Raw genomic sequence first — 121,896 nt, 5'->3', positions numbered from 1 at the left:
CTCACTATTCTTTCTGAAAAAAAAGCATATAGGCTATAGCTCTGTCTAACTGATATTTATTTAAGAAATATACCGTTAACATATGCCTCTACAGCAACAATAACAGCTTCTCTACAGTATTATGTCAACAGCTTTGTCTTATTTGTGCATGCATCTTCTAATTGTTTTTCACTTTGAAGAGGTAGACAGCTGAAAATATTTTAATAATTATATTTCGATTATTAGCTTGTGCAATTTATTTGTCTTGTAAGGGCACATTGCCAACTGCAAACCCCTCTTGGAAAAAAAAACTAGTACTGTAATGTGTAATTTCAGAATTGTATGAGTACACATACAGAATTTTGAGATAGGTCTACGTCTTATAAAACCACTTGTAATACAAGCAAATGTAGGGCTACGTGGCAAAAGTAAAAAATAAAAAGCAAAAATTGCCACGCATGTTCCGCTTTAAGCAAAACACACGTTTAATCAATTCTGCGTGCTGACTGCCCACGTTTGCAAATCATTTCAAAAGTGGATAAGGTTAGATAAATCTCAGGAAACGAATGGATCCACCACCGTTATACTCATATCGGAGAACAGCGCTGGTACTGTGCAGAGCTAACCCTCGTACACACAATTCTGATGCTGATTGTTGGCATGTTCGTAGAAGATTGCTTATTTTGACATTAAGCATCGGCAACGTAAATGTTGATGTCGTTCGTTATAATCAAACAGCGGCGATAAAATCCAATCCTACTTAACGTCATCTTCCGTAGCGTCGCAAAAATGTAGATACAGTTTTTTTATTTGAGCAACGTTCCCGGAAGTAAGATGCGTGTTAAATCAGCTGACTGAGAGCCATGCGTCACATGACACAAGTCTGAGGAGCCAGCATGTCTTCACGTCAGGAGTAAGTGGAGCTTACATTGGTCTTTATATCGATATTTTTTCATGCACGGTTTAAAAACGGTGCTTCTTAGCTGATTGAATAAGGTTCATGATCAACGCATTATCATAGCTGCATGGCGAAAATTGTTTTTATTTTGTGTCGAACTTATATTTTATACCTATCTGAAGTTCAGTTTCAACATTAATTGCCTAACGCGTTAATTCACTTGCTTGACTTTCCAACGTTTCGGTTTTGTTTCTTTGTTGATTGCTAATTATGAAAAGTGATTGTAATCGGAAAAAACTTCAGCTAGCTAACTTCGTTGATCAAGAAATGCTGATCTGAGCTCTTCACACGTAGCGAATTTCATTTTCTTTAAAGAACGTTATTGGTATTGCGGATTTACTGCATCACGTTGTGACATAGGAGTTTTACAGTCATTAGGTATGTTTATGACAGAGAAAACAATGGTTTATGGATTCGCTAAAATTCCTGCCCATGTAGAATATATCCGAGGATACAATTAGATTATCTAATCGACCTACTAAACGAGAAATATAACGTTGTCTCAATTAATATATTGTCCATTGTGTTTGACTGTTCATTTGTCTTTCAGGGGTTAGGTTAAAGTGAATTCAGGGATTTTGGATACAGGGATTATACCACTGATAAAATGACTATTAAACATGAACAATTGCCTTTCAAAGCACTTATAGTTTACAGCTAACTTGAAATAGTGATGAAAATAAATAGCCTAGTTATAGGTTTTCCCTGCCTAACCTTTGATCACATAAATCAACTAGATTATGCAACTGTTTTGAATATACTTTGGCCTCTTATGACTCTTATCACTTTTTAGCAGGCACTTTCTAATTATGTAGTTAGAAAGCAAAAAAGCAATGGCAGTCGTTATACCATGCAATTTCAGTTAGTCAGGGAGAGAATTCTTTCCCCTGGAAAAGCCTACAGTATAGGGAATAGTGTTCAGGGAGCCACTGTTTAAAGTTTAGAAAATTGTGTAGTAGCACTGCTGCAAATGTGAATAAATAAATAAATAAATACAAGTACCAAACGACACAAAAGTACACTCATCTCTGCACTCTTAAGCCATTAGAAGTCTGTGATTTGAAATTGGTGATGTCCATATGAAAAATACTGGTAATGGGGTGTGGGGTGATCTTCTGTACTGTGTGAAAAAGAATTAAAGCATTTGGAAAAATTGAACTACACAAAGTTCTTATCTTTAAGCAAATGAGGCACACCCCTGTTCTATATTACCGAAAATGTACACATTTTAATATGAAAGGTTATTTCTGTGTGTGAAGTCTTTAATGCTCATCTACGTTTGAGTTCAGTAACACAAGAAAATTGAAGGCTTGTGGAAGCAATATGAAGAGGAAGTGAATGTGGAAGGATTAATTGTTCTCTCGCTGCAGGCCTGTGTACTGGTTGGGGAAGGACACCCTCCGGGTGTCGGCGGCTCTGTTCGCCGAAAACCGCCGGCGTCTCTGCCAAGGCCTCAAGGCCAAGGAAGGCGTGGTTCCAAAATCAGTGGTGGTGCTCCAGGGGGGAGAGCAGAAGCAAAGATACTGCACCGATACGGATACGGTTTTCCGACAGGTAATGTCACCGATTTAAACCAGCATCGGCATTTTTGCATGGCAGAATAGAAAAACAGAGTATAAAAACATTTAAAAACCACTGTTTGATAAAGCACCTTGTAAAAAGTCTGGTTTGCTAGCCAGATTCCACACTGTTATCCCTTAGTAAAAGATATGTATGGAGGTCAGCACCAGCTAAGGGGTTGGCCTGTATCTTATGCCACTGAAACGTGACCAAATTGAAGATGGGAAAGTTCTGACACTATATTTACAGGTCTGCTGCAAAATGTTTAGAACACATTTTCCTGTAGAAGAAAGTGTACGTGTTCTCTGAACCTATTTGTACCGTGGCTGAAATATTTTGGTTTCTGGTGACAAAAAGAAAGGCTTTTTGCTGCAATGTTATTCTCCACCACCTTAACTCTTTATTACATAAAAGCTGCAATAGCATTTCATGCTAGCTGACACATTAGTTTTCGAACGAAGTGGCCAAATCTGTCCCTGAGTGGGCTTGAACCACATACAGGAAGAGGGGAAGTCACAAATGTTTCAGCAGTATGTGCAGTAAAAGTGCAGTATGTTACTTTTTCCAAATTTAATATTTCTAAATGATGATGTTGAATCTGTAGCTAACAGAGTAAGAAAAGTATGAGGAATTCAGCACCTCATTTTATGTTTTGTAAATTAATTTTAAATCACTCTGTTTGGGTTGAACTGTTTATGAACAAAAGTGAACCGTTGTGAGTGAATTTGTGGGTATGCCAAAAGCCACACAAATTTTGGATACAGTGAAACTTTTTCCACAGATCCACTAGCATACTTGGAGTTTGAGCCAAAGATATGGAATTTAATGGCAATCCAAAGTCATTTAAAGCAATTAGACAGAGCAAACTCCAAGACAAACAGTCCAGTGTGGACTTGCCAAGAGGGTGAGGCTAACTGAGCTTGATTGTTTCCAGTTGTCCTTTACATCTCAATACATACTCTTTATTTTATAGCTAGGTAGGGGTGATTTTAGCCTGTTTTCAAAAAAAAGTTGTTATCCTATGTATTTTGATGAGGTGAGATATTGGTTGCAGGTAGGCTAGCTTGACTACAATCTAGGTTTATTTAGCTAACTTACATTTTACATCTTGCCAACTACCTCAGTTGTTAAGTTGGGCTGCAACCTAATTCAGTTACTTGGTAAATTTGCTAACATTACCATCTTTAACTACATATTAAAGGTAGTAAGTTCTCAAAATAACAATGAAGTGAAAAGTACATGTAAGTATGCATATGCACAGACCTATGAAGTTTTTTTTTACAAGTTTCTTTTGTGTTCTCAATATTTTATATATATATATATATATATATATATATGCTCAATAATTGCCCATCTTGACTGAAATGGTGTTTTAGCAGCTAGCAATAAACTGACCACTTGTGTACTGGGATAAATCCATTATTTAGTTAGCTTTTTTGATTGCATTTGTAGCTATTACCCAGAATTTACTCATGCTACTATTGAAAAACATATGATTTCCTAATTTTATGATAGATTTTTTTCTAATGTACAAATTATTGTGTTTGCAAAACCAGCAAACTATGCAATTTGCATATTATTTATTTTTGTGCAAAAGATAGCAATTGATAACTATATAGCTAACAATAATTGCTCAGGTGAAAATGTGAAAACAAAACATTGACTAATAAAAAGTCAGGATTACCTGGATGGAAAACATTATTATAAGGAAAACATCTTGTATTTGAATTTTAGTACAACTGATCTTCTATCTATGGTCTTCTATCCTTTCTCTTGACTTCAGGAACATGTAGGCTGTCAAATTACTGTGCATGTATCACTCACTTTATCAGCAGGAGTCTGGGTCATGGCCAAATACTATGGGTGTTCTTGGCCTGTTTCCCCAGTACGTCGGTTGTATCTTGATTTTTCTTTGAATGTTGATGCAGTTCACAGCAGTTGCCACTAGGGCCTGTGAAAATATTGTTATCTTCCTGTGTGCTTAATTGTTCCTGAAATATTGGATAAAGTCATTTTTGTTACCAGAGGGTAATCACCTTTTCTACAAAAACGTGGCCTTTATTAGTTAGCTTTCCCACAGAGAGATGAACTAGCTTGGTGTTATGAATCAATTCATGTGAAATGAATGAATAAACTCTTAAACAGATAAAGTCTCAAAAAGCAAGAAGTAATATATTTTATCAGCACTAATAGTTACGCAGTTAAACAGTTATGCATGGCTGAGTAGGATTTTGTTCAGAGCTGATGGGACTTGTGAATAAAGAAAATAAAAAGCTCCCCACCTGTACTTTCTCTTTTGGTTTGTTGGATTTTGAAGTATGTCCTCCAAATCGATATGTCAGTCAGACATCTGTTTGCCGCAGTCTTAGGAACCTGGCACTTTTAATCCTGAAGTATAAATGATCACCTTCTGTCAAATAATTGTTGCATATAATGAATTTGAATTTGAAGTATACAGCTTTATATATGCATTGTACATGAAAAAAGAAAGCCAAATAAAATGCCATATAAAAATGTCTGTTAAATGTCTAAATAATTTTTTGTAGACTCGCAATACATGTGCCTACAAAATCATGTCATTGAAATGTTACCACTTTCCTCAAATGTCATTGTTTTTGGAACACAGGAGTCCTTCTTCCATTGGGCTTTTGGGGTGATTGAGGCTGACTGCTATGGAGCTATCGATGTCGATACGGGGAGGTCCATCCTGTTCATCCCGAAGCTGCCAGAAATCTACGCTACCTGGATGGGAAAGTAAGTTGATCTTTCTGTGGTTCAATTCACTTGTGTGCGGCTGTGAGGTTGGTGATGATTATTATTTTTATTATATTATGGGTGTTGTTTTAATAATAATTAAAACAACACCCATCCCCTGGCGGCCCCCACTTTGAAAACCACTGTCCTGGAGTACCGAGTCAAAAAATGGAAAATTGTGTCACTGTCCCAATACCTTTGCATTTAACATTTGTTTCATTATAGAAACAAATTTTTTATCTAGGGCAGGCGTATTGAAGTCTGGCTCTCGGGGCAGAGGTACTGTTTGTTTTCTACCCAATAGTTCATTGATCGATTAATTACATTACATTACAGGCATTTAGCAGACGCTCTTATCCAGAGCGACTTACACAACTTTTACATAGCATTTTACATTGTATCCATTTATACAGCTGGATATATACTGAAGCAATTTCGGTTAAGTACCTTGCTCAAGGGTACAACGGCAGTGTCCTACCCGGGAATCGAACCTGCGACCTTTCGGTTACAAGCCCAATTCCTTACCCACTGTGCTACACTCCGTCCAATGATTGGCCAGAGATTTATTTTAGGTTTAAATCAGTCCTTATTAGAGGCAAAGAATAAAAATGTGCAGTACTCCCTGATCTGTGGTTTAGACAAAAATGGCCAAAGTTGATGGCTCATTTATTGTCAAACTTACATATCAATACATCAGAAAACAAAGATAGGTATGATTTCATGTTTTATGATGACAGTCCTCTAAGAACCTGACAAGTGTGAAAAGTCGGACGTGAGATTTGAATCTGAATTCTGAATAATCTTCCAACGCTTTTACATCACATCTCAGGCTGGTGATCAAAACAAGGCTTCAACATATCAATGTGACACAAGCTGCTTTTTTCTAACAGTCAGGAGTAGCAATACTGTAATCACAATGACTTGGCACTCAGAAAAGTATGGGCTACTATAACATGCCTGCAGAGCAGAACCAGGAATGGGCAATAAAACTTCATCTTTTACAAAATATTCTTTGGGTACCAAAATTCTTCTCCTGAAATTGCATTTTCAAAGAGAGAAGCAAGGTCGGAGTCTTTATATTGTTCAACAGTCTGCTGTTTTCATGATGGTTTGGCAAACCCATCAGCAGTCTCAGCATCGTTCCCCTCTGCCGCAAGCGTAACTTCAGGACAATCTGCTGGAGGTGAGGAGACATGCATCTCATTAAGATCAGGAGTTGCAGTCAAATCAAATTCATCGCATACCTGGGCAAAAATCTTTACGTTAAGTTTCTTGGATGGAGCAGGAGTGACGGGGCACATCAGCGTGTTTCTGCACAAGTTCATCAGGGCACTTGGGACAGATATCGCCTCAGGGCTGGCCAAAACTCAGCCACAAGCCAAGTCATTTTCCAAAATGAAGGATACCCCTTCCACAGGAAAACTGGAATGTGTGCCCACAACGACATGACTCGTCGTAAGGCCTGACTTGCACTTGTATCGTTATCTTGTTGTTGTTGCTTGTTGTCATACCTCCTTGTTTGACTTAACATTACTCTCTGACCTAGACTATGCTTATTGTGTGAAATGGACTTAATGTGTTCATGGCTATGAATAACTTACATAATGAGTATTGTACCTTATCGGACCTGTTTTGTTGTTGTTACAGCGACCTTCGGTATGCTCATATTGTACGTCGCTTTGGATAAAAGTGTCTGCCAAATACATGTAATGTAATGACACAATAGCATGCAGTGTCTCGACAACATAGCCCATTTTGAATCCGTGAACTAAAACACCGAAGCCTAAGGAGGATTTCTCGGACAGGGGCAAAACATGCTCCAAAATAAGGCTGCTGCATCTTTGTCTCTTAATAACTTAACTGCCATTCTATACCAGGTTCTTTGATTAATAAGACAGCACCATCCATTATGAATGCCACACAGTCCTGAAGAACATGATGCCTTCATAAACATGACATAATGGCTTCATAAATCATACGTAAGCAAATGTCATGCTTCATAAAGGGTGACATAACACCTTATGAAATGTCATGCCAAATCGGACATGACTAATATCACCTGGCTAATGGCTCAAAATTATAATGTGTAAAATAAAACATTTTTATATAGGGTGCTAGGCTGACTGTGACTCATGATGTCACAAAACAATCCAAATCAACCCGAGTGAAGTTAGTTCTCTTGACTCCTGTTACCATGGCAGTAAACACACTGCACTGTATGACCAAAAGTATTTGGACACCCTTTCGTCTGGGGCTGTTCTTCATGGTTTGGGCTTGGCCCCTTAGTTCCAGTGAAGGCAAATCTTAATTCTACAGCATACAATCACAAAAAAAAAAGAAAAAGAAAAAAACCAGTAACTAAATAAATAATGGCTATAATTTAGAACAGAATTGACCGCTATCAAAATAGATATAAGCCAGCAAGCTGATGAGCTAGTTCAGGGAGAGAGAAGCCTCCATGTGGGTGGCAACATGCTGTTTTATCTCCTGGGATTCAGGTAGCCAGGTGTTCGTAATAACCTTTAATCTCCCTCTGCAGTTCCACCTATATGCAGAAGACATTATGCAAAAATGAAAAAAAAAACAGGGGAGCAGAAGCAGAAACATAACACTGTTGAGCTTCCCTGTTATTTTTGACCAGCTTGCCGTTGGAAATGGCTATTGCTCTCGCTGTTTAGCCATATAGCTATTAACCAACATCTGTCAGCTCTTAAATTAAAGGAATATTTTGAAGTGAAGGTGACTACTAAGTTGAAGTCCATTTATGAGCTTAAGACTGGAATATAAAAGAAGGCAGTGTTTCTCCATTTCTTGCAGTCCTTCTACCCAGCCTACATGTGAGGATCATTTATTTGCCAGACCTCTTTGGTCATGCATATTTATTGAGCTTCTAGTTTTCCCTCCCAGAAAAAATAAAATGAAAAGATGAAAAATCCTCCCTGTGGCTTATATCTACCTATGATGTCTCCAGGTTCCTCCTGAAGTAATTTTCGAATAGATAGTGCATTTGCACAAAGAATGTGAGCTTGGGCTCTGATGAGGCAGCAGAGTGAGAGGGAAACAGAAGCTGTGTTTCCAGGAATGAATGAACAACCTTGTGAGGGGGAAAAAGCTGTTTTTCCTGTAAACAATTCAGTCCTAACTCCAAGGCATTCATTAAGCATCAAGAATGAGGCAAAAATAAATGTTATTATAATAACAGAGACACCCACATGGCTGCAGATCGCATTACTGATATGTGACAGCTGCTGTTAACAAGGGCAGATTTAAACCTGTTACTATGCCAACCATAGCCAATTAAAGTGTAGTCTTTATAAATGTAATCTAAGTGGCTTGTATTCAACCAAGAGAAATGTGTGGGAGTGAAGATGCTTAATTTCTTACTTTAGCACTGTTGGGTTGACTGAACTGTACCTCCATTAGTGTTGTTCCGATACCAAAATTTTGACTTTGATACCAATACCGGATTTGTACCTCCATATCGATACCACAGTAAATTGTTCACTTTTCAAACCATTGCTCATTGGCTGACACAGACTACCCCCATGCCAGATTACTGAAGAGCATTTCATTTGTTTGTTGGCAGGATCCATCCCCGGGAGCACTTCAAAGAGAAGTATGGGGTTGACGAAGTTCAGTACACCAGTGATGTAAGTGAGCCCCTTGTGTATGTCTGTCTGCTTGTGTGCATACATGTGTTTGATGGGTCTTTTTTGTATGTACACGTCTGATCGGATGTTTGGTGGAGGTGTATACATTTTGTGTATGTTTTCGCATGTTTTATGGGTGTTTATTTTCCTTGAAACAAATGAACGAGCAAAGTAAGTGGTTATTAGACAGGGCAAATGAGTCTTAGCACATTGACAGAAAGTTTGCCAGACTAATTTTCACCTTTTATTCAGAGCAAAAACTGTTTTCGTATGACAGCTTCTGTGTTGGCCCTTGCTGGGACTGTAATCCATGAAATGGGTATTTATAACTGAACACTGCAGAAGCTCCTGATAAGTCTTTCAAAACTTATGAAGTCTTTTCTAAGGTCACTATGCACAAATACTTCAAAATACAGTTTATGATGCATAATATTTAGAAGGGTAATGGATAGTCAGGAATGGTGCATTTAATGCAAAAATATATTAATTGAGATATTTTGCTCATTTAAAATATCAGTTGACCCCATATTTCTGGGACACATTTGACTTTGAATGCTGTTTTCCTGCTTTCTGGTATCTAACTAAGTAAATTTAATTTTGGTGTCAATTCCATTTTCTGACTTTTTCTGATTTTACGTTAAGTAAAACAGGAAATGGAGACAGATTTTCTATTTTTTTCCCCATCTTTTAAGGACTGTTTCTACAAGTGGAAGTCACAAGATATTACAGGAACTGTGACTGACCTCCTTCGTTTCCTTTATTTCCTCCTTTCTTTAAATGGACTGAATCTGCCTCTTGAAATATTTATGTTTTAAAAGACAATTTGCAGAGTAATCCGTAGTGTGCCCAATAATGGTAATTTTTCTTCCTTTTTCAAACTTTCTTCTGTGTACCCTTCCTGTTATGATTAAATATAATTTTTGCTAGTGCTTTTACTTTTTCTAGAACAGGGAAGTTTCACAACTTATTTTTGACATTAAAATATGGGTTTATTGTTTTACTGTATCGCAAATCTGTAATCAGCCATGTCTGCAATGACACAGCACAAAGGAATTAGATCTTTTTTTAATCACACTTAAACCAGCAGTGCTCGCTCTTGCAGTGACGAACGCTGCGATTGGGCCATATGCCGCAGCTTGCGGGAGACGTTTTGTTTCCTTCCCCCCGCTCGGTTCCCCCGCCGTCGGCCGTTCCCCTCGGCCCACCGTTGTTTATTCCGAGCGGGATGACCGTCACACTCCAGAGGTGACCGTTTGTAAGCGGGCGCGGGACGGTCTAGACACGGCTCCCGAATGCTCTCTGGGCGCCCCGGCGCGAGGAGCCGTTCCGCCGCGAAACGGCGTTATTCCGCTCGGCGCTCTCCGGAGGCGGCCCCGGCGAGCCGCGGTAAAACATTTGGCGCCATCTGTTTCCGTCCCCCAGGGACCCGGCGGGCGCTTGCACTTTGCGAGCGGGTCCCGTGACTTCCTTGACAGATTCCGGCGCGGGTTTGAAATCTCTCTCCTTGACGGCTTTTTTTTTTGAACTTGCCAGGCAGTTAACGGGGGAGCGCGCTCGACGGCGTGCCTCACCCGCCGTGAATGCAGATGAAGAGAGCCGCGCTGCCTCTCCACGGTGTCGCCGGGTTGCGATTGTTCTTTCTGCTCTGGTGCCCGCATGTGCAAGAAGGGGTGAGAGTGTCAATGAGCACGGAGCTAATCCTTATTATCTGCAGGGATTCTCACTGGCGTCTGGGATTGCTCTGATGAAATTCTCAGAATGAGCTTTTTCGAAAAGAATCTTTCCGTGACCCCATATTTACGCATGGAATTTCATATTTCTGCTGGTCCTTCTATAAATGGATTTCAATTAAATTTGTTTATTCTCAGATGCCTCTGTCATTCCAGGACAAAAAACCCATTGTGCACATGAACATTTTCAGATTGTCAACAGGAGAAAATAGCATTATCATCATGCCTTGAGTAAGCTGAAAGCAAACACGTTTTGGCCTATGTGGAAGTTAAAAGCAAGGCTTGAAGCATGGTTCTCCTCCAGTATGTCATATCTTTCATAGTGTTTCTGTGTAATTGCTTGATTATGTTGGCTGAAGTAAATTTAAAGTTATGGTTAAATTAAATGCATCTTTGTTATCTTGATTTTTCTGTTGAATTCAGTCAGCTGGTGGAGTCAAATTCATTTCAGGGAGGGTGAAACTCTTGGCCTGTTCTTTACATGAAACCTGCTTGATCTTTTTTTTAACCCTACCAGTTATTAATTCATTATATATTTGGTGTTACCAATAAGGATTTCCTAGATTTCTTTTATTATTTTGTCTAATTCACAATTTTTGTAATGATTTTCCCTCAATTCTTTTTAAGGGAATCTGTAATCTGCATATTATGATGAATGTTACTGGGGCAAAGCGGAACACTGTGGTGTTATATTGAGCAACGTTGTGGACTTAATAATGCCACCAATGTTGATGCGCACGCACAGCCCTGGAAATTTATGCAGTTTGGTATTAATAAATCATATTTGAATAATCGTGCCGGAAGATGGTCATGGTTTGATAGTGGTGTTTTAGTGATGAAGTCTGCCTCATTATAGGCTGGCAAAATCAAATAGTCATCTTAACTCGAACCCTATTCAAACCAATTATATGGAAAATCAAATACAGGATACTGCCATTTTGGTCCCCTAAAGTGGAGGGGCTATGTATAACAGACCTGTAATTCTTATGATATCAGGATCACCTGATATGGATGTAAATACCATCAAATTAACTCTGACAGTCTGCACTTTGATCTCATCTTCATTGTTTCATTTCCATTCCAGTGTGCTGGAGTACAGAGCCATAAATAAAAATAAAAATTGTGTTTTTATTTTACGGACTGCACTGTATTGAATTGCAGTACACAAAACAAAATGCACCGCTGCTCTTACATCTCAAAAATGATTATCTATCAATGAAAGATTTATAGGCAAAACATTGATACTTACAGGCTGAATGTTTTGCAGTCGGGTCACGAATAGATGGAACTCCGCCTGCTGCGTTTTAGTATCACCTTAGAGGAAAACCCAACGTTGTTCTCCATCTCATTAAGAATACTACTGGTGGAGAAATGCCCTGAGCGGACAAACACTTTTTTTTTGCTAAGTTGAGCAGGGGGGTTTGCGCCAAAATTAAACTGCACCCATTGATTTTTTTTTTTATGGAAGGATCCATAGGGAGTCAGTGTAAAGATTTGTTTTCAAAACAGCTAGCGCCTTTCTTCGTAGCCATTTCTCCTTTGGTTTCATAAATTAGTGGGTGGTCCCCACTTACAGAGGGGTGGGGATATTAAATTAACAGGTAAAAATGATTGGTTAACTCAAGCGGTCAGATTTATACTCAAAAAAAGACTCAATGACTCCACTCTCAGCTAGTACAGTCATCATACCTAAAGCACGTAGGCCCAGTATTATTTAAATGAAGTTTAAAATTTCATGGTGGATAAGTTGTAGGGAGGAAAACAGTGGGACACATTGACACTTCCATAGTTCATACTGTAGCTTATGGGCTGCTTAAGTTACTCAGGAATGCCCGTGTGCAGCAGAGTTCAGAAACCAAAGCTTCATTATTTCTCTTGGCTGGGAAATCTTTGGACTTTAGCTAACAAGTTAACCTTCGCTTGTTGCACTGAGAAATCAGTAAAGAATTCGGTTAGAAACCCTCTGCAGATCCACCATCATCTAGCAAGTTATTTGTTTCACTGGGCCCCCCATTTGGGGTTGACCAAACAGGAAATAAATGCATAAATAGCATGGAGAAGTGTGCCTCAGAAAATCCATTTTGACACAGACCTATTAGCTCAGGTTAAAGCTTGTGGGTGTGGCCCGTTTGTCCACCAATTAGCACTGTGTTGTTCCATCAGGCATGATTATGTCCTTTGTGGAGGTCTTCCTTGTCCTACCAGGCCCTTTGTGATTGCTGAGCTGACCAGTGCTCTCTTTCTTCATAAGGGTGTTTTATACTTACAGTAAAGAAGCAATTGAGCACACCTGACTAATCAGAAGCACCTGTGAAGCAATTTGTCCCAAACATTATGGCGTCCTGAAATGGGAGGGCTATGTATAAAAATTGCTGTTATTTCTAAAGGTTGAAACCTAAACTCTCAATAATCGGACCTGACTTACATAATAATTGTTGTATTACAAATCTAAAATTATGGAGTACAGAGCCAAATCAAGAAGAAAAATATGTTGTGGAGCGCACTGCATACTGTATATATTAAAAAATGTGTATTTAGAAGTTACAGAAAATCTTTGAATTCAGGCCCATATGTAGAAATTTTCCAGTGTAAAACTGATTTGTGCTGGGAATTTTAAGATACTCCTTGATAAGCTGGTCATCAATTTGTGGAAATGTGCATTATTTTATTCACAGTTCTTCTCTTAAACAGCATCCTAACTACAGATCAGTACTGTAGATAGTTATTTACAGGGTTCTATGGTAAGGTTTTTGCAACAGAGCAGAAACTACATATGCAATTTCAGTTATTTTTCTATGACAGAAACGCATTCAAAATTGCCAGTTATAAAAGTCTGAATGTTTTATTCAACAAAACAGTTTTCCTTTTTACAATACTGTTTGCAGTGCCCAAGTTATCAGTGCATAGCAGGGGGTTCCCAAACTGTTTCATCCAGCCTCCGAAACAGATTTCTTCCTCACGTATACCAGCGTTTGTTTTCTTTCATGGGGGTTCTCCCTCGCATTCCACTGGACGAAAAGAACTTTTAACGTTCTTAATTACTAGAAAACTTGCTTAACGTACAGTTGACGAGCCGTACCACACTAATGTTAGATGAGAAGTTCTAAAAAAAAAAAAAATGTGACATGCGCACTCAAAGAGTGACTTTCATCTCGGAGAGTGACTTTTTGGTCATGCCTCATTAATATAGATGAGTGCTTTTATTCACTGGCACGCACCGGAGTGAGCTCATATTTATTTTGTGGCTCATAGTGTCTTCAGCTGTGTGAAAAGTTCAAGGTTTTTCCTGGCTCAAACAGAGGCTTAGACTGTCATCACTGCTAGCTCAACACCACTACCGCTTGTATTCCTATTTTATGCCTTGACAGATACCTCTTTTCAGCATAGACTAACTTAACAGTTTTTGCATTCTTTAGCTTTTAAAATTTAGTTTTATTGATTTTTCCACATCTAAGAGGACCAGGGAACGTATATGGGTTTGTATTAATTCATCCGCTCATTTGTTCCCAGTAGGGATCTTGATAAGTGGCTAGCATCTTTAATTCCATTAAAGATGATTGTCATTGCCTTCGCAATCATTAATGCCGCTATACACCGGCAACATTTTGAGGCAATGCAGATGGGAAATTTGGCCCGCAATTGTGACCATAGTAGTATTTTTTTCCACCATGCTTTAATTTCTTAGAGCCCACTATGTTATCCTTGTCCCATTTGCTGATCTCCACTTTTCTTGCTGACAGTATTGGCCATCTACATTGCCATAGAATATTGCCTGTGTATCATGGCCTTTAGGTATTCCTTATAATTAAGTATAACAATTATAAATATACCTCATGTTATGACAGGATAGGCCAGACACGCATTAGGTTGTAATTGTATTCCCCCCAGGTATGTAAGGGGGGGTTATTTGTGGCATTATTATAGTTAGTTTCAGTGCAGAGTGCCACTGACCTTGCTTGAATTATTTCTGGTGAGGATAAAAGATGAATATGACTCATGCTACAGAGGGGTAGGCTAAATCACAAAGCAGGAAATAAGCACTTTATTTTCCAGATAACTTTCACAAACTGTCCGGAAGTAATTACCGGTGCTGAAATTTAATTTGTTATTAGCAATCGTCTAGTCTTCAAATAGTAACGTCCAGATATAGCCTGATCTTTTTAAAAATTTTTTATTAATCTGGCTAATTTGAGCTATCTGTTAATTCTGCTTTATGATCTACACCTCAGATCTGCTAACTAACACATCCTCCCCCTGGCTAGCTAGAGGAGACCAGCTTGATGAATATGACTCACTAGCTTGATGAATATGATAATACAGTAGTCTAGGCTCTGTTAACTGGAAATTTCCAGCATTGCCTTTGCTTCTCACCGTCAATCACCACATGTTGTTTCTTTTGATGGTTGAAAGAAATCATAAATTGTATGCTTTTTGTTGTCTATGCTTACTGTTAGCTCAGTAATGTTTAGGACAAAGACTTTTTTCTCTTGATTTTGGTCTGTACTCCTCAATTTTAAATGTGTAATAAAACAATTCACGTGATTAAAGTGCAGATTCTCAGCTTTTTATTAAAGTGTTGTTGTGCTGCCAAGTGAATGACAGCTAGGGCGGACACGGAAAAGGTGAAACTGAGGAAGGAGGCCAGGGCCAGGGGTGCGCTGGGGTTCGGGAGGAGCTGGGTTCAGTGGCGAAGATGGCTCCTCGAACAGAACAGCGAGGCGGCTTCAGGAGACACGGGGAGGCTTTGCGGCGAGGATTCGCCCGAGCACGTGGCTTCGTTATCCGTCTCCGTGAGGCAATCGCACAGGGGGTCAGTGTGAGTTGGGAGTCTAAGCGAGCTTTCTGGAGAGCGAGCTCTGGCCGCTTTTAAGTTCCCCCCCGAGTGGAGTTGACGAGCGACAGCTGGGGCAGGTAATGAGGGACGCCTGGTTGCCTCTGATTGAAAGATTGTTGCCCCTGATTGAATGATTGCCGCTGCATCAAGCTTGTTAGTTTGCTGCCGCGGCTGCTGTTCCTGGCAGTGGTGCAGAAACGGCCAGGAGGTGGCGAGGCCGTAAATACAGGGAGATGGAGAGTTTAGGTGCACCGTGCTACTGTATTTCTATACGTTTTGGTTTCACCATGTAGAAATTACAGAACTTTTTATACTTAGTCCCCCCATTTCAGGGCACCATAATGTTTGGGTAATATTACTGTTACTAAACATGACTACTTTCATTTACCTATGTTGTCGTATATCCTTTGCATGCAGTGACTGCTTACAGTCTGGGACCCATAGACATCATCCAGTATCTGGTGATGTTCTGCCAGGCCTGTACTACAGGCTTCTTCAGCTCCTGCTCATATTGGAAGCTATTTGCCTTATGTTTAATTGGATGTTACTGGCTAATGTTAAGCCCCCTGAAGAACTGCTTTCTTCCTCCCGACTCTGACTAACTCTAACCAGCAAGATAAAGCAATGTCTCCATTTTAAGCAGTTCTATGAGGGTGAGGGGGTGGGGTGGTTGAGAGAGAAGCACATGGCTGTGAGGTGTGAAGTGTGGGGGCGTGGTTGCAAACAGGGACTATTTCAACGCAATTTCTGTCCTGGTTTAAATTCTATTCAGTTTATTTGTCACAAAGATGCTTTACAGTAGAAATACAAAAGAAAACTGGGCAAAAAACTTGAATTTAACATCCAAAGTGTTAAGCAGGGCACAGGTCCAAATCTCTTGCACCAGTGCCCCTGAATTCAAAGTGTAATTAGCTTTTTTTTAAGCAGGAGCAGATTTAATATTACGAAGTGTGGGAGTGTATGCACAGGCACTTTTACTCCTATTTTCTTCCATGTTGGAATGCCCAACTTGTGTGCCTGTACCCATTGCCTCAGAGTCTTCTCTGAAACTTGCAAAGTTAAGCCACTGCTTCTTTTCATGCATGCTTAGCTTGTGCAAACACACTGTGGGAGGCCAACTGAGGTAGTAACCTAGGTGCGGAAATGAGGACGTCTCTCTTTCATGCCCCCCCACTGCGAGCCTGCTGGCCAAAGCTGGCAATTTCAGTCATCCACCAAATTAATAAGAGAGTGCACACACGCCCTTGCCTCCCCCTTAGGTGCACTAAGCTGTCCAAACATGGTTCTAAGTGTCTGATGGAAAAGCAAATCATGGTTCATTTAAGTTTCCACATCAAAAACTTAGTAAACTTTTAGTGTAGTCTCTGAGGCTTTTAATGATTGCTCATTTAGAAAGACGCTCAAATTCACTTTGCCAAACCCTTCAATACAGTGTTTTATCACAAATTTTACCATTCTCCTGGAGAGTTTTTTTTTTTACCTCTCCCAAGTGTCATTTTGTTTATAAATGAAATAATAATTTCAAAAAATGTGTTTTGTATTTACTGAGTCTACCTTTGTCTAATATTACATTTTGTTTATATATCTGAAACCATTTAGTGTGACAAATTTGCTATAATAGAGGAAATCAGGAAGGGGACAAATACTTTTTCACAGCGCTGTGCTGTCTGTTTCCGATGTAATCAAAAGATGCAGAAAACAGTACTGTCCAGAACTGGACAACCTTGTTGTTATCTTAGGGTTGCAGTTTGGTTCATTTTCCAGTACCTCCTTTTTTAGTGTACAAGTAGTAAAGAAGAAATGGAATGCCAACTGTGTTGCCATGGTGAAGTGTTCTGGTCATTCCTTGGTAGAGCAGGGCGCATATTCCTAGCATGGTGCTGGTGTACTCACACCCTGAGGAGACATGGATGATGTCAGTTGTCCAACTGCCCTGTCACTCAAGATGATTATGACCTCTTTCACAGTGCACAATATCCATCAGTTAACAAATCTGAACCCAGCTGGGATTTGGGATATTGTGGTACAACTCCTGAGGCAGATTTTTCTACTTCTGTCAATGAACCATAAGTTTACTTTCTTGCGGAAGTGTGATGTGATGTCAATATCATCAATAGCCTCTCCACGCGGTGGCCCAGCACCCTGTTCAGTGACTTCACTCGGGTGTCTCCATTTTGTGCACTGGCTCTGCCCGCATTCATTCCGGTGCCTCCCTGGTTGCTTCTCATTCTTCCGGGCTTCGTGACAGTTCTTGTAATGGAGTTATTTCTAAGGTGAGACGAAGCCGTTCCGTTAACAGATCTATTGACAAAGCAGCGGCGGCTTTCTGAACGCAGACACAAATCTTTGTCTCACTTTTATGACTGCGCGGGCCTCGGCCTTCAGCGCTGTCCTGTTATCTTTGCCGATGAAATAACTTGCGCTTGCTGTCTGTTTTTTTTTTTTGGTGAATTGTCTCTGCGGCAGTCGCTGAGATTGTGGTTTGTTTTATGCCCAACCTTTGCCTCTCACAGTAAATTCAGTCACTGCGACCTCTGTCTTTCGTTGCCTGCCAGACTCAGTATCGCATTGCCAACATGCCTTATGCCCCCTGTCTAACGAACAGACTGGCCATTCAGCAGTGTAGTCCATTAGGACTATTAACTAGTAACTGAGGGAGGGACATTTTATCACAATTATCTCTTATCTGTCTGAAGGGGTTTTAATAGCTGAGCGCCGTTGCATGTGTCTTAGGACACAATAAACCAGTTGCTCGCAGATTCTACCTGAATGGTTTTATGCCTGAGATAAATATGCTCCATAGGTCACCCTGGATAAAATCATTTAGCGCATAACATACTGTAGCTGTGTGCACTTTGTGCTCTGTGCAATACAGGTGTTTTTCATGTTAAGGCAAGGGTCACGTCAGTCTACTTTGTCACTCTGTATCCCTCCAGCACTTCTACCAAACAAGCGTAGCCAGCCCGGAACACAAGTGTGTGTCACCATGGTAATCTACTCAGATATCGCTAGCCTGCTTTGAGAGTTTTGATGTGTTTTTTTCACACAGAAAATGACCTGTTTAGTAAAAAATTACAATGCAGATGGAGATAAATTAAAGCAAATAAATAAAAACAGAAAACACAATTACATGTTATGTCATGTACATGTCATGCTCCTATACAGATCTGGAAAGTACATAGAAAGTATTGAGAAAGAGCCAAAAAGTAAGAGAGTATGGGGAAAAAATGAATCTTCAGACAATTTGTTAAATTGTCTGAAGTTCCAAAAGTAGATATCTGAATCTGGGAAAATTGAACATTAGAGGATGTTGAAGATGATTCACACTCTCCATTCATTCAATAAGTTTCTACTTTTCTACTTTTCACAGTCAAACAGAGCAGTGCAAATCGGACGTTTATGAATCATATGAAATAAAAATGTTCAATGCGGGTGCCATAAAATAGCTCAATTTCTCTGAAACCAAATTATTTTTCAACAGAATGTTGCAGGAGTGCTTCCCAAAGATGTGTCTAACTATAGAACAGTCTGAGATGGTGGGTGTTGAAATCTGATTTTCTGTTTTGGTTTGGCATGAAGTGACCCAAATATTATATCAGTCTTTTTGAATTTATTAGCAAGAATAACATTAACCTATGTGCGAGTGTATGTAGTCTGGTTTGATTAACATCCTCTGAGAAGTCTGGAAATTTAGGTCTGGAAAAATCTGGAATTTTTAAAATGTGTAGGAAACCTGCAATTAAATTAACTGGAGCTGTAAATATCATAATGAGTGAGTGAATTTGATTGAGGAGTTTTCTTGTATGAGTATAATACTGGAACAGACTGCATGGGTGAAACATAAAACATGGAAAAATATATTATGATTAGTGTTGAACATATGCATTTATGGCTGCTTAACTCCACTTGCATGCTTTACTTCTTGAATGTGCTAAAGGAACTGTACTGAGCTAAATGTGCCCGTAGATATTGTTGTAATTTAAATTCAAATAATTAATCTAAATGCAACCTTTATCTGTGCTTTTTTAATTTAAATTTGTTGCACCTTACCAATTTGCTTCTGAACATAATTAAATTATCTCAAACCCTTTTCAGTCAAGACGAGTATTCAAAAAAACATTTTTATGTTATTATTTTTTACATAGATGATGCAACTTTTAGCAACCAAATATAAATATGGTTTTTACTTTGACCTTTTTACCTAAGGTTTTCTTTTGATCTGGGATGAACCGCCTGACTTGAGAGAAATTTGAACTGATGTCAAATTTGTACATGTGCAAAAGCCTTTCCAAATCTTTTCAGAAACATAAAAACAGTCCTGTGTAGTGTGGGGTAATACTGAATGCTGTAGCTGTTTAACAGGGCTTGAAAGAAGGCTCCAATTAATACTTAATTCTGTAAGTAGGAATTTTCTGTGTGATTAAAGAAATAAATAGATTAATGAGTCTTTGCGCAGTTAAACTGACATTCAGATGTTTGTTTACAGATTGTTGCTGTTTATATAAGTTGGTATCATGTGCATTGCCTTCAATGTATTGCCTTCAGTGCATCGTCCTCTAAAAGCAGGCAGATTTGGTGACTCAAGATCATTCCCTGACTGTTTATGTACATATAGGATGATGCATATTTAATATGCAAGTTGTCTAATTCGTTCTTCAGAGAATTCATGCAATCATTTATCCATGTGGTTAGTCACATCACACTTGTATTTTTTTTTTGTATCTTCATATGCACTGATTTCATATGTACTGAGTACACGCTGTGCACTTGATAATGGTGTTCACATGTAATTCACAGAAACTGCTTCTTCACCCAATGTAAAGATGAAAATTAAAACCATGTATTTTCAGCTGTCATTGTTAAATGGAAAAATACCACCATTTTTAAAAAAAAAATCTTGATGCTTTGCTAGTTGCCCTGTATTGATGCAAAAGGCACCAGAATATTCTAGTCAGGAATTAAGAAATTATGAGTATATGGAGGTGGAGGTAAGATCAGTAAAGTCCAGAATTTCTGTTGCTTTTTCCCCATAGGTGAACCGTTTTCTTAAAATTATCATCAGCCAGTCTGACTAATGCATTAGTTACTTTCCGTTTTTCAAATGTCAAAAGAAGATGCACATCTTTCGAATATGTTGTATGTTATAGTTCATGATAACAGATAAAGGATATGCTATTCTCTTGTGAGTTACAGTCATAAAACAAGTGGCAGCTTGTGCAAATCAATTGTAGAAATGTTTCAAAGAGGCTATATTTGAGAAAAAAGGTCAGGACGAAACTTGGCATAACAATGACCAAGGGTTCCAAAAGAAAGCATTGTGTGTGCAGTTTTCTGGTGGAGATATAGCTGAAAACTTTGCTTAACCTTAAATTATGCTCCTTCAGTGTCAACAGTTATTCAGCCTCATGAACAGAATGAAAAACTGGTTTTTCATTCTTTTTTAGCTTGGCCATTGTTCTCAGTAGTAATTCTTTCTCTGGCCGCTTGCAGTAATTTGTGGAGATGCACCATCACCCTCCAGATATGCTAATTCTCTTAATTCATCATAGTCCCCATGGATATATTACGAGTCGGGGCTGTGTAACCTGACATTTATGCTTTGTGTAGAGCAGCAATAAAGAGCGCCTGGAGCCTCTGAGCTTTGTCATTTAACATTTCAATGTCATTGTCGCCATTGCCCATATCACTGTTCATTAGAGTGAATTTTCTGTCTGCAGCACCGGACAGTAATACGACATTTTTTCCCTCAATATTTTGTCCTCAGATTATTTTATTCTGAAACATTTTCTTTTTTGTCCTTCTTGCAGATTGCTGATGTTTTGGCCAAAATGAATCCAGCAGTTCTCCTTACGCTGGTAAGTCTTTGCCATCCTGATTAGAAAGATTTTTTTTTCTTCCCTCCAACCTTCTCTTTCACCTCTGGAAATCTTTATCAGGCTTAAGGTTCTTCTTGATCTCTTCCTTCACTACCCCAGTCTGTGCAAAGATTCACTGTAATCAGTGGGCCTTTTTTTTGTTGGTTTGGATCCATTTTAATTTACATGCACATTCACAAGTCAGTAGTTAGATCTGTCTTCAAATTCAGGTCCTTGAGCTAACTTTTTATTGAGACCCCATGGCTCAGATGAGCTTTGCTTATTCAACTTGCATTCTTTGTAGGTGCTCTTTGTCAGTGTTTTGTGCTACTTTTCCACCAAATTGTGCAAGTTCTTAATGCCAGAAACGTTACTGGGCCGCAAAGAAAACGAGCACCCAATACTCTTTAATCTTTTCAAAGTCTGATTTGCATTAGTAATGGGACACACATTTTCTTTTTAAATCATATGTATCTGTTTTTTTGGCTGGACCGCAACAGCGGGGCCAGCCCTACAAACGCGAATGTCTGTGACTAAGTGACTGAGTGATGAAGTTACACCATTGGTCGGCCGAGTTATGAAGTTACACCATTGGTCGGCCGGTTCAGACATATAGGCCTACTAGGTTTTGACCTGGTGTTGTTGGTAAATGCAGAAGAGAATAATACATTCTTCCAAAGACCAATTTTTGAAAGTCACATGCTGTATGTTATGCACTGAAGTCTTCCTTTGACAACCATGTCTTGAAAACATACTTTAGTGCTATTAACTGTAGCCACTGACTCAGTGATTAGGAAGCTTTCATGGCTGGGACTGCAAGATATTGCTATTCTGCTATTTAATTTAATTTAACTGTTGACTGCAGCTCAGAGTTTTTTCAGATCAGGAATTTTTTCTCTGTAGCTACTGTACTGTAATTTTTGAGCAGACGTGCGCTACTCTCCCGCATATTAATTTAGCATGTTGTGTTCTGCCCCTCCAGCGTGGACAAAATACAGACAGTGGGAGCACCTGCCGCGAAGCCTCATTCGAAGGAATCAGTCGGTAGGTTTTTTTTGGGTACATATTTATTTTGGATATCACTATATTTTTGGGCTTTGTTAGTGTTTGAAACTGCTCTTAGAAACAAGTTCATTAGGTCACATTTTAAGTGGTTACATGTGAAATTAAATTCATTTTTCTTGGAAACGTTATTTTCTATCTTGCCGATTCATGCTCACAGTGTGGCCACTTATCTGTACCACCGTTAGTTTTACTGGACTTTGAATCTGGCCTCCTCCTTGACTTCCACATTTCTACGAGCTCACAATATGTTTTCGCAGAATAATCCGATTGCTTCACAACTTCGGAAGGACACGTGTGGTTTGCAGTCAGACACTTGCTTTATTAGCCTTTCCTTTTTAAAATCAGAAGCAGTTAATTTAGAGTATGTTTTTGTATAGAGTCTGTCTACAGTCTACAGATGAAAACCCTCAGTAGCATCTGAGAGTGTTTCTTTTTCAATAAAGTTGGATCAGTAAATTGATCCTTGGCCTCATAGTACTGTATTAATGTGGTATGGGTCAAAGAAATCAGCAGCAACACTTAATGGTATCTAACAGACACTCTATGAATAGTCATTTTGAAAATCAGTGGTGCAATGTAATGTATAAGTATACAACAGTATATTCAATTCTAGGGCTACATGAAATAATGAATTGCCATTTTTTAAGCCTTACAAGAATAATTGCTGCCATGGAGCGTATAGGCGATCTTTAAATTTTTTTTCTTTAATTGTACCTGAGGTGGTGGTAAACAACCAAAGGTCAGAGGTCATGTGAAATGCTTCTCAGAAAAAAATCACTGATATCTATTGGGTGCTGATAAGGCTTTGCAGCTTCCATGTAATGAAGAAAACAAATCGCATGATCACATAGAGGCCATGAAACCTTCCTTCAGAGTTCTAGAAAAAAGTCTTGTGGACAAATGAGACCAAGATTCATTTGTGTCAGTGTATTAGCTAGCGCAGAGTGTGGAGGCCAAAAGAAACTGGCCACAATCCAAAACATACCACTTCATCTATGAAACATGATGGTGAGGGTGTTATAGTTTGGGCATATATTGCTGCTACAGGTACTGGCTCACTTGTCTTAATGATGTAACTGCTGATAGCAGTAGCAGAATGAATTCTGAACTGTACAGAAACATCTTATCTACTCAAGTTTAAGCAAATGCTTCTAAACTTGTTGAATTGCGTTTCATCCTACAGCAAGACAAATATGACCTTAAATATACTGCTAAAGCAACAAATCTAAAAACTCTTTAAAAAATCTAATTCAAAGGCATTCATATGCTGAAGAGAACTACACCCAAATTCAGTTATGCTTCTCTGTGTTGCAAGTGAATGGAATTATTCAGTAAATGTCCATGATGAATAAGGGCATTGAAAAGCTTAATGTATACTTCCAAAATGGAATACAAGTTGTGCCTTCCCTGTTCAGCCTATAATTCTATGTGAAGGTCTTAGACATAGAAGGTTTTTATATTGTATTAATGCCACACTCTTTTTTTGGAATGATGTAAATTTAATATCAAGTTATTGAAAAAAGTATTGTTGCATCATCTGATGCACAAAGAAATTGTAAGTTAAATTATTTACAAGGCAATATCCTTTCACTGAAAGGAAAATGTGAGTGAGTGAGTCAAGTCTAGGAACTTGAGTCACAGTTGAAGTAAAATGTATTTTTATTGCTCTCGACTTATGCATTAAAATGCATTTTGTAATAGAATAATGAATTCATATTTCAATGGGAGGACATTGCAGATTGATAGAATACACACTCCGGATCTGATCATGATGAATTTGCCTTTTTGCCTGATGTAAACAACTTTCATGTTTCCTTGCTTGCCCACAGCCCTTTATAATCCATTAGTATGTAAATTGTTTCTTGTCACTGAAAAGTACATGCAGATGTGTTTATATTTACTTTAGAGTCCTTTAGATTTTCTCCCATTGCCTTGTACTGAGTGAGTTTTACCAGCTCTTTCTCAGTTGTTGTTTGTTTCTACACAGCATTTAAGTTTCTGTAGTTTACAGTCTGTTAGCCTGACCCCCACGGACACCAAACAGACATACAGTAATAGTATTTGTACTTATTCTTATAACACTTTTTCCCTTGCACTATGTTTATCCTTGCACTATTTATTTTATTGTATGTTTATTGTTGTACATCATCAGACCATAGCAAATTCCTTGTACGTGAAAACCTACTTGGCAATAAACCTGTTTTTGATTCTGATTCTGATTACAGCGTATTGGCGCAATTGGTTAGTGTTTGAACACCTGTAATGTTTCTTGCATTTCAGATTCCAAGTGAATAATGTTCACCTACACCCTGTAATTGTTGAATGGTGAGTACTGTCCTTTTTATTGTCCTACCCTGTGCCCTTTCCTCTCTGGCAGTCTCCGATTTAAAGTTACATTTGTGTCTTTATTATGCAAGCAAACCTTTTCACGCTACAATCAAAAAATTGAAACATTTTATTGAAAGCAAAAATATATAGTACCTTAAAAGTACTAAATTTAAAATTTAAATGAATAATTAAAAATCTAGCTAGTGTCATTGCACACCAGTAACCTTAAATGTTAGATTTCACAACAAGTACCCAGATTATGTTACAACTAGTCCAACAAAAAAAACGCTACCCGGGAATTAAGATCTTTCTCAAGTGACTTAAAAACAAGCCCAGCATCGCATATTTTAAGCAGACTTGGCAACTCTGCCGCTGGCAGCCTGTCCTTGGAGAAGGGAAATAAAGGCGATTCATAAGGCAGAAATCATTGTTTACCAAACCCTGAAAGAAAAAAGTTAAACCGTATTTCAGCATGCTGAGTATATTCCACTGATGGTGAAAAGTAATTTTATTTCTCTCCCTTTCCACCTATTTTTAATGGAGAACTAGTATTACATTCTTACCTGAAATCAGTGCACTCAAACATGAACATTAAAATACATAAAATGAGTAACTAGTAACTCACGGTCACTTTTTTTTCAAAAGTACTGTAGCTCTGGAGTAAAAGAAAAACAGTTGGAGACACCTGGTATACGCTACACAGAACTTTCTGTTTGCTTATGCTCTCTCGTCAGCAAGCTATGTAATTTTCAAAATGCATGCTCTTATGGATGCTGTTTAAGAATCTATGTGGTTTCTGTTTTATGAATTTATGTGCTGTCTTTTGTTCACACTAGTTTTGTTCGTCACTCTTAGCATCTACGTAGGTCTATATGTTATAGAGTGCTAGCTAGTCTGAGTGGTGTTATCTCTTGTTTTAGCCTGGAATAACATTGGGGTACTGCTACAAAAAATAGTAAATCACCATATGGCACATGGCTAGATCAACACAGAGTACCATATTAGTATGACAATATGTCAATAAAATTACCCAGCTTAACTTAGTGGGTTTGGGTGCCAGACTGTATGAAATTTTTGATATGCATACAGTACATTTGCCTAATTGCTGCTCTGAGTGACTGACGAGACTAGCCTGATCAAAAGGTAACACAGAAATTCCAAAAACGCTAACCATATTCTTTACACCACATTCTTCTCCCACTAACCGGATTCTTTCAAAGAAAGCATCCATGAGAGAATGGGTTTGTTAGACAACATAGATCACCCACATCATAGCTTGGAGACAATGTAGCTTAAGCTAACAGAAGGTTCTGTGTAATCTTGCCCAAGAACAATTTGTGACCTGTGGAACTGACTTTTATAGGCACATGTAGGAAAGACAAGTGGGTGTTGCCAAAATTTCCCTCCAAAGTAGACTGACCAATAGAAGTGCATCACGTACAGCTCTGCATAGATCCTACCCACAAGATTATGTTCCACATGCAACCATAATTTCAACATGCTACCAAAATTTCAACACGCAAACGAAAATAGTATTAATATATTTGTTTTCAATGCAAATAGTTTTGCTAGCAATTCATATTTGATCTAAAGCTTTGGTTGCATACGTTACAAAAAAGACACACATGTAAGTACTGATTAATATGGTAAGTAGATGTCCTTGATATGCTCCCTCACCCATCCCCTATCTTTGTAGCTGTTGTCCCCACCCCACCCCAAAACATTCTGTCCCACCCCCACTGTCTCCCCAATTCCCATTGTGGCACTAGACATACTATAAACACTGTATTTACAGTTGAGTATTACCAACACGACTGCTTACATACAAGGACACATTTGCATAAGTGGGACTTCTGTTCAAGTACAAAAACAGTAATGATAGCATAGGTCTGGAATGTCTGGACCATTACAGTTACAGCATTGGAACAAGCAAAAAGAGACTCGAAAACACAGCTTCACTGTTAAAGATCCTCTGTTTGAAGGCATAGAAACCAGATGAATTTGAAAATAGATAAACACAAGGCCACAGGAACAGGATGTGCACATAAATGAGTCATGAGCACATGAGCGAAGATCCAGGTGAGGCATGGAATGTTGTCAAGTTGGCTTTAATTCTGTTTTTCCCCTGTGTATTAATCATTCTAATGAGATTCATTCAGTCATTAGTTTATGCAAACAGTCACTGCAGCTATTTTTCAAGATTCCAGTGGTGTAGAATTCAGCTTTTCTTCAGAGTCGAGCAGACTAGCAGGAACTTGGGCTTGTGGGGCGTGAGCTTTAAATTGATCCCTTGGGAACCAGGTAGCAAAAGGAGGAGGGAGATTGGTCCAAAACCTGAGATGCTGTACTGCTTAACTCATACTGAAACTGCTGGAACAGGTTTGCAAAGTCGGAGGCTCTGAAAGCAATTCCACTGTCTACAGTATAGAAGATTTTAATATTTTGAGTCGAATGTAATGCAGATACTCTGTATGCAGTAGCCTTTGTGTACTTAAATACCATGAGTGGTAGTTTTGAATGATTACAGAATGAGATGGAAAAGTGTAGCTGGAGGTTGTCGAGCACCCATTTTTCCTTTTCAGCAATTTTACGTTTTTTTTAGGGGTGTGCATTTTCCTCATGAAAGTAGGTTTTACGGAAATATATTTTTCTGTCTTGATAGGTTGGATTGATGTGTGTAAAGGAGGGAGGAGGGCACTGATTTATTCAAGTGCTTATTCAAGTACTTTATTTTTTATCCAAGGATGTGACTACTAGTATGGCTTTTGAGGGAGGGAAAGGTTTTATTTCAGCTTTTGGAATGATGATAATGTTAATTTAATAAAACGGTGTTCTAAGTGTGTGGATACTTTCTGGATTCAGAATTGAAAAGATAAGATGAGCTGCCATGATTAATGACATTGAACTGTGCCAGACAGCAGAGGGAAATCTTTCTGATATTACATTTAAAATGGTGGATCAGATTTTCTGGAACCGAGGAGCAGTGTTCACAGATTCCCTGTGCACTCATTTAAGTCAGAAACTCTAGTTTGTGGAATTCAGCACATGAAACAGTTAAGGGAGGTAAGTCCATGGAGAGTTGTAGTCTTTGAAGCTGGATTCATGATGAAATAAGAAAGTTGATTCTTCATCCTCTCCCTTCTCCATCTCCTCCTCCTCCTCCACTTCTTCCTCCTCTTCCTTTTCTTCTTTTTCTTCCTCTACCTCCTTCATTTTAATTTTATGAACGCAATAGCTCTGGTCCTGGATGTATGCTAATTTATCAAACAACTTCTGAAGCCATGCTAAAATCCACAATAAAGTACATGTTTTGATGCAACACACTTGTTCACCTTGTGTTCCTAAAAATGTGATGAATATGATAAAATAAAAATCACTAACTAGCTAAGAAGGCTACACTGACATTTACTACATTTTCTTAATTTACTTATAAAAATAATGTTTTAATGGAAAATGTATCCTTGTTATTTTTATGTTTTATAAAAGTAATAAGGCACTTGAGGCAATTGCTATATTGTAAATACAGGCATGGCTAATGGGTTGCTACGTGTCGTGCCTAACAAAGCCTTTTAGCCGTGACTATATCGACAATATAGCACTACCTCTAGTACCTTATTGCTTAAATATATTCTACTTAATATATTCTGTCTTTTTGTACTTGTATATGAATAAATGTCACATTATTGACACATTTAGTAGTTAAAAAAATTAAGAAGCAACTGTTTAAAGGTGTCTCCATTCTAAACCACCTGCTTCTCAATAGTTGGTTCAATAAGACTATGGCAGTTCCTTCCCTGAACAGCATCTCATTCTTTTGATGCATATGCTTTCCCCCCCATGGATGTCCTTGCTGCCTCTTATCTCCATTCTCAAAGGGATCCTTTTGCCTCAAGACAAAAGGGACATATGTGTCTGTGATAGAAGCTCGCTCTGATGTCAGAGCGCACCAGGGAATCACAATCACTCCTCCTCATCCCCTCTCATCTGAGAGCTCCTGTCCGTCTGTGCGTATTCGCCTCTACGGAGCACGTGGTTTAGGTACTGCCGCTCATGTTGAGTGGCTTTGCCTCCAGACCTCCTCCAGTTTTCCCCACAGGGATGGCCCTTTCAGGGTGACGATGTGCAACAAACATACCTGGGAAAATTCTGAATTGCATTCCACTGAGTTCCTCTTTTTTGAGAAAAACTCTTGTATGAGAATAAACTACTCTGAGGTTGTGAAACCTTTATACTAGACGTGGACACCTCTTGATCTCTATATCAGAAGCTAGCTTGTGTGAACTGCACCTCCTCATTAAAAGTCTCAGATGCAAGTTTAAGGAAACATCGACAATTATCACTTGGAAAAAAAAGAAATTCATTTTATTTTTAAATAAATGGCTAATTAAAATGCCATTTTGAGAATTGTGATTTAAGATGAAATGCCCCTGTCCTTGTGGACGATCAGTTACACCTCTTTGAATTACTGTATGTTGTGATATATAGTCTTTAGTTCATATCCCTATCCCCACCCACTCCTCCATTGAGGACACACCCGTGAGCGTGACAAGCAAAGTGTCATGCGAAGAGGTGAGGTCATGAGAGATATTGAAAATAGTATTTTTAGCAACATGAATGATTCCATATAGGTGCTAACAGTAATTAGGCAGTGTTATAATGATATTTACACTGAGTGCATTCCTTAGCTTGTGGGAACATCGTACAGTAGCTACTCCATATCACTGATCGAGGTACTTAACCAGAATATCTTCAATATGAAGTTGTATAAATGGATTAAATATTATATAAACACGTGGCATATCAGTTGTTCTGCTAAGTACTGTAAGTAATGCAATCATCTCTTTGCAGTGAATGTTTTACACAGTTAATTCTACCCTCTCAAATGTGTGGAACAAAGTTACAGTCAATCTGTGTGACAGCTGAACAAGCATTATGCAAAGGAATTAAGGAGACACTGTGATGTGTTTGTTTCACATTACAGTTTTCCATTGATGTTTCTGTGCAGTCCTCCCACTTCGCATATTTACATAGCCTTTTGAGTAGGGCCTCTTGGGTGCTTCATATTAATATTTTTGTGTACTTGTATTCTGTATTCTATATGTTCTTTAAATAAAAATTCCTGGGTTAATCAGGATCAAAAGTAAAAGAGTAGAGGAAACCAGTTGTGTGGCTCCTCCATTAGTTAAATAATATCCAGGGATATGGTTGTGTATAAAACTGTTGAACAGACCTGGTTGCCTATCATTATGGCTGGAATGACTTCAAGAGGAGGCGTAATTGACTTTGAAAGAGGGGTGATTGTTGGTGTGCTTTTGGCAGGTATCCTTCAGTAACCAAGACTACTACAGTAGTTGATGTTCCGTAAGAACTCTGAGGGGGAAAGACAAAAATTGTCCAAGGGCAACATTGGGTGGAAATGCAGACTTCAGTATTGTGACTGGATTAATTTGAAGTGCAAGGCCAAACAGGGATGGCCCAAAACCATATTCTAATTAGAGAATTTTCATGAAAATTGTTATGGGTTTTCAGAGAAATAGTACACCAAGACAATGAATATGCACTCTGGAGTCTCCAGACGTATCATTTTATGATAGAAAAACCGCAGGAGCCTGGTTGTAGTGGTTCCTTTTAGGGGGGACAAAAAGCCTGCTATATTACAGTCGCATATCAAGATGCATTGAAAGAATATTTTAAACTCTAAAAGTTCAAGTTATAACACAAAAAGCTATGTACCAACGCTATTGTGAAAGTTCAATGATCAAAACTAATTTTGGTAAAAGACAATCACTTAACGTTTTGGTACTCAGAGGTGGTGTGGAGAATACATTTATAGAAAATAGCTGAATAGATTGAAAATTTGCTTTGAAGAAGTTTAGCAAAGAAGTAAGGATTTTGTACTCTGTCTGGTTGAAGGGCAGATGTACCCAAATAGGGAATAATTCAAATGTGATATTGATTAAGCAGTGGGCTAACTGACTGGCCATTACAGAGGACTGTCTAGTGTCTGTTTTTAGTCACAGCTAGTCATAAATCCATCGATGCCCCATACCAACTTTTGTAAAGCTGGCAGGTCATCAGAAACTTCCATTGGTATCAAAAATATCCTTTATTGGTCACAAAAACTATCTGTCTGTCTAGGCTACTCAAAAGCTTACACTAAAACTGAAATAGTATCTCCTGAAAGTGAGCTATCCCTTTAATGAGCATATTTCATGACATTACAATAAAAAAACCCTCCGTCCAGCACCATTACATTTGTTGTGTTTTGTTTGATATGGGGCCCATTTCAGCTGAGTAGCATATTGAAAACATATGCCAATATGAAATATTTGAATAAAGAAAAATTGAGTGTGAACAATGTTATTTTACTATATCATCTTTAACACTTAAATATGAAAATGTTGCGTGGTTTCAACTTCTTACCATTGGTTCCAGCAGTGAGATGCTGTGGCCATGTTTACAATGGGAGGTAATTGCTGGCTGCTCACAGAAGCCAAGGTGACTGTGCTGTATCCAGCCTCCCAGGCAGCACCCTGAGCCGGCCCTCTCAGCTGTAATGGTGTCCGTGCTTGCCTGGCTGCTCTGGGCATTAGGCTCAGATGTTTATAGCTCTGTGGGGAGCCAGTTCATTGTGGTTACACCGCACTCTGCCACAAACTTTGTGTATTTTTCCCTCTTTTGTCTTATTACCAAAGATTATCAAAGAGGGTGCAGGAGCAGATCCATCCTGGTGATCTGACATTTCCCAAATAGGAAACCCCAGCACTCAGGCGCATCTGGTGTTTAAAAGTGAATACAGACTCTAATAGCATGCATTTCACTGAGTCAGATAACCATGTGCAGTGCCATGAAAAAGTATTTGCACACTTCCTAATTTCCTCTATTGCATCTTTGTATCACTGAATGGGTTCAAATCTTTAGACAAAATGTAATATTAGACAAAGGGAACCGTGTCTAAGACAAGCATTGATGTTTCTCTTGATTAGCAGTAGTTTCTGCCTTGCTACCCTCCACAAATCCCATTTTGTCCTGTCTTTTTTATTGTGGAGTCATGAACTGTGACCTTTTTTGAGGCCGAGGGGCCTACAGCTCTTAGGATGTTCTCCAGGCATTTTTTGTGACTTCCTGATCACAAAATTGAGTTGAGTTGTTTTGGCAGGCCAACCACCATTGCAAGCATTCCCCATTTGGAGATAATGGCTCTCACTGTGGTTTGGTGGTATTGTCCCAGAGCCGTAGAAATGGCTTTGTAACCCTTTCCAGACTGAGATATTTCAACAGGTTTTTTCTCATCTCTTCTGGTGTAGTGCTTGTAGGAACTTTGTGGTAACTACTTAATTCTGATGGTAAGGTTCAATGTAAGTCAGGTTTACTTTCAACAGGCCTGGCTGAAATCTAGTCTGGCTGTGTTCAGTCAGCTGAATCTAATTATAAATTAAATTTGGGAAATTGTTTGAGTAACTAAGGGGGGAATTACTTTTTCACATGGGTGATATGGGTGTTTGATAACTTTTTTCATTATATAAATGAAATAATAATTTAAAAATGTGTTTTGTGTTTACTCTGTTTCCTTTTGTCTAATTACATTCTGTCTGAAACCATTTAGTGTGACAAATATGCAATAATAGAGGAAATCAGGAAGGAGGATAATTATTTTTTCACAGCACTATATATTCAGAGACATGTATATTCAGAAACATGCTTGATCAAGCACTGTAATCATGCTGCACGCTATAAAAATCTGTCAGATGCTATTTAGTCTAGAGAAATGGCTGTTTTCATCATTTTAACCATTGGTTGCAGCTTATCGTATGTTCAGTTTGTGATGTTTATTCCTGGGTAACTTTAGAAACAAAAAGCCTTGTTCCCCATTAATGTGAAGAACTGAATAATTTGCAGAGCAGGAGAATTGCATCTCTTGTGTGTTCTTGATCGTGAGGAAACTGACAGTGATTTCTGCAAGCGGTTGTCTCTGAGCCGTTATTTGAATGCAGTGATTGAGGCAGCATTAGCTTGATGATGGAGACGAAAGCTCGGATTGTCCACAAGAATGATAGTAACTGAACCGATCTCCACGGGGCACTTTTTGCAAATGTTTTCCACCATGCAGCATGATTGTTCTCTTAATTTCAAAGGTTGAGTGCATTTGTGGAACCACCACACTTAAAACGTGAGAAAAAGACATCCTGGTACTCTCAGATATGTGCCCTGCTGTAGCTCCTGGCCATAAATCAGAATGATTAAGGTTGAGTGGGACACCCAAAATCTCACGGCTCTCTTACTTCTTCCTACTTACTCCTTCAGCAGACTGCAGAGTGTTTGTTCATCGGGAAACAGCCACACACACCTGGCAGAGTCAGCAGTGACTCTAATCTACACAGAGAGGAGTGACGCCCTTGACTCTTGTTTTGCTCTCCTCCTGCAGTCGCCTGATTAAGACCGATATGGAGCTGGAGGTCCTGCGCTACACTAACCGTGTTTCCAGCGAAGCCCACAAAGAGGTAAAATCCTGCTCCTTTCCCCACCTCATCTCATTCTTCAGACGGTGATCTATGCATCACTGAGATTTAAACTTTGTGTGAGGGCAGAATATGCACAGGCTTGAAGTTCAGCCGTTATAAAACCATGAATCACTTCCCACTGAGACTTGAAGTGAGCGTAAAACACTTTGGTGAAATCGGGTGGTGGGTGTCTTTTTAGTAGGATGATAATAAAGACTAAATATTCTTGAGGGGCAGGTTTAACTGAGGTAATAAATTATTGCTAAATATTGTAGGTTCAGTTTTATCATAGTCAGTGTGAGTGAAAGGATCAGTTCAACTGGACTAGTTCATGCTGTCTGTAATGTGCCAGTTGTTAGCAGTTGATTGTACACATTCTAAAGCGCAGTTCTGCATTACTTTGCCTAAGTCATGTTAGAACATTTAGCAGAAAAAATGATAAAATTCAACTGTGAGATGTCACAGTATTTTTATCCAAGACAATGCCATTTGAGGTGTGAATGTGTTTGTGTGAGTGTGGGTATGTACAGTATGTGTGTGCACATCACAACAGGGATAGCCTGGGAAACCCCACGGTGGTATTCTTCATAGTAAATTGACAGTGAAAAAGTATTAATATAATAGCATAGGTTTTAGGGGGGAGACACTGTGGGGGGAGGTGGAAAGCAACTCTTATTTTACCATAAATCTGTGTGATGCATTTGTGCATATGAATTATTTTAAGTACAGTATTTAGTTATTTATGAATGTATATATTTATATATAAGGTAAATAATACTTTTCCATTGAAGTACACAGCAGGTTATGTATTGGAAAATTAATGAATTGTTGGCCTTTTCAAATGTATTCATTATTTTGTTAAATACTTACATACTAATTATAAATATACTGTTTTCAAAAAAATACATCCATGTGAATATGAGGTTTGTGCTTAAAATTAGCTTTAGTAAATTCAATAGAATATTTAATGGACCCAATTTACTCACCCCCAGAGTTTTAGTTCATCTCAGTAATGCATATTCATATGAAGAGCTGCATATGCATACAGGCACATGGTGATGTTGTTCTCCCAAAACTGATAATGAATTGCTCAAATTACAGCTGATTTAGCAAATTGGAGGCATTTTTCTGAACCTTGGTACTACATTATTTAGTGCACATGCAGTACTGTTCAGCAGACTGACCTTACATTTTGAAGGGTAGCACTTGCAGGCTATTGTATGTAGTGTAGAAATCTGTATTCTGCAGGGAGAAAGAATGCTTTGATTTATTTTTTTATTCTTTGTGGTGAACTCCTCCCTTTCTTTTCCTTCAAAATATGCCAATCTATTTGTAAATCCCTCGAGAGACGGGCAGCAAAAGTGTGTGACAGAGGAAGATTTATCTCTGTATCTGTTGATATTGATACAAAGTGCTGCAGCTTGTCTATTTTTCTTATCTATTTTCTTGTTGTTTCCTAAATGCGGATGTGGAACTTGAGCATTGTAATTTTTGCTATTTTTTATGTTTGTTGAAGTAATGCTTGTGCTTTGGCAGCCCAAATGTGCCTTTATCTTGCCTGTGAAGTGAATTGAATTGAGAGAGAAATGGACAGGGAAAAAGCAGTGAGCGCGCATTCGTACTTGGAGTTTTTTGATATCCCAGCGAGGCACCATCTTGGTAAACTGCTCTGTCCTCTGCCCACGGGCTTATTCATGAGCTGGTATGGTACAGTCGCCTGTCCTAGCTGTAATAATGTCTGGACATTTTGGCTCTTGAATGTTACTTTACTTTCAGTTTCACGTAGGCCTTTTTCTTCTTGGTTCCTCTGGTGTTTTCCTTGTTGTGCTATCGCATGAGTTTGGGGGGGGGGGGGTGATTTGGCTCGATCAATGATGGCATTTTCCGTCTCCGGCTGATTGACTCGAAGAGGGCCAAAGCCAAGCTCCTGTCAGTGTTAGAAAAGGGCCCAAAAGGTTATGCTTGATCTTATTGCCTGGAGTCTAATGAAAGGGAAAGGCTGTTCAAAGCGGTTCCTCCCAGATACTGTCTGGGCCTCCATAATTTCAATGTGTTGTCTAGAAAGGTTTCAATTTGTAGTCACAGGGCAGCCAAGCAGGAGGATTGAAAGAAGCCTTGGGAGGCTTAAGATAATTGAGTAAACCAAATTGATGGGTACATTCCGGAATTGGAAAAATGCATAATTGTGGCCCTTCAAATTAAAACACGAAATAAGGTTTTTGAAGGAAATTGAATTTTAATGGATTTTTGAAATCAGCTGGTTTTATGAATTAAAGGATAACTTCGTTTTTTCACCCCACTTGGACCTAAAGTATTTTTTTGAAGTAATTCGACCATGCTGATTGTTATTGATAATAATTTTGTCACATTTTTCATTGTGGAGCTTTGGTCACCCTGAGAACCACTCTACTCTGCTTTGCACTGCAGTATAATGGGGCCACACAAAGAGGCTTGAAATATATAAGAAAGCATTGATAGGTAGTGAAGACCTTGTCATGCTGATAGATTAACTTTTTCACATTCTCACACGCGAGTTCCATAATTGGAAATTATGCAAGCTATATAGGGATGTATTTTAACAATCTTTGCACATGGTCTCTTAATGAATAATAGGCATGTCTTCAGCATAACATGCAATGAACCAGTCATCTGCAGTAGTCATCTACTGTTCCCATGAACATTAGAAAGGCCTGAGGCAATGCCATTGCCTGTTTGGACTTTAAAATTAAAATTACTCCGACACTGTAAATGCAATATGCTCCTCCTTCATTAATATTCGGGCTTAAAATGACTGCGTTTTAAAAATTTTATTAGGCGTACACATTAGGCCCCTTAATACCAATTGAGCATACTTAAACATTGTTGCAGGATAGCGTGCCATGTCAGAAAGCACACAGCATCTCATTCTGGTTCCGCAAACATGACAGTGACTGCAGTTTACTCCAATGGCCTGTGTAGTCCCCAGATCTCTGTTCTACAGAGCACCTTTGGGATGAGGTGGAACAGGAGGCTCGCAGCATAAATGTGTGTCCAAAGAAGCTGCAGGAACTGCATGATGCTACTGAGTCAGCATGGACCAAAATCCCCCAAGGAGTGTTTCCAGTGCCTTGTTGAATCCATGCCGCAAAAAAAAAATTCAGGCTGTTCGGGAGGAAAAATGGGGTCCTATATATAAGTGGCCATTGAGTGTATATGCGCGTGCACACGCACGCACACACACACCACGCACGCATGCACACACACACACACACACAAACACATTGATAATATAAATAGCATTGGTAGTCTAGTGGTGTGTGTGATTTTCTTTTGTTTCCTTTAAATATGCGCCATTAGTCAGCACCTCAGCTGGTGCTGTGGTCCCCACTTTCTTGCAATTTATTAGTACATAAGAATGTAATTTTCTCATTTTATGGCTCATTATATAGAACAAGTTTTGCATCATTTTATTCAGTGATGTCCGTAAGTATTTGGACAGTGACACAATTTTTTGTTGTTTTGGGGTCTGTACTCTTACAGATTTGAAATGAGAAAATGAAACAATGAATATTTATTTACAGACTGCATTGTATATTAGATGGTTAGTTATGCAAAAAGCCTAAAGAGTGTTATAAGAAATGTGCGTAAGCTGGGTCCCTTTTGACGCATGGACAGTGGGATGCCTTGTCTCATTGTCCAAAGAGGTCTGGAACGTGGTGACCACAGTTCTGTTGCAGTTTCAGCAGCACTGCACTGGGCCTATGCTGGGCTTAGGAAACGGACTGGACTAAGCTGCAAGCTGAACTACGTTGGCAGCACTCGGGTCTCAGGTATGTGCAGTGAGGAGAGAACCTCTGAGAGCTCAAAAAGTCTGCAATGGCTGCAGCAGAGTGCTCCTAAGTGTACTGCAAAATGAGAGCCAAAATTGTGGGTATGAGAGAAAATGTTGTTGCTCAGTTTTATTAACCTGGTCAAGGAAGGGAAACTTCACACCTGGCCATTGTGCAATGCAGGTTTTAAATGCTGTGTGCACAGATGATGATGATGATGTCATCAGACACTTCCATCTTCTTAAAGTGACAGTCGCTTTTTGTGTGAAGACTGTCAGCTGGCTGTTGGTCCCTGTGGGCCGAAAAGACTAAAGTGGACCTCTTTGGCCTGAAAGCAAAGTGCTATGTTATGTGGTGGCAACATTACACTCTGCGGTAGCTTTATGCTAGGCTGACTGGGAATCTTGTTAACATCGAAGGCAGGATGGATGGGTCCGAATACAAGCAAATCCTTTAGAAGAACCCGTTTTAATGTGCAAGTGATCAGTATTTAGGGCAAAGATACAAATTCCATCAGGGCAATCACCCAATGCACATAGCAAAAACTACAATGTAATAGTTTTTTTAAAGAATGTCAGTATTCTGGAATGGCCTAGCCAAAACCCAGATTTTATTCTGAAATCGCTGACCACTAATAATCTCTATCTACTTGGCAGTGTTGAAACAAAATGGCATGGAGGAATGGGAAGAACTCCAAAATCTCTGTAAAATGTGTGAAAGTCATACAGACACAACAAGATGGCTCACGCATCGTTTGTCTGAGAATTTCCTTCATGTGCAGTTTTATATTTTTGATAGAACTGACTATGAGCTTCTGTAAAATATATTCCTGTGTAAATCTGTGCGTAGATTTATGTTTGCACTTATTTTAAAAGTGTGGCCTTTCCTGTGCCCAAGTAACAGTGACACAAAATGAACCGGTCCCCAGGGTCAGCCTGACCTTGAAACGCCTGAGGCGGTGTACCATTTTTAGCAGCAGCGGTGCTCCTGTGCATTAACAAACATACATCTTCATAACCAGCAAATTCACACAAGGCAGATAAAGACAAATGCTCGAGCCACTGTGCCCTGGTGATGTTCCCCACTGTACTGTTAGGCATTCTGTCCGGAGGTGTACGACTCCGGAGGTGACAGTGACTGTTAAACAGATGGATTCCTAATGCAAAAGTAAAGAATGCAACAGACCTCGGGTTCACCAGGCAGCCATTCTTGCTCCTACTGTATGTCCTTCCTGGTTCATTTGCCGATGAGGCACTTCAGTATGCTGTATTCAGAGGAGCAGCCCGTGCATGAAAATGTGTTTTAAAGCATTGGAACAGATGTATGCAACCAGCCAGTACTCAAAGTATGTCAGTGCACAGAGGGAAAGTCTAAAGCAAGTAGCAACAACCCAGATACAATCACGTATTATTCATAAACATGTTTACCATTTTTGAAACTTATTCGTTAGAAAGGCAACATATAAACAATGCCGTTTGTTTCCACTAAATTACAGGCAACAACCTAAATTTGCTTGCTAGCCTGGTAGGACCACAATTTTTTGATTTGAAATAATTTATGTACCACCAAATCTTTTCAAGAGAGCTGCAAGCAATTTAATAACTTCCTCAACCATGGCATTTATTTTCAACTTCAACACTAGAATAAAAAAGTACCTTTGCTGCTGTAAATAATGCCATATAAGGATGATAGGCATTCTGCTCATGCAAGAATGATGCAAGAATGATGTGCTCTGAGACTATATTTTTCTCAATATTTCAATTCTTTTTTACTTTTAACTGGAATTGTAGCTGGAGTTAGGTGATATCATGAGCCGCGTTTCCACCGCAGGAACTATACCCCGGAACTAGGAACCTTTTGAGGAACTCAGTGCGTTTCCACCGCAGGAACTAGGGTCTAAATTTAGTTCTGGGGGCTTTGTTTTACCCCCCAAAACGTTCCTGCTCGGGGGGTAGTACTTTCCGAAGGTACAGGAACCTTTTGGGTGGAGCTTGCAGCGCTGAACATTTCTGATTGGTCGAGTACTCGTAGCATTTGTGTTGTATTTATTTTCCGCCATTACCCGCCATGTTTGAAAATATGCAGCGGCAAACCAATTTATTTTCATAATAACTTCAAATCAAACTTGTATGTTATGCGGCGCAGTAGCCTACTTTTGGTTATAGCCTGTCAACGTCTTGGAATTATAACGTGTGCTCTTCTGTTCTTTTCTTGCTTTAGTATTCGTTTTATAAAATGCTAAGCATTCGTGCTGGGACAGCATATTACGTAGGCTACCAAAACATTCAAACGGATTAATTCGGTTGCTGAATATTTTCTTCCGGATTTTCTTTGTTAGCCCATTGTAATTGACTCAAAACGTTTGATACAGTTATGTGAGGTATGCGGTAGTTCTGCATAATTAACATTGGTGATACAGTACAAGCAAACTGGAAATCACCTTCCGCACTTTATCCGGGTAAAATAACAGGTTAATTCTAGTAATCTTCCCTTTAGCTTTTTCAGACTGCCGTAATTTTACTCAATTTTACTGCCATTTTTCAATTCCACGAAAAGACCAGGAAGACTATGGACTCATTTATGGTGCATGGTTCGCATCTGGAGGGCACACTTCGCTGCTCGGCTAGCAGTAACTTCGAAGGAAAGCAAACGGTGGCTGTACCACTACTAATTTACATTGTCACGCAAGTCCGAGTTTTCGTTCTATTCTTGTCATTTTGCGATTAGCCTATATGGAATTGACGACGAGAAAGTAATAAAACAGCAAATTGTTTACAACGTGTGCATGTTTTCTGCTGTTAATGAATGAATGTGTTTGAGAGGATATATGAAAATCAATAAATACAAAAGTAACCATATATAGTCATTGTTGGTAACCCGTTGTATATAAGTGGAATAAACCCCTCCGGGCTGTCCCGGTTATTAGAAAATAATGTAGGGTACTTCGGTGGCAGTATGGGGTTACAGAAGAAATCATATGACAGATAGACCGACGACAACGTCAGTGGGCTAATTTGCCTAATCTTCGCGGTACTTTAGACCCCGGTGGAAACGCAGACAACCATTGGCTGAAGGAACCTTTTAGTTCCTGGTAAAGTAGTTCCTGGGAATGAAAGTTCCGGGTAATTTTGGTGGAAACGCGGCTATAGTTCACTAGTTGCAAGCTCTTATGTGCCTTTATCATTGAAAACCACTCATTGTGTCAATCTTTGTGTTTTTTGGGCACTTATCAAGTTCTTAATGGAATGTCGTATTACATTAATTATTGTATTGGCCAACGCTCAGAGTGAAATTTTCTCTAGACAATATTAGAAAAATTTGCCTCTAGCTTTTGCATAAAAACTGTATCGAGCTATCAGCATGGGCCATATATGAGCATTCTTGCAAATTTGGCATTCCAAACTTTGACTACCTATCTCACTGAAAGCAGTGAGATAGGTAGTTAAATTATGACCAAACCAAAGAGAAGTTCTCAGTTTTACTGAGAATCCAGATTGTCAGCTGTAATGAACATATCTGATGGCTGTGCAGTGGTACCATATTCATACTTAAAAAGTTGAATTAAGAGCTGCGTTCTTAGTTTCCTGCAGATTTCTAACAGGAGAGGCTGTTTTGTAGAGCAGATTATGGCCTGGAGCAGAATGGAAGTCTGTTTTTATGATTGAATTCCAAGTGGTATTTGAATGAGCTCATTCTCTTCCACCAGTTGAGAGATTAAATAATAAGCACTATGCCCAAGGACTCAACAGCCATGTAAATCACACGTTAAAAAGAGAGCGTGGGGTGATTTGACCCTATTGACTAGTTTGATGAGAGGGTGGAGGGTAGTACAGTGTTATTGAATAAGACGTAGGCGCACAAACACAGCGTAAGGATGATGTACCGTGCTATAGCAGCACCTGAATATGGGCCTGGCCCTCACTTCTGCCATGCCAGTTTGAAGGTAGATTTTATGTGATTGTTGCTGTGAGGCTCATCCATGAACCATGGCATGGTGCTTTTGACCGAACGAGCCATCGAGCACCACCATTTTTATTTTTAAAATAAATTTTGGCACCCGACATGGAGCTAAGCCATTTAGATTTTCACCCTAATTTGGAATGCCCAACTATCTCCACTACCGATTCAGGAAGTGTAGACATTCGCAATTCTCCTCCAAAACATGTGGTGTCACCAGTCTTCTTCTTTTCACCCCGCAGACTACAGCTAAGGTTGCATAGAGTGCAGTCAGAGGAAGGCCTTTTGTTGGTGGAGATTGACCAGCGGGTGTCAGTGAGAGCGATGAAACGTGGACCCCCTAACCAAATGCGAACTCCATTATCCTGGGCCGACACAATCGCCAAAATTATGCGTTGCCCTTTGGAACTGCTGGCCACAGTTGGCACTATTATTTCAGTTTTATTTTTTAAGTAACCTTTGTAAACTTCTCTGTTTGTGCTGAGTAATGGAAGAGTTCGGCAGTGTAATGTTATTATTCAGCTTTACTTTTGTTTTGTCTAAAGATAACCTTGCTTGACTACAAAAGCAGTTATTGTGTGCTGTATCAAAATAAGACTTGAATGTGATCATTCAGCCATCTGAAAATCTTAAATACTAAATCCTGATCTCACTGTGATTATTATGCCAAAAATATTATTCTGATGATCTTAACAAGCCTCGGTCCAGGACTTTATCACCATAATTTATTTTTTGCTGAAATGTCAAAGCCCCCGAAGGAAACAATAAATTTGCATGTACAATGTGCCAATGAACTAAATAAAAGTGTGCTCTCAAGGTGACTGCACACCTCCCGGCTGCCATTTGACTTGACAGGGTCGGCTTACCTCAGCCCTCCGTCCTCCTGGGACTTCATTAAATTTTTGACTCCGGCACCTGAGTCTCTTTGAGTCATCCGGTCATGTTTGTGCCCGTCCGCTTTGCTGTGATGCCATGTCCTCTTCTGAGTGCCAAGCTGATCCCTCTGGGTCTGTCCTGGACCTTCTGGTGCCATTTTCTGTGAGCGGGGTTTTTCATAGGTTCACAGCCTTTGCCTCAGTGACTTGCACTGTAGTTAAATAGTAACACTGAGGATGATGATGATGATTCTTGACTCTCAGTTATGGAGTCTCAAGTGTGGGATTTTGGTTCTTTTTGTTAAACATGTCAGAACAACTGCTTGTACCATAGTGCACTGGCAGTAACAAGTGACTGGTGTGAGTATAAGTGGAATGTGTATTATATTCAGCAAGTTATTTTTCATGTGTCATCTCACACACTGCTGTACCTCGCCCCTCTCACAAGCCTCAGGTTGTTGGGGACAGCTAATCCAAATACCATAGTAGACCTGTAGTGTTATGGAGGTGCATTCAGTTTCTTTTCTCCAGAAGCCCTTCAGCTTGAGTTGGAATGTAAGGTTCTTGAGCACCACCTGCTGCACACAACTCTCAGAACAGCTGTCTTCTTCTGCAGAGATCTCTTTTTGTTTGCTCTTGTGATACCGTCTACAAACGGAGGGGTGTCAGGGCCAGACTGGGACACCAAGGTTCCATTATGACGTTACAATGTAATTACAATGTTATTCATGTTTTTCAATGAAAAAAGCATTAACTTCCCTCCTTCAAGAGAAAATGTTTAGAAGGTGTTGACATTTATGCGGTCTTCTCCAATAGTCGAAAACTCATGTTCATGTGGGTTTGTTTTGACTTCAGTTTATACTGCGAAAACGGAAACGAAATGTATGGAAGCTGTGCTGCCCAGTGAGTTTATAAAGTTGTTGTGGAGTCACTCAGCTGTTGGAAAGTGATCCACTGTGGGGAGCACACGAACATTTGGCAACTGCTGTTATACCTGTCCTCTTAAATTGTGCAAGTCTTGAATTAAATCACAAGTAGAAGGTTACAGGTATAGGAACTTTCCGGTACCTTTCTGGGCCTGGTCTGGTGGGTAGAAGTTGGATCAATACACTACAAATGGGTCGATTACTAATTTGAGTCCCCCCATGCAGCCAGTGATGCGGGGCACTACACTTTCTGTACTGTGATCCCATCTCTGTCTGTAACCCTCCCTACTATTTTCCTTGTCTGAATATTCTAAAAATACATAAAAGGATTATAAATAAAATTGTGTGATTCAAGCTTAAAATGCCATTGATGTGTTAGATATTTAATCTGCTGCATGTTTCTCAGTTTTCCCTTTTTTTTCCTTTAGATAATGAAGCATGTGAAACCTGGACATAAAGAATACGAAATGGAAAGGTAAAGTGCTGTTCTTATTTTTATTTAAAAAGGGAACCTTCATCAACATCGGCACTGAACTGCAGAACTGCAGTACAAAGATATTTATTCCAAACAATGACATGTCAACACTTTGTTTAGAAGCAGTTGTTTCCTATGATATAGTAAAGAGAAAAAAGGAAGTTGCACACTCTACATCCTCCCATAATTTATTCATGAAGTAGTAAAAAAAGAAAAACAACGTTTTGGCACACAGTGCCTTCGTCAGGGTTACGGAAAGGTAAACCAGACAATTTGTAGACACCTGTGAAATTAGTGGAATAAACAAGAGGTGTGTGGTGTGGCATGGGTAATTCAGAAATGATCCTTCTCCCTTTCCCATATGGCACTCCCCAGAGTAACGGTTGTTCTTTTATGTCTGATGCAGCGTCTGTCTGAGAATCAAATGGATATCAGCGGTCACGTTAATGCAGGGTTCTGCATTTTTTATGCAGAAAAAAAAGCTAAAATGCAGGGGGAAAAATACACTGCATTTTATTACAGATATTCCAAGGTCTTTTTTTAAGATTACAAATAATTGCTCCCGTGTCTTAGAGCCAGTTGTCTATGTTAATGTGAATAAAAAGTCAAAAATGAGATGTCATGCTTTAGCTAGCTAGCCCAATATGAGTATATTAATACAGAAATCGCTTCTGACAATTTTTAATAATATTAGCCCGTGTGGAAAAAAGTTGTGTGGCTCCTCATGTGCTGATTTGATAATTGATTGTGTACTTTGGAGAATATGTTAGTATTTTGTAGACCACTCAGTGAACTTCAGAACTGTGAATGAACTAGAAAGGACATGTGGTCATGTGGTTCCATTCAGCCCTATTCAGTCTGGTACTTCTTCAAGTGGAGCCACCGAAATGGCTGCCATGGGCTGGATATAGTAATACTGAGGAGTGCTTTTTATTAATCCAGCACCTATCTACATTCAGTGCATCTCTAGAGCTAGCCGCAATACTTTGCATGGCACTGAAATGTACATGGATTATAACTACTGCCTCTCATCAGAAATGCCACTTGACATTAAGAATAAAACTGGCTTATAGTAATAGTTAGGAAAGTAGGAAACATTTCAATTGCAGTGGTATATCAACAGGATTATATTTTGCTGTACTACACCTCTGGTTGTTAATGCTAGCTTACTTAGCTGGGGCGACATAGCTCAGGAGGTAAGACCGATTGTCTGGCAATCGGAGGGTTGCCGGTTCAAACCCCGCCCTGGGCATGTCGAAGTGTCCTTGAGCAAGACACCTAACCCCTAACCCCTAACTGCTCTGGCGAATGAGAGGCATCAATTGTAAAGCGCTTTGGATAAAAGCGCTATATAAATGCAGTCCATTTACCATTTACCATTTAGCTAGCTAACAAAGTTATCACTAGCTAAGAATTACAGTGGCAGCTTACACTGTGCAAATCGGACAAAATGACCACGTTCACATGATATATCATCTTGACCAATCAGAGAAAAAACTATGGGCCATAAAAAAGTGTCGTTTTGCGATGGCAGTTTCCTTTTTAGTTGTTATACAGTTCTGTGCCCCAGACTGTAAATACCACTGTGCCCAAACTGAGCCCAGACTTTATGACCATATAAGGGTCCATCCATTTCCCTAGTGCGCAGGGAGTCTCTGGCTCCAATTTGTACAACATGGCGGCACAAAAACCTCACTTCTACGGCTTCTAAATGCTTGTGGGTGACATCACAGTCACTGTACATATTTTTTTCCAGTTTATGCTTGCTAGTCACTGTCAGAAGCTGAGAAATACTGCTCTGAACACTTACAAATGTTCCTGCTGGCCTTAATGTCCCTATGTATTGCTTGGATGAAGGTCTCCCTCCCTAACTGATTTGCGGTAATGAGGAATGGGAGTGGATGTGGCAGGGCAGGTTCAGGTGTGTTGGTGAGATTGTGTGTGGCAGCTCAATGGGGCCCAGGGGCTGGGAGGGAGGTCGCAGCAGGCTGCTGCTTGCTGGTGTGAGGAATTTTCGGGGACAGAAGGACAGAACCCCTGACCTCGTGTTCACAGGGTGTCATCACGGCAGTGATTGTGTGAGAAGAACAGATACCCTGCACCTTTATTCTACTGCAAACTAAAGACTGAACACTACAGACTATATCTCATAAAACACTGACTACGCTCTCCTATACTCTCCTAAAAATACTACTGCACACCACGAATGGCTACAAACCAGCACCCTGGCCTGTATTCAGTAAACATTTGTCCTCATCTTTGGTGTATGTAAGGAATCTCTAGGTGCAGCTGACTATAAAAGTAACACAGGTGTTAATCATTATATTTTAGAAAGGTTTGTGTATTCCGTTCCCCTGCTGCTGTGAACAAATAGATTTAAGTGACTTTTTGTTACCTTCCTGTTATGTCCGAACCATTTCTTTTAGATTGCTGTAATCATTGGTTTTACACACCACTCTTATTAAGTGGTTGATGGTATCATCGTTTTCTTCAGCTTGTTCCTCAGTTTTAGCTGTTTTCTTCAGTTTGGTGAGTTCCGTAATCGCAACCATGAACTACTTCTGAAGAAAAATATCAACTCTTGCGTGCCAAAACTATGCGAAAATCTTTATTGAATAGACAACCTTATTCTAAACAAGCTGAAAATGAACTCTCTACAGACAACTCCAATCTCTTTGTTAGTTCACAAACTGAAATATGTTGTTTTGTAGGTGAGCATGACATGAAATAAATCAACCATTATGTTCTTGTCCTTTTCTAGGAATTGCTGTCTAAGCACTGAATATTGTGTCATCCCCTAAGTTACTTACTAGAGCTGAGATTTTCTGGTCTGGTAAACACATAGTGATTTCTTCTTTTTTCCCCCCGGTATGCCAAAACCTTGCCCAAGACTATGGCTCATGAAAATAAGGCCACAGTACTTTAGCCTCAGGTGCTGCTTTCATCGGTCAAACATGCTTGCAAGTTGGTCGATTTGGTATTGAAAGAAATTCGTATTTTTCTTTTTTCCAATTTCATCCCTTCCAGTGGGCATTCAGGTCTCCAACAAAGGGCAGTTGACATAATATTGTTATGCTCAGCCTATAGACTTTTCATGGTTAATGGACTTTCTTCTTAAGTTGCTGAAGTTGTAGTGAAATTCCCAGTGGCCTGGCCTAATATGAAGTGGAGCTGGCTCCTTTTGGACAGACAGGGCTGGGTTGACTTGAAGACCTGCTTCTCGTGTCCCTGCTGCTGGAGGGCACACCCACTCAGCGAGGGAAGGAGATGGAGAGCAGGATAGAGAGAAGGGGCAGGACAGGTGTTTCAGCCCCCAGGATTAGGGGGAGGGGTCAGATCTCAGGGGGTGGGAAAGCTGATTAAAAAGAGCAGATCCTCTTTCTGCCAGTGGCTGCTATGCTGCTGTTCTGGAGTGGTGCCTTCACCGTCTGATCTGAGGGATGTGGAGCCATCCTCCAGCAGGGTTCTCCCATAATGCACTGCCCACACACTCACCGTAGCCTGGCGCAAACCCTGCCTACAGTGCAACTCAGTGGTGCTCTGCAAAAAAAAAAAATTTAAAAAATAAATAAAAAACCCTGGCTCTATCAGTAAAAATGTACAAATACCTTACAGATCCTGCACAGTTTTCTCTATATGTCAGTTACATAGATATGAGTGTATATAGTCGAATTGCACTATAATGGGTGTCATTTTAAACTGCAATATGACTTTTAACCCACATTACGTGACCTTTGGCCAGGCAGATGTGATACACTTACAATAAAACGATAATAAAATTTGTCAAACCAAAATGAGTTGAGTTAACATTCTGACTTCAGACTTACAAAGATGTACGTATTACTGCTTGTAACATTTCAGTTATTTAGGTTGCATCATATTTTTGATATTGATATATTCACGTTGGTCATAAGAGACAACTGTTAGACATTATTAGCGTACCCTGGGCAGTGTCAGTATAGTGTAGTGGCTCATAGTGGCCTGCTTTATTAAAATTCATGACACTCACAATTAAATTGAGTTTCTTTCATGAGGTTTGCGCTATTCTCTAATGTAGGCATTTCACATGTGTACTGACATCCTCAATTATTTTTCGTTTTTATCTTATTATATTCAAAGAAACCATATAGGCAAAAAGACATAAAGCAAACTGAATCAAATCCGCACTAGTTCAGTCTTTGGTGATGAAATACATCTCTCAAAATTGTCACTGCTCTTTTAAACAAAGTTTAAAATGGGTCAGTTTGACCCAAACCAAACACAAGGATGAGTGCAGAAAAACAGGCTTGAGGCACAAAGATATGAAAATGAAGTAGTGTACTCGAGTAAATGCAAGGACAAATCCGCTTGCCATCATTTAGAAAACAATTTTAAATGTCCCAGCCATATGTTTTGGTACCGGGCTGTAAAACGTACTCAGGCAGGGCACATGGACAAACAGATTAGGCTGTGCAAAAGATTTCTGATTTGATTCGCATGCGAAGCTTAGAGAGTGAATGTTGTTTTTCAAAGCGCAAATTTTAGAGGCGGACATTGTGTAAACTGGGCTCTTCTGAACACCTGCGCTTCTGTTTGCAAATGGCTTTCGCGGAAGCTGTTGTAATGTTTAAGTAACGGTGCAGGTGGCACGGCGTCCTTTTGTTTTAAGAATAATCCTGAGCTAGCATACTTTTTTTTGGCAAATCATGTAAGAGTTTGTGAAAGTTTTTTAAACTTTCGTTTTAAAGACAACAGCTTACCTTCCTCCCAGTAGCCCCTTAGATTTAGATTTGTACCCATATTTTTCATATGTCGCTAGTGTTTACTGTGTGCTTGAAGTGCTTGGAAATAAGTGCAGAGTATATAAAGAATAGAACAAGGTAATAAGATTCCAATATTTATTCCTGTTACATTGCAATGCAAAGCTGATAAACATGTTTATTTGTCTTCTCACGCTTCAGCTGAAAAATAAGACTATTTTTCCCTTTAGAGGAACTGACTCCATTCTTTGAATTTAAAGTGGGTGTTCAAATTGTGACCTCTGTGGATTGAAGTTGCTGGGCTGTTGTGTGGGAGAAGGATATTGCCCTGGGTTGCTGCCCCAGCTTGCTCTTTGGTCTGAGGCAGAGGAGTCTGATGAGAGGGTGGTCCTTTGGGAGCCATTAGATCCTGTGAAAGATCTTCCCCAGGTTAGAGCCGTGATGGTTCAAGCAGTGCATCAGCCTCTCATCAGCAAAGTTCCAGTTTCTCAGCATTGTGTTTATAATGGCGGGACTCCTATGTCACTACTCCTACAGTAACGCTGTACCATTGATTGCTACAGTTTGAACTCTTGTAAATGTCATCTAGTTTGGCTGTAGAAGTGTAGGCAAGTCCACTTTAGCTGTTTCTGTTACTGTATTTCACAGCATGTTGATCCAGGTCCAGCAAGAAGCTGAATTTTCTTGTTTTTTATGCATTTGTCATAATTATAAGTGAGCTTCATAATGACAAATATCTTTTCTTGGTTTGGTTCTCAGCTTTTATTTAAGGGTATTTCTTATACACTTTGGTTTCACAATGTAGAAATGACAGCATTTTCTTTCCATAACCCCCCATTTCAGCATACCATAATATTTGGGACCTATTAATGTTATGTAAATTAAATGTAAATACAAGTAGTCATATTTAGTCATTTGTCAGATATTACTCGGGGGGGATGGGTATGCTTTGGATCTTGGGCAGTTCCTTTTGACCTCCGTACTTTGCTCTTGCCATCATTCTGATACGAATAACTCTTTCTGTTATGATAGTTTTGTACTTCAAGTGCACTTCTTCTATATGGTGTTGATTGTGATATTACTGCACTATTAATACACTTTATACTACCATAAAATAAAAAAAAGCTATTGAAAGTATATTTTCGTATATTATCACCCTTTAAATTAAATTATTATGGTATATGCCTCATAAATTTGCTAATATCTAGTACGTTTTCATTATCTTTTAGTGTATTCATTGCGTATTCAAATTTATAAAGGAATTCATGTTTTTAGTTGCCCTTCCAAACTCAGCTATGCATGGATTTGGATCAAACTGAACAAATGCTATGTGGTCTGCTCCTCCAAAACCCTATCGATTTCTAGGCCATGATGTCACAGGTCCAGGATGCTGGTGAGTCCTGTTGTGATTTCTGGGTTCTGTTCTCCAGTTCATGAAAAAAAAAATTTCTCACTTTTTTTTTTCCAGAACTCCATTGATCCTCAAGATACATAACACACAGTGGTTTAATATTAAGGAAACATTAATGGCAGATCTTATTAGTTGTGTACTTACAATTGCCCCTCATGTAATATCAAAACCTTTCCATTATATTTTATGGCAATTTGTCTGTCCAGTAGATGGTAGTTTTTGCCTGTGCCAGCAATCATTCATGCTTCTGCATGTCATTACATGCAAATTTATACAATATTTTGTTATAGATGATGGTTACTGTTCTGCATTACAAATAGCTGTGAGAACAATCTGTTTTTTTATATTTCACAGCTATAGAACATGACAACCTGATATTTTTGATAAATTTGAACCAGTGAAATAGTCTGAACATTAGAAATGAGGAAATCCAAGTGTCATTTTCTCATGAACCTACAATAATTTTTTTTATTTTATTTAAAATGTTTTTAAGTCCTATTGCTTTTCTGCTAGATAGGAAAAATGTGTCCCATATAATGGATTGCAAGGAGTAAAAACAGATTATTTTATGTGTGTGTGTGTGTGTGTATTCCACATTGACAGCTCTGACAGAGTATTGAATGCTTTGTAAATGTGTTACAATGCAAGCTTGTCCTCCAAGGAACAAAAGAAACTCTGTGACAGGAATTCTCCCAGTTTAGCAAGGCAACAGACCCGTTGTTATGGTTACACCTCATAGAGTAGCTGGGTGTGCAGGTGACTGGGGAACTGAGACATCTGAGATGAAAGACACAGCTGTAAGCCATCCCACAATTCATTTCTGCGTGGCTGTCACAATAAAAGGAAAATAGCAATAGCCGTGAACCTTATTGGTTGTTACAACTGGACGTTTGCTCTCCAAATGAAAAAACATTCTTCCATTGAATCCAAGTACTTTCTTAACATGTTTTTGTCAATATTATTATTTTCTGTCATTAGAGCTTGCTTACTGTCTGCTTTTACACCTATGATTTATCTATTGGCTATAGATAAATAGCCTAAATGTTGAAGAACAGTGTATGTATGTGTGTGTGTATGAGCATGTGTGTGTAAGCAGTTAAAGTATTTAAATCCGCATCCACAAATACACATAATTGAATTACTGGATCTGATTCTTTGTGGGGAAAAAAGAGTCGATTTCAGTTGCATGTGGCCAGAAATCAGAAACATAACAATTAATGCAGACTGAGATTCTGGTCAGTGGTCCTTCTTCCCAGCATCCTCTTGGCTTTTTGGTATTTGCCTCATGCACATTGTTCCCTCCCGAACCCGCAGCAGCGCTGAGCAGATGATACCCACTGTAATTAGAAGCGGCTCCCACATTTAATGAAGAGGAGCTCGCTGCATGGCAGAAGCGCTTGAGACGTTGCCAGCGGTTTCGACTTCAAAGCGGCAGACAGGGCTTCACAGCAAAAGCCCGGGAAAGCTGCGAGGAGATAACTAGTCGCTGCTTTTTTATTTGATTTGTGGGGTGCCAGGGCACTCGATCTATAAGGTCCTGGACAGGGGGAGAGGGGGGAACGTGAGAGGGCCTGGGAAGGGCTCTGAGGGCCGCCTTCCTGGCCTGCTCTTGTGTCTGGCTTTCCCCGCTTGCACGCAGCGCATCAGCCGTAGGTGAGCTTTGTACGTATGACATGACCAACATTTTTTAATTCCCTCTTGGATCCGCAGTTTCAGAAAAGGGCATCTGTTAAAGCAAATGCGCGTTTTGGTAAAAGGCCAATGCAGTCATCCGGAAAATCTGAATTGTCGGAAAAAGCACGGCAGAAAGAGAGTGAGAAAGGAAATCCATATAATAATAATAAGAGGGTGCTTATATACCGCTTTAGTGTTTGCCCTCTAATGGTGATAATAACAATAATAATGCAAACTGTTCATTTCTGTCTTGGTGACTGATTAATGTGTTACTTCTAAGCATAACAAAGCATAACAATAAAACATAATTCACAGACTGTTCCTTAGGTCCTTTCATACTCCAGGTACTTCTACTATACATTGTGCCAGAGTGAAACTCGATGATGTCAGTTCTGGACTGCATGTTGAATGGATATTCAATGTAGAATGACTGCATTCCTTTTAATATCCCATCAGACATTTCTATTAATTAATTTTTAAATTCAATTTATGATAACAGCTGTTAAATGCATGCTCTCATAAGGAATATCGAGCTAATCGCTGATTGGGAGGGTTGTTTTGTGTTGGGTTTCATTTTTAAGCTGTTGGGCACATTTCTGAAAATCATTTGGGGCATTTGCCTGAGCAGCTCAGGTGCAGTGCAATGTCACTGCAGTTATGAAAGATTGAATCACATTTTGATTAATATGTTGCCTCAGATTGCTTTGTCTATCCTTGTTTATTTTATCAAAGCCTTATGCTTCCTGCTTCCATCATTGCTGTTAAGCTGCTTTTTAAATTGGATGCTTGATCTTCTTTTTAAACCTTCCGAACCTTACATGCTGGATTGGACAGCAAGCAAGCTTAACTTTTAGGGTTGAACACTGAGGATGAATCGGGGAGATTATCTGCGCTCATTGTCCATGTCTCAAGGTTAAATGAAGATACTGCCTCATCCTGCTATGTTTAAATTGTGTTTTATGTGTTTCTGTATAGACTGTATAGATTCTTTTGTTCACATTGATATTTTTACATTTGTATCAAATAACTGTGTTGGCATGTCTTATGCAGTATTGGCTTTAATTACCCTAAATATGACAAAATAGAAACCATATAATTGAGTTGGTGAGCAGCATACTGCCTTTGTGTAAAAGCTATTTCAGCTATATCAGGCACCCGTTAATCACAAGTGACCCATTATGTGTGTGCGTCCATGTGTGCGCGTATGTGTCTATATATGCATGCATCAATGCATGTATGTCTGTACGTATTATGGCTGCACAATATACCTAATTGCAGCCAATCAGTAGCAAGGTCGTACAGGTTCTATTCAATCATGCAATGTTTTTTTTTCAATCACATGGAAGCTGCTGTTGATTGGCTGTCTCATCAACACCCAACAGATATCGGTGGTGATTTCATGTCACATCAGCCTCTAACTTTTGCTTGTTCTCTACCGTGTTCTCAAGTATGAGTAAAGAAAAAAGCTATTCGAATGATTCTTATTACACTTTAAAAAAGTGATTATTATATATTGTGCAGTACAAATGTATGTAAAACCATAGGCATTGGTCTACAGAGATGTGGGAAAAAAAGTGATATGGTCTGATGAGTCATCCTTCATCATATTCTTGAAGTGGACGAGTGCATGTGTGGCGTGTACCAAGAGAATGGTACAGGCGTGAGTGCCTGACCCCTACAGTGAGGGGTCAGGTGGCTCTGTTATGCTGTGGGGGGCATTTTCCTGGCATGATTTGGGTCCACTTTTCCCCTTAGAGGGAAGGCTCATTGCAAATCAGGACAAATTTATTCTGAATGATCACCTAAATCCTATGATGAAGCATTTCTATCCCGATGGGAGTGGTCTCTTCCAAGATGACAATACCCCCATCGACAGGGCATGACAGGTCTCTGAATGGTTTGATGAGTATGAAAAATGATATGAATCATATGCTATGGCCTTCACCAGATCTCAACCCATTTGAACACCTATGTGAGATTTTAGACTGACGTGTTCGACAGCGCATTCCACCATCATCATCAAAACACCAAATGAGGGAATGTCTTTAGGAAAAATGGTGTTCCATCCCTCCAGTGGAGTTCCAGAGGCTTGTAGAATCTATGCCAAGGTGCACTGAAGCTATTCTGGCAGCTTGTGGTGGACAGAACACCTTACTATGACACTTGTGTTGGTTTTTCTTTTAATTTGTCACTCATCTGTATATATATATATGTATGTATGGATGTATGTATGTTAAACTGACTCTGAAATACATCTGCCTTGCTTCTCTGTGATCTTGCATTGCAGGGGGTGGAAAGCTTGGCAGTGCTCCTTTTCTCTGAGTGTTCAAGGTGCCAAGGAGAATTTTAAAGCTTAGAACTGTTTCTTTTTCTGATGCAATTAAGGAGTGGATTCCAGGATGGCCATACTGCCTTCAGGGAAACTTTGAAGTACACAAATTAGTGTTACATCTTCAAAGTGCATTCTTGCCATGCAGGGTTCTGTGCTTTTTAGATCCGGAATCCCAGAGCTCTTTGTTAAATGACTCCTTTTTGGCATGTTCTTACTGCTCTTGTGTTTCTTACTGAATGCAGTAGCTCAGCCGAGGCTGATCAACAGATCTGCAGTGTTGATGTATCTTTGTGGGAAGATCTGTGGTTATAATCACAACTGTGCCCACAGCAGACCCTGAAAGCACTTTCATCCATCCAGCATGGCTGAGATCCTTTCAAGCACAGTAGGCTGTGGACTGTAGTGTGTGCTGTATATTATGCATATTCCCAAACAGAGATATCTTGTCATGAGTACGCCCTGTGCATAATCCTCCTTTACTTTCAACCCTGAAATAAAGAGCAAATTAACGAGAGGCTTTTTGAATGGCGATTGAGCTTCCTTTCATAAAGCGTAGATCTTTAAAACAAATGTAATACGAAACATTCAAACCCCCTGCCTGAGGGATGAGTTCGCGAAGGGAGAATGTATCGATTAGAAAATAGTCTTAGCCGGTAATGATGCCCACATGAGAAATAACAGGGGTTTGGGTGTTTATATGAGTTGAATAACACAGGTTCCAGTAACTGCTGCAGAAATCATCAAGTCCACTGGTAATCCAGCAGTATGAAAACAATTCACAGAATTTGCAAAAGGCTTGACCATAGAGTTCAAGTAAATTGTTTACGTGCCACAGCCTGACAGGCCAGTAGCACTGCAGTGAGCCAGTTGTGGTGGATTTGTTTTTGCTCAAAGACATCATTTTATACCAATTGATGGTTAATCAATGCCAGGGCCACTGGGATCTCTGTCCTCAATCTCTCTTGAGTTTGCTTTTACTCTTGATATTTCTACTCTGTTATTTCACCACCACTATCCTCTGTGTTCAAAATTTTTGCTGTCTTAATTATCATGGAATGCAACTTTCCTTCTGGTCTGTCACCAGTAGCACCAAGTGACTGGCTTTGCCCATGTGGCCTTAACTGCAAGATTTTTTTCTCTCCCCACCATCTGATCCGTATATTTTATCTCCGCCCCAGACTGCATGTCTTCACAAACAAGTTTTTTTTTTTCCACAAACAAAAAATCTGTTTCCTCTTTGTTAACCGATCCAGTATCTCACCAAATTACAGACAAGGTGGATTTCAGCAGGGGGAAGGGAGCAGGACTTGGTCAAATGAGTCAGTCCAAAAAAATAAATAAAAATAAACTACCTTCAGCACAAAGTGAAACTAACACCTTCTGCCGCCACCCTCTCTTTCTTTCCTCGAACTAATTTACCACACTGCAAAGTTGCAAATTAATTCACAGGAACACCACGATGAAATTCTTTTTTTAGCGATTTCTTCCAGGCTGCAAGATGTTCCCTCACAAGTTACAAATGCATCACTTTGCTTGACGTCAGACCTGTCATTTCTATATTCAGGTTACCTCACCTGGAAACAGTGCTATATGTAATCCAGGAAAATCAGACCTGTTATACTAGGCATTTTCTGGTTCATTTATTATTTTCCTGCCTTCAGTGCTAAATGAGGAGTAGTGTGATGCATTATCTGACTCCACTGTGAAATCCACTTTTTAATCATTTATATTCTGTCAGTTTCATTAAAAATTTTCTCCACATCTTCTAAAGGTGGATCTAACATTACTTTTCAAACGACGACTGAAGACTCACCTCTTCAGGCTGCACCTCTCCCCATCCCTCCCTTCCCCCCTGTAAATGACTAAGCTTAGGGTTGTAACTAGGCAGCTGTTTCGTAGGTGACTTAGGTGCATTAACTGTCTTAACGACTACTTGTATTTTTTCCATAGATTGCGTTGTTGCCGTTCTCGTTGTTAGTGTTAATCAGTTTAACCATCAGGGTCCAAGTTGAATTATGCGGTTGTTCCCTGCACTTGGACCGGTACTTCTCTCTAGGGGTTTCGTCATACTTGTTCCTGGTTATGGTTATACACTTTGTTGTACGTCGCTCTGGATAAGAGCGTCTGCCAAATGCCTGTAATGTAATGTAATATACTGTAAAATTAACTTTTTGTTGGTAATTGGAGTCCCTAGAGGCCTGTTGAAAGCCACCTGGATGTCTTCTCCACTAGGTGTGTAATTAGTTAACTCCAGGGACACGTGTCTCTTTATTTTTGGAAAGAAAAGCAGAGAGGGATCAGGATTGGCCAGGGCTTGGTTAGACCGCTGGGGGCCGGGACATGCCTTCTACCCCCCCAGTGGGGCTTTGAAGGCCGGGCACATATGTGATGTCCCAGCTCCAGGCTCCTGGAGGCCAGGCTTTGTTTTCTAGCCTAGCGACAGCACAGTCACACTGGGATGCACATTCCCCACCAAGGTTAGATTGCCTTACACTTCATTAATCCCAGGAGGTAAACTTACTATCCACCTTGGCCATGACACTTGGGGGCTATGCATATTTTCCATTTGCTTGAATTTTGACTAAATACAAGGGTTGCATTTATCGCCAAAATTAAGTGAGGAAACAAACCCCTACAGCCCCTTGTGTGAAGACAAACCTTTGATACTTTGGTTATTTGTTAGTTATAATTGTCAGAACTTACACAGTGTATTGGACTGGTACAGAGCGACAAATTAAAATAGAGGTTTATTCCTTTTTATCCCAACACATTTGAAATATTTCTTATTCCTGTCTGATTGTATGTGTGAAGACCTCTGTATCCTCTACTGTAAGATTTTATCACATATCTCTTAATTAACTTGGCATGCGTAAGCTAAGTCTACAGGTAATAGCTAGGCTCACGTTGGTAAATGCAGTCTGACTTTTAAACAATTCCTATCTGTAAAATTAGTTGCCATCTCATAAGTGTCTTTACAGTTGTAGCTATTATTTTGGAATTAGGCCACGTTGATGCTGTCTTGCTGTTGATTCTGCTGACCTCTGCCAAGAAGCTTTTAAAAAAATGATGATAAAACAATTTACTGATAAGACTGGTTGGAATGAAAGCTCAAAACTATTTTTTAAGAACTTGTAAGGATAAACTCAGATGAAATATGAGCGAATGTGAGTGTGCTCGTGCAAACAGCATCCTCTGTAATAAACAGCTGTCCTGTGTCATTGATGCTGCTGGTACTTAACCTGTCACAAACAGAGGTTTTGTCCCAGATGCGGTCCCTGTCATAATTCTTTTCTCCACCTGTCATCTATTTATGTATTTTTAAGTAAATATGACCTTAAGCTCTGTATTAGACTGGAGACCGTGAACTCATAGGATTTCCAGTCAGGCTTGAATATACCTCTCAAGGTGATTTTTTATTTACTTCTTTTTTCCAGTATTGGTCTGTTGTGCATCTTCATCTCCAAAGACAAAATAAGAATTTCTATTTTACTTTGAAGAATGCTCTGTCCTCATACAACTTTCAAGGTCTTATTCTACAGTAACTGAGTTCCCCCCCCCCCCCACAGTTTTTTCTTTGATTTTTGCGCCATCAGTTCAATACAAATATGTCTTCAAGCAGTCAATCAGAAATAACTTCTCAACAAATAAATTAGGATAGCAGGCAAGATGGTTGCCATCCCATTTTCCTGTGCCCCCATTATTACGTAGATAACCAAGGTGGGAAAACAAACTGAAAATAGAAAAGAGAAGAGAGCAGTAGCTCAAGACTAGTGGTCTTAGCTTACAGTGTTACAGAAAGCTTATGTCTTACTCCAGGCATGAATATGTTGATTATTAATAGTCTAGAAAAGGAGGCCAGATTTGCCCATGGAACCTATCAGCCTGTGTTTAATTTTTTTGAGTTAGGGTTAGAACCTAATTTGCACATGCCTTATCTTGGAATGTTGCTACTTTTTCCTAGACTAGAGCTGTGGCAAAAATATATCTGTAAATCTTGGGTGTCTTAGATGAAAATCCACGCAGTCTCCTGTTCAAATATGACGGCGACATGGAAAATTGGCATAACTTTTACGATTTAAGATACAAGTGTGAAAGGGGCTTAACACTTTATCATCTAACACAAATCCATTATGCTACTTGTACAGTAGCACTATATTCCTTAACCCCCACTTGATCCTGCTTCAGCTTTTTATGAAACAGTAAGTGTAATGTGTATTGTTCACAACCAAGGCTGCAGGTGTAAATTGAGAATCATACAGCTTTGATTGCCCTGTGACAGATCTGGTTAAGGGACTCATAAATTGCAGTAATTCCATACAGTGCAGTAATGTGTTCCAAGACAGTGACTGCCAGTCCCTGACTGTGGTCATGATTCATGTGGTCTGATGCCTAATCGGCCAAAGTGTACCTCTAGGAGAGAGAGTTTCTGCCGGCTGGATAATACCTGGTCATCCAGGTGCTTACTAGCCTGCGCATGACCTTTGACCTTTGAGTTGTGCAGTAGCTACACCCACTTGTACTGGAAACACTGCTGTGTGTTTTCTTGTGCACCTCATTTTTTGCATTGGACGGTACATTGTAGCTACTGTACATCAAAGAATGCTCTGGAAGGTGAACACAGGATGGTGCAACTGGGAGGTGTTCGGCAGTTCACAGAAGTCAGCCTCTTGTCAGACCCCCAACAGAAAACAGGCTGTTTACTGTGCTGAAAGGAGTCAGCAGGTGTGGTAAAGAGACAGTGCTCAGTTGCAAAACATCCTACTGGATAAGCATTATGTGAACCTTAGGTTCTCCATAATACAGTGTAATCAGGGTTTGTATTGTTGGAAAGCCGATGTCATGGGGAACGAGTTGGTGTCTTTGGTGGTGGGGTGCTGACTAAAGATCTTGATACCTATGGGTCAGCGCCCAGCCAGATACAAAGGTTAACTCAGTGTGATATGCTTGCAGAGGTAGCGCAAGAAGAATCATTAATGTCCTGTTTTGTTAAGTTTGTGTCTTTATTTGGGCACTTGGTATTTTGCTTTGATCTTTTTGTATATAAGGGGAAACGTGGAATGGTTCTGGGAGACTGATCAGCACAGTCTCCTATGCATCATGCGTATAGCCATCTCATTATTAACATAGTGTACAATAAATTGCATTTACTTCAACCTGGCATTTCTACTTGACTCTTACCACTGCACACCTAGCAGTTTTAAGGTCCTAACATACCTGTCTGCACCCCGTAGTCACTCACCTATACACTAGTGTCACAGCAGGATAGACTATTGTATTTATGCAGGCTACACAAGCCAGAGGCACGTCTGTGTATACCAAGATAGATAGCAGTCTGTATAGAGCCACACTACTGACGGAAAGCAGTCTATGCATAACTGTTAGCACAGGGAAAGGTTAAAACATTTATTTTTGGAGTCAGATAATTGAGATAACATTAAACGAATCCCGTTCCAATAGCACCGGGTAAGACTACACGTGTCTTCACCACTCTTCTGCTGTTTGGTGTGTCGAAGGGTTTTCTTACAGTTGGTGATGGCGATGCTGTTTGGTATATCTGAGGGGTTTCTTATAGAGGAATGCTGGATGGTGGCTATTTGTACTTGTCTGCACTTTGTCATGTGCAGATCACAGAATGGAGCCATTTGCCAAAATTAATTTTAAGCTACAAATAGAAATATGTTAAGATGACATATCAATTTGATTGCAGGTAGTTTTTCAGAGAAAAAGTCCTTTGAATAGACTCTTTATACTGTATATCATAATTTTACCAACAGTTTGTTTATTAGTCTGTGAAATGTAGGCAATATCTCTTTTAAACAATCACTGTGCCACTATGTATGTATTTTTTCTTGTTTGTTGTATTTGAAAACATAAACTCATTATTTTCCAAAATCAAAGTTTTCCTCAATCCGTTGCTAATGGTAAGACACAAAGCAGGGAGTCTCGTCTGTCACACATCAGTAGGAAAAACTCTCTGATGTGTTTTCTTGGTGTCGGTTCTTTGTGTTTTAGGATATCTGATACTATCATGTCTGTAGTCAATTTTAAAAGCAAGAATTCCTTCTTTTCAAACTGATTATGCATGAAGGGGAAGTGGGGCAATCAGCCAGCATTTGCTTTGTTTAATGAGGCTTTTGTCAAGTGAAACCTGCCCTCATTATGAACCGGTTGTCTTCAACATGCACAGTCTTGAGCAGTGCAAGACCACTGTGCAAAATCCAGTGGATGAAATGAAATGGCAGTAAAAGGTTGGACCATTAATCAGTTGGTGTGCAACGCTAGTTAGACTGGCAGTGAAATGTAGCTGTGCTTCTGGAACTTTCCCAGTTATTTACACACGGGATCCCCCCCCCTTCTTCAATTTTTAAAATTTATATGTACCCTTTCCAGGTCACTGGAGCTACATGCGTATGGGCTTCCGAGTGCACATGGCATGTAGGTTCCCAAGGGGTATTTATAAGATGGAGAGCAAGGTTCTTTGGTTTTGTGTGGAAAATCCATCTCCTGCTCACGCTCTCCCCATGACAAATCGGAAATGACAGTCGGTATCGATGCAGACAAACAGGGTGCCCAGTGGGTACACTGAGTATTGATGAAATTGGTTAAGCTCCAGGATGAATGAATTTCAGCAGAAGATGGAAGCATTTGGTAATGTCCATTACATATTAACACCGTAGTGTTCTTCCATCGTCTTGGCTTGGGTCTTGAAAATGTACATTTTATATGTACATCCAATACTTCACCATTTGGCCAGTTGACTGATTTATTATGTATTTGATAAGAATTATTAAAAGTAGAAAAAGTTGCTATTTGATGGAGAATTAAACGAGGAGGTATAAAATGTGACATTGAGGTGGGAGAAGGGGATGCTGTGAATGCATGTTGGTTGTTCCGGCTCCCTGTCAGTGAATGGACAGCATGCTGCATCACAGGCAGTTGGAAATGTCTTGATATAGCAACAATTACTGTATCTGGAAATCAAGAATTCCTATTTATACAACCAACACTGAGTTTGTTAATGAACCCCCGCCTGTGTGCCTTTGTGTTGCTTTTCATTTTGAAGAGCATGTGGTGGTGATCAGATTTTATTGGTTGTTGCTACGTAGTTGTATAGATGTATCCTAATTACCATATCATGTGATTTATGAATTGGTTCAACAGCAAATCAATGATTTGGATCCTGGTTTACTATATGCGGCAGACTGGTCTAGGAGGATCAGGACAAATGAGAGGGATTTGGCTCTTGCAGTGGCAATTGCCTCCAGCACAGCCAGGGAAGCAGACCTTTCTATAGTCCTGTGCATCTACCTGTACAGTGAATGGAACGTCTCTACCATACCCTCAATGACTATTCAAACATTACTGCCTTGCCAGATGACTAAATTCTGCAACCTCAAGGTGGATGCCTGTCTATACTGGCCCCCAATGGGTGTAAAACACTGCCCACGATTGTCAGGACAGCAGAATTGTCAGCCATTTTCAAACATAGACTGAAAAGGAACCAACTTGAGACTGCATCTTGGTTCCCCTCCCTTCCCCATCTTCTAGCACTGCCACCTAATGTGTTTGTATCCAGCATGTGTATTTTGGTTCTTGGTTAGTTAATAGTTCACTTGCTTTAGTGATGTTGCGTCTGTACTCTCTGGTCTAAACATTTTGTTAGCTAAGTCTGGCACTGTAGCACACATGAATAATGTGAATTCCCTTATGCTTCTCCACTCTGGATAAGAATGGATTTTAAATAAATGCTATGTAATGTCACATAATATTTTCGGATGTAAAACGACTGAGAGGTTGACTGAAGCATTTCAATTGTGTTTGATTCTGTATGCGCACAGTGCATCAAACAGCACAACACATTATTATTAATTTAATCTTGTAAGTTTGTTGTCAGGATGTCTTTAGCCTGGTATGTAGAAACGGGAGTTTGAAAGCCAGGAATACATTTGAGCGAACACAGAACTCCATTCTCATGCTAAGAATGTCAGAATATATTATGTTTGCTGTTTATTGCAAATTTTACAGAGTGGATATCGTGATATTTGAACATCAGCAAAAAAGATCTCTCAGTAAGCAACAGCACAGAATACACTTTCCCCCACTTCGGGAATGGGATATGGTGGCTTGTGATTTTAATTAGAACTTTCATCTCAGAGGCTAAGAAGTACAAATAATCAGAACTTGGGTGGCTCACCTCCTCGGCCCCCCCAGCCCTCGCTAATTAAGTGTGCCACTTCACGGAGTGACATGGTCCTGGTTGCCTCTCGAAGCTGCGATCTCAGTCTCCTCTTCGCCTGCGGGCGGTTCTCAGTGAATTCTCCCCCCGTGATTGAAATGATGCTCTTGTGCACCTGAAAGGCTTATGCACCCCGGTCCTGAATTGCATGGCACGTTGCTTGGCTGAAGTCCGTGTCAAGCTAGAGATTGGTGGAAAAGTGCTCACCCTGAACATGTGCTTAGTTTAGCGCGCATTTGTGAGAAGGGCCCTGCTCCGGAGATGACAGTGAGCTTTTGCATTTTGTTTTAATCACCTATGCCGTCTCCTGTAGATGACAGTCAAATTGAATAGTATAGTGAGACTGTAAAACAACTGCGGGAAAACTGTTGAGCATCTTAATGCAATTTTGTGTGAATATTCTACACTAGTTGCACAGAGATGGAGAGGACCTGATGAAAAAGTACCCCTTTGTTTTAAGGCAGGAAAAGGAAATATGTGAATCAAGCCTGGCCTAACAAAGGTTAGTAGATACAGAGTAGCAGATAAAGCACAGATTGTGGAATCAATGGCCATTTCTTTCTGGAAACAAAGAGGCACGTTTTCACCTTGGGCCACGGCACAAAGTAATGCCCAGATTTACAACCGGCTATGGATCAATTCAGCAGCCAAAGCTCGAGATTGATTGAAGAGTCCTGGGAGGTTGGGTCAGAAGCTTCTGGAAGAGGCTCCAAACAGGGCCTGAGCTTGAAGACTCTCTGGGGACGAGACTTCTTGCACTGATAGCAGGATGAGCACTGCTCTCAAAACAAATTAGATAAATAGTAATATGTTGGAGTTTGTGAATATGCATCTTTTGTCTTGTGGGTTAATAAATCAACAGGTCTGCTTGTTTTCAGACACAGTACAGTGGCAACTTCTGCTATAGATCCCTTCCTTAAGATGTAAAAGATGAAACTGACTTTTGAAATCTTACAATTTAGTAGTTTGGGACTGGAAACTGCCCAGATTGGAAGCAGGAGTTTGCTGTGCAGTCATACATGATATTGTGGCAAAGTTGCTATATGGCATTACAGTAAGTGATTTATACGGGTCTTGGGATTATGCTTGAACTCGCATAAGTATCATTCTTTTCATCCATTTGTATTAAATGCTGTGGGATACAATAGGTCAAACATGAGATACACACGGTAGGTAATTGAGAGATATCTCCTGTGACATGAATAATGTCTGTGCCCGTGAAGAATCTTTCAATAAACCCTGTAATATATCGCTGCTCTTCTTGTCTCCCATTTCTCACACCATATAAATTCATAGTGAGGTGATTGAAGATCTCAGCAGCTGAAAAAGATTTCCTTCATGTGCAACAGGACAACTGGCCTCAACACATAATAGATATTTAATACTTCAATTTTGACAGATAAAGAGCGGTTACAAAAACGTAATGTAAATGGAAAACCTTATTTGCACTATCTTAGCTGTGTTAAAGAGGTGTTTCTTGTAGTTTCTGGAGATTACAGTCTTTCTGCTGAATTAATTGATTTACATTGTTATTAGACTACTGAAAAAAGCACACCATTGCATCCGATAGCTGACCTTACATTTGAGGTTGTCTCGCACCCAGTGCACTAAACCACTGTACAGACCTGTCTGTCAGCCATCAGTGAAGGTGCGATGTTCTCTGTTCCAGTCTGTTCCAGCACTACTGCTACTCACGTGGGGGCATGCGCCACACCTCCTACACCTGTATCTGTGGAAGGTAAGACTCATTCCAACTGCGTGTGCCATGTACACCTGATTTACAGACCAGCATTTAATGCACAAGTGTGTGGAGAGAGGTTTTTGGTTTTACTTTGAAAACTAAGCACTGTAATATAATGTTCCACTTAACTGCAATGCATAATGGTCCATTTTAACCAACTATAGGACACTAGATTGTATACTATTGCCTAAATATGTGAGTACAGTATTTATTAAAACTTCTATTCCAGTATTTCCTCTTTTGTGCTCTACTCACTGTCAGCTTTCCGAGTTAAACAGAAGCTGAGTTCAAAGCAGTTCTGCTCTTACTGGTACAAGCAGCTGGCCCTAGAGATAACAGTCAAGATGCCACATGATTTGTGTTTGTCACAGCCAGGTTGGCACAGTTTGTCGATCAGCACCGCCCCCCCCTCGCCCCCCAAACTCGGAGATAGTAACAGGGGCGTGATCGCCCATGCTAGCTCTGTGACTGTGCCATATCCGATCTCACCCCATGGTTCACATTCTGGCCATAGTCAGCTCAGCGAAGTCTTTCGAGAGACCTCCACAAGCATTACCTGTGTGTCTGGGGGAGGGGGAGGGGAAAGAGATACAATCGCAATCATTTGCATGTAATGATTTGTATTAGAGACATCAAAATGTGCTTTTTGACATTTACAATTCATGGGTCATTTGTTTCTACAAGAAGAGCGCTTCCGACTCATGCGGCACACTGACACACACACACGCACGCACGCATGCACGCACGCACACACACACACAGATGGATGAAGCTGACTGAACTCAGAACAGAGGTGTCTGTAGAGAAGGAGCTGACGAAAGGTCACAGTCTATCCCAATGGCTATCATTATGCATTTGGAACATTATCACCTCAGTCACATGATAGAGGTAAAGGCTAAAGGCTGGAAATCACACACATTGTACTAGAATACCAATGAAGTGCATCCAGCTTTATCTGTGGCTCTCTCTGTGATTATGGCTTTTCATGTGAGAAGCTATTTTCCTTTATTATGTACAATTCAGATACAGATAATAATATACTTCATATAACTCCAATGCAGTCATTGTGCCTCCAGGGGATGTACATTTGTATATAACCTGATTATTCTTCAAAACAATTAAGTTTAATATTGTTTTTGTTAATATTGTCAAACTATTGCCTATCGTGCAGGCAACCTGAGATTGGTAAGCTCAAGGAAAGAAGTACCAGTTCAATATCAAAAACTGATATTTATATTTGTAATTGTGAATAAATGCTTTAAAATGAATCTGTTTGTATTTAGAGCCTGTGGAAACATAACTGTACAAGCTGTTTTGGACTGTTGGACTTACTGTCTGTTTTATTTCTTCAGACTATGAACCCCCAAATGTACGATATCTACCATTGTAAAGCCAGCAGGTCATCAGAAGCATCTCTAAAAATCAGCATTGCAAAAAACAACTGTTTAGCCTATCAAAAACGTACAGTTCAATTTGAATACCAAGAAAACCCACAAAAATGGACACCAAAAATCTCTAAATCTAATCCAATGTAAAAATATAATTTAATCAAATCTTTTCATAATTGAAATAGTGGATGGTGTGCTGTGTATGACTAAACTCTGTCTCCTACTTGAATGGAAGTCTTATCTGCATGAGCATGAGTTGATGAGTTTAGTGCATTCTCATATACACTCAGGTTTGGACTACCATGAGGTACATTTGACTGCAGCACTTGGTGCAGTGATACGTCCCACAATCTAGAATGGGCCACTGACCATGCCTGTGCCAACTGTGGCTTGAAGTACCATGCATAATTTCACATAGCATTGCTCAGGGTGGGAGGGTCTTATAAGCCTGAGGCTGGGAACACCACGGACATAATGTAGACAGTTGACTTCTATGGTCCATCAGGTCATCTGCTAGCAGCACCTGCTACATGGGTCTTGCATTGCTCTGGCACTGTGTCTGCCCAGCTCATCTGGTAGATTAAAGAGTTAAAAGAAGGCTGTGTTTCGGATGACACAGCTGCTAATGTGCACCCTTTGAACTGACAGAGTACCAAGCTGGGGAGTAAGGACAACATTGGGCTAAAAACTGGAGATGTAAAATGTGTTTTAACAACATTGTCTGTTTTAACAGTGGACACAACAGTTCAGTCCTGCACTACGGCCATGCTGGAGCCCCCAATGATAAAACCATCCAAGATGGAGACATGTGGTGAGCCTTTTATGCCATTACTTTGTAATCAGCTACATGTTTATAAGCTCAATCATAAACCCTTTGGACTATTTGACAAACCTGGTGAAATTGGCCAGTCAAGCTTCTAGCCTTGATTTTGCACAGCATTATTGCACATCGTGATACAGTACATCATTTTTTACGTGATGTTTGCTTGCCAAGCTGTACAGAGAGGGCAGTCAATTTGTGCAACGACTATGATGCTCGTCTGGAATACTGAGTGAAAAGAAGCAGCAGCTGGCTACATGTGTGTTTAGCAGTGCCCTCCTGAATTGGTTTACTGGTAATTGTGAATGGTCAATATACAGTGTGTAATAAAGAAAAAAATGGAGCTAAAAAAAAATTGTCAATCTGCATTTCAGGGCATGCACTTGTGCAGTTTTAACAATGATGGATTTGTTGTTTTTTGCAGTCTGTTCGACATGGGCGGAGAGTACTACTGCTACAGTTCTGACATCACCTGCTCCTTTCCAGCCAATGGGAAGTTCACAGATGATCAGAAGGCCATCTATGAGGCTGTGCTGAAGTCCTCCCGCGCTGTCTTGGCCGCCATCAAGCCAGGTATAGGCCCTACCTCCTTCCCCCTTCGTTTTATTGAATTTCAGGTTGAGGTTGAATTGGCTTGAGCTGGTTTTGAAACCCATGTTTGTCGTCATTACTGTTCTTCTGCCTTCATGGAACACCTCAAAGCATGTAAAAATCTGGTGTTTGTAGCTCTTCTTATTGATACACTTTTTCATTGGTAACCTGTAATTGCCTAAAATCTCTAGGAGCAGTATTTTCTTTGGCATAGAGAAACTTATCCAATTCCCACACATCCATGTCTTTCTCTGTAATGCCCTGGTCTACCTTCATCTGGTAGATCTTATGTGGTTTGCAGCACACACAGTTCACCTCCTAAGGCTCTTACATGCCTCATAAAGGAAGCTAGTACATATTTGATGGTCCTTCATGATATGGCATTCAATTCCGTTAAAGCTAATCAAGGTTATATTAACTGCTCATTCCATGGTTTCTTCCTTCCACAGATTATTTGTATTCATGACAGCCATAAATGCAGTTTAGTAGTTCTCTAGAAACTAGCTTCTCTAGAAACTAGGAGCTTCTCTATATATGAGTTCAGAAATCTTGGTAAACGTCACATTTACATTACATTACAGGCATTTAGCAGATGCTCTTATCCAGAGCGACTTACACAACTTTTACATAGCATTTTACATAGTTGTATCCATTTATACAGCTGGATATATACTGAAGCAATTCCGGTTAAGTACCTTGCTCAAGGGTACAATGGCAGTGTCCTACCCGGGAATCGAACCTGCAACCTTTCGGTTACAAGCCCAGTTCCTTACCCACTGTGCTACGCTCCGTCCACATCACATAGCCCAACCGGTCATCCTTGGGCAAAACTCACATAAAAGCATTGGTTATCACAACCAAATGGTGTTTGTCTCAAGGTGGGGGGAACTACTTTTGGGTGAGATGATCCGTCTCTGTGGGGGACTACCCAGGGACGTGCAGGAAACTGACTTCTCAGAGCTCCTCGGTATCTCTAGATCTCCCTCCACAACATCCGAGGGCAGGCAGCACCACCCGGAGCTCCACAGCGATTTCTCAGCAGTGAGGATCAGTGTATCACTGCTTCAGAGAGTGTGTAGGCTGCCTGTCAACAGATATCCCTCACTCACAACTGAGGAGGGAGGGGCAGCCATCTGTAGACTGTTTCAAACAACCAGCCCCATCCCACCAAAAATTTTAAAAGTGCACACTCAAAACCATGCCTTCTTGGAATTTCATGGGGAGCAAAAAAATAATGTTTTTTTGTCATTTTTTGGAATAAGTTAGCAAAGAAAAGAAATTCCTTGTGGGCATTTAGCAAAAATAAAAACCTGTCAGCGACAGGCTTCCTGGATTCAAAGTTGTGAACTGCACGTTATGAATACAAATTTATCGTCTTTTCTCTCTCCCGTATTAATCTCTCCTCCCTCTTACTGAAGACACGAGGAACAGGTTTGGCTTTTGTGCTGTGGTGCATGTTGCTCAATCATATGTGATATAGTATCACGGGTAGTTTCACAGCTGTGGCCTTTTGAAGCTAACCCTCTTTCTGCTCTAGCACTGGTGTGGCAACAATCTTGGTAATGGTTTGGAAATCGACTCCACTGGTGAAGCTTTGTGAAATGTTGCCATATTTTTGTCTGAAAGCAGCAGCGGTTGGGCAGCTGTCATTATGCAATGTGCAAATAGATTATGTGGCACTGGTTAATTCTGGTTATGTATCTCGTCGTCAGGGGTGCTGTGGACAGCCATGCATCGCATGGCCGACCGTGTCCACCTGGAGGAGCTGGTGAAAGTGGGAATCCTGCATGGCAGTGTGGACGACATGCTCAAGGCTCACATGGGTGCCGTCTTCATGCCCCATGGCTTGGGTCACCTGCTGGGCATCGATGTGCATGACGTGGGCGGGTACCCAGAGGTCAGTATGCATCACGGAGGGCTTCGGACAGACTAGGGTGACCACCTTTGAATAGCCCAAATGCAGGACAACGGCATGATTTTCTGTACAGGGAATATCATTTGTTACCACCTGATTTAGAACATGTGTGCATGGCCATACTCTGAAAAGGGTTTACTATGGTGCAGAAAAAACATATTTTATATGATATATGGTTTCAAAATTTGTTACATTTTTTTAACAAAATGCAGGATATTTTCTGTAGTTGTGGTGATTCAGGGGAAAAGGGTCAAGATATGGGACTGTCCCACAGAATCCAACACAGGTTCTTACCCTAGCCCAGACAGAGAGTGATAGAGACTCTTACGTGTGTGTGTGTGTGTTTGTGTCTGTGTGCGTGTGTGCGTTTGTGTGTGTGTGTGAAAGAGAGTGAGGAGAGAGAGACTGGTCCTTAGTGTACTGGTATTCTTCAGCTTCTGGTTTGCAAGAATCTCCTGCCTCAGAAAATTTGATTGCTTTGGAGATTTTGTGTGTTTTGTATTGAACAAACTAAGACTGAGCTTTAACCAAGGCTGAATTTGTCTATATTAGGTCATTATTAATATAATAAGCATTTCAGTCAATAAAGCACCAAACCTAAGCCAGGGTGACATTTTGCTCTGTATGTGGGCGATCTGTTGGTGTCTGCGCTCGGCTTCACAGTTCCAGGAAAGAAAATGAGATTCCAAGTCATTATATTTGCTGAAAAGTTTTCTTTGTTTGTGAATTTATTTGTCACAAAAAATCAACTAAATTTATGCTTATTCATCCATAATGTTTACTTGGCAGTACCTTTGACCAGAATGCTTACAAATTCAAGTACTTCGTAACGCTGTGGTATTTTTCATGCACTGTGCTTTTCACTTAAAATAATTTAAACTTCTTTCTTGGTTTGTCTTCTTGTCATACAGTTCTGTTCTCTAATAACATGCTCGCCGTCCCAAAAAGCCCCAACATCCTAAGAATCAGTCAGATAAGAGCTTACTCAGTTGTGTTAATTGCTGTTAGCTTCAATTTATTTTGGTTTTTGAACATCCCAATATTCACAAACCTGAGGTGGGACTCATTCTCTGAAGATACAGCCTCTCTTGTATATCGCATTATCCATTCATTTTTTTATTAAACTTGAAACTTTGGCTTCTGGCTTTCAAACAACTTTGTCTTCTCAACATTTGTGCTTTGAATATGAGTGAGGACACATCGATGAACTGTTGCTAAAATCAGTTCGCGTGTTAGCCATTTTTTAAAGGGGCTTTCATTAAAAACCTGTTATTTGCTAATATAATTGTTTGTACTGTGCCCTCCGAAAGTAACAGCACAGTGAAATGTGTTATTTTTTTATTTGAGACCAACAGATGAATCTTAGACAAAAGTACCAGTAATCAGCTTTTATTTCATTCCATTTACATGTGTATATGTTGTACCATTTTTACAGAAACAGCTGCTTTTTGTGTTTAGTCACCCAGAATTGGCACCCTTTCATGTCAATTTCTGCATCTTTTAGGTAATAGCGAGCATAGTGCACACCAATGTGCAAGTCTGGGGAGAAAAAAACCCAAAATTAGTATGGCAGTATTTTGAGTTTCACGGAGAAGATGCTACAAACCCAGTTTGCCATGTGCCTGAAAATCGTCCCTTGTAAAGGAGGAAACACTAGCAATTTATTAGCTCATCTGCGTGCCCGTCACCCAGCCCAATACAGTGAGTGCCAGATAGCAAAAGAGAGCCAGAACCGGACTTGTATTATGCTAAAGAAGTTGCGGTAATGAGAGCAGAATAAAAGAAAAGCTGTTCATGCATGCTGTGAGCCACTAATTGCCACGTATTCTATTCTCAATTACTAAGAAAGTTTATTTGGCCTCGTACTGTAAAAACGCTCGTTCTGAAAGCAAAAATTGTGAGCCCTGCGGCTGGGTGTTTGGGTCTCTGCTGCGCCATTGCCGGCTATGGCTGGATGTCCGCATTGGCGAGGCAGCAATTGGCCGAGCCTTGTCTGAAAATAATAGCGGGTAAGCCGGCTAGTTCTGTTGGTCCCATCGCTCTCTGTCAGCCACTCCAGGTCAGGCTGGGTGTCTGCGGATGCACAAACCATGGTGACCTCATAACCCTCCAGTAACACGGGTAGTACGTAATTGGTGGTGCATCTGCAGTGTAAAAAAATTGAGAATAGACAAATCGGAGGAGTCGCGTGTCTCTGGCTCTGTTCCCCTGAAGTTGGCAGGAAGGGTGGCTAGCGGGAAATCAACAAGTTAGAGTTTGGGTTGGGGAAAAATCGGGGATAAAATATGAATTACAAAAAAATAGATTTTTTTCAGGTTGATCTTTGAAATACTTGCATCCCATACATTTCAGTCAGCTCTGAAGTTAGAAGCCAATACCTATTGCCTCTTTTTTGCATTGATATTACTCATTATATTTCTTTGTATTCTGTACAAATGCCCTAGTTGTTGCTGCTCTCATGAAATCCATTTAATGTATCGTGTTTTTTGTGCTGGATGTGATCAATGAATCAATGAAAGCTGGGTGATCAGTTCAGGAGATAGTGGTGGAAAAGAATACTAATATTGATAAAGCCAAAACAAAAGGATGCTTAGTTGTTCAGCCACATAATAATAATAATAATAATAACCATGCCTGTCTCCTGTGCTGTGCGGTCAGGGTGTGGAGCGGATCGATGAGCCAGGTCTGAAGAGTCTCAGGATGAACCGGGTGGTGCAGGAGCGCATGGTGCTGACGGTAGAACCTGGGATCTACTTCATCGACCACCTGCTGGACCAGGCCCTGGCCTCCCCCGCCCAGCGCTGCTTCATCAACAATGACGTGCTGGCCCGCTTCCGCGGCAGCGGAGGGGTCAGTCCGGTCACACCCACACACCAACACACACACCACGCACCCACACACACACCCACACACCCACACACACACACACACACCCACACACCACACACACACACACACACACACACACACACACACCACACACACACACACACACACACACACACACACACACCCCACACACACACAACACACACACACACACACACACACACCACACACACACATACCACACACAGACACACCACCCCACCACACACACACACACCACACACACACACAACACCACGACACACACACACACACACCCACACACACACACACCCACACACACACACACACACACACACACACACACACACACCCACACACACACACACACACACACACGTGTGACTATCCAGCCCCCTCCCCGTACACGCACACGAGCGTGCACACAGACATATGAATATATATCCCCGCTATGTACAGATAAACACATTCTATATACTACTGCAATTGGCAATGTGCAAACATTGATTCAACAAGTATTTATGTTGACAGAAATAAACAAGACCATATTTGAAAAGCTCTATTTAATGCTACTTGAAACCTTTAGTTTCACCATGTAGAAATTACAGCACTTTTTCTGCTTAGCCCACAATTTCAGGGCACAAAAATGTTTGGGTGTGTTCTGTTGTTCAGTTCAACATAATGAACAGAGTTCTGCTAATGAAAGTCAAGGGGACCATTATGATGCTGAAGAATAAGGGGGAAAAACTGTCTGATACATTGGTCAAACCTTAGGTCAACCAAAAGCATCTGTTTGGAACATTATTAAGAAGAAAGAGATTGCTGGTGAGCTCAGTATTCACGAAGGGCCTGGTAGACTAAGAAGACCTCCACAGTTCAAGACCAACAAATTCTCACCATAATGAAGAAAAAGCTCCAAACACCTGACCGATAGATCAGAAACACTCTTCTGGAGGCAGGGGTGGATGTGTCAGTTACTACTGTCCGCAGAATGCTTCACAAGCAAAACTAGAGAGGCTACACTGCTAGATGAAAACCAGATCATTTAATCAGATCTGTGTGCCTATTGTTATTTTTTTTTTATTGTAAACTTTGGATTGAAGCAGACAGAAGTGTGAGTCAGAAATATCTATTGTTTGAAAAAGGCCACCATAACTTGTTGGCCACAAAAACAGGAAGGCCAGGTTACAGTTTCTAAAAAAAGTACCTAAAAGATCCTGCAAAGGTCCGGAAAAGGGTCTTGTGATCAGATGAGACCAAGATTCACTTGTATCAAAGTGATGGCAGCCAGTTACAAGATAATGATCCCAAAAGTACTGCTAAAACTACACACAAAAAGTGTGTTTTTCAAAGCCAAAAACTTGGAAATTCATGACTGGCAAAGTCATTCACCTGATCTGAATCCAACTGAACACCTGTAGCAAGCAGGAGCTGAACATGGCTGCAGTACAGGGCATCACCAGAGACGATACTCAGCACCAGGTGATGTCTATGACATCACCGACTTAAGACATTGCCTTCAAAGGACATGAAACAAAGTATTAAACATGACTACTTTTATTTACATAATATTAATATATCCCAAACATTATGGTGCTCTGAAATGGGGGGCCTGCTACGTACAAAAAGTGTTGTAATTTATACACGGTGAAACAAAAGTGTATAAAAATAATTGTAAATGAAAGGCGAGTGTGCTCTTTAACCACACATATATACAGCATTTCGACAAGTAGTGCTCTGCTCAGGGAAAACCCCATTTCCCATTATTCTTGAAAATATATGTAAGCTACTTTCATGGTTTAGTAAATGTTAGTAAGGAAATAATGTTATCCTTTAACGAGAGTAGAATATGTTTTTTGTTACAGAAGGAGATGTTTTGGTGATTTTCTTGCCACTGCTTAATGCCTTGAGGCCAGGTGTTGACTTCAGACAGCTTGGGCATTGTTATGAATTTGTATTTTACTGCCTTATGTAGCCAACGGTTATTATGAATCCTCTCTCTGTCAGCAGACCCAATTTGGCGAAGGTAGAAGAAATAGAATAATACTCTGAGAATCTTAAATCACATTTCTGTCAGAGTGAAACATGTCTGGCATTGACTTGTGTTCCCGAAAACCAATTACCCTTTATGTTCCCGTGTTACAGATTTAGAATTTAGGAGATTTAATTCTGCGTTCTGTTTTATTAGTCAGAAATGCCATTAGTTGCATGTATATGTGAAAATTAATAGTAATATGTGAAAATAACCAAAGTGCTCTGGGTCTAAAAAAACCTTTGCTTCTTGCTTTCTTGCTACTGGATTCCATTCATGCAATTTTGTAAATTATTTTAATCAACTGAAAAAACTTTTAATGTTCTATGAGGATTTTTCCATCCAGGAGTTAATTTTTTTTTTTTAAATGGCTGACCTGGAAATAATGCGTAATCTGAGGAACATCTTGCCTGTTTACTCCTCGTGTGTTGCCGGATCTGAATGGCGACGTTGTGCCTGCGCTGAATTTCCTTTCTCGCGCAGGTGCGCATCGAGGACGACATCGCGGTGACCGCCGACGGGGTGGAGCTGCTCACCTGCGTGCCGCGCACCGTGGAGGAGATCGAGCAGTTCATGGCCGAAGGCCACGACTGCTCCAAGGCCTTCAGTCCTCTGGTCAGCCAGAAGTTCTGAGGAGCTTTGGACCTGACACACTTCATTTTCACGTTGGCCAAGATTTCTGCAACAGCGCTATGGTTTGGTTGAAACACAAGTCTGAAAATCGCCAGATAAAATCTATGGGGTGAACGACTGCAATAAAAATGTGTGACCTTTATAACCAATTTCTTTTTTATGATATCAAAATATCATACATAATACCATATTCCATATACCATAATACCACTTTCATTTAATTTACATTATTCAACTGTATACTGTATTAGCCAATAATCTGCTTGAATTGTAATAGTTATATTGGTTATATACCATTTTGAAGAAGAACATCACATCAATTTTTTTTTCTGTGGCGAGATTTGCACGCTGAAAATCAGTATTAAATAATTTTGCTCACATCAGCGCCTAGCACATTGCTTTATAATCATTTGGTGTAACATTGAATCATTTATTCCACTCTTATAAGACCAATAAACTTTCTGTAGCACTAAACCATTGTGTTTTTTCTCCCTGCTGGGGAAGTGAGAATTACGTCAAATGTTTAATTTCTGAATCCAGCAGTTCCAACAGTCAAGGCACTCTGAATACTGAACACAGGCGGTATTGTATGCTAAAACCCCTCACTTGACCTACATTTAAAATACTCTATATTTTATGTGATTTAATAAGTATTTTTGAAAATTACAATCATCAATTAAATTTCTGAATTTGCTGATGCGGATTCAAACAACAAGTCAAAACAAAATATATTCCTTTATACAGATTAAATAATGTTATTAAATGTTAGAATAATGAAGTGAAATCATACATTTGTTATTGAATGTTGGCTCACTGCTTATAATTTAGAAGAAAACAGAAGAGATTAAACCAGGCATTAATTTGGAATGACCAGTGAAGTGTGAGAGACCGATGCACCAGATCTTGCCAGAGTGTTACCCTCTTCCAGTTTCAACGCAACAGAAACAAAAGGAAACAAGCTATAAAAACTCACATGTTTTGGAACGCACAGCCAACAAACCACCACCAAAATAAAAAGAGGAAAACCCTTTTTCTTCACGCCTCCAAAACCAACAAAGTGGCCATCATAAATACTCATGATGGTCGGGTATTGAGAGTATGCATACCCTGATTGAGTGATTGAGTTAAAGTGTGTGTGTGGGACACACATTTATGATAAGGACTGGCTTATCTAAAACCTGACAAACTGACTTATTAATTTAAGTGACTTTGTTGAAAGCAGGGCTAAGCACCATGATATTATCGAAACGATTGATGGTTTTACCCTCTTTTTCACAAGACCAAATATGAATATGTTGGGAAGTAATTCAGCTCAGCTCCCGAATACCTCTACCAGATGGAAATGTACTGCTTGCTTGCAGTCAATAACTGTTAAGTCCAGCCAGTAGTGTTGTCTTTACATTTGGGCAAAATATTATCCATGTGAAAAGGCCAGTCATACCATGTAGACGTCCACTTGAAGCTGGAGCTCCCTCCAAAAATGTAAATTCCAAACTGACAGGCCTCATCAATCATTATTTACAAAGACATTAAGACTTCTAATAGATGATTTCAATTTAATGTCACAGATTTACATTCAAATTAAAAATAAAAAAGAACCCATGATCCTTATGGTATTCTGTGGCCATGCTGGAGCCCAGACACTACCATTAAATAGCACCACCATAAATAGCTGTTTTGTTGTGACTCTTCATAGATAAGCTCTCCATAAGAGAACAAGTTTGTTCACGGTCCATACAATATCTATATAGACGCTTTCATCGGACGCACGCGCGTTGCCAAGGTTATGCGCTTGGCCCTAAGTTAACTTCCGCTCTGTGTTTGTTTATTATTGGGTTTGTGTTTACTGGCTAATAGGCAATGACACAGATTACAAAAGTGAAAGTTAAACTGATGAGCAGACTGATGTTGGGCTCAGGTTGTTGTGCTGTGGGGTGCAACCTGACCTCAGGAACAAACTACATTTCGAAAATTTGTAAAAATACATAATTTAACTTTGTAATCCCACTAGGGAATTGTGAAACTATTTGATGAATCCCTGCGATTATTATGGCTGGTGCTTGCCCGTTGTTACTTCGTATTTTTGAGAAATAACTGGACATCGTTACCTATTAAAATGTAAGTCCTGTAAAAATACACATAATAAACTGTTTTAAAAAATCAACTTCATACATACACATTTAGTAATACTAGCCTCATTTACTATATCAACTTAAGACAAGCAACACGCTCGTAATTATCTCATCGCGACCCATTAAAGTCAATGGCGCAGACATTGCTTCATAATTTAAAACTGCTTTCCTAACGGCTATTTTGTAGCGACTTGGGTTACATCAGTGAATATGTACGGATTCCTAGACGTGCTGATAAGAGACCACCCTTTCTCATATTAACCTCCAATACGCACGACAGGATACCAGCAAATTTATGTCAAGTTCCATTCATTTATATGGGGTGGTCGATACACGTCCCCTTAGCAACCAAAAGCTAGCGCTGGACCACCTCTGACTTATTTGCCGGCACACAAAAAAAATCGTTAAAGTACTGAAAAAATAACTACAGGAGGATAACAAGGACATTTTTTCCTACATAACTAGGTACAGGTTGTTACCGATATTTTGCCTATTTCATATATAGTTGCGAATCAGTTTGCGCTTTCCTGTCTGTCGAACGAAGGTGGTCGAATAAGTGCTCTCACTCTAGCACTTACTTCGTTTCAGATAACAAACTCATGATAAGCGATAGCTAAGCTGACCAGAAACAAACCTGAAATAGTTATGAATTAGCTAACTAAATTGATCGTAGCTAGCTAGCTAGCTAAACGTAGCTAACATTGTATAAATTATGCACAGTAATGTTAGATTAATGCTAGTAGTTGATAAGCTACGCTTTAGCTACGTTTTGAACTAACGTTATGATACCTGTTTCCAATGACTTGACAGCGTTACATTACCTGATCATTTTTTGTTGTGGTAGCCTAGCAAGATGACTCAAACTATTAAGAGCCACAATGTTTTTCCATCAATGCATGCTATACAAATAAATAACCTACAGTAATTGCATTGGCTACACATGCTGCCCACTAGCCCCAGTTTGTGTCTCTAATCATCGTTTTTAAGCAATATCACAGTTATTGTCCCATCTTTCATCCATGCAGTGCCAAGTGGTCATGATTATTCAATTTATACACATTGTCAAATCTCCTAGGATGGTACAGTAAGCTACACCAAGCATATGTAGGCCTAGTATGCATTGTATATCAAATATTTTTCTTATTTCTATTTTATTTATGTTTCTAGTTAAGCAAAGTGACATAAATATATATTTGGTTTAGAAACAAGCCAAAGCAAAATGAGTGATACTTTTACAGGGCCCTATTTAACAATCAAGGAGCAATATGTGCCAGTGCTTGTTTCATTGCTGTCCGTTTTTAATACCACTATTTAAAATAAAAAATCACCACTTCAACTAAGTTTCATTAATCGCAGACATGCACTTGATAAGGTGAATTGGCACTATAGAATCTCCACAGCCAACCAGTCCCTGTTCTCCTGTTGTATTTTCTAGATCCATTTATATACAGGTAACTTTTCAAAGATTTACTCAGTCATTGACCTATGTCCTGCCATAAGCATAAATAAAAGAATGTTGTTGGTGTGTTCTGGGCTCAATGTATGGAGTAAGTAGCCACAATTTTAACAGATAACCACTGTCTCCTAACAGCCTATGTAAATGCGCTGCTCCAGATGCTCAATGCACCTACACTACACAACCAACACATATCTTACGCTATTTGACAGGCATAGAGCAACGTTCCTTGTCTCTCATTCAAGTAGCTTACATTGATTAACTGCATACAGGTGCAATGCCTGAAATAACCAACATTGGACTGCATAACTAAATTCCACTTGCATATCAAATGGTCAAATTGAAATAAAATATTTCTTGCATCTGTGTTATGCATGTAATGCAATCAATTAATTAATATCTCAAAAATAATGTTTTAACCTTTCATCTGTCCTAACGGTTTTACAAAGCAGCAGACTGCAAATGCCCCACCAGTAGTGTGGCCTTGTATGGATCGCTATCTATCACGGCAGATGCAGACGTGCCTCTGCTGTGTGTAGCCTAATTGTGTATCTTGTTACAGCATTGGAGTGTATGGAATATGGAAGCGAGTTCATGCTTATGTTAGTGATTATGTTCTTGCCGAACACATGCTGCATCCTACTCTATGCATAATGACATCACATTGACAAAGGTAACACACAACCACCTGCCATAGAATTTGTCAGATTTTCTGGAGCAGAGCAGATTGTGGGTTCAGATTGAAGATTGTTTAAGATTTATAAATCACAGATGCATAAAATGTAAATATGTAAACCAGTCTCTGGTTTTTTTTTTCTTTTTTTTTTGAGCATAAGCAAAATTTGGGAAATGATTATATGATTATGTTTATGTTTAAATCCAAGAATATTTTAAAAAATGTGTCCCCATGTTCAGTGGTCAGAAAATTCCATCTTTTCCAACTTTACATTGCTGTCCAGGGGACAACATAGAGAAAGCTAATCATGCTACACTGGCACTACAAACGTGACTTTTTGTTTTAGATACTACATTGGTGTTTTTAGTCATTACATGTTCTTATCAAGATTGCACAAGGAAAACAATCAGTGTGATGATTCCTGAATGCTAAAAAGGAAAATGCTGGGCTGTTTGAAACCGGAAAGTAAATGAAGGCATTGAACAGAACTGAAAGATTGTGTCATGGAAATGTACAGATATTTTTCACAGAGGCTCTGTTTAAATATTACCTTACTCAGTGCTTAATCGCTTGTGAAATATTTACTGGTGTATAAATCTAGGTCCTTGGCAAGCTGTAGCAAGGTGCCTAGAATGGATTATGTCTCTGGAGATGGAGATGAACGACTTCTGTCTAAAGACCCTTCTTTCTGTCAGTTGACTACAGCTGCAGGCCTCTGAAAGCAAACAGAAATAGATTTGTATCGGCTTCTATAAGCTGTGAAGTGAACTGAATCGCATACAATATAGGAGCTGTGAATAACATGTTTTGTAAGGGGTTGTTGTCATTAGGAAATGATTAACAAACCAGCTCCCTACTCTAAGCTTCATTTCTCACGTCTTTCCGTCAGAATATGTCTCTTTTTCAGCTATAAATTCCAAATTCATGTTGTTTATTGCAGTTTTAAGATTAAAAAAATAATTATTTTTAAAAGTAACAATTCCTTAATAATTCATCAAGACCCCAGATAAATGAAAATATACAAAAATATGCTAGTTAGATATCTAAGGTAGCCCCTGCTACCAAGGACGAGTTTGGTAGAAGGCGCTAAAATAAAGTATACATTGGTCATGGCTGTACTAGGGGGTGCGGTGTGATTCATGAGATATTTGTGGAGTTAACGACATTAGCCGCATGTTAGCTAACGACCAGTTAAGGCTGCTATGGGCCGTGACCAACAAAGGAAAGCTATGGACCTGCAGAGTTTTTTGAGGTCATCAATAAAAAGAGGAGATTTACTGGTTAGAACAAAGGCATCTTTTTTCTTTTTTCTTTGTGGGTTGGGGGGGGGGGGCACATTCCAATCATGTGTTTGCAATCCTCAACAGTGCACTTATTAAAGATATTTTGTTATTCATTAGAATGTATATAATTGTTCCTGTTTAGTCAACTAACATTTACATGTCATATTGTAAGGAGAGTCTTTTTGAAAAATGCCCCAAAATACCTGCTATTTATTTTATATATTTTTAGGTAGGCCCACACGAAATCCGTGTATGCAGAATTCTAACATAAATCTGTGGATTAGAATGTATAGAATGCATATGATTCTAAACTGACAAAATAAGATTAGCGGGATAATACGACTGATTTCATCATAGTCAACCGTTGATTTAATTGATGTAACCTACACCAAACACCAAAAAGTGTCAGAGATCTAGGCTACTCTCTCCCCACTGTACACACTTCACACTTTTAAAATATTAAATTAGTTATTATAGACTATTAGTTAGTGGTCACTAAATATCTTGAAATGGCTTTCAATTTTGTTCTTTTTTTTAAAAAAAACCATCTCGCACAAACATTCTTCCCATTGCCATGATGTAGAATACTGAAAGACGGGAATGACACCGCTGACAAGCAGTGATCTAGTAGCAGCTAGTGAACATTGGAATAGATACTAGGAAATGTAACATGGTCGCCTATGGAGGTAGGCTAGTCACTGTAGATTTGGCTTTTTTGCAAAATAAGGCCCAACTAATTTGTTGAATGTATTAATTTTATTTTCGTCATAATGACAGATGTGTGCAGTATAGGATCTGTGCCAGCTTCTGAGGGACCTCAAGGCTGAGCAGCAGGCACATGTAGTTTTCATTGTCGAGCAGAGTGTGGTAGTAGCGCTGATGCTTCCAAAGCTGGAGGAGGCATCAGTGTCAGCAGTTTGAATACAGGGGAACAGCCAGTGCTCAAGATTGGTGCCCTCAGACAACAGGCTTGCTGCCAGACGTTCCTGAGGACAGCAGGCTGTCCTGCAACAAGCTTTTCCAGTCAGCAATGGCAAAATGCTTCACCATGCCGCTGACTTAGTTGGAGAAGCACCCCTGCTGCTTGACCTCTTCAAGTCCCTGACTACCCTAGATCCACCCCAGGTTGGAGGGGCATGAAAGGATATCAGAGTACATCATGCCCCCCTCTGAGCCGAGCGTCTGCAGAAGAGAGGGACAGGCACATGGGGACTGACAAGGCAGACCCCAGGGAAGTCAGAGACGGACTAGTGGACAGCTAGACAGGACAGGATGCCAGTCTTGTTTCACACTGCAGTGATACACCTGTGCCTCCCCTGTACTACAGTTACCGTTGAGAGACTTTTCTCATACTATCAGATGCTTTTAAGTCAGTACAGAAGGAGCCTCACATAGAAAAATGTGCAGATGTTGCTGAATGCAAAGTATAATAGCTTTGAAAAGCTATCCCAGTAAATGATGAACACACACACTCCACTTTTTTTGTTTTGTTAAAAAAAAGATAAATTATTGTTTACCTTGTATTGTGTTTGTAGTATTTTACATTAATCAATATGAACATTCCCTTGTATTTATTTGGCATTGTAGCACTTTGTAAATGATAATCTTTTCTGTGCTTTGTTTTAAGATACATTTGTAATCTTATTGTTAACAATATCTTTGGTGTTTTCAGTATGCATTTTGAATTAATTAATGTATTAATTCAATTTGTATATTCAAAGATATGCACATTGTTGAGATATGCTTTATTTATTTATGTTATTTGATTGGAAACATTTACAATAAAACTAAATAAAAGACTAAATGTCTATAGATAACAAAAGGTTAGTAGTCATCTTAACACAGTAATGTTACACATTCAATGGCCAGCTAACAACTGCCTGTCTACTGTAGCATTCTTAACTGCAAATTTGACAGAATCACTTTGATTTAATCACTCTGCTAACTGCAGTTGATAGACAAAGTAAGTTATCTTTAAGCAAATATTTTGAAGAGACCACCAAAACCTTCAATGCACCTGCCAGGTCAAAAGGATCTTCTTGGCTACAATGCAACAGGACACAAGGAAAATTATCCGACTTATCACCACCTACTTGGCATTTAGCCAATCAGCAGAAGCTTAATACCACATCAGACATGATTTGAGACATCATGAATGCTGGTCTATACCTGTTTATGTCTTGTTATGGTGTAGTTATTAACAGCTATCATCTGTTGTTGAATGAAATCTTCCAGATCAACTGTAAATAATATACACAGAGGCACAGTGATCTGTTATGCATTTTATGTACAGTAGTGCATAGAATACATTTCCATTATTTATCAGGTCTGGATCCAATGTAGCTGCAATAGGGCAGAACAAAAGTATTTTTTATTTCACATTTTGTAGTACACATTTTAATTGCAAATAAAAAAAGAAACTCCTAAATTTAGTGTTCAGCCATAGCCAAGGATAAAATCATTAATTTTTCACCAGCATGACAGCATTTTATAAAATTATTCTTACATTTTTACTGCTCTGATATTCAAGTCACTGTATGTCCTATCCTCATACATACCCTCTGTGATGCATAGATCACTGTTTCAAGAATGAGATGAGGAGGGAAAATGAGCAGTTTATGCTCCAGCTGGATTTTACCTCTTTGTGGGCTTGGCTAGAAACGCGGGTAGTGTAGCGCAGGACCTCCAGCTCCATATCGGTCTTAATCAGGCGGCTGCAGGAGGAGAGCAAAACGAGTCAAGGGCGTCACTCCTCTCTGTGTAGATCAGAGTCACTGCTGACCCTGCCAGGTGTGTGTAGCTGTTTCCCGATGAACAAACACTCTGCAGTCTGCTGAAGGAGTAAGTAGGAAGAAGTAAGAGAGCCGTGAGATTTGGGGTGTCCCACTCAACCTTAATCATTCTGATTTATGGCCAGGAGCTACAGCAGGGCACATATCTGAGAGTACCAGGATGTCTTTTTCTTGTGTTTAAAGTGTGCTGGCTCTATAAATGCACTTTTTCTTTGAAATTAAGAGCACAGTACACTGTGTGGCAGAAAACCCCCCATGGCGATCAGTTCAATCATCGTCATTTTCATTGACCGTGCGTTTCTCGTGAACTTTCATCCCCATCATCAAGCTAATGTTCCTTCAATCACTGCCTTCAAATAACAGCTCAGAGACAACTGCTCACAGAAATCGACATCTGTTTCCACTTGATTAAGAAAACACAAGAGATGTAATTCTCCAATTGCTCAAAGGACTTAGTTCTTCACACAAATTGGAAATACAGATTTTTTTAAAATTACCCAGGGAAAAGCATCGCAAACGAAAATTTCTATGTGCTGCAATCGACACTAACATTATGAGAACAACCATTTATTTGAGCTGAGCAGTATTAGACAATTTCTACAGAGTGCTGCACTAATGGGCTGTCTCATGCTATACATGGATTATGCGGTTGGCTATCCTAGCATGAATTGGGCGGGAGGGAGTAATACACCCTGGACAACATCATTTCTTACAACAACCAGGGTTTGGTGCCACTAAAGCCCATGGGCAATCATCCAAACGTGATGTTATTAATCGCTGAACTCAATGAAATGTACAGTAACTTTTCAGTGACTTCAGTGACTGATACAGTATGGCATCAAAAAGAACTTATCCCTCAGGACACAAGAAGAGAAAACTACCTGCAGTAGCTAGTGAATGTTAGCTATGAATTATTATGTGAGGGTTATCGACCCAGCCACCCTTGTAACTATAGTTGTTTTTCTAAGCTAGCTCGGCTAGCAAACTGGTTAGTTCACTTTAGCTAGCTTCTTGGTAAAACTAGTGCTGCTTAAGAATAAATCCTATGTTGAGTCTTATGCTGGCCAACCAGTGTCTAAGGTTGATGTACAATGAGTAAACAACTCCAATATAATTTTGTTATTGAATCCTGTCAAGTACAACCATGCTTTAATTCTTACTGCCAAGTATTTTCAAGGTCTCATTCTCAGTCCATAGATGAATTGCAAGTGCATTGAAAGAATATCTTGCTATAAATACCTTAGAATCTGGCTTGGTGATAAGCTTAGTTTTAAATTGCATATAGATAAATGAATTCAAAATGGAGAACCAAGTAAGGCTTCTTTTTTTAGTTACAAAATCAATAGGAAATTCATTTTAGCTACTTTTTAAAACCCATTTTAGACTATGGAGACATTTTTTACATGCTTCCTCCTCTACTTTACATGCCTTAGACAGTTTACTGTAGTGCTTCATTCCAGGCGCTAAATCATCAAGCCATCATTGTCTGCTATATAAATGTTCTGGATTGACGTCATTACATCTGCAAAGATTGATCCATTGGTATATATTCATTTATAAAACAATAATTGGTCTACTTCCTTCATATTTCAGCTGTCTACTAATTAGAGAAATACACAATTTTCACCTCCACTCTAGTGATGTGATACTCTTTAATGTCTTTCATCCCTCCACTGAATTTGGAAGGTTGGGTTTCAGGTATTTTTCACCCTACAATTGTAACAAAACAATCTTTGACCAAAGAAGAAAAACTTGACAAATTATTTTCTTCAATCATGTAAATCATGACTCTGTGACTGAAATATGACCCTGTTTTTAATCTCTGCTCTGCTTTTTAATCACTGTTACACTGCTGTCTCATTCCCCATTTGATGTAATGGATGTGTCTGCTGTCTTTTATAACTTCGTAACTTTGTGTGTTTTATGTCAGGTCTGATTTCGATCTCAGTGGAGGTTTTTCCTGGTTAAATTAAGGTTAAATAAATAAAAAAAATATTCAGTATAATCCAACCCAGGATCTAGATGTGCCACTGCGCTCTCCACCCCATGCTGCTTGCCAGTGGACCTGAAAATACAGACAATCACAGGCCACGCCCAGTGCTCCACGTGCCGCGCTATTGGCTGTGCCTGTGCGCCCTGCGACATTGATACCGGAAAATAGAGCCCCGTCGTTTCGTTTTGTTTTGTTGCGTTTCTTCTGATATGTACTTTTGTTGGATTGCTTGGTTCTATGTACTGTATGTACATGTTTCAAAACTGAATGTGCAATTTTTGTTTGTATATATTTCCCTTTCTTCCTTACTTTCTTAGCTCCTAGTTACACCTATCGGAGGATGCACATGGTAGGTGGGGAGAGGAGGATTCACAGGTCGACCATTTATACATCACGTGTTCCGAAAATATACTTCTGCAAAGGATGAACTTGTGTTTCCTTGCTCTAGCATCCTCTGGGAGCCTCCTAGCTCCTAGCTCCATTTAACGGGAAATATCCTTTAAGATGGCAGACCTTGTCGATTTCTGGGTCACGCAGGCAAGGATCAAAGATACAAGGACGAATAAAAAAATTGATTGGAATGAGCCCCAGACGTCAATTTCACTTGTTTTTTCTTACCCATTGGGCTTCCATTTTAGGAAAAGATGCAAGGAAAGGAAGCAAGGATGGATAAAATTGGAATGATCGGAATGAGCCCAAAATTTTGTATCGGGCCTCCAAAAAGCTAGAAACAAGCCTCACTAATAGAGTGCTTGATCAAGCATGTTTCTCATGTTATGCCTCTCAGCATGCTTCTGCATATATGTGGTTATCTGACTCAATGAAATGCATGCTATTAAAGTCTATATTCACTTTTAAACACCAGATGTGCCTGAGTGCTGGGGCTTCCTATTTGGGAAAAGTCAGATCATCAGGATGGATCTGCTCCTGCACCCTCTTTGATAATCTTTGGTAATAAGACAAAAGAGGGAAAAATACACAAAGTTTGTAGCAGAGTGCGGTGTAACCACAATGAACTGGCTCCCCACAGAGCTATAAACATCTGAGCCTAATGCCCAGAGCAGCCAGGCAAGCACGGACACCATTACAGCTGAGAGGGCCGGCTCAGGGTGCTGCCTGGGAGGCTGGATACAGCACAGACACCTTGGCTTCTGTGAGCGGCCAGCAATTACCTCCCATTGTAAACATGGCCACAGCATCTCACTGCTGGAACGGACAGCTTCATTGGCTACACTTTCATATTTCTCCTGTGAACATTATAATATTGTAAAATAGTGTTTACACAGTTTTTTGTTTTTGTAAATATTTGGGAAATATTCATTTTATATTGACGTCATTTCTACACCTCATGACACAGAGGGGAAGTAGGAAGAACTATACAGTGGAGTCAGAAATATAATGTTAAGGTTTTTTTCTGTGATTTTTGTTAAATGCATTAAAATATCATGGAAAAAATGCATACTCACAGTTATCCACATCCACAGATATATTTTATGTTATATTTTATGACACCAATCCCTTCTGCTGCATCACAATTCAACACAGCTTCATCTTTAAAAAAAAAAAAAAAAAGGTTGTCCAGTACTTTACCAATGGTTAATTTTGATTATGAACTGCAACAGCATCATTCATTTGAAAGTTTTTTAAAGTCTGTATCAACCCATTGCGCCCGGATTGAACAACCACTAATATTTTGATCATACAGTAGGTGTTGTGCTATTTTGGATAAATGTCTCCTGTTCCCAGTTACCAGAATGCTAAAACTTTATGAGGCAGCCCTTCAGCTGCAAATGGCAAATGAGCTGTTGGAATGGTCTCTCTGGGCAGCTGATATGAAATGAAGTAATTGTTCAGTTTCCAGAAGACAGTTTTGGAGCCAGTTCAGTATCCAAGCTTGCCTAGCTGATGGACCATTCAGACAGAGGCTGTATTTGTGTGTGTATGTGTGTGTGTGTGTGTGTGTGTGTGCGTGTGTGTGAGCGCGTGTGCGTGCGTGTGTGTGTGTGTGTGTGGCGGGATGGTTGGGTCATTCGCACTTGATTGGGTAGAAATGTTTTTACACATTGACCTTCAGAGTGCACTTTATTGGCAAATCTAAATATGCTTGTAGTACTATTTTGCTGACAGCTCATTTTAATCTTTGTGTTCGGGCCAAGAAATTGATATACTTTGTGCTTGGCTGACTTGTGTTTTTGTTGAGTTTTTAAAAAATCTGTTTTATATGAATCAATATTTTATACTAATAATTTACGTGTCTCTTGAAAAAATCTCGGCGAAGAAATGGCTGACTGAGAAATAGCTTCATTTAAAACAAACTGGGACTTCTTTCTGAACCCACAAATCCAATCGCCAATAGTTATGAATACTACACCGCATGGCATATCAATACTGCAGTCTTTTCCAGGGGCCACTGCACTCCCTGCAGAAAACATTTATCCACCAGTGGAGACATGCCACGCTGATATCACTTCATCAATATTTTTCCATTACAAAACAGATGAGAATTAAAAAGCCAAAGGTAGTAAGTGTGGTCATTCATTGTCTTACACACCCAAAGAAAATTGTTACCATATTATGGGGCCTGACGCTGGCAGCCCACCAAATCTATAAAGGCCAATAGCCATGTAAGGGTCAAAACTCTCAAAGTCACGCTAAAGTCTAGATAATAGAGGAAGACTATTGTTGACTATGAACTATGAACAAGACTGACTGAAAATAAAATGCACCGCATACTGTACGTGAGGTGTGCTTGAAATTCAAAATCTGCATAATGAAAAAATGCCCTTGGTCTCTTCAAATTTCAACATAAATTATTTAATGTACAGAAGGATTACAGTATGTTTTAAATGATCAAGATCTGTGACATCTCAGACAAACAAGGGACTGTGTGTTTCTTACGCTCATCTTTCCTATACATCTGAAAAAAACCACCCATCCTCATAGAGAAAAGAATGTCATGTCGCAAAACGTCCGAAATACATTTTAGAATAAGAAATAGAGGCAGAGGAGCATGGTTTCAGCAAACGTGCCCAAAGATGGTCAGTCAGAGATAGCGCATCATAGATATGACTGGGAATGGTTATTTTAAAGGTAAGAATCCTGCATAGTAAGCCTTTAAGCCAGGCCATGGTAACTCATGAGCAGAATATACAGTCTATACAGCCTTAAGCCTTTCCTCTGTGTCAATCACCCTGCAATATGCAATGTGTGCATAAATAAACATATTAGCAGAATTTGATTTTCACAGTAATGGCATTAGCCACCCAGAAATATTAATAAAGCAGTGACAGACACAAGAGAAAATTAGTAATTAAGACTGAAATTTGTTCAGTTTTCTTTATGACCTTTCACATCAACAACATATACTATATAGTGAGCTCCATAATGTTTGGGACAAAGACAAAAAAAATCTTCACGATTTGCCCCCCTCTGTATTTCCCAATTTTAGATTTGTAATCAAACAATTCACATGTAGTTGAGCGTAGATTCTCATCTTTTATTCAAGGGTATTTTTTATACATTTTCATTTCACCATGAAAAAATTGCTACATAACCCTTCATTTTTAGCCATATTTAGTTCTTTAGCTCACGTTTTTTGTATGCAATTACTCTCTGTGACCCATAGACATCACCAGGTGCTAAGTATCTTCAGCTCCTGCTTGTTTTGGGGGCTTGTTTTCTCTTTAGCATATGAAATGCATGTTCAATAGGATTCAGATCGGCGGCTGACTTAAACAGTCAAGAGTTCTCCAGTTTTTGTTATCAAAAACTTCTTTGTTACATTAGTATTATACTTGTGAACATTGTCGTGCATTAGAATATTGCACTGTCCAATGAGTTTGGAGGCATTTGGTTGAAATTGAGCTGACACTTCAGAATTAATTCTGCTGCTGCTATCAGTCGTTAGATCGTCAGTGAAGACAAGTGAACCAGTACCTGTGGCAGCCATTATGCCCAAACCAAAACACCCCCACCTTACGTTTCACTGATGAGAAGAGGTGCATTGGGTCTTCAGATGTTCCTTTTACCCTCCTCACCTTTCTCTTGCCATTGCTCTACTACAAGCGAATCTTTGTGAATCTGCCCTCAAGACCTTTTTTCTGAACACTACAGTCTCTCTTGGGTACTTCTTAGAAAACTGTAACCTGGCCATCCTGTTTTGTGGCTTACCAACTAGTGGTTACCAACTTGTAGTGTAGCATCTGTAGTTCTGTTTGTGAAGTTCACTGAGGGCAGTAGTCTCTGATACATACACGCCTGCCTCCTGAAGAGTGTTTCTGATCTGTTGGTCAGGTGTTTGGAAGTTTTTCTTCTCTATGGTCAGAATTATTCCGTCATCAACTGCAGAGGTCCTCCTTGGTTGTTTTTTTTTTTAGCCTCTTTGTGATTACTCTGCTCACCAGTGCTCTCTTTCTTCTTAATGTTGTTCCAAACTACTGATTTTGCTAAGCCCAAGGTTTGGCCTGTGTCTCTGACTGTTTTTTTTTTCAGCCTCATAATGGCTTCCATGTCTTTCATTGGCACAACTCTGGTCCTTATTTAGACAAATGCCAATAACAGACACCAAAGGCAATCAAAAGCCTAGAATGAAGACTCTGAAGATACTAAAAGCTCTCTTATATCTGCAGTAAGGAAGCAATTGAACACACCTGACTTAGCAGACACACCTGTGAAGCCATTTGACCCAAACATGGTGCCCTGAAATGAGTGGCTACAATATGTATAAAAAGTTCTGTAATTCAGAGAAACTAAAATGTATAAAAGTATTCTTTTCTAAAAGCTGAAAACCGCGCTTTAACCACATGTGAATTGTTTGATTGCAAATCTAAAATTGTGGCGTAGAGAGCCAAATCAAGAAGACAAAAGTATGTACACCCAAACATTATGGAGGTGCCTGAGCTCCACAACACAACAGGAAGGATTTTACTTTCATCACATAGCCACCACAAGTTTGTTTGATTTACTTCCTATTTTGTTTTCTATCGTATTTGCACCTTCAAATGTTTTGTTCCAGTAAAGCTCAGCACACCTTGGGAGGTGTCTTTGATTTCATCTTGTCAGCTAAGAGTGAGGTAAACACTGTTGCTTTACCTCCATCTCAAGTGCATTCTGTTCAAACTGACAAGACTTGAAGGCATCTGAAGATAGCACCGAATACCCCAGCCACGTCTCATGGCAGCTAGGTCTATTTAGGTTTATTTAAAGTAAAACCAAATTAGGATAAAACCGAAACCAATAAATAGGCAATTATATAAAATGAAACATTAAAATTACATTAACAAATAATTTAATTCACTGTTTAATGGGAACACTCAATAACTGAACTATGTAAAGAATGCGGTGTTGTGCTGTGAATAGTTAATAAAAGCAAATATGATGTTTTAGCATTGGGTATTCAACAAAGGGGTTAAACTAAAATATCCTACTTTTGATTTAGAATATTGTGTATATATTTATTGTATTATGTATATTTATTTTGTTCACACAAAAATACAGAATATAGTATAAGCTATATAAATTAAAAAAAGGAAACGGGCAAAAAGACTAATCCCACATCTTAAACAGAATCTATAAAGAAAGATATTCTCCTGGAGGTATTTAAAATTCTTGGAACGGAGCAGTTAGCATTATCCCTGGCACATGCAGAAAACCCAGTAGAAAACCTATACCACTCGGTTAGAGTGCTGAAGGGACAATATTTGGTAGAGCCACCCTTTTCTGCAATAACAGCTTTAAGGCTTTTTGGGGTATGTATTTACCGGCTTTGCACAGTGTTTGTGTGCTGAAGTAATGTGCGCCTTCCCCCTGCTGTTGTTTACAGTAGTGGCAGGTGGAGTTTTTTTTAAAATGAAACATTTTTTTAGTTATTAATGTAAGGGTTTACAACCTTGATATTGGGGGCCCATGTTATGTGCAGTATTTTGTTCCAACCATGAATTCAACCATTTTATTGCAGCATGTTGTTGATTCTTTTCAATTAGACACTTATAATTTCTACTGAAGTACTTATCCTTTTAAGGGCATATTATGACAGAAATAACTCTGCATGGCTTGAAGAATCAAAGTCCCATATTCACATAGCCGGACCTCTTAACAGTCAGCTGAATTCATGCTGACTGTTTATATAATCTATATAATTTATATTGGGCAAATATATAAAAATCTCATTATTTACTGAACATTATAGGCAAATGCTGGTCTTTTTTTTTGGTACTTTGTAGTATGCATGGCCAGCGTAACATTTTTCTTCTTTAGAAGTAATCATTTCTTTAGAAAAGATTAGAATCTTATCAAATTTCCTTGAATGCATTCTCAAGAACAATTTTAACCCTCAGACTAAGAACTCTATGTCTATGGCATAAGGATGAATATAAAACAGATTTTATGTATTCCTATTGCTTATAGTCCTCCACAAGGAATGTATGTTTGTTAGATAAGACAGATCATTTTTTGATTTATCTGACTTCTTCAATGATGAAAGATCAGTACAAATAAATCATTAAGGTAACAGCTGTACAGATCTAAGCAGACTTTTCATGTATTGCCCAAGACTGAAGATGATGAATATTATCATGACATCTTGTTTTCTGCTATGAAACTTGAGGCTTGTGAGATGGAGAAAAAGAAAGAATCGAAAAGGCGTATTAACCTTTCTATTTTCAGTCCACAGTGACGAAAAAAGCAATTAATTTGAGAGCCATGCATGTATAAACTACATTCCTTACCGACTGCCAGTAACCACACTCCTCATACAGACGCATCCCCGTGTAGTCTAAAAAAGCCTCAACTAAAACCAGTGTTGATCATACTTCATCTTTAGAACTTGATTTATAGAATAAGATCCATGTTAAAACTGTGTGTTTTATACTGTTATACTGATTTCTGGCTCTGTACAAAATTGATCATGGAATGAGGAGCATGTTTGTCAGAACGATGCAGTATTTTGTAATTAGTGACTTTAAATTACAATAATATGCTTAATTACAAAAATAAAGAAAGAAAAAAGCAGTATAAATACAGGAGAGATACATTTCTGTCAATATAGTAAATACTGTAATCCATGATGCACTTTGGAAATAAATTGTTATGGGTAAAAAAAAAAGAAAGCATTACAGTGCAAGTCTGAAATACTATACTTATTTTTATTTGCAATGTAAATGTGATTTTCTCTGAGAAAATATTCTTTGTAATTTCCAACTCAACTCATGATTGAAAGCATTGACATAAGTTGTGTGTTTAGTTATAAGGATGGCTATGAAACTGTTGGAATTAAATCCCAAATGATTTATTGACTAGATGGCAACTGTGTTACTTTTGAAAGCAGTCTCAAGTAGATATTACATTTCAGATGCCAAAAGATATTTGCTTCTACAAAATCAGTATTATCATCATTTCTGTTGATGTTGGCAATGAATGTCACAAACTACTACATACTGTTCTTTAAGAACAAATCAACCTTTCGCATCCAAAGAAAGCGTATTTAACCTTTTTACATTTGAAACGTAGGCCTTTTCAAGGGGAAGTTTTTTCCTAACCTTGTTAGTTAACTGTGTTACTGGATGTTCTGTACCAGTGTTCTTGTTGATTCTCTGATGTGCCGTTAATGAATATTTCCATAACGACTTTACACAATGCTCTAGATAACTGAAGCCAAATATACAAGTAAATGAATAATCTCCTGTGCCAGAAGGCAGGCATTCCTTTGTAATGATGACAAGGGGTCCAAGAACATAATTATATTGGGCTACAAACAAAAACATAGCATAGGCTCACACCTGCAATGGCTACAAGGTATAGGCATAGGGCTCAGCCTGCACTGGTGGTGAACACATTTATGGATGTATGACCCCAAAACAAGGCATGATATTCAAGTGAAATATACAACAAAAAATGTTCCTTCAGCTGTATCACAGAATTTCCCCATGTGTCCGTGCGTTTCAGAGGGCAATGGTTGGGAGCGGATGGGACATTTTGGTGCAGTTCTTGGTAGTGGCCAGATTTCTGAGGCCTTGACGGTGCCTCGAGAACATACTGCTATTTGTTCCCTTGACTGTGTTGCTGTGACTACAGGTGAAGGACTCCCTCCCTAACTAATATGCAGTAATGAGGAATGGGAGTGGATGTGGCAGGGCAGGTACAGGTGTGTTGGTGAGATTGTGTGTGGCAGCTCAGCGGACCCTGGGGGTTGGGAGGGAGGTCACAGCAGGCTGCTGCTCGCTGGTGTGAGGAATGTTCTGGAACAGAAGGACTGACCTCGTGTTCACAGGGTGTCAGCAAGCCCATCCAACCTAAACTTTTAATTTACAACAAACTATGTTCCGGTATGGTCTTATTCTAGGTGTGTACACAAATAAAAATACCATGGGAGCAGGCATTTATGCATTTACAAAAAAAGGATACAATGTTAAAGAGAACAGACATAATATAGTCATAAGACTGCCCATGACTCAACTTCCTTACAACTTGCCAAAGAACCAAAATATTGGTCAATTTCACTTTGACTGGGTAGAAGGATTTTTCGATGGATGTTTGATATTCATTGAGAGGCTGTTGGCTATTTGCCATATGGGTGATTTCCTTTGTTGTGACACATTGATGAAAAGCACTGTACTCAGATTTAATAAACTCCAGGCGTGGCCGTGCCTGTCAGCCGTCAGCGAATGTACGACAGCGTTCTCTGTTCCAGCGCTACTGCATCCGTCCTGAAGGCAGCCATCACAGCTCCTTCTCCTGCATCTGGAGACTCATCCCAGCAGACAGCAAATTAAAAGCCTGGCTTAGGCACAGTCACTGTGTTCATCAAGGAAAATTTCTGCATATTAGAAGGATTATATCCCTTATGAGAAAGTGCTTTACTGAGTTTAATTTTAAATCCACACAGCTGGTGCAATCGACAGTTGATGCAAAACAAAAATATTTGACGCTGATACTTTAAAGGTGAAGGTACCAATTTGTTTTCACATACTAGGGTTGCTGAATTATAGTTCATATGCAACTTGTTTTATTTCCAAATTCTCTGAGGGGTAGGAATCTCCAACAACACAAAAAGTTGATGGAGATCATGTTCACATTCCCAGAGTGTCTGTAGTAATGGTGAGCATGGAAAACACCATTCGCTGTGGGGCCTGATTAAATCGCCTTTCAAAAACTGCCAAAATTATAACAAAAATGAAGACAATTATTATTTTAACTTTCTACTTGGTTGGTTGTATAGTCATGAAAACTCTCCTGCAGAAAACCTCAAGAAGTCGGATGGCTTGTCACAATACTGTAGAAATCCTTGTTCCACAGCTACCTCATTCATAACTACTTCTACTCATGAGCATATAAAGCGTAATAATGTGTTCCAATTTCATATGCATGTTCTTACCCTATAAAATATGAGCACATACCTCCTCATCATATTTTATTTGGATATATGTGTTTAGTGTTACACCCCCCTCTGGTGGTTATTTAATAGGAGCACACCGTCGATTTTATCTGCTCAGATACACCGTGTACAATATAATAAAAAATTATGACCCAATAGTTATCAGCAAATTGTATGCATTTGTGTCTTGGATTGATTGGAACCTATTAATGACAATTTCTGTAATGATTCCAAGATAAAAATGAATAAAACTTGCACAATCTTCACATCCGTATAATCAACTACTAACGTGTTTACATTTTGAAAGGTAGTTTATAAATCAGTAACCCTCCATAATGTTCAAAATATGGATGTCACTGGTTTATGAACTACTGTTAAAATGTTAAAATGTAACTAGTTGATTACACCTCTCTAGTAAAATGTATTTATTTATTTATTCATTCATTCACTCATTTATTTGTTTGTTTCCAAATTTGGCAAAACATATTTACACTGTACAAAAAGATAATATGTTAACCAAAGCAAATATTCAAATCGAGCTGGCCACAATTTATGAAGTCAACAACCCCTATGCCAAGCTTCTCCGTGATCTATTCATTGTTAACACTGTAATTGCATTGGTTTGTTGTCCTTTATTTATAGGTTTAGCACCAGTTAAGCAAACTCAGCAGCTAGGACCCCAGTTATTTCACTTGGTAGTCAATGTAATATGTGATCTAATGTCTATTATATTTCCTGAATGCTTTTGAATTATACCTCATGTAACCCAGCATTGTATTGGCTTTTCGTAATGCTTCAGCAGTGTCAGTTCAATAACGTAGCAGAAACTACACTTATTAATATTTTGTGCACTCCATAAAATATTATTGCTTAAATAATTATTGTCACTATGAAAAATATTACTTTTCCAATGTCATATTTTTGTCCATAATTGTTCAGTAAATGCACACTCAGTTATTGACAGTCTTCTGGGATCTGTACATTAATACCGTACACATTAACAATGCCAGCAACAGTGTAGCGCAAGAATAGCCAGGGAATTCATGGGTTTCGGTTTTTATTATTTTTCTTTACCGTTTAAATAAGCCTAGCAGCCATGAGACATGGCTGGGGTATTCAGTGCTATCTTCAGATGCCTTTGTGTCTTGCCAGTTTGAACAGAATGCACTTGAGATGGAGGTAAAGCAACAGTGTTTACCTCGCTCTTCGCTGACAAGATTAAATCAAAGGCATCTCTCAAGGTGTGCTGAGCTTTACTGGAACAAATAATTTGAAGGTGTAAATACAATAGAAAACAAGGTAGGAAGTAAAGCAAACAAACTCGTGGTGGCTAAGCCATGAAAGCTAAATTCTTCTTGTCAGTACAGTTGACAATATGAGCTCAGACACCTATATGCTGCTGATGTGGAATGTCATAGAGTAAGAAACTAGAACTGTCAGCATCAATTACACATTTTATCCTTGTGTCTGTCACTGCTTTATTAAGATTTCTGGGGGCTACTGTTATTATTGTGGAAACCTACTGCTTCTGTGAATATGTTTATTTATGCACACCTTACATAGTGCAGGATGGTTGAAACAAAGGAAAGGCTTGAGATTGTATGGAGAGCCCCAATCCTCCTTATGAGTCACCTTATCCTGATTACATCAACATTTTTGTCTTTTACCTTACCTTTACCTTTTGTCTTTTATCTTAAATTCATGTTTATTCTGTTTGTTTATTTACAATGGTAATTTGCTACTTCACTGATTGCCAAAATTAATGAAAACAAATTGTTTGAAAAATAGAAAAATGACAATTTGTGACTTAGTGGAGATGGGCATCTCAGGTTCCATCCTCGCATGGTTTGATGTTGCTGACAGATCCTACCCAATGTCCTGAAGGGGTCTGTCTCCTCCCCCTGCTCCCTGATGATCGGTCTCTCATAGGGCTTGGTGCTTGGTCCTCCCCTTTGTTCTTTTAACACAAATATTTGCTCATGACATGCCATATCCTGTCTATGCAGATGATGTTCAACACTTTTTCTCATTTGCGGCCTTATAATTTCTTGTATAGACTACTGTGACACCTTGCCAGCTGGCTTAAGGGCATGTGCCTTTAGGCCACTGCAGCTGTTCCTGAATGCTGCTGTACAGTTACACCACAACACTTTTGACTACCTTTCGCTGGCTTCCGTTGGCAGCCCACATTCAATTCAAATCTCTCACACTGGCATGACAAGCTGCAAATGGCACAGCCTCTGCTCACCTTCAGGCAATGATACACCATGTGGACAAGTGTTGAGAATTAGCATGTATGCTAAAACACTTAAGCAATGCATCTGGTTTGTCCAATGTGATTGTGATGTCCATGTCAAATGAATTTAACTTAAACTTAACTTTTATGCTCCAACCAGACCTCTTCATTCAGCTACCTCTTCCCGCACCCAGAAGTCGCTTCTCGCAAACATTGCTCTTCTCCGCCAAGTCAGTCAGGAAGGGAGGTTCACTGGCTGTTTTCTGCAAACATCTTAATACCCTTTCTTTGCTTTAATGATCACCATCTCCACTCAGAAAGTATAATATGCCATCAACACAACACAAAGCTATAAAGGCATATAGATGTTTGATTTTTTTATTTTATTAATTGGTGCTATTTAGGATTAAAGGGATGTTTTTAATGCAAGACCGAGGAGCAAACTTCAGAATGAATTCCCAGTCTAACAGTCCTCCATTATCAGGAACTGCACCACATTTCTTAGAGAAATGACTTCACTGGGGAAGAAATTTCCTGGTCCCTGTGGTAATTAACCCTTTATGTTATAAGATCACAAATGTGTGATCAGAATGTTCTCAACTGAACATTCTAATGCTGATGTAACAATCAATACTGGTAATTTAACACTAAAAAAAGGGTTCAACGGGTTAATTAATCCCAATCCAATCTACATGTGCAGAATATTTAAGGTAAATAAAACTGAACATTTTCTCATCTAATTAATGAGAAAACAATGTTCATGTTAGAGCACCAAACCGTAAAAGCAGATGGCATGCATTTTAACTGATCCACAGGAAAAGGGGCATGTTATTTGAACATGCAGCATATACTGTACCACATAACTCTTGGCTCCTGACCAGTCAAACACATTTGATATGATTATAAAACATCCATTTTGCATTTCTTTGACTGTTTTAAATAACACATTTAATATATAAAATGCCATGGTAAAATAAACACAAACATGTGTGAGTGTGAAGGTCTTTAAAAAATATACAGTGATACATGCAATACAACAATTTGGGGAAATAACGATACAACTAGAGAGAGTTTTTTTTAAAAAGTTCCTCTGCTATCATATTCTGTAGTCTGAGAGACTTTGAAACCGTTCCACTGGCAGCATCTTTCTGTAATCTGCTGAGGGATCGGCTGTAAAACTCCAAATCATGATTCAGGGGTGAGGGTATCACACATGAAAGCATAAAATTCACTTAAAGGATAGGTTTTGGTATTTTTGAACCCAGACCCTATTTTCGGATAGTGGGATGATTGTGAATAGCAGAGACAATAATTTCACTGATTGCTTCAGAATTGATTTTGATACCTCTTTGCTTTATCCTCAGACATGACTACAACAGGAATGCATTAGAGCATTAGAGAATTTTTTCAGCGTTCAAAAACCATGACAAATGTATTTTTCCATGAAGGGAATATATCCTTAACATTACTTTTATGAGTTTTATCACAGTTCTTTATCAGATGTACATGTCGACATTCCCACAAATAGATTTGTATCAGAGTTTCTAAATTGGATTGAAACTTTTTGCAACATGTCTCAGGACTGACTCATAATTGGGGGCGTTCAGATCTTGTTTTGACACAGTGTACTGACTGTCATAACATCAGTGGCATGCATTATTGAGAACCGCATTAAGGAGTGTTATTCCACAGAAGTTATTTTCATTAGAGATAAACCACTGGTTACAGCTGATTTCAAGCTATGCATGTGATGCCATATTTTATCCTCTGAGAGTTCCACCCTCATTAACTTTAACAAGGCACTTTGAGCTGGTAGGCATTTCCATCACTGATGTGCCCTGTAATCACAGAGACCCAGAATTTCATCGAAATGACGCCTTAACAAAGGCAACACTTGGAAGAAATCCATTGAGAAAGTGAGTGCTGATGTCCATGGGAATAAGAGAGTGCTTTTAAGATTTGCTTTTAAAATTTTAACCATAATTTATAAATAAATAAAAAATAGGGCACTTGCAGGACTTCCAGGACTTCCACATTCATTCTCATAAAGTGTGATAAATGCATCATGGTAGAGTCTTTAGAGATGATGTTCCCACGCGTTTGTAAGTCGCTCTGGGTAAGAGCATCTGCTAAGTGACTGTACCGTAATGTGATGTGCCCTGCTGTAGCTCCTGGCCATAAATCTGAATGATTAATACTGTGGGACACCCCAAATCTCACGGCTCTCTTACTTCTTCCTACTTACTCCTTCAGCAAACTGCAGAGTGTTTGTTCGTCGGGAAACAGCCACACACACCTGGCAGTGTCAGCAGTGACTCTAATCTACACAGAGAGGAGCAACGCCCTTGACTCTTGTTTTGCTCTCCTCCTGCAGCTGCCTGATTAAGACCGATATGGAGCTGGAGGTCCTGCACTACACTACCCGCGTTTCCAGCCAAGCCCTTCATAACAGTTTATTTTAAAAATGAAACCTATTTTCAACTGAAAATATGATTCACATACAGGAATCATGTAAAGTCATTTCATTTATTCCACTTAACACTAGTAGTTCATGCACATAGTATGACAATATCAACAATTTTCAATATAATAGTGCATGGGGCAATGACTATACTTACAAACAACAGCTATGACTTCATAATCTCAGACAGGCTTATGAGGGATAGGTAGACTTCTTGCTTTGTCTGGGTAGATATTCTGTCTCTGTCCTACTAGTTGTATTGTCATAAGAAGTTCTTGGCAGGGTTATTCATTGCCATTGCTATTTTTGTCTGTTTTTGTCTGTTGCCCATAGCTCTTTCCTAACTCCCAATTTTTGTTTATTGTTTCGCTCTCCCATTGGCCCTGATCCAAACCATTCCATGTCATTGCATCCTCTGACTACCAGATAGTGAAGTGTGATACATCACTCCTGAGAACGCTTTTCCACTGCTCCAGAGTCCAATGGTGGTGTGCTTTACAGCACTGCAGTCAAGGCTTGGTATTGCATATGGTGATCTTAGGTGTGTGTACGGCTGTTTGGCCATGGAAACCCATTTCATGAAGCTGCTGATGAACAGTTCTTGTGCTGATGTTGTTTCCAGGGGTAGTTTGGAACCCTGTAGTGAGAGTTCCAACCTAGGACAGATTATTTTTACACGCTACACGCTTCAGCACTCGGCGGTCCCGTTCTGTGAGCTTGTGTGGCTGAGCAGTTATTGCTCCTGTACATTTACACTTCACATTAACATCACTTACAGTTGACTGGGGCAGCTCTAGCAGGGCAGAAATCTGATGAACTGACTTGTTGGAAACGTGACATCCTATGACAGTGCCACATTGAAAGTCACTGAGCTCTTCAGTACGAAGAGTACTGCCAATGTTTGCCAATGGAGATTGCATGGCTGTATGCTTGATTTTATGCACCTGTTAGCAATGGGTGTGGCTGAAATAGCTGAAACCACTAATTAGAATGGATGTCCACACGTTTAGAAATGTAGTGTAGTCTACCAGACTCCATTCTGAAGCCTCTGGGGGCTAACTAAGCATGTGCATTAGTAGCCTGTGTAATACTATTGCACTGTGAATTCTTGGTGAAAGCAGTTTTTCTTTTTTTTGTAAAGTGTGGCGCTGCGAAAAATGCCTGTAATTTAATGTATTTAATTTTTGTCGGCTGTGATTCATCCAATATCTTATGTCTATAGTAAAGGAGACTCAATTATGATACTTAATGATCCACAATTTCTCACTGATTAAGTAACACATACACAAGAAACAGTAATCAGTTCTAGAAATAATCTTCCGAAGTTGCTTTGAAGGGTAGTATAACTTCTCAGTCACTTTAGAATAAATAAATTAAAAAAACTAATCGCTTATGACAAGAGTTCAAGGATGTGCATCACTTACTCTCTACATCTCCTGTCAATCATAGCAAATTTAAAGCTAAATATAAATTCAGTAACTCTAATATATAATGAGATCGAGACAAAGGGACGAAAATGTTATAGAAAACTTAGTGAGCCAATAAAAAGAAAATGTAATTAACCGGCATTATATAAAGGTCACAAAAAAGAAGGCACTGCAAAATTGAAAATGTTTTAGAAATAGCTCCTAACTTTGGTCACTGGATACCAGAAATTATCCAGTGATGAATGTGTTCACCTCATTGTACATAATAATAAAACCACACCAATTTGAGTATCTGCACTTGTTTTTTAAATCTTAATATAAACAATTTTATATTGACACTGTGTTATTCTTCTGAAGTGCTCATGGGTATTGGTTACACAAGTGATTTGCATTCACTAACTTGAGTAATTAACTACTGACCTTCATTATGTTGGACAGTACAAGTCTGACTGTTTTATTTTTTAAGACTCATTGGAATTATAAAAGCTTGCACGGAGGACAAAATATAGAGAAAACATTCAAGGTTTTTTAGCCTAACTTGTTCATGATTGGAGCCAGCGGACACTACCATTTTTCTCAGGTGTTCTGATTTCCCCAAACCACCCCAAAAATAAATAAATAATAAAAATACCCCTCTCTCATAAAGTGGTTTTAGATGCAATTTATATATCAACTTATAACCCGAACACATTATATCAATATTTTTCAAACAATTTTAGGAAGATACCCTTTTTTGCCTCTGTCACTTACAGAGAAATGAAACTATGTACTGGCCACAAGATCAGTCATCTATTCACGAATCAGAACAAACCATTCATTAAAACCACAAAACCTTCAATTTTCTTACAACCCGTAACTCACCTGCGTTACAGGTGTACATCATCGAACATAACACGAAGCCACCTCAACAATAGCCACAACGCGAAGGAAGACCCAGGTAAGCACAAACTGATATATGAAAGGCAAGAAGGTTTTCAGAGTTCATAAAAAGCATGTCTCCACATTACCACGCTGGATGCCCACTTTCACCAGCCCCTCCAGGTGGTCAGTCATACGATGCAAGTCTGACATAACCAAATTTAAGGAGTGCCACACAATATATTTGCACATTGTGTGATGACAGCTGCCCATCTGCTTCTGCTTTCAGATAGAAAAATGGCAGCATTTCACAGAGCTTCACCAGTGAAGTCGATTTTTAAACCATGACTGAAAAATCATTAGCTTTAAAAGGCCACAACAGCCATGACTGATGCAGAATACCTCTTTCTGTACGAATGCATTAACTGCAGGATTAAGTGAATTGCCCCTTCTTCAAAACGGCTTGTCCATAGTGAATAAGTAACATAAACGGCAACAAAAAAGCAAGCGTGTCCCTTTGTCTTGAGTAAATAAGAGGGAGCAAAATTATTTGATTTGAGACACATGGCTATTTACTGTACATGTGGGTGATTGCAGAGAGAGAAATAATGACACAGACTGGGTCCAAATAATTCTGTTTCCTCCCGTTCTCCTCCCGCCAATTCAAGAGTGCCCTCATTAGTGCCGTGTCACAACCTCCTGAGTGACGTTTGCAAGAGAAGTTTAGTGAGGGCAGAACTTTCAGCAGATTGGACCTTCAGTAAATTTGTATTCAAAACCTGCAGTGCGTCTGCCACTGACAGGTTTTTATTTGTTAAATGCCCACAAGTGATTTATACTATTTTCTAAGTAATTCATAAAATGAATTTCCCCTAACAAAATTCCAATAAAAGGCATGTTTTTAAGATCAGTGTTCTTTTTAAATTTTTTTGGTGGGATGCAGCTGGTTGTTTGAAATAGTCTACAGATGGCTGCCCCTCCCTCCTCAGTTGTGAGTGAGGGATATCTGTTGACAGGCAGCCTACACACTCTCTGAAGCAGTGATACACTGATCCTCACTGCTGAGAAATCGCTGTGGAGCTCCGGGTGGTGCTGCCTGCCCTCGGATGTCGTGGAAGGAGATCTAGAGATACTGAGGAGCTCTGAGAAGCCAGTTCCCTGCCCGTCTCTGGGTAGTCCCCCGCAGAGATGGATCATCTCACCCCAAAGTAGAGGATAAAGGTTCCCCCACCGAGTGGGAGAACCCAAGGTGCAGGCCTGGAGGTCACCACGTAAATGATTGGGGGGGGGGGGGGAGGGGAATAAATATACCGTGAAAAGCTATTTGGTTGTGATAAGTAATCAACACTTTTATGTGAATTTGCACAAAGATGTTAATCTGGGCTGTGTGAGGTGACTATACTATTACTATCATCACTATACTGTAACTCATGCAAGGGGAGGCTTCTGGAGAACTAGTACACTGCATTTATGTGTGTCCTGAATACAAATAATCTGTGGAAGGAGGAAACCATGGAATAAACAGCTAAATAAAATCTCAATAAGATTTAATGGAATTGAATTTGACCATCAAATGTGCAAATGTGTTCTGATTTCCTTCCTTTACATGATATGTAACATGCTTTTAATGAATGTCACTGTGATAGGAGGTGAACTGTTAAATGTAGGTAGACCTGGGCATAATGGAGAAAAGCTGGGACACATGAGAATTGGAGAAATTTCCAATTTCTTTGCATCACCCCATTCATTCATCATTTCATGCCAAAGAAAACACTTTTACGGCTCCCAGAGATTTTATGCAACTACAGGGAACCAATTAAAAAGTGTGTCAGAAAGGCTGAATACTGCAACAACTTTCAAGATGTTCCAACAAGAAGGAAAAACAACAGATACATTACTACAGACAAGGGATTCTCAACCTTGGACCAGAAGGGCCCCAGTGCATGTTGGTTTTTGTTTTCACTATAAAATCAGACTCAAGAAGACAGGTGAAGTGTGTTAAACATGTAATCCTCTGCTTTGATTTACCAAGCGCTGAGTAACAACAAAGGCAATTGAGAACCCCTGCTATACTGTAGATAATAATCTTTCAAAACCAGCTCAGTCCAGTTTAACCTGGATCACTCAGCAATGCAAGGTATTTCATCAGTTTGCAACACCTAACACCTTTAACTTCTTGAGCAGGTATTATCATTAAAAAACATAGAGAACATTAGACACTAAATATAACATTGCATAATTTTGTTCCGATTATTATTTTTTAATCCTATTTATAAAATAGATTTTAAATTCTAAATCCTCAGTGATAAGGAAAAATAGCCTTTGGCATGAACAGTCATCATAACCACCGAGAGAAGTTTGTTATTTACAGATAAAGCTGGATGCACTTCATTGGTATTCTGGCACAATGTGTGTGATTTCCAGCCTTTAGCCTTTACCTCTATCATGTGACTGAGGTGATAATGTTCCAAATGCATAATGATAGCCATTGGGATAGAGCGTGACCTTTCATCAGCTCCTTCTCTACAGACACCTCTGTGCTGAGTTCAGTCAACTTCATCTATCTGTGTGAGTGTGTGTGTGTGTGTGTGTGTGTGTGTGTATGTGTGTGTGCTCATGCGTGTGTGTGTGTCAGTCAGTACGTTTACATGCACAGTTGAAATTGAGCTATATTAATAGCTCGATTTGGCCAAAGATGAGATTTAATTGGATTATTGTCGTTATCCTAATATACATGACTCAGAAAGAATCTAATTATTGGCTGAGGTGTGTTTTTTTCACCATGATACTAGGGAGGGTAAAACAAAGCTTTAGCATGTCGCCAGCAGTGTATGCATGTGAGCTCGACAATGCATTTCTCACAGAAAAGGTCATTTGTCGCCTTTTTTTTAAAGTTCATTACAGTGGTGATAGAAGTGACAATAATTAAGTGGTACTGTGCTGTTAGCCTTTATTGATCCCCGTACAAGGTTAATGTGAAGTAGCTACACAATCGGACAGCACTAACCCATAAAAATGTACTTTGAATGGTAGCCTACTTGCTCAATTGAACGGTAAATGTGAAAAAACATTCGGTCAGCGGCACTGAAATTTTCTGTCGCACCCTCAATAAACGGCAAAAGTCCCAGTAGAAGATTAAATTAAATCTTTTAAAGTTATATATTTTCTGAAACGTTATTGATTCCGCTTGGCCACAGTAGTTGCTATGTAAATTACGGAACATGCGCAGAACGCCTAGTCCAATTTCAGGCTGATTGAAGCGTATACATGCTGTAGTAAATCGATTATCTAGGTATGTTAGTCCGACTTTGAAAAATCTGAATTAGTACGATTTCAGTCGGACTAAGGTGTTTACATGATTTTTAAAAGTCCAGTTTTAGCTGGACTAAAGCAAAAAAACTTTTTCAAGCATCATGTAAACCCGCTGACTGAGTAGGAAGCACTCTTCGTGTAGAAACAAATGACCCATAAATTGTAAATGTCAAAAAGCACATTTTGATGTCTCTAAGACAAATCACGACATGCAAATGATTGTGATTGTATCGCTTTCCCCTCCATCTCCCCCAGACTTGAGGGTAATGCTTAAAGTGGTCTCTTGTAAGAGGTTTCCTGGTTGTCTCTTGCAAGAGGTTTCATGCTTACTAAAACAAGGCTGCACTGAGGTAAGGACGGTCAGAGTGAAACTTGGGGTAGGATCTAAAATGGCATGGTTGCAGAGTTAGCATGGGTGCTAACCGTGTGGTGGTGGTGAGGTGGGCAGAGGTGCTGATTGACAAACTGAGCCAACCCTGGCTGTGACAAACACAGATCATGTGGCATCTTGAGTGTTATCTCTAGGGCCAGCAGCATGTATCAGTGACACAGTAGAACTGCTTTGAACTGAAATTCTGTTTTGTTCAGATACCTGACACTGCTAGAGTTGTGTACAAAATGGGCAATACTGGAAATACAAAAAAATAAAACACTTAAACACTTCCATATTTCAGCAGTCATGACAGCCCCTGGAATGCAGAATCTTTGGAAAGCCGGACATTTCCAAATCTGCATTTTACACTAATTCACTTGCATTCTGATAAAAATAACTAATGTTGCCATAATAGGCCAACTCACAATACTAACACAATAAATGTAGGCTATGTCGTTCATAATTTTACTATGATACTTGGAACAGAAGTAGGATAAAACAGCAGGATTATCATTCATCGTTTATAGATTAGAGTTTATGAAACATTGAGTATTTTTTATTACATTTTGGCCCTATTTTCTGCATTAAAAATATTGTATAAACAACCAATGTATATGTAGTACATATGTTTTCTATTGGGGTGACATTAGCTCAGGAGGTAGAGTGCAGAGTCGTTGGTTTGATCCCTGGTCTTCTGGGTGTGTCCTTGAGCAAGACATCTTACATGCTCCCAACAACCTGGTTGGCGCCTTGCATGGCTGCCTTGATCGCTGTTGGCGTGTAAGTTTATGTGTTGTAGTCTGTATTTCCCGGTCACTTGTCTCCCCAGTACTGTCTCTGTGTCTGTGTTCCCTGAGCTGCTTCTCTCCCCTGTACTTGTGTGATTTCACTATTCGGGTGGTTCCGGGTTTTCGTGGTTTCCCCCCTTCTTTCCAGTCTCGCTTTACTTTCTTCCTGCTTATTTCTAGTTTTACTAATTTCTACTAATCCCTACTAACTTATAGATTGTAAAGTACTAACCTCACTAACATACTAACATGTGAATATTACTAATGGACTAACACACACTAGTTTTGGGTTTTTGATAGTTTAGATCACTATACTAATACATTAACCAGTCTCCCCTTTTCCATGCTGCGCTGTAGCTCCGCCCCTTTTCTTTCTAGCCTGCTCTAACGCTGAGTTCTGCAATTGCCTGCACCTGTCTCTTGCTCTGACTGCACCTCTCTCTCTCTGCACGTGTTTTACCTGCTTCACCCAGGCCGTCTATTATCATTGTTGTCTATGTGATTCCAGTCCGCGTTTTGTCGGTCCCCTGTCATTTTATTAGTTATCCTAATGTTCTTCACCTGGATGTTGTTTGTTACTCCGCCCTCACTCACTTAACCCCTCCTTGATTGTTACCTTCCCCAGTGTATAAATGTCAGTCTTTTCCTCCAGCTCACGGTCAGAACGTTGATCGAATTCATTGTGCCGATTGTTAGTAAGCCTTTGTCTATCGAGATTCCTGCGACACCCCTTTGCCCGACTTCGAGTTTGCCTGTCCCTTTTGGTTTTGTTTGCTTCTGGTTTGACCTTCGCTTTGCCTTGACTTCTCTTTTGCCTGTCCCTTTGTACCTTCGCCATTCTGATCTCCTGGTTTTTGATTTTTTGCCTGTCTTTTCACTATTCTTTTGGAAACTCGATTCGGCACCGTCCTCTCTCTGACTACCTGGCTTCGAACCTCGGACTGATTAAAGACAACGTTTTTTGGATTTCCCTGGTCTGCGTGTGGGTCCTTACACAGAACATCACATTATGTTTGAATGGTTGAATGAGAGGCATTCATTGTAAAGTGCTTTGTGCATTTGCTGGAAAATTTGCTATATAAATGCTGTCCATTTATATCATCTAATGTCATATACAGTGACATCATGTTTTCATAATGGCACAAAATGTATCTAAAATCTAAGTATTAAACACTGATTATGTGCTAAGTGGCCAGTATGCATTCCTATCTTTCATGGAGGAAAGTTTTCTACGTGCCGAAATCTTCAGTCACTATGAATTCATACAGTGCGAAAGAAATAGGACAAAAGAAGAGTAGCAATATATTTCAGGGACTCTTCATGGGTGCAGAAGTTATTAACGTCACAGGGGATATCTCTCAGAGAATTACATACTTATGTAAATCTCGTGTTTGACCTACTACAGTACTAGCAGTAGAATTATGTAAGCTAAAGCATAGTCCCTAGGTAAGCATCAATCAACTAAAGCAATATACCGAGTTTCGCCAAGCTATATGTACTGTAAGTATTACTGCATGGATTTCCTACCTTCAATCTGGACAATTTTCAGCACAAAACTTCTAGTTATTAGAAATTAAATGACAATTCCATCTTTTATTTATTAATGAAAGGATCTGTGATGGATGCCAACATTGGACTGTACCTGAATTCAACCAGATCTTTTCGGTTTGCTAACAGAGCAGGTATTCTTCATGGAAGGAAACACAGTCACCCCTGTTCGATATTCCCCGAAACTCAACAGTGCTTAAATTCCATGCACAAAACCACAAGGACACATAAAACTGTGTATTAAATGGCAAATCTAGCATTTGTGGAAGATTCTTGTACTATGTGAAAGACAGCACTTTCTACCTCCATCAAAAAGGCATGAGTTGATTATTCATTCTCATGGTACCTCATCCCCCTGCAAAATTCCAGCTGCTGGTATAGTAGATTCTATGTCGCAGCAGATGCCAGCAATTCAGGTGGCACATAGTAACATAATGCCCTAAGTTGCTTAGTATATAAGTGTTCTCTCAAGATTACAAGGTAATAATCAAACAATTATAAGTGCTGAAACTCATTAACATGGTCGACAGCTTCCCAGTAATTATGCTAATGTCTCAGTATGCCCTTTAATTTAACTGTCAGGACAAGTCCAAAATACTGGAGTGGCCAGAGGTGATTAAAACTAAATGAAAAACCTTACTGTCATCTCTGCAGCAAGTACCTGTTCACCAATATGCACTAAGCTGACAGTACAAGTTCAGGGTGATTGCTTTCCCATAATCTCTAATTTAACATAGCTACACACAAAGAGACATGAATGCAAGGTAGGCCAAGGCAGCATTAGCCTATCATATGAGATACATAAGAGCATGATTTGAATCTCAGGGGAGAATCCACTGCGAACCACCCGTAAGTGAGGAGCAGAGAGAAGAGATAACAGAGGCTGACATGGCAGCTTCAAGCTTCCAAGGACCAACCAGGAGTATCTCAATCAGAAGTGCCGCACTTAATTAGCGAAGACTAGCGGGACATCAAACGCAGCCATACCAGCTCTGATTATTTACACTTCTCAGCCTCTGAGATGAAAGTTTTAATTAAAATCTGAAGCTGCGAGCTCCCAGTGGTAAAAAAAAAAAAGCATTCTTAGTGCGACTAGTTACTGAAAGATCTTTTCTCAAACACACTCAAATGTCATTTGCAGCTCTGCAAAACAAGAGTACGTTTGCTAAATGGTGAACATAATAAATTCCGATATTGTTTTCTAAATGTTACCTGTTCAGCTGCATTTTATTGAATGAGAATGGATTTTTTTTTTTTTTCAAACTTGTTGTTCTTCACTTAAATGTATCCTTCACATGCTTTAAAATTCCCATTTCTGACTGGCTAAAGACATTACATTGCAGGCATTTAGCAGACGCCCTTATCCAGAGCGACTTACACAACTCCAGACACAACTCATTTACATGATGAAATAATCAAGATCAAATTCCCAATAACGTATTGCGCCATTCAATGTACCGTGTGTATATGGTACCAAACGCAACTGCAATGTTTCCATCAGCAACTCAGTTGTTCGACAGATGCATATTACGCTATGCAAGCCGTAAACATGATTTCACTTCCCCGTCACGTCTGTCCCAGGGAGATAGATGTAAGTCTCATTCAGAGGCAGGTCCCCACAGTTCTCTGAGTGTATGCATCTTTGTACGAAATGACATGGGAAAACATCTCTCCATAAAGAACGGTTGTATATACCAATCTCAGTACTAAATTATACATAAACAAACGTTTGACATGTTCATTTCTTTTTTGTTTCTAACAGCAAGCAGGAATGTACAGAATTATGAGTAACACCTCTGTTGGAACGCCCATGGGCTTTTCCAGGTCCCTGGATAGGACAATTATTCTTCTTAGCAATCTATAGATTGACAGCTTTACTACATGTTTCTTCACAGACGAGCCTATGACTGTTCTCACTGTGCACACACACTGTAATATTGCTCTTGAACAGAATAATGATGATTCTACTAACTAAATCTCAGTGTAGAAATGTACACAAGTGCATTTGGTAAACCAAGATCCAAATCATTGATTTGTTGTTGGACCAAATCACAAAATGTAAGCATTAATTATGCAGTTACAAATTCTTTCACCATTTAATGTCACTGTTGTGCTCCTCCTGTTGTGTTCCCTGTTGTCTGTTCCCTGGATTTCGTGTTTCGAGTACTCGAGTTCCCTGCTCTTCAAGTTTTTCGAGCCCTCTGTGTGTTCTTTTATTTCTAGTGTTTTTGGGGATTCCTCTGTGCATTATCTGTGGCCAGGACTTTTGAGTTTGTGGTTTTGCCCATCGTGGCCTTTTTTGTTCCCTGTTTGTGTTTGCCTTTTTGAAAGTAAAGTCTTTATTTAATACTCACCTTTTGAGCCTCCAGTGTTTTTTCTACTTTGCACCTGGGTCCTAACCCGCCAAACCCTGACAATTTAAGTATTAATTATCCCATGAAAAATCACTATTTTGCTTATTTTTTCTTTTTCTGGGCCTTTCTCACTGATGTTAACCAACAGGAATTCACAATGAGACAATCAAATATTTTCACTTCTACATATCACTTATACAATATTCTTCCTCTTGAATGTTGTTAGGATACAAATGTGCCAACTAATGAATTCTAATGTTTTCATTTAAAAATAAACAATTGAAAACCAAGCACTGACACTAAAGCTATCAATCATGATTATATCGTCATGTCTGTTAATTAAATTACAATTAAATTTGGCTATAAAAATCAGTGACATTTCCAATGGTGCCATGCAAACACTGAAATACGTTTATCAGCAAGATAGCTGGGATGGCCTCCAACTTTAGTCACCATGGGAGAGGCAAATTGAAATTATTTCCTGATATAAATATTTTTCCTCATTTATGCATTAGCTGCAGTTACTAATTACTTAACAAGCTAGTCAGTCAGTTTTAGTTCTCTTTATTTGGCATTTTGCCATGGGCTACATATTACCTGAAAGTGATAGTTGCTAAAATTGACATATAATCACGGATATAATTAAGATGCATAGTACCAAGATCCAGCTTAAATAAATTATTTTTAAAAAAAGAAAAATAGCAGTAATTGAATTAATACAGTCTTAAGATAAATGTATACTTGGAACTTGAAATTGATTTGATTTCCTGGCAAATGAGAAAGAAAATGAAAGCCAGAGATAGTGTTCAAGTGAATGTATCATGCCAAAAGAAAGCAAATGGCTCCATTTCATAATCATAATTCATAATTCATAAACATGACAAATTGTAGATTAAAGTGTGTCGATAGCCAAACTAGCCACCATCCAACAGTCCTCCCACGCACACCATCCTACATGTAAGTATTCTTTGATGTACAGTTTAGTACAATGCAATGTACCATCCAATGCATAAGAAATGAAAAATCTTAAGTTATTTAAGATTCAGTGCTTGGAGAAGATTCAATCGTTGGAGAAGTGGATGCACAACTGACCAATGCGGCTAAACAAATTTACTTTGTGAGATATATTCATGCCCGAATGGAAAAGTCCTGCAAGTTCATGGTCTTCTTTTTAATAATCTTAAACTCATATTTACTTTAAAATGGATGAATTTATGACAGATGGTGAAAGGGATTATGACAGGGACTGCAATATTGGATAATGCAATTGTTATGCAATATTGAAACTCTGCTCAAAGCCTCCCTTTGTGACAGGTTAAGCAGCAACAGCATTAATAACCCAGGACAGCTGTTCATTACCGAGGATGCTGCTTGTGGGAGGAGCCTTACAATCATTCATATGTTATCTGGACAAATGCCAGTTTTTTTGGTTGTTTGTTTTAAAAATATTTGTTAAATCCAATCCAATTTGTTTTAAATCCAATTAGCCTTATTGCAAAAGAAATCGGCAGCGTTGACAGCATCAACATGGCCCAATGCTGATTATAGATACCACTGTAAAGACAATTCTGAGGTTGTCGTTTATGTTAATGAGCATGACCCAAGCTAATCATTTTCAATTACTGTGTTGTACTTGCCTTTTGCACACGTTTATCAAGAAGTGGTGATACTTTCATTTGCTTTAGACAGGATAAGTAAAAACGTGCCTGAGTCTGAGGGGAAATTTGAACCCTTGCCTGTCAGTCGTCCAAAGGTCCAATAGGCAAACAAGCTACCCAGTGAGTAACTAGTGAAAGTTTTTGATACCAGAAAACTTTGTCACTGTGGTACCTGTGGGAATTAATTTGCAACACTGACATGTGGTACATTAGTTAGAGCAAAGAAAGAGAGTTTGGTGGAAGATGTTTGTTTCATTTGTTGCTGAAGGAAATTATTATGTCGCACGTCCTTTCCCCTGTTGAAATCCATGTTGTCTGCAATTTGGGGAGATATTGGATCTGTTACAAAGAGCAAACATCCTTTGTTTTTGAAAAAGCTGTTTGTGATGACCAGCGGTCTGGGACAGAGATACAGTATAAGGATAAAATGTACAGATGAGGTGATGGGTAGAGAATGCTTCATAACATTGTCAGCTTTGGTATAATGATGGTGAGGCCAGACCTAACATGGATGGCTTTTTCAATCCAATAGTTAAGGCTACATGGGCTAAGGTGCTACTGCTGACAGACAAGATGGAAAGTTGTATTCCATGCTAAATTAAGATGGCAAACATTTTGACCACAGAGGACGTGTTGGTGGAATTGGTGAAAACTGAGTGGAAATATCAAGCAAGCTCGAGAGACAGGGGCAGAGATCCCAGCGGGCATGGCATTGATTAACCATCGATTTTTTAAAAATGCCTTTGAGCAAAAACAAATCCACCACAACTGGCTCACTGTAGTGCTACTGGCCTGTCAGTCTTTGGTGTGTACACAATTTACTTTAATTCTACAGAGGAGACTTTTGTGAATTCTGTGAATTGTCTTCATACCTTTGGGTTACCAGTGGGTTTGACATTCAAAACCACTTTCTGCAGCAGTTACCAGAACATATTTTACTGATGTCATATAAATACCAAAACTCCTGTTATTCACACATGGGCATTATTATTGGCTAAGACTATTCCATACCCTTTCCTTGGCAGACATCTTTCATTCACGTATGGATCTTGTGAATTACATTTGTTTTAAACCACTACACTTAATGGTATGTTTTTGCTACCAATAAAAAATACCCTCATTAGTTTGCACCTTATTTCAAGAATTGAAGGACAGAACGATTGTGCACAGGGCATTCTCATGACAAGACATCTTGAATGTACATAATATATAGTGCACACTCTGTAGTCTGCAGCCTATTGCGCTTGAAAAGATCTCAACCATGCTGGATGGAAAGTGCTTTCAGGGTCTGCTGTGCACACAGTTGTGATTATAACCACAGATCTTCCCACAAAGATATATCAACGCTGCAGGTCTGTTGATCAGCCTCTACTGAGCTACTGTATTCAGCAAGAAATGCAAGAGCAATAAAAACACCAAAAAGGAATCATTTAAGAAAGAGCTCTGGGATTTGTGATCTAAAAAGCACTGAACCCTGCATGGCAAGAATGCATTTTGAAAATGTAACACTAATTTAAGTACTTCAAAGTCTTCTTGAAGGCACCATTTCCATTCTGGAACCAATGCATTAATTGCTTCAGAAAACAGTTCTGAGCTTCAATGTTGGCAACTCGAATACTGCCAAGCTTTCCTCCCACTGCAATGCAAGATCACAGAGAACCAAGGCAGATGCATTTCAGAGTCAGTTTTACATGCATACAGTACATACAGTACATGCCAAAAGTATAAGGCCACCTGTAGTTTAAAAAAATAATTCCTTAAGTAGAGAAGAATTCAGTCAATTTATGGACATTGATTGAATAACAAAAAAAGTAAAAATAAATTTTCAATTTCTACCTACAATGACACAAAAAGATGAGATAAAAACTAATCTTAGACACAACTTTCCTCAGACTAGCCTCCTTTGGCGTTAATTACAATTAAACTATTCACTGGAAGCCTATCCAATTATGTTGCAAAGTGGGAGGTGGAGTGGTGGGAGGGAGGTGCAGGAGTAATTAAATTCATTGAAATATTTTTTTAAAAAACCACAGGTAGCCTAATGCCTTCAGTCTGTAGTGTAAATAAAATCGACACAAAAGTTGCAATAAAAATGGCAAAAATTGAGGATATTGCAAGAAGGTTATTCCCAGCAAGAAATTGCAAAGAAGTGTGTTCAGTACACGCTCAGAAGGGTCCAGCAAATGGGCAGTTATGTTAACAGGGGAAGACCAGGAAGAAGAAGGATACTATCAGAGGTAGAAGACAAATATCTTGCGATGTCTAGCAAAATAAACCATTGTAAAACTGCACCACTACTACAGGAAGAACTCAATGAAACTGAAGACAAACCAGTTTCCCTGACTACAGTGAAGCAACGACCGCAATCTGCTGGACTAAAAGGATTTGTATTTGCAAAACAAGCCGTTGCTACATAGTGTTAACAAGAAGAAAACACTTCAGAGGGCCAAGCACTATCAACACTGGAACAAGAAAGATTGGGAAAAGGCTTTTTCGTGGATACACATCCTTTTAGACCAGCATATCGTAGTTCCTTTTTCACTGTAGTCAGGGAAACTGGTATCTCTGTAGTTGCATTGAGTTCTTCCTGTAGTTGTGGTGCAGTTTTATGATGGTTTATTTGGCTAGAGACCACAAGATATTTATCTCCTGCCGTATCATTTTTATACTACAGGTCAATGGTATTAGGCTACCTGTGGTTTAAAATAAAATTAAGGTAGATAAGATTTCAGTCAATATAACTAAGTGCAGTTATGTGCGTGTCTTTATTTATTGGTCATTTTTTATTTATTTTATTTTTGATTTCAACCATTTTATCTTTTTCATTCTTATTTATTCTTTTATGTATTTACTTTTATGGGTTCTTTTTATGATGCATTTCCTATCATAAAAATGTCAGTCAATTCTGTATGATGAGAGGTATTTTTATGTGTATTGTATCTATTATGTGTTGATGAGCTCTGCACCTTTTAATTCCAATGTGGTGATCACAAATGGCAAATAAACTGACTCTTGACTCTCTTGATATCACCTGCACAAAAATGATAAATAGAAGATTTAATAGAATAGATTTTTAAATTGAAAAATAAATACATTTGGTGCCCAACATGAGGCTGAGCAAGTCCAATTCCACTCTATTTCTGTTCATGTTACTTTCCTTCCTTTGCATGTATAAGGAAAATGAATTTTTTAAATTAGGGTCACAATTAACCACTAACTGTATAGTCAGTCAGGTGACTGTGTCACACTCTGAACTGAAGACAGTGTACGGAGTCATATTCAGTTGGTTAATGGAGAGGGCATATCCACCTCCCAGCAGTAAGGTGGCGCTACTAACTGCAGGGGTCTGCACTGTGATAGTTAAATCAGAGATGATCTTCTGTTAATGCTATCTGGAAATGGTGTGGTAATCCGGTGCAGCGAACTCATATATGTCCATTCTCCTTCTGTTTTCAGAATTAATAAAATAATTAAATGTGATACAGTGGCGGGTTTATTCCACGTCAGACCTGTAACAACTGCGCTATTCCTGTACCCATGAGGAACCCACAAGGATATTGATTGTAATGCAAGTTTGAATCCCGGGTCACATGCTTTCGAAAAAATGGTGACCCTACCTTCAATATAATAGCAGCCATGTAACTAACAGCATCATCAAAGCAGCAGGAAAAGAATGGACATTTTCTGAATCGTGAAACAGGTAAATGTGGTCATTCAATATGCAGGCCGTGCCGAATAAGTCAACAGCTGACACCAGCAGCCCAATATGTTTCAGCACAATATGTGATTTGGAGTATGAAAGGAACCCATGAACAGTCTAGCCATTAGGCATCATTATATTTAGTAGTAACGCACTTTCTTTATTCTTTCATTATTATTACAGTTAAGAGGTTGATTGCATGTGTAGGCACTCTTATGTAAAATTTTCCCTCTCTTTGTTTCTACTTTATAAGATACAGATTCAGGCATATTGGATTACTGTATTACATGACTTTGATCCAAATGTATATTTTATGTCCAAATGTATATTTTATGTCACAGATGCCCATTTATGGAACTCAGGGGAAAAAATGAAAAAATGTTGGTCATGTCATGTAATACTCTGTGGGTGAGGTGAAAACCTTGTGAAATGCAGTGTTTGGTCACGCATCCCTGCGCTGTGTAGGAACGCTCTTGGCCTCACTGCAGCCAACAAGGTGACCCGTAGAGCTCCTGGAGCACCCATGCCCTCTCTGTCACGTTCCCCCCTCTCCCCCTGTCCAGGACCTTATAGATCGAGTGCCCTGGCACCCCACAAATCAAATAAAATATCCATGTCTAGTTATCTCCTTTCCCGGGCTTTTGCTGTGAAGCCCTGTCTGCCGCTTTGAAGTCGAAACCGCTGGCAACGTCTCAAGCGCTTCTGCCATGCAGCGAGCTCCTCTTCATTAAATGTGGGAGCCGCTTCTAATTACAGTGGGTATCATCTGCTCAGCGCTGCTGCGGGTTCGGGGGGGGGGGGGGGGGGGGGTGATGTGCAAATACCAAAAGCCAAGAGGATGCAGGGAAGAAGGACCAGTCCCTGCATTAATTGTCATATTTCTGGCCACATGCAACTGAAATCAAAATACTTTAATCCATATTCCATAATTGAAACACATTCAGTAATTCAATTATGGAATACAGATTAAAGCATTTTGATTGATTATACACAAGCACACACATACAGACACACGCACGCATGCACGTACGCACACACACACACACACACACACTTAGGTGTTATATCATCAATAACCTGCTGAGTCCAGCCAATAGATTAATAAAAAGTGCGAAAACAGATAGCAAGCAAGCTATAATGACAGAAAATCATCATAGCAGTAAGTGCATGCTAATGAAGATACTTCCATGCAATGAAACCTGTGGAACATTTTATTTATGTATTCTTCATTTGGAAAGCAAATATCCAACTGTGCACTTATCAAGTTCACGGTTATGGCTGCTTTCCTATTATTGAGAGAGCCACACAGAAATGAATTGTGGGATGGCTTACAGCTGTGTCTTTCATCTCAGATGTCTCAGTTCCCCAGTCACCTGCACACCCAGCTACTCTATGAGGTGTAACCATAACAACGGGTCTGTTGCGTTGCTAAACTGGGAGAATTCCTGTCACAGAGTTTCTTTTGTTCCTTGGAGGACAAGCTTGCATTGTAACACATTTACAAAGCATTCAATACACTGTCAGAGCTGTCAATGTGGAGGAGCTAAATATAAGGTTTTAAATATATGCACACACATAAAAAATCTGTTTTTACTCCTTGCAATCCACTATATGAGACACATTTTTTTCAATTTATCACAAAAGCTACGGGACATTTAAAATTAAAATATTTATTGGAGGCTCCTGAGAAAATGGCACTTGCATTTCCTCATTTTGACACAAGGCAGAGTGCTGGCAAACCCCCAAGTCTTGCGAATCGTCATGATATGCCATGGGTTCAAATGCCATGTTGCTTACAGTCTCTACATCTATTAATAATTCACCAAATAAAGCCAATACAACAACTTTAAAAGTGATTGTTTAATAAATTTGTGCCGTGTGTCCTTCCGTTGAGTTAATTGGCTACTAAACAACAATTCCTTGTCTGGACCTACTTTAATTGGAACATAAAAACTACTAAAGTTAGCTGTTTAGGTAATTAATTGAATGCTGGATAGCTGTAAGGTTGGTGAAACTTAGCACACTACAAAAACTAAAACAAATGATCTAGCTAGCTACATAAACACTACAATATATCCTGTATATTTTCCTTATTGTTTAGCCTATACCAATACGGACACTGCCAAACAAGGTGCAGTTACTTAAGGAACTGTCAATGCAGGTAGTGGGGTTCTTCATCTGTTTCACTGGTGAAGTGTAGTTCAAATTAAAAGTTTCTACTTTCTGGAACTTTTCTCTTACAGTCTGTATAGGTTAATGGATCCATTAACATTGAGTTACAATATTTAAAATGGTCGCACTCACAATGATACTGAAACACTGTGCAAACATAGTATTTATCCATGGTTTATCTGGGATTATTGTCACGGCTGGAACACAATTGACCAATAGGAACAAAGGACCGGATCTATCAATTTTATTTATTTTCTCTATCCATTTATGCAAAATGTACAGCAGAGTTAAAACCGTAACAATCAATGGTACAGCGTTAGTGTAGGAGTAGTGACATAGGAGTCCTGCCATTATAAACACAATGCTGAGAAACTGGAACTTTGCTGATGAGAGGCTGATGCACTGCTTGAACCATCACGGCTCTAACCTGGGGAAGATCTTTCACAGGATCTAATGGCTCCCAAAGGGACCAACCCCTCTCATCAGACTCCTCTGCCTCAGACCAAAGAGCAAGCTGGGGGCAGCAACCCAGGGCAATATCCTTCTCCCACACAACAGCCCAGCAACTTCAATCCACAGAGGTCACAATTTGAACACCCACTTTAAATTCAAAGAATGGAGTCAGTTCCTCTAAAGGGAAAAATAGTCTTATTTTTCAGCTGAAGCGGTGAGAAGACAAATAAACATGTTTATCTGCTTTGCATTGCAATGTAACAGGAATAAATATTGGAATCTTATTACCTTGTTCTATTCTTTATATACTCTGCACTTATTTCCAAGCACTTCAAGCACACAGTAAAACAATAGTGTACGATATGAAAAATATGGGTACAAAATCTAAATCTAAGGGGCTACTGAGAGGAAGGTAAAGCTGTTGTCTTTAAAAACGAAAGTTTAAAAAACTTTCACAAACTCTTACATGATTTGCCAAAAAAAGTATGCTAGCTCAGGATTATTCTTAAAACAAAAGGACGCCGTGCCACCTGCACCGTTACTTAAACATTACAACAGCTTCCGCGAAAGCCATTTGCAAACAGAAGCGCAGGTGTTCAGAAGAACCCAGTTTACACAATGTCCGCCTCTAAAATTTTTGCTTTGAAAAACAACATTCACTCTCTAAGCTTTGCATGCAAATCAAATCAGAAATCTTTTGCACAGCCTAATCTGTTTGTCCATGTGCCCTGCCTGAGTACGTTTTACCTGAGTACGGTACCAAAAGTATGGTTGGGACATTTAAAATTGTTTTCTAAATGATGGCAAGCGGATTTGTCCTTGCATTTATGAGTACACTTCTTTATTTTCAAATATATATTTGTGCCTCAAGCCTGTTTTTCTGCAGACTTATCCCGTGTTTGGTTTGGGTCAAATTGACCCATTTTAAACTTTGTGTGAAAGAACAGTGACACTTTTGAGGGATGTATTTCATCACCAGAGACTAAACTAGTGTGGATTTGATTCAGTTTGCTTTATGTCTTTTTGCATATATGGTTTCTTTGAATATAATAAGATAAAAATGAAAAATAATTGAGGATGTCAGTACACGTGTGAAATGCCTACATTAGAGAACAGTGCAAACCTCTTGAAAGAAACTCAATTTAATTGTGAGTGTTATGAATTTTAACAAAGCAGGCCACTATGAGCCACTACACTACACTGACACTGCCCAGGGTATGCTAATACTGTCTAACAGTTGTCTCTTATGACCAATGTGAATATATCAATATAAAAAATATGACGCAACCTAAATAATTGAAATGTTACAAGCAGTAATACGTACATCTTTGCATGTATCTTGGCTATTTTGCGCGTGGCTGCTGTAAATACCTACCCTTGCTTTCTTTTTGTGTGTTTACTTCTCAAACAGATTGTTCAAGACAAAAAATGACCTCTGAATCTTGAAAGGGACATCTTTATGTGTAACACCAATCATAAGATTGTATAATTGTTCCAATTGCATATGCATGTTCTAACCCTATAAAATATAAGCACATACCTCCTCATCATATTTTATATATACACTCACCAGCCACTTCATTAGGTACACCTGTTCAACTGCAAACTGTACCCGTTAACACAAATATCTAATCAGCCAATCACATGGCAGAAACTCAATGCATTTAGGCATGTAGACATGGTCAAGACCATCTTCTGAAGTTCAAACCAAGCATCAGAATGGGGAAGAAAGGTGATCTAAGTGACTTTGAACATGGCATGGTTGTTGGTGCCATACGGGCTGGTTTGAGTATTTCAGAAACTGCTGATCTACTGGGGTTTTCACGCACAGCCATCTCTAGAGTTTACAGAGAATGGTCCGAAAAAGAGAAAATATCCAGTGAGCGGCAGTTCTCTGGGCGAAAATGCCTTGTTGATGGCAGAGGAGAATGGCCAGACTGGTTCGAGCTGATAGAAAGGCAACAGCAACTCAAATAACCACTTGTTACAACCGAGGTATGCAGAAGAGCATCTCTGAGCGCACACCACATCGAACCTTAAAGCACCCAGTTAACTGACTGCTGAGTGATGCGAATGTTTCCATGGTGGGTTTAAATGATCAATAAAGCTTAAGCTTTGTATTCTATTCTATTCATCTGAGGTCAAACCAACAAAGTGAGGTGGACAAATGACATGTTCTCCAGGCATCACCACAGTTCCTTTAAGCTAGCTGTTTCCAAGAACTGTTCCCAAGAGCAGAACTCTCCTTCTAAACATGCATAAAAACCAGGGGATCTGATCTGCCTGCAGAAACAATCGGGTTCCTCCTCGCTGAACCCATTTGAGCGCTTGTGCTGAGGGTGAGAATGTGTTTGCACTGACTGGAATCACCCAACTTAATCTCACAGACCCGTATCCATCTCACACTACAAAGACAGAAATCTGCGGTTGGAAGTCATTGGTTACTTGCTACTGGGTTTCCATTTTTCACAAGACAGTAACACAGACAAAATAAATCAATTTGACTCCCAGACATTGCATCAGACATAACAGAACAAAACCGTTACTCTGGGGAATACCTTGTGGGGAAGGTAGGGAGCAGGATCATTTCAGAATTATCTTGATGTTTAACACATCATTGGAAACACCATCTTCAAAGCAAAGCACGTATATGTGTGGATATGCCATTGTTTAGAATGAATACTTTTCAACAATATGCAGTTCAGTTTAGTTCAAAATTGATAAAGGTTTTTTTTTTTAATGAAAAGAAGAACAGCACTTTACCTTTCCATTTTGTATTCTTTCAGTCCAGGTTTCACATGTCCTTATCTAAAGGAAAAAAGAGAATATTGAGAAAAATGCTATTCTCTTTCATCTGCTGGTAAAAAAATCTGTGGCCTTTTACATGAAAGCTTGAATCGCACAATTGTATTAATATGACATCTCAGTCAACATGCTAATTGCCTAGCTTTTCCCTGGTACTTTTTATACTTTCTGTATTTTATTCTGTCCTCTTTATGCACTATTTTCCATTTTATTCAGTTGGAGAAAAGCAGTGAGGGTAGAGATGGGATCACAGTCCGGAAAGTGCCAAGCCCCCAGTCCCTGGCTGCATGGGGGTCTTAAATACAGGTTTAGAGTCTACTGCCCTATGAACTGGACCACACAGTTTCCCATCCCCTGCTATTTTTTCACAGAAAGGGCAGGCATATGTGCAATGGTAGAATTATAGGTGTGAAGCATTATACTCTGGCTCTACAACATATGTATCTTTCCCCTGGAGTTGAAATAACAGGGTGAGATTAATGGGGATTTTTACACATTTACAAGAATTTACTCACTCCAAGCTGCGAGAGTAAACTGAGTGCAGAAGAACATTAGCGATGCTTATTAAGCACAATTTGCACATCAACTGTCAATGCAAAGTCCAAATACCTGATAAGCTTCAGGTTTAAATGCCCTCAGGGGTTCTGAATTAAACATAAAATGCAGTACACAATTCACAATTAATAGAACTACATCTTCTCTGATCGACCACTTTGTAACCAGTGTTGGGCCAACTTCCACTCATCAGGCATATGCTGGTGCCAGAGCGGTAGGCTAGATGAAATACCGGAAAGTTCCTATGACAGTACCTGCTGCTTGTGATTTAATTCGTGCAGACTAGCCTAATTTAAGAGGACAGGTAAAATAGCAACTGCCAGATGTTTGTGGGCTCCCCACAGCGCATCACTCTCAAACAGCTGTGAGACTTCAAAGCAACTTAACTGTATAAACTTAGCATCACAGCTTCCAAACGTTTTGTTTCCGTTTCCCATTTTGTAAAGTCAAAACAAACCCATGGAGCGAATGGATTCCTGAATGCAAGTATACAGTTTTTGGACTTTTTGAGAATATAACTGCATAAACATCAATACTTTCTAAACATTTTCTCTTGTGGGAAGGAAGGTAGTGCTTTTTTCCACTGAAAACTAAGCATAAAAACCATTACATTTATAGTGGAACCTTGGTGTCCAAGTCTGGCCCTGACACTTCTCCATGTGTAGGTATCATACGAGCAAATGCAGAGAGATCTCCGCAAAAGAAGAGTGTTCTGAGAGCTGTGTGCAGCAGATGGTGCTCAAGAACCTCACATTCCAACTCAAACTGAAGGGCTTCTGGAGAAAAGAAACTGAATGCACCTCAATAACACTACAGGTCTACTATGGTACTTGGATTAGTCGACCCCATCTATGCACAAGCTGAGCCTCCCTGGAGGCTCGTGAGATAGGTGAGGTATAGTAGTGTGTGAGATGACACATGAAAAATATGTTCAGAATATAATACACACACTACTTATTCACACTAGTCACTTGTTACTGCCAGTGCACTACTGTACAAGCAGTTGTTTTGACATACAGTGAGCTCCTATAATGTTTGGGACAATATCTATTTTTTTCTTTATTTGGCTCTGTACTCCACAATTTTAGATTTGTAACAAACCAAGTCAAATGTGGTTAAGGTGCAGATTCTCAGCCAATTTCAGGGCACAATAATGTTTGGGACAAGTGGCTTCACAGGAGTTGCTGATTAGTCAGGTGTGTTCAATGGCTTCCTTAGTGCACGTATAACAGAGCTTTCAGTATCTAGTCTTGATTCTAGGCTTTTGATTGCCTTTAGAGTGAGCTATCGCATTTGTCAACATGAGAACCATAGTTATGTTAACAAACATCAAGAAAGCCATTATTAGGAAATAACTGTCAAAGACTCAGGCTAAACCTTAGGCTTACAAAAATCACCAAAAACACCACAAAGGGCCTGGTAGACCAATAAAGACCCCTATTATTGATGGATGAGGAATTCTTACCATAATGAATAAAACCCCACAATTCCTTGGCATGGATGTGTTAGCTACTCTGCAAGATGCGAACCACTAGTTACCCGGAAAAACTATGGTCAGGCTACAGTTTGCTAAGAGCCTGCAGAGTTCTGGAAAAAGGTCTTGTGGACAGATGAGACCATTTACTTCTTTACTTTACTTATCTAACTGATGGCAACAGCAAAGTGTGGTGGCCACAAGGAACTGCCCAAGATCCAAAGCATCCCTCTCAACTGTGAAACAGTTGTGAAACGGAGTACAGAGCCAAACCAAAAAAAATAAAATAAAATAATGCCTTGATTCCAAACATTATGGAGCTCACAGTATATCAGCCTATAGTTTTAATAAGTGGGTCACATAAAATGTATCAGTTCATCAAGTGTGTCATGTGTTTGGAAA

General features: G+C 39.3%; 1 protein-coding gene and 1 long non-coding RNA gene across 2 annotated transcripts in view; one reads left to right on the top strand and one right to left on the bottom strand.

Annotated features, from left to right (window-relative positions):
* The first annotated feature begins 585 nt into the window (after positions 1-585).
* On the top strand, positions 586-74,092 carry pepd (peptidase D). Its single transcript, XM_064336105.1, has 15 exons — positions 586-892; positions 2,308-2,491; positions 5,124-5,251; positions 8,838-8,901; positions 21,273-21,320; positions 22,303-22,364; positions 24,666-24,710; positions 33,139-33,214; positions 43,210-43,256; positions 63,318-63,386; positions 65,511-65,588; positions 66,022-66,170; positions 67,901-68,085; positions 70,762-70,953; positions 73,469-74,092. The coding sequence occupies exons 1-15, from the start codon at positions 876-878 to the stop codon at positions 73,616-73,618; spliced, it is 1,494 nt and encodes a 497-aa protein (XP_064192175.1). The 5' UTR covers positions 586-875; the 3' UTR covers positions 73,619-74,092.
* Positions 74,093-81,396: 7,304 nt separating this feature from the next.
* Positions 81,397-121,896, bottom strand: part of LOC135255226 (uncharacterized) — a 61,707-nt gene continuing 21,207 nt past the window's right edge. Inside the window, exons 3-4 of the long non-coding RNA XR_010330127.1 lie at positions 119,424-119,468; positions 81,397-81,879 (exon numbers count right to left, since the gene is read on the bottom strand). This is a non-coding gene — a long non-coding RNA (uncharacterized LOC135255226). The remainder of the gene's footprint in view (positions 81,880-119,423; positions 119,469-121,896) is intronic.

This window comes from Anguilla rostrata, chromosome 5 (assembly GCF_018555375.3).
Source record: "Anguilla rostrata isolate EN2019 chromosome 5, ASM1855537v3, whole genome shotgun sequence".
Classification (NCBI taxonomy): domain Eukaryota; kingdom Metazoa; phylum Chordata; class Actinopteri; order Anguilliformes; family Anguillidae; genus Anguilla; species Anguilla rostrata.
This window is presented reverse-complemented; position numbering and strand designations above follow the sequence as displayed.

Excerpts from the sequence above, each read along its gene's own strand:
- pepd (XM_064336105.1), top strand. Across the intron at positions 2,492-5,123 it reads CGGATACGGTTTTCCGACAG|GAGTCCTTCTTCCATTGGGC; the intron begins GTAATGTCACCG and ends TTTGGAACACAG. Across the intron at positions 21,321-22,302 it reads CAGCAGTTCTCCTTACGCTG|CGTGGACAAAATACAGACAG; the intron begins GTAAGTCTTTGC and ends CTGCCCCTCCAG.